The sequence below is a fragment of the Chaetodon auriga genome, chromosome 19 (genome assembly GCF_051107435.1).
Source record: "Chaetodon auriga isolate fChaAug3 chromosome 19, fChaAug3.hap1, whole genome shotgun sequence".
Classification (NCBI taxonomy): Eukaryota; Metazoa; Chordata; class Actinopteri; order Chaetodontiformes; family Chaetodontidae; genus Chaetodon; species Chaetodon auriga.
The window spans coordinates 18,049,449-18,162,627 of record NC_135092.1 but is presented as its reverse complement, the minus strand read 5'-3'; the positions used below and the strand labels follow the sequence as shown (position 1 = coordinate 18,162,627).

General features: G+C 42.6%; 4 protein-coding genes across 6 annotated transcripts; all 4 read left to right on the top strand.

Moving 5' to 3' along the window:
- Nucleotides 1-966: 966 nt before the first annotated feature.
- map1b (microtubule-associated protein 1B) lies at nucleotides 967-19,789 on the top strand. Its single transcript, XM_076757418.1, has 7 exons — nucleotides 967-1,403; nucleotides 3,409-3,510; nucleotides 10,219-10,301; nucleotides 11,176-11,316; nucleotides 11,490-16,695; nucleotides 16,802-17,040; nucleotides 17,367-19,789. The coding sequence occupies exons 1-7, from the start codon at nucleotides 1,220-1,222 to the stop codon at nucleotides 17,520-17,522; spliced, it is 6,111 nt and encodes a 2,036-aa protein (XP_076613533.1). The 5' UTR covers nucleotides 967-1,219; the 3' UTR covers nucleotides 17,523-19,789.
- A 2,994-nt stretch (nucleotides 19,790-22,783) lies between these two features.
- On the top strand, nucleotides 22,784-26,205 carry ptcd2 (pentatricopeptide repeat domain 2). Its single transcript, XM_076758248.1, is given in 10 exon segments — nucleotides 22,784-22,913; nucleotides 23,359-23,451; nucleotides 23,545-23,674; nucleotides 23,921-24,038; nucleotides 24,148-24,226; nucleotides 24,303-24,394; nucleotides 24,506-24,619; nucleotides 24,721-24,795; nucleotides 24,877-24,990; nucleotides 25,194-26,205. Coding segments are annotated over 10 exon segments (1,161 nt in total). The 3' UTR covers nucleotides 25,410-26,205.
- Nucleotides 26,206-26,469: 264 nt separating this feature from the next.
- cacfd1 (calcium channel flower domain containing 1) lies at nucleotides 26,470-33,397 on the top strand. 2 transcript variants are annotated; one of them, XM_076758434.1, is made up of 5 exons: nucleotides 26,470-27,100; nucleotides 29,098-29,170; nucleotides 29,943-30,068; nucleotides 30,309-30,416; nucleotides 30,882-33,397. In XM_076758434.1, exons 1-5 carry the CDS (start codon nucleotides 26,992-26,994, stop codon nucleotides 30,970-30,972), a joined length of 507 nt encoding a protein of 168 aa, XP_076614549.1. In that variant the 5' UTR covers nucleotides 26,470-26,991; the 3' UTR covers nucleotides 30,973-33,397. The 2 variants fall into 2 exon arrangements, with proteins under 2 accessions (XP_076614549.1, XP_076614550.1); XM_076758435.1 differs by having other exon boundaries at nucleotides 26,472-27,100; nucleotides 30,617-33,397.
- A 6,730-nt stretch (nucleotides 33,398-40,127) lies between these two features.
- LOC143337734 (carboxyl-terminal PDZ ligand of neuronal nitric oxide synthase protein) lies at nucleotides 40,128-88,115 on the top strand. Of its 2 annotated transcripts, none has more exons than XM_076757502.1 (11): nucleotides 40,128-40,692; nucleotides 42,383-42,454; nucleotides 63,927-64,019; nucleotides 64,167-64,225; nucleotides 65,623-65,731; nucleotides 67,328-67,469; nucleotides 69,027-69,199; nucleotides 72,939-73,100; nucleotides 73,698-73,902; nucleotides 75,637-75,961; nucleotides 85,702-88,115. In XM_076757502.1, the coding sequence occupies exons 1-11, from the start codon at nucleotides 40,588-40,590 to the stop codon at nucleotides 86,264-86,266; spliced, it is 2,010 nt and encodes a 669-aa protein (XP_076613617.1). In that variant the 5' UTR covers nucleotides 40,128-40,587; the 3' UTR covers nucleotides 86,267-88,115. The 2 variants fall into 2 exon arrangements, with proteins under 2 accessions (XP_076613617.1, XP_076613618.1); XM_076757503.1 differs by lacking the exon at nucleotides 85,702-88,115 and adding an exon at nucleotides 82,389-82,557 and having other exon boundaries at nucleotides 40,463-40,692.
- Nucleotides 88,116-113,179: the final 25,064 nt, after the last annotated feature.

Below are 113,179 nucleotides of genomic sequence, written 5' to 3'. Positions count from 1 at the left end.
GAAACATTATTTTATTTTACTTTATTTTAAGCAATTACTACAACCTTTTTAGAAATTACTTATCTTAATTATACAGTTGTACTGCACTGTGTTCAAAACTCTGACATTAAAGTGGAGTAATAAAGAGCACAGTTTTGCCCAGAATTCGACTAAATCTCTTATTTATGAACCTTTGAGCGAAATTTATTCAGAAAGCAAAACAATCATCACACCAGAGCTCTCAGTTACAAAGGCAGATAAGAGAATGGGTACTCAAGCAAATTAGTACTGCACTGCAATGGAGTTAGGGGAATTGTAAGAGACAATTCATCATTAGAAATGATGCTTGAGCCCACATTTCTCATAATGCAACTCAATAACATCTTTCATTAGACTGTCCCTGATTCAAAAATGCATGTGTGTCAAACTCCAAATCTGGCCTTTGCAACAGTTTGGTACTCCTCATGATGTTTACAGAGAGTCCCTTTAACAATTCACTTCAAAGCGCTTTACTCAGAAGATAGCATCAATCAGAGATGGGGAGTCAACATCAACAGTTTTTGCATGGAAAATCGGTGTTTGAAGTCATTTCTCAGTACTTTCTCAGTACAACCCTTCTGCTCCTCTTGAAGCCTCACAGCTTTTTGTTTCTTTGAGAGAAAGAAGAGAAGGTATCAGCATGATCATCAATGAAGCCTCTCCTGAGCAGATTAAATAAAGCTTTATTTAAAGGCCCATGAATACCTCTTAAAACCAGAAAATAAAGCTTTTGAATCATCATCTTTTCTTTTTTTTTTCCTTTTTTTTTTCTTTTTTTTTGCAGGGCTTGAGACGGTTTTTATTGTATTCAGAACTGCCAGTGGGTAAAAATACTCAAGGCCAACTTGTAGCTGTCTAATGAAGTATTTGTAATGAGTAACAAGTAATAATGAGCCCTGCACTGATGAGTATGTGCAATACAAAGCATCAAATCTGAGTGACTTCCGGAGGCGTTTGATTCGTTGCGGATGACATCAGCTGTGGAGTGAGTGTGCGAAAAAAAAAAAACGGCGCCCTCTTCTCTCCCCGGTTACCGAATATGACACAATGTCTGCTGGTATAAAAAGCTAGGGCCACTCCTATCAAGGCTCCACTTGTATGTCTGGAGACCACTCCGGTGCTCTGCAGCGAATAAAGGGAGGAGGCTGCTGTCGGGATCCTGCGCGCCTGTACGGGAAATACGAGCGAGACAGAGGAGAGGATGGCCACCCTGGTAGAATCTGCAGATATGGAGACTTTAGGCGGCCAAAGTAACACCGGGGCATCTCCGACATCCTCCAGCCCCTCGCAGCACTTCAACGACAGCAAATTTTACCTGCTGGTGGTTATCGGGGAGATCACATCGGAGGACCTCCTGAAGTGTGCCATTGCGGACATAGAGAAAGGTAAGATGGAGCTGCGTGAGGTGGGTGTAGGCCACCAACAGCTGAACTTAGCACCTTCAGAACAACTTGAAGACAGATGTTTCGCTTACGAGTTCGCCTTTTATCCGTAGAAATCATGCATGGTGTCGATGCACCTGTTTGTGAGGCCGGATTTTACGCACGATACATTACGCCAGAGCGAATTACGCATATTAATGGGCCATTAACAGTATCTGAACCTAATTTATTGGGCAACTAATGGAACTAGAAGTGTTGTTGCTCATGGTATTGAACAGCCCCTCCCTGTCACCATAACATATCGCCACATCTCCAAAACCACATCTTTTAACGCACAGGTACGTTCCCCGCCACCCACCCACTGTTTTGTTCAGTATGATTGTTTTTTTGTTTTTTTTTCCTCTCTGTCATGTTAATGTCAGCAGGCCCGGTTGTTGTCATTCACACACGTGGGCCAATTCCTCTAATGAAGCTGACAGCAATGATTCAGCGTTAAATCTGGACTATGCGTCAATAATGCAACACATCGCAGTTCCTCTGGCTCCGGTGCAGCTGCGCGTTTCTGGCGCGGCACCTTGCCAGGCTTTATTCAGGTGCGTCAGGCTTTTGTTTTAGCAGGGTCCCACGCATCAGTTTACATTCAGGAAGAGACAGCAGCTTTCTCTCCGTGTGCGCTGCTGCGGGAGAACGCGACGCCGACAAAGCTGAATAAATAGGCTTTGTGTTTTGAGACTGGAATGGACGGAATGGTAATACATTAATTCCCCATTCATCCTGTGGGAACATCTCTCCATCCTCAGCATCATCCCGCATCCAGCTCTCGCATCCCTCACCGGCTGGTGGGCGTGGCTCGGTCCGCACTGCGGTCCCTACGGAAAGCCACAAGGAACGCTTTTCAAAAGTGAGCAGGGCGTTTTAGAAATGCTACAGCTGCTGTGGTGGCCTGCCTGCCTGGCCCGATGTATGTTTGTGTGTGAGAGAGAGAGAGAGAGGAGAGGGAAGAGGAGAAATGGCGCAGTTCCTGTGTGGGTGTAAAATCGAGTGAGTTTTTTTAAATACAGGAAAGCTTCTCAAGGGGAAATGATGACTTTTATATTTTTCCCAGACTTTGCTACAAATCGAAAAACAAGCACAAAAGTGATTAAACGCTTTGTAGAGGAAACAATCCAATCACAGATCACATTATGTTGGCCTTCTGTCAGATCTTGAGACCGAAACTTCACTCTTGACCTTGGAAAAACCAAAACACAAGGACCTTTAGTAGCTGCTGTGGAGCTTTTGGTTGTACCACACAGTCTTCCTCATCAGATGGAGTTTGCTACAGCTTTTGTGAATTTTTCTGAGCACGTAAATGGCTCTTTATGCTTTGTTTATTCTTCTATTCTAATCTGTTTACATGCACAATAACATTATTCCTGTATCTTATTGATTCGTCAAAGAAAAACTGCATTTCATCACCGTTGCTCACGTCAATCGATTAACGGTCTCTTGTTATTGCCACACCCTCTGCTTTTAGTTTAGTCAACAAATAACACAGTTGGTGAAATAAACTTCTGACCACCTTTTGTGAGTAGTTTTCCATAGAGAAAAGATGACATCTCTATTTATTTTTAAAGTCCTTCTGTCTCTATTCCCAGTTCATGTCATCACCGAAGTTCATGGAGGCTTTCAATAGGCCTTAACTCTGCATGATTAGGAGAGGATGATACCACCGTGACTCAGCGGAGTGGAGTGCATCTGGCCCATTGCACAACAGAAACAGGGCTATAGATATTTCCTATTATAGATTTCTTTTCTCATGCCAGTAACACGTCTATACATGTTCACCCTAAGATTTTCCAATGAACTGTAGGCAAATAGATGTGTGTGTGTGTGCGTGAGGGTGAGACTTTTGCACATTTGTTAGGCCTGTTGCCAAGTTCTCTGTGTAATGTCTGCTCATCTGTGTCTTCCCTTCTTCTCGCTCTTCTTTGTTTCCTCGTTGATTTTTCTTGTGTTTATCTTGCAGGGATCCGCTCATGGGACACCAACCTCATTGACTGCAACCTGGACCAGGAGCTGAAGCTGTTCGTCTCCAGACACTCGGCTCGTTTCTCTGCAGATGTCAGAGGTAAACTGGAAATAAAAGGCATTTTCACTGCTGATTTCGCACCAGCTGCAAGATGTTAGCAGGTCATTTGCTCAAGTGATACTACAACAAGGTAAAAAGAGAGAAATATTAAAAGAAAAGGGACTCACCATGCAGAATATGTGACACAGTGTCTACTGTGGGATTTGAACACATGAGCAGCATTTTTGTTGTGGCTGGTCGAGGTAACCCTTTGTTAAGTGATGGATAGTTTAATGTGCAAAAACCTCAAAACTTATAAAGACTTTTATACCTAGAACTGATTCCTAAAAACCTTATTTTGCACCACAGTCTGAATATTTCAACCTGCTTTCAATTTAAATGTTTAAAAAATGTCGCGGAAACAAGATTAAACACATCAGGTCTGAAAAATTTGATATAAGAAAATGTTGAAAATAGTTGAAATGTTCCTACGTGAAGTAAATGAAACTTAAATTCCAGATTAACATGACTCGAGTCTTTTTTCACTTCGTACATTGTATCTTATTTTAAAAGCTGCATTTGTTTTGTGAGACAAAAACCTTAAAGAGTTGCTTTATAGGTGTGCTTACTTTTTGGGTATCTTTTTCTGAGCATTTAAAGGGCTTTTCTTTGTTCTTTTATTTTCTCATATTTTGTGAGCACCATTTTTTGTTGTAATAGAATGGAAATATTCAAGTAAAGTACAATTACTCCCAAATCTGACTCAAGTACTGCACCTTTCAGTCACGTATGCTGTCACACAGCAGTCAGCTATAACTTCCATGCAGTACTCGGAGCAGAGGGGTTTTATTACCTATCCCTGGATACGCCCTCGCAGCATTTTCTTGCTTGGCACTTTCATGGCTGTATCAGTTGCAAGGTGAAGGAGAGGCTCCATAAAGATGGAGCAGGTCCAGGGTGGAGGACATGTGGTCTGTCAGTGGGCAGTATGGCCTTGACGGGCAGCAGCAGTTAAAGCCTCTGCTTGGCTCGGCTCCATATTGGATGTGACCAGCAGGGCTTCATATTTCACAATAGATTGATCCAGCCGGCAAATACTGCTGCAGACTGAATTTATTTAAACATTCCTGTATCAGATCTCTTAAAAGGCTTACAGAGGTGAAATACAGTCAGCTGAAACATGGTGATTTATCTATGATGGCATTCAAAGAGACTCCAAATCCCCACTCCCTTTCATCCCACCTTGTTTTTACCATTTTCCATCCTCCATTCTTCTCTCCTTCTTCCTCCATGTGTGCTGTTGCCTTGCAACGCAGTACTAGATGCACAGTTGATTTGGGAGTAATTAGCAGCGTCGAATCCCCAGTGGCAAGTGTCTGTCCATGAAAATAAAGCAAGGAGGGGAACAGAGAGGACTCAGGGAACAGAGGGGGTGAGGGGAAGCGAGAGGGGATGAGAGAAAAGCAAACAAGAGAGCAAGAGGAAAACAGGGAGGAAAGAATAAGGTGAAGATGGATGCGAGTGGTAAAAAAGCTGCGACACAGAGATGGAAATGCGGTTCTGATCAGTGAATTAATGAAGCCGAGACTTTGAGAGTTAATCCTGCATAAGCAGTAAAACTGTAGTAATATTGCTCTCTTATATTCTCTGCCTCAGGCTTTTCGCCAAGTCTTTCTCTCAAGGGGAGGATTTTCATTCTCTTTTGAACTTTCAATGCATGAACTGATTTGTGAAGGGCTAGAAAACTACAGTATCTCGCTTGACTTTAACAGGGCTTTTATGTTTATTAGTGACAGTTCCCCTGCATAAAGTCTGGATTTTTGTCTTTCATAGAAGGGTACTTTCAATCTAAGTCACCCTTTTATCACGGTGAGAAAAACAATATACACCGCTTCAAAGCAATAGTTTGACGTTTTGGGAAATACGCTTATTCGCTTTCTCCTTCGGGAGTTAGATAAGAAGCACAATATACCACTCTCATATTCACTAAATATGAAAATACACAGCCAGGAGATGGTTAGCTTAGCTTAGCTTATCTTAGCATAAAGGCTGGAAACAGGCTCTGTCCAAAGGCATCTTGAAAGCTCTTTAAATTTACACGTTCTATCTAGTTTGTTTAATCTGTACAAAAATAAAGACACAAAAACAAAATGTGTAAAAATAGTATGTTGTGTTTTCAGAATAAGTTGTATTCCTCAGTATTTCTTGACCAGGAGCAATAAATTCCTAGTCTTGTCCAAGATTTCAGGAAGTTAGTGCTCATAGTTGTAGGCAGATTTTTGTCAGCCAGGCTAGCTCTTTCTCCATATTTTCAGTCTTTATGCTAAGCTAAGATAGCCATCTGCAGACTGTAGCCTTAAACTTAGTGGAAAGATATAAGAGTATGGTATCAATCTACTCATCTAACTCTGACCAAGAAAGTGTTTTTTCCAAAATGTTGAGCTATTTTCTAGCTAGGTAATTTTATACAATGTTGTGTTCCATACGTGTGAATTTGCAAAAAATAACAAAGCTGAGCTGCTGACTGCATGTAAGATATAATTTCAGCATTCTAGAAAAATCTATAAAATCTTTACAGGAGTGTTCTATGTTTACCTTTAGCTTGAAGTGCTCTCATCAGATAGAGCTCAGTGCTCACAGGAAAACACAAACCAGCAGGTGGTGTCAGGCAGAGGCGGACAAATACAATTATCTGTCTGCTTGATGGATCGCATGCCATCCATCACGCCATGTTAGTGCACAGGAAGGCGAACAGCGAGGAGGAGAAGGAAGGAAAAAAGGGTCATGACCGGAGACCCCCGGTGTCTCCCTGATGGGTATATGATACTTCTGGTTACATCTACATTTCCCAGCATTCTGCCTTGTCTGCAGACAGAGTTAAAAGGCTGTCACTAAGCCGCAAATCCATTCAGTGATCAATAGTAATAAGAGACTGTGTTGACTTTTACAAATGAATTTGTCCGAGATAAAGATCCTCCTGATATTTTTCACAAAAACGATCCTGCGCTATACAGCTCCTTTAATTTGATTAACATATATATATATTCACATTGAATATATTGCTTTTATTACATCTTTTCAGATTTCATTGCCAATTTTCGATCTCTGGAAGAATTTGGAAAGAAACAGGTGGTGGAAAGACGTAATAACCTATTGTTATTCTCCTGCCAAGTTGTCATTTGTTTTGACACTAATTCCTAAAGACACTGGTTGTAAAGGAGCTTAAAACTGAATGTTGTTTAGAGACAGTCAATCCTTCGACACAGGTGATTGACTGTTCTGTGAGTCAGCCGGCTTACCAGCAGTGGCAGTGTCATTAGCTCCACGCCCAGACATATTACACACACTGGTTCCCTTTTTAATTCAGTTGTGTGGGGACATGGGAGTGAGTGACATTGAAAACTGTGCTCAGGGGGCTCCCATCTTTACAGCTGAAAGTCACCGTGGTCAATTATTCTGTTGCGGTGGAAAAGGAAATGACAGCAGGGAGAAAGGTGCCAACACATGCAGGGCATCCACCTGAAGAGAGAAAATCATAATCCTTTCTTTTATGCAAAAGGAAGGAGGGAGTGAATTCAGTTGTTCCACTGATCTATTTTTGGTGTGGTGCCATCCACATTGATGTTCCCCTGTCTGGTTCAGTCTGTGGCAGACAGGCTATACCAGTCTTGCGCTTTCTATTCAGCCAGGAGGAGAATGCTCAGTGATGCATGTCGCATTACCTCGCCTCCCGCTGAGACAGAGACACACTGGGCATTAAGGATTTTTATATCGATCAAGGTAATTGTCAGGGTTAATCAAGCTCCAGTGCACAGCCTGTCATTTTTTTGACGAGCTGGCGTAGACACATTTGGCAGGATGATGGTGGTGGTGATGGTGGCTGCTTTGTGCTTCACTAGTCCTTCACTAGTTTCTGTTTCATCATGTGAAAGGGCCTGAACAGGGTGTAACCCACAGAGAGACGAACAAAGAAAAGCAGAATGCTTTTTGATTACATTAGCAATTACAGATATGGCTGGTGTACAGTATCATGGACAGGATGAACAATAGACCTCCATGATTGATTGTTCTCTCATTTCACAGACCACTGAAAAGCATTTCCTCAGTCACTTGTTCTTGTGGAGGAGCTCTGGTCATCAGTTTAAGACTGCTGCCTCTTCAGAACAACACTGATGGAAGCTTGTTTCTCCTAAAGGCAACTATGATCACGATGATGACGCAGATCGCTACGTCTACCTAATAAAATGAGCATGCAAAGGGTGTGGGCTTCCACGAGGAGTTATTTTAAAAATGTGTTAGAAAATCAGAACATGACAATTTGGACTTGAGGCTGTTCAGCAGTGCTTAGTGCTAATGCTAGCATGCAGCATGCCCACACTGACAATGCTAACACTCTGATGTTGAGCCATTGTAACGTTCAACATATTCACCATCAGTTTGCTTTGAAAATGAAACGAAACATTTAACTCGAATATATCTGTTTAATCAGAAAACATGTAGACTCAGAGGCTAAATCTGAAAAATAATGACACAAGACCTTAAGATCTTACTCGTCTCTCCCTGACCCAAAAAAGCAGAATAAAATGGTGATTTCTCATTTAAGCATCATGATACTGAGTTTATATGAAAGCTCAAAGTGAATGTCCCTTTAGGAATATTTCTCCCTCCAGACAATGAACTCCACACAAAGGCTGAAATGTCCAAACCAAGAGTCATTATTTCTACCTTCACTGAAATCTCCAGAATATTAGGGCTAATAGCGATGTACCGCACAGGAGCCCCTTCACTATTCAAAGCGGTGAATGAAAGAGTTCTTCCATGTGGAGTGACAGCCCTCTGGGAGGAAGTGGCAGGGTTAATGGCTATGTGCTCCATAATGAGAATCTGCTATATGAAATATGTATGGAGGAATCGGCCCAGCAGCCGGATAGCTGTTGCAGTATCAAGTCTCTGGAGATGAGGCACACTCTGTCTTCAACACTATGCATCTGAATTTAAAGCTTATATCCAAGCAACACCTCTCTGCCCTCTGAACGCAACGGGGAACATGCTCTTATTTGTCTATTCCCAGAATGTTGCTGGCAGCGTTTCCTTCATTTTTACGGGCAGGAATTGATTGATCTAAATTACCAAAATAACAGCAGTCTTTTCTCAGTTGTCTCTTGGGGGAATTCGCTGATTTGTATGTTTAAAAAGAAATTAGATAACAAGGAGGGGAAACAAAGAGAAGGGCTGAGTGAAGCCTGATGTGATGGGATGAATAATAATTCCCTGTCAATGATTCATCACCTGGACCAGAGGATAACCCCCTGATACTCACAGTGGGATCAAACTCATTATCATTATCGATCATCCAACACCTATAAGATGATCGATTCTGATGCTGACACACACTGCTGTTAATTCTCTATATAAAAGCTCTGTTTTAGGACATTATTATTATAATCAATGTCTTGTCTGTATTGTTTGTTGTCTCAAAGTGGGTCAGTCCAACTAACTGACATGATTAGTTGATTAATTAATTAATTGAGTAGTCAGAAAATAAAGTATTGGTTGAGCCAAAACAGGACGTCATCTGTAATTCCAGGAAACCATGATGGATGTTTTTCATTTAGTTATAGTCAATATGGTCATTGTGATTCATCTCAATGCATAAACACTCAAAATGCACGCAACAAAAAATGTGAATCAGGAACTCCAAATCAGTGCTGATGTTGCTCCATATCTGCTGGACGTCTAAATAAGCTACACATTCACCAAATAATTTCTGTAAAGGGATAATATTGTCAGTGTTGTGTTTACAGCTTGTTGCACTGCCCCAAGTGGCCAAAAAATCCATTCTTGCAAGTTTAAATCCTGTTGATGAATTTGTTTAACACAGATTTTCTGTGTTCTTGAATTAATTAGTCATGAATTAATGAATAATGTGTTACTTAAACAATATGATGGTCATCCAGAATGCAGCCACAGAGATAAGCATGATGGCATCTTACAACAAAGGATAATGGAGGAGTCGCTTCGTGCTGAAAGGTTTTCAAGCCGAGGAGTGGGATTCAGGGTATAAGGGGTGTGTTATAGCCTCATCTCTAGAGAATTCATCCATCTTAGAGATGAAGAGCTCTACTCTACAGAGACCGTTAACATTTACACAGCCACATTAGAACTGCCACATTGGCTGCATTTGATGAATTAGTTGATAAATTTGCTGAGCCCTGCCCCATATCACAACCAGAGGAGCTGAGACTCATTAGGACTTTGTAATCAGTGTTTTAGCTCATTATAATGCAAACAAGCACAAATAATGAAGGTGAAAAAGAATGTGAATGCTTCAGTAACTGTGAGCCTATGCTGGTTGAAAGATGAAATGAAACATGATAGTTTCTGATTTCCCCTGTGCTTCTTCTGGTCTGACTTTGTTCCAAATTAAAGTGCAGCAGCAAGACTCAGCGGCAGGTCTTCTGCACAGGGTCTTTCATTTGAATGTACAATGCAGTGCACCACGTTTTTAGAAGGAGGATTTCTATAGTTTATAGAAACTCGGGCTGCAACTAATGATTTTGTGTTGTTGACCATCAATTCATCTGTCAATTATTTTGTCAATTAATAAACTACTACTCAAAACGATTATGAATTATGAAAAAAGGTTTCTGATTCATATGATGTTGATGGACTAATCGATGAATCAACTAATTTTTTAATCTCTAACAGGCACATTTAATGTATTGTTTTTTTTTTAAATTTGCAACTATTTCCTGGTTTGTTTTGCAGGTCAGAGAATTCTTCACCATAAAAGTAACGTCCTGGAGACGGTGGTGCTTATCAACCCTTCAGATGACGCAGTCAGCACTGAGGTAAAATGAGCTCTAACTGCTGTTGATAATCTGTTATACTGTTATAACCTCTGCCTTTTTCTGTATCTTGGTATTTCATCTTCTGATCCACAGTTCCATTAAAATGCACATATACAAAGCAATTACAGCTTGATTATTATTCATCCTTGACTGTCCTTCATGTGTGGCCAGTTATCCACCCTCTTAATTTGAACTGCTGTTTGTTGCTGTTCGTTGGAATAAAAAAATGGGAGCAATTAGGAGCCCGACGGACAAGACTAATGCCTTGTTTACCGCTAGAATAACAAGCAGCCTTTTGCCTTTTGTTATCTCAGTGCAGCTTTTGCTACATTTTGATGGTAAGAAAGACATGGGAGGGCCAGGAGCATAGATGGCAGCAGATTTCCTCATGTGTCACTGCCCCCTTTCACTGTTGCCTCGGCCCCCTAGCCATGTCTGCAGTCAAACTGTGCATTAATAATATCTCAGAGCACAGCAGGATTGACCTGGCCAGCCGCCCGTAACAGCTGATGTTGCTGAAGCAAGAGAAAAAGAACAGCGGAGAGGGGAAGAGGCAAGAGATAGAGAGTTGAAAGGAAACTTGGCAGAGTGGACAGCAAGAGATCAAGTCAGCTAATTAGCTAATGGATTTGAGTGATGTGAAACTGGTGATATTTCAAATGGACTAAATCATTAAGCTGATTGCTGCAGCAGAAAGGCTTTGTATTCCCTGTCTCTGTAGCCAGTCCTATAATTATATAGCATTCTTTAAATAAATCACTTGTTTCTTTTTTCAAGTACCATGCATACATTTCCTTAACTTATTGTCCACTCACTCTTGACCAAAATCAGTGGTACGTTATCACAGAAAATAATGTCATCTCATAATTTCCAGGTTCGTTTGATGATCTCAGACACTGCCAGACACAAGCTTCTGGTTCTCTCAGGGCAATGCTCTGAAAACACAGGGGAACTGATTCTTCAGGCCGGATCTTTCTCTTTCTTCAACTTCATCGACATATTCACTGACGAAGAGGTGAGTCAACATAATGATTCTCCATATGACCATTGGCACTGACATAATACTTTTCCACATGTTCATGCACACAGGTTGTTGCCTTGAAAAAACAAATCAAAAGAAAAACTGTCATTTCATTACACTCTCCAGTGTGTTCAAAATTAAAATCATGTAATTTTTCCCATGCACAGATCGGTGAATTGCTCAGCACCATTCACCCAGCAAACAAAGCCAACCTTACACTCTCCTGCCCTGATCAAGGTGACTGGAAAAACTCAAACTTGGACAAACACAACCTGCAGGACTTCATTAACATGAAATTAAACTCCACTCTCATACTCCCTGAAATGGAAGGCCTCTCAGAGTTCACAGAGTATTTATCCGAATCAGTAGAGATCCCATCTCCTTTTGACATGTTAGAGCCACCAACCTCGGGTGGGTTCCTCAAACTCTCCAAACCGTGCTGTTACATTTTCCCTGCTGGTTGTGGTGACTCTGCTCTCTTTGCTGTCAATGGCTTCAATATGCTTATTAACGGTGGTTCGGACAGGAAGTCATGCTTCTGGAAGCTGGTGAGGCATCTGGACAGGGTGGACTCCATCCTCCTGACCCACATCGGTGATGATAACCTGCCAGGTATCAATAGTATGCTGCAGAGGAAGGTTGCAGAGCTTGAGGAGGAGCAGTCACAGGGTTCAACAGCTAACAGTGACTGGGTGAAGAACATGATTTCTCCTGATATTGGTGTTGTGTTTGTGAATCTTCCTGAAAACCTTGATAACCCTGAACCTAATTACCGAGTGAGGAGGAATGTTGAGGAGGCAGCGTTCACTCAGCAGTTCCTCAGCAAGCTAAATTTGCGGATAGAGCCTTTGCAAAGGCCTGTTGGAAACACCATAGAGCCAATCATACTTTTTCAGAAAATGGGCGTTGGGAAACTTGAGATGTATGTGCTTAATCCATCAAAGAACAGCAAGGAGATGCAACACTTCATGAAGCAGTGGACAGGTAGCGAAAAAGATACCACTTCCATTCTGCTGCCAAATGGAAAAGAATCGGAGTTCCCTGTCTCTTACTTGACTTCAATCTCTTCTCTCATTGTTTGGCACCCTGCAAATCCCTCAGATAAGGTTGTGCGGGTTCTCTTTCCTGGAAATGCCACCCAGCATCACATCTTTGAAGGTTTAGAAAAACTAAAGCACCTGGACTTCCTGAAGCAGCCAGTTGTCACTCAAAAAGCGATGTCCTCGAGTATGCCGTCAACACCGACTCTAAAGCAAGCTAAGATGAAACACAGAACAGACAGCAAAGAGAGCCTAAAGTCTACCCCAAAGCCATCGCCTATCAGAAGCATCAGAAAAGATTCAAAGGAGGAAGCACCAGAAAAGGCAAAGACAGATGCAGAGTCATCTCATGAAAAAGCACAGAAGGTGGAGAAAAAAGAAAAGGCCCCACTGAAAAAGGAGAAGGCAAAAGCATCTGAGAAAGAATCAAAAGCAAAGGCAGAGCAAACAGCCCAGAAAGAAACTCCAGAGAAAAGGAAGCCTGAAATAAAGCCCAGAACAGAGAAGGAAAAGATTGTTAAAAAGGAGACCAAAGTGTCTGTCGAAAAGAAAAAGGAAGTTAAGAAAGAAGTAGCAAAGAAAGATGATACCCCCAAACAAGATGGTAAAAAGGATGAAAAAGTAAAGAAAGAAGAGGCAAAGAAAAGTATAAAAAAGGATATCAGAAGAGACTCACCAATGAAGGAGAAGAAGGAAGAAAAGAAAGAGCAAAAGAAAGATGTCAAAAAGCTCTCTAAAGACACAAAAAAGACATCCACTGTGGGTGAAGAAAAGAGTCTAACACCAAAACCAAAGCCCCTGAAAAAAGATGCCTCAAAGAAAGACGCAGGAATCCCGTCAAAGACAAAAGAGACAGGAAAGACAAAAGTGTTAAAGAAGGAGGTGAAGGTGGATGGTGGTGAACTAGCAGCTAGTGTAGCTGCTGCTGTAGAAGATCCAGAAGCAGAGAGATCTCTGATGTCCTCACCAGAGGACCTCACTAAAGACTTTGAGGAGCTTAAAGCTGAAGAGTTGATGGAGGATGATGCAACCGTGCAACAAAATAAGGAAGAAGAAGCTGTAATGATCCACCGTGAAGAAATAATACAAACCAAAGAGTCGCCTGAAGCACTAGAGTCTGTTGATGAGGGTATAACCACAACAGAGGCTGAAGGAGACAACGGAGAGACTCCAGATGAACAAGTTCTCAAGGGAAAACTCAATGGCAGTGAGAAGTTTGAAGATGAAGGCACTGTAATGGAGGAAACATCTGAGGGAGGGGATTATGAGGAGAAGGGAGAGATAGAAGAAGTTTATGAACCTCAGAGAGTGGAACCAGATAAAGACAAGCTTACTCCCAGTGAAGAGGAACACCAAGACAGAAATGATGAAGTCAAACCAGGAGATAACGTTGAAGACAATGATGATGTGATGAATAAAAACGTAGAAAGTCAGCAGATAAATGAGAGAGAAACTGAGAAACAGGCTCTGTTTTTATCAGCCTCACCCAAAGTGTCCTCACCTGTATCTCCAGGTGCATCTATTCATGATGAAATGCTTCCGGTTGGCTTTGAGAGCTCGGTAGCCTCGGATGACGAGAACAAAGATGAACCCCCTGAGGATTACACTGTCACCTCAGGCTACACTCAGTCCACCATTGAGATCTCTAGTGTGCCTACTCCTATGGATGAGATGTTGACTCCAAGGGACATTATGAGTGATGAAACCACCAATGATGAGGCTGAATCTCCTCCACAGGATGTTGGCAGGTTTGGGACATCGGCATCTGGAGAGTTGGATAGGAAGAAGCTGTCTCCACTTCAGGACATGTCAGAGTTAGATCACTCTCAGAGTAATGCCACAGAAGGCCACGACTACAACCACTCAGCTTCCACGATATCACCCCCTTCATCATTGGAAGAGGATAAAGTCTCTAAGGAGTTTCCCTCTGCAGTGAAAGCTGAAGGGTTTGCCACAGCTCAAGAGCCATGTGAGAAGTACGAGACAGACTCAGCTAGACTCAGTTCAACTTCCACAACATCGCCTCTTGTACGTTCACCCTCAGTGGACCGCAAGGACAAGTTTGATTCTCCACCCATATTTGCTCCACCTATAGAACTGTCCACTACACTGACAGGGTGTGCCAGAGCAACAGCTGATTCTTCCATCAGCCCAGATGACAAGACATTGGAAGGAGCTAACTCGCCCCAGTCCTCTGGTCACACTCCTTACTACCAGTCACCAGTAGATGAAAAAGCAGGGCTTCTACCACCTGTGTCAGAAGATAATACACAGGGTCCAATAATTGTAGAGGTCACAAGTGATAAAGATGATTCCTCCAACAGAGTTACCCCAGAGCCTCATGAGACAGAACAACAGAGTTCCTCCCCTGTAGAGAAAGTAATGTCCTCTCCAAAAAGCCCACCTCCAACTGAACCTGAGTCCCCAATGAAGGCAGAAAAGTTACCCTTTGACACAGATCATAAGAAAACTGAAGAAAACAGCCATTCAGTCTTGTCTACAGCACCATTGACCAAACATGAATCAGACACTAATCCTTTCACAGCTTTCAAGGAAGAAAGTAAAATGTCCATTTCAGAGGGCACCACATCAGACAAGTCAGGAACCCCTCTTGAGGAAGTGGTAGCAGAAGATACATTTTCACATTTAGCCTCAGCATCCACTGCCTCTCTGGCCACCAGCTCCTTGCCAGAACCCACCACTGACTCTCCTTCCCTTCATGCTGAGGTAGGCTCTCCTCACTCAACAGAAGTGGATGACTCTTTGTCTGTCTCCGTGGTTCAGACCCCAACCACCTTCCATGAGGCGGAGGGATCTCCATCCAAGGAAGATAGCCCGAGGCCCATGTCTATCTCCCCAGACATATCACCAAAGACGAAAAGCAGGACACAGATGCAGGACACAAAATCCCCAGAGCACTCCACCATGTCAATAGAGTTTGGTCAGGAGTCCCCTGACCACTCCTTAGCCCTGGACTTTAGTAAGCAGTCCCCAGAGCACCCATCTGTGGGAAGCAGCTCACGTGCTACGGAGAATGGCCCAACTGAGGTTGACTACAGTCCCTCAAATGGAACGGATGGAAGACCATCCGAAGAGCATAGTTCTACAGTGGAGAAACCTTTCCTTTTTGAAGAGAGCGATTCAGTCCTTGCCACCTCTGCATCCCCATCAGATGGATCTCAATCCACTCCCTCTGTTACAACCCCATGCCAAATGACAGAGATGCCACATGCTGTGGCTGAGCAGACAGACAAGTCCCCAGTCACCCCAAAGGCATCATCTCTCACCCACTCTCCCCACTCCAATGAGCCATCCCCAGTGCTAGGAGATCCCCCGGCTAAAGACAGCGGCAGCCCAATTTCACCATCTGTGGAAAGCATTTCTAATAAATCTGACACACAGCAGAAGTACGACAAGTCACCCTCACCTCCTAAAGCTTCTTCCCCATCATCTTCTTTCACCTTTTCAAAAGAAGAGACCTTCTCCCCGGTAAAAGAGACTAATCCCTTTAAATGTGAAGATTTTACACCTCAGGAAAAATCCCCTGTGAGCCCAAAAGTTCCCATTCCATCATATCTACCTACATCCTCTGATCCGTGTAATTACAGTTCTGCCTGTGGCTCAAGGGACCCAGACACTACTAAGAAGAGCCCCTCTGCTCCATCTAAGACCGATGTTGACCTCTGCCTAGTCACTTCATGTGAGTACCGTCACCCCAAGACAGAACTATCCCCATCTTTCATTAACCCTAACCCTCTAGAATATTTCATCAGTGAGGAGAACGCCTTGAATGAGGAGAAGCCCCTGGCCAAGTCAGGAGGTGGACCTCCACCCCCAGGAGGCAAGCTTTCTGCCAAGCAATGTGAGGAGACCCCACCCACATCCATTAGTGAATCTGCCCCCTCCCAGACAGATTCAGATGTTCCACCAGGGACAGAGGAGTGCCCCTCTATTACAGCAGATGCCAACATTGACTCTGAAGACGACTCTGAGACTCTGCCTACTGACAGAACCCTGACCTACAGGCATGCAGATCCTCCTCCAGTGGCACTCAGGGACTCTGCTCCATCTTCAGGCCACCATGATGTCTGCATGGTGGACCCAGAGGCCCTCAAGGCTGAAGAAAACCTCCACAACGCCAATACAGATGTAGGAGAAAAGCCTAAGAAGAAGAAGCTCCTGAAAAAGTCTTCCTCACCAGCCAGGAAGACTGCTCTATCCAAGGTGAAGGACTCAAAGACTTCCTCTCCAAAGAAGACCATCGGAGAAGGGAAAGATGCCAAAAATGCAACCAATACCTCTGCATCCAGAGGTGTGAAAAGTGCTACATCAGGTAAGTACTATTTAAACTCCCTCATCATTTCTATCACGTTACAACTTAACATACTTTACTCATATTCATTAGAATTCTAAGAGAATGGTACATTTTTCTATTTCAGGTACTGGCAGTGGAAAGGCATCAGGTGGGGCATCTCTGCCCAATTGTCCTCCGATGTACATGGATTTGGTTTACATCCCCAATCACTGCAGTGCCAAGAATGTGGATGCTGAGTTCTTTAAGCGGGTGCGCTCCTTTTACTATGTGGTCAGTGGCAATGATCAGACAGCTCAGGAGCCCAGTCGGGCTGTTCTTGATGCTCTGCTGGAGGGAAAGGCCCAGTGGGACAACAATCTGCAGGTAAGATTCAGTAATTATCATGACAATTCTATGTAATATTGTGATACTCTAAAAGTATAGTTATAGTAAGTAAAGACATGCCATATGTATTTGGCATCTTTGGGCACCATTATTATTTGTATAGTTTACTTTTATTTGACATGAAGACAGTGAGGTTACAATTTGGAGCTTCAATTTGAGACGCTTTCCATGCTTTCATTTCTCTCTTAAAAGCCTTTTCGTGAATACTGAACTCTAAATGGAAACATCAAAAGGGAAGAAGAGACAGAAAGACAAAGATGATTTTTGGTTCTGGGGATGATACTTGATGTTCTCTTTGGCTTCAGGTCACTCTGATTCCGACCCATGACACTGATGTGATGAGGGAGTGGTACCAGGAGACTCATGACAAGCAGCAGGAGCTCAACATCATGGTCCTGGCCAGCAGCAGCACTGTCGTCATGCAGGATGAGTCCTTCCCGGCTTGTAAGATTGAAATGTAGGCCTGTTCAGCAAGAACTCGGGAGGCCTAGTGACTGATAATGAGAGTGATCATTATTTAAGGAAGAAAACAATGTGTCATGTAGCATCAAATCTTAGCAGATACTTAAGCACTTATATGCTAAAATAATACTTCTAAACCCTGAAAAAGTAAATGTCCATAAGGAGGACTTACACTAATACAAATTAGCTTTGAGGGGCTCATTGCAATGGGTATGTTTTCTATGTAAATTGATATGTCCTTGACACCCTCAAGGTGATTTTTAGGTACAAAGTGATCGTACTGGAAGGAAATTGGAATCCAAAAAAACACCCAAGCCACTATTGTCCAGTTACAGAAAGTCTACAGATCAAATAATGATGTTGCTGTTGATGTATTGAGTTTCTTCTGCATCCCCAGATCAAAATACATGAGTCCTTTTTAATCAATTTAACTGCTGTCAAGGAACAAAGCTCCCCTGGAATATGATATGTTATTGAATAATGGTTATCAGCACCAAAGGATAAAACAAGACACTTTCTGTTATTGCCTTAGGGAGTCAAATTGAATGTATAAGAACTGGTGCAACTAGCTGAGTATGAAGGTAACTCCACCCACCAGAGGTCTGTGTCAAAGAGGACTTTTAAATGGTTACATAATTGAATGACTGCAAATGTGAATTAACTTGAAACGATACTCAACATTGAATAACATTAATAGAAAGTCTGACTTCATATTCATCACAGGTGAGACAAAGTGCCCCTAACATCGTGAAACTCTTCCTTTTGTTTCGGCTGGGTTTTATTTGATTTAAAATGGATGTTTGGGATATTTTTGGTCTGGTTTATGTTGCTGCTGTTATATGAATATTAATTTATTATGTTAAATTCAACTTATTGTGCTTGATTGTCCAGATAGCCTTTTACATTGTGCAACAGGAAGTTGCCTCCGAATGTTCTCTTTTGCTGTTATTACATCTGTAAAATCATTTCCCACAAACAATGTTAAAGGTTTTTAGAGGATTGTCTTTTATTTCAGATTGTGTGCTTTATTTACAGACTTTAAGTTATTTCAAAAAGAGATATTAGATCTTATTTCTTATACCTGTTTTTTATGTAATCATTGCGCTGTGGGGAAGCTAGGCTTTTCCCATTGTAAAGCTGGTGAGGCAGGATATTTTCATAAACCTTAAAATGTCTTGTTTTTCTAAAGCATTGTACTATAATTATAAATAGCTTTGTGGCCGATGGAGTGGTTGGAAGATGTGCATGAGTTATGATACATTAGGATTCTGTTTTTTTAAAATTGGGATTTTGCTCAGACTTGCATTACAAACAACAGGGCTATATAGGCTAAATAAAGGAGCATTTATGATTTTTGCGAGTTGTACATTACAGGCATTGTACACTACAGTAACTTCAATGACACTGTATCGACGGAAAACTTGATTTTGGGCGCAGAACAGTGTAGATTTTCAGGTTGATGTGAGCATTTTGGGAGGCTGAAAATTTCTTGCGGCACGAGAGTTTCTCCTCTTAAGCCAGGATGAAAAGGAAACGGCTTTAGTAGGGGCGTCGTCTTGAGGGAGGCAGCACACAGAGGCGAGCGTGAGAGACTTATGTGTTTTAGATGAAAGTATGTAAAACAAAAACTAGACACTTTAAACACAAACATGGCACATACCAAACCAACAGTACAGAGGCCACACATCAACATATACAGGCCAGCTTCTGGAGACACATTTAACAAACCACATCACAATGACTACAGGCTTTGGTTCCTTGGGCTTTTCAACGGACTCACCGAACTCACCAGATAATTCTGAATTTACGTCAGGTGTTCATGATATCACTACAGACCAGTTTTCCTGCAGGGGAACCTCAAACCAACACCACAACCAACAACAAACCGACACTCTGAACTGACATTTCTCTTGAACTGACATTTCTCTTTTCTCTGTCTTCTTTCTCTACACTCCCTCTATTTCTCTCTCTTTCTATTTATCTCTGCCTTTTTCTCCTTATCTTTCTCTTGGGAGAACTTTAATAATGTTTGTCTGCAGCTGTGTGCATAAGTCTTGTGATCTTGCATCCTCTCTGCCCTTTTCCCAAACTCATATGTAACCTATAGCAATTAGTTTCAAGTGAAAGTATTCCTTAGTGCTTTCTGATGTATGTGTGCAATACTGTGTATTTCCTCTACCCATATGGTGAATCTGATGTAAGAGGAACCACGACTAAAGAACAAACATTCAAAAGCAACCACAATAAAATCTGTTGTGAAAAATAAGGATTTGTGTTTTTGTCTTTTTAAAATCATATGATGATGCCGAGTAGATCGTTGGCTGTTGGTGTCGTGCACACAGGTGACTGTGACAGTGTGGAAGTCGTTTCATTTAGCCGCCTTGGTGTCCCTGAGAGCCGGACAGGGTAAATTAATGTCTCCTCAGAGTGATAGACATTCATAGTCTCTAGATGGTACATCTTAATGACTTTCCTGATCCTCTGCATTCAGCTCGCTCCACTGGCAGATGAGCATTTTTGGCTTTTAGTGACATGACCGCTTGATTGATTGCCATGAACTTTAGTGCAGACTCATTTCATCCTAGCTGCACACTGTAATTGCAGAACATGTAAACTGGCTACAATAAGCAGTAGCTCGAATCCAGGACCACGCTGTGCTGAGGTATCACTACTGCTTCTAATGCAAGGGAAAAGTAATGAAGAAGTATACCAAATGAATAAAATATATCAGCTTATAACAAATGAACAAATATGAAAAAAATAAGGATGTATAAAACATGAAACATGTCAGAAGAATATGAGGAAAATAACATCAGAAAGCGTATTTAGGTCTTCAAGTATGTGGTGAACTGTATGACCTCTTAGATCAGACGCCTCAGGGACACTGACTGAGAAAGCAGGGATGGAACAGAGCAGAGCAGGATAAGAGGACATGTCTCCACAATTCAACATCCCTTTGCTGTGCAGTGGGGGACCACGACTCCACATGTCTGATGTCTCTCAGCAAGTGAAAGCCAAGCTTGTAAGCCAGTCTTTCAGAGCTATTTCAGCAAATATACTGCACAGCAGTAAGTGGGAAGCTTGTATATGTTCTTCCATATAGTATCACATTATTACACACAAGTTATGCAAATGACAGAGGATCCCTATTATTTATCCAAACCCAATACGAAGCCACGGGCATTTATGGTTTAGTACATCAGTCACTGAACAGGCAAGCATATACGTGTGCGTCATAAGTCTTGCCATAGATGGACGCTAACCTATTTAACTGTCTTTCAAGGACAGTGACTTTAGAGCTGTGGCACACAGTCTGACACAGTAATCAGTACCAGCTGTTTTTTTTCTGTGCCAAAACTGTTTCAGTGGGGACATTTATTAATGATGATGGGACACCCCAGGCACTTTCCAAAACCAAAGGGAAGTGCACACAGGGATAAATCAAAGAAGATGTAAGAGCTACTGTCGGTTGGCAGAACCTGGCTGTTTGGGAAATCAGAGTCTGAGTGCTAAAATAGACCCCTCTACAGCCAGTGCCATATTTCCCTCTTGATTATTGCATTCTTTGAGCAGCTGAACATGAGCTGCCACCACGCCATACCTTTAACCTATAACTATGCATGAGCTACACATTGAAAAAGCCGTTTTTAAATTCATGTAAGCACATGCATATGCCCACACACAGAGCGAGAGAGAAGCCCACAGAGACACACACACCTTGCAGGAAACCATAAATTATCCAAGGCCCTGTGTCTGATTGGCTGAGCAAGCAATCTCAGCTGGATGGGCTGAGATCTTGTTGCCAAGGCAACAGTGGGGAACCTCCCTGTCCCAGCCCTATTTTCTCTGTGCAAGATGGTCTATCTTAGGAGTTAATTTAAGAAGCACCTTAATCAATGCAGTGATCTTCTTTTTTTTTACAGCTTGCATTCAACTCACCTCTCAAAATGATTGCAAGTTTAGCAGTTATGTTTCCACAGAGGTCTACACATCTGACCATTAAATCCTGTATAAAGGAAATTAGATGCTATGACACATGCTTTTGTGTGTGATAAACAGTTAAACAAGACTTAGATTTGACTACTATCAGCATTCTGACATGATAAAAAAAAATATCCAGCATAGTAACAAAGAGTCCTTTGTAGGGAAATAAGTCCTTAGTTATGTAATACTGTTCAGGTCAATGGGTACACTGGCTGGTGGCAGGGTTGGTTCTCATTGAGGCCTCCTATACCAGAGTGGAGGTTTAAATGAAATGATAGGCCTACTTCTCACTCATATTTTACAACATTTGGACCAAAAAACAAACCTTTTGAAAAGCAATTGTGAGCAGGCAATCATTACATCATCCACAGCCTTTTTATATTTTCATTTTAATGTTATACAGGTGTATCTTCTGTTGAGGCAGAAACTGCAGAAATAAAACATTAAAAATGTATAAAATCCAAAAAGAATATAGTAATCTATTTTAAAAAGCAAGAGCAGTAAGGTTTGCAAAGTGACTACTGCCAACTGAAAGAGTCAAAAGCAATGGAAATCTGAGGTGAGCCTGGGAGCTGTGGGACTCTTTCTTAATGAAAACATTTAGAACTCATTTGCATCACTAAACTAATGATACATACTTTAGACAAATTTATGTTAATGATAACCAATACTACTAAAAGGAAAAAGTGCATATATATGCATGAGAGTCTGTGTCCCACACAGTTATTATTATTATTATTATTATTATTATTATTATTATTATTATTATTATACATTATTGAGTTTTAAGCTTCCTGACAGCTATAAACTTATTCCACATGTTTCTGGTGCAGTGCGACAGCACCACCCGCAGGTTTAAAGATGAACACCTTTTTGGTTGCTGTGTTGATCAGTGATAAAATGCTTGTCCCATTTCTGGCGAAGAAAACATGTACAACAAAAATGAAAAGAGCTTCGTCTGACAGAGAAATAAACGACAGTAACTATATTTGCATAGATTTATTTTTATTAATGAAATTAAAAGTTACTGTACTCTTGCGCCGGATAACTGAGCGCCGCCATATTGGGTGATACCATTTGCCACAATGGATGGGACGAACTGCTTCTTGCGTATTACAAAATTGGAATAAAACAACTGCTATGTACAATGTCTGACTCAAATCAAAGTATTGTCGTGTAGCGCTGAATCCAAAAATATGGTTTGCTATTCCAAGCAACAACTGGCGTGTTAAAACTCTATCGCATCTACAATAGCATCCCCTATGTTTTCATCTCCATGGTATAGTCAGTGAGCATGATGGCGCTTGCGAGGATAGGTAAGTGTAGTCGGTCACTGGTACGTGAGTCCTTTAAAGGGGTGTTTTGTGGTCTTCAACAGTCCGGCTGGATTGAAGGCAGTGTTGGAGGTAAGTCGAATAAAACCCGTCAACGTGTGTCCCTGTCTGGCACAGCTGACCGTTAAAACTGGCTGATTTAAAGTCTGAGAAGCTACTTTAGCACCTTGTAAACATCCCACATGGGTACAAAGGTACTGCAGTAACGTTACCTAACTTTTCAATGATTTAACTGTTAGAAATCCGCTGAAAAGTCGGTTTATCTGGCTTTTTACCTGCTCGTTTTATAGTAATTGTATGCTGTCCATTTTCTTCTGACATTTTGAGGCATATGGCAGCCTAAGTATAAGCTAACCAGTTATGCTAAATTATGAAATGAGGGCTTCTCAGTAGAACAAGCTGTTCGAAAAGTTGAGTTGGTTTATTTTTGGTGGTTGCTTCGCCGGTGATCTTTACTGACTTATGCTAACTAATTGCAAGCTAGATATTTGCATCTAAAAAATTGTTTTCTCTGCAGCTAAGAGGCATCTCCTGTCAGAGGATGTCATCAAACTACAGAACTTCCAGCAAAGGAAGCTGGCGGTGGCTCACCTTGTCAGTGGATCCAAAGGTGAAGTAGTTCTTGTCACTGGCTCTGAGCTGCAGTTCTCTATCGTGTGTTGCTATGATGCACAGCAGCTAATGTTTTTACCTTGATTTACAGGAGATTATTTTGAGTCCTTTAATCAGAAGCTGCAAAGGAATGAGCTGATACTGAGAGACGAGCTGAAGCTTCTCCTTCACGTGTGCCAGTCTGCAGATCATATGGTGATAGCCAGAGATGCAATTTATAGGTATAGTAGAGGCTTTATTGGCAAATTTGTAAAGCATAAACACACAAACCCACTTCAGCACCAACATGTTATCCTCTGGACTTTCTTTGTGTTCACAAACATTAGAGAGAAGGAAATGAGATTCTACCTACTTGACAGAGCAAAAGATGACTAAAAACAAAACATGTTTTCAATATGTTTTTGACTATCATCAGGTAACAAGTATCTGAATTAGGTATGAATGTTCCTTTAATTTGCATCCACAAGGTATCACACAGAGAACCGGAACTTTGCACATGGAGAGTTCAAGTTTGGTCCTCTCTTCATGAGACTGTGCTATGAGCTGGGTCAGGAGGAGTTGGCTGCTGCTACACTGACAGATGAGGTAAATCAACCAAAGTAACCAAAACCCAGACTATTGGCAAAGTGCAACTGGAAGGAAAGATAAGACTGGATTGATAGTTCTCACAGTTTCCTCTCACTTGTCTGAACAGAGTATGAGAGGATTTTTCAACGACTCAACATCCTTTAACATCGCCATAGACATGTTATTCACAAAAGGCGCTTATGGAAGTAAGTGACAATTTAACATTTTTTCCCTGAAATTATTATGGCATGTATATAATACTCCAAATGCTGTCTATTTCAGATGCCTTGGAGGTACTAAGAACCATGAAGAACTATGCTGTACCATTCAATAAAGACACATTTACCTTGGCATTTGGCACCTGCTATAAACTGGTAAGATTTAAATTTATTATGTCACAGTTCCCAGAGTCATATTTAAGGGGAGATAATGTTTTAAGGTGTAAAAACCCTTTGCAGTCAGTTAATATTCTTTATGCTCGTTAGAACACCCCAGAGGCCTACAAGATCTGCACTGCTCTGATCGAGGAAGGACAGACCAAAGGGCACTTCATCCCCAGACATGCTTTCTGCTTTGCTATAGCATTAGCACTTCGACAAGTGAGTTATGTCTTCTTCTGTTCCTTTCATTCATGCAGAAAGGTGAGGGAAATGTTAAAATATCATCAGTAATCTGTTTTCCCTTTTATTTTTTTTTCCAGAATGACATTGAAAAGTCACAGTCATTATATTCACAAATCATGAGCACAGACAGCAGATTATGCCAAAATTTGAAGGTAAGTGTGCATCATGTAACTGCAACGACATTATTTCTTGCTGTTGTTGATCAGTGATTGCTATTTTTTTATTGCAATTAGGTGCTAATATTGGCAAAGTCAGGAGCAGTGACAGATGCCATTTCCATCTTGTCTGCGGCCACGTTGTCTAAAAGCCCCTCTTTTGTGAAGAAGCCTGAATTTTCTCAGGAGGTGGTAAGTCAAGCAACAGTGCTTTGATTTTGGGGGAGAGATTTTCATACATTCTATACAGTTTTTCTGTGAACAGAATAATGACAAACCTGATGTAAAAATGAAAAGGTTTGAGGTGTCCTTTCAGGGACTGATCAGAATTATTGCAAGTTGGCACAATCTACGGAGAAAGCGTTAGCTCTGTGGCCTCTTGTTCCCTCTTTCAGGTGGACGTGCTGCGCTTGCAGAGCAAAGGCCAACCGCACATGATGAAAGTGGAACAGATAGTGGCTAAGCTTGAGCAAGCAGATCAGGTGACCAAGCAGACCCTCGATGATATGCTCTGCCACACGCCCACAGGGAAGAGGAAAGCAATAGAGGAGGAGAGGAGGACCAGCAGAAGGACCCTGAAACCACTACATGCCGCTCTGGTGTCAGAGTGAGAGAAGCTGTCTGCGAACCCCTTAACTTCTGATGTGAGGCTGAACGAAGCCAGTCAAAAAAGCACTTACTGTGGCTGGAGTTGACTTTGTCTACCTCTCCTGAAACACAGACACAGTCATCCCTCTGCAGAATGGACGTTTGTCCCTTTTTTGTCATCCCTATGCAAAATTTCATGAAAAAGGTCACAGTTTATGTTTTTATGCCGTAGCCAGGGTCAAAGTTGCTGACAGGATATTACAGTTTTGAATGGAGTAGTTTGGGAAGTGTGTTGTATGCAAAAATGTGAATGAGTGATTAAAGATGAATCAGATATTTAAGAAAGAAAAACAATTATGTTGCTTTTGTAAGGTTTGTTTTGCCATCTTTAAAGGATAGGTTCACAATTAAAAAAAAAAAAAAAAGACTGAAACCAGCTGTAATCATTCATCCTTTTCATGCTGACCATTAAGAGATCCTCTCTTTCAGTGCTTTTAGTGTAAGACACAGGGAACAAAATTCACAGTAGATGTTTTGTGCAAAAGTACATCTCAAAGTTTAACTGAAGCTAATGAGGCTCCAGCAGCCTAAAGAATAAAGCTGTAAATTTCTTTCTAAATTTTAGTAGTTTAGTATCTTTTTCAGACAGAATACTTCGTCTCAGACTAGCTGAAGGCACATATTAGCTTCAGATAAACCTTTCAATACATTTTTGCACTGAATGAGGACTGCGGCATGTGTCTCACGTCACCTTCATTGAAAGTGTTGTGGGAAACCTGCTTCAGTGTGGGCACCTGAGTGTTGTTTTAAGACACACCTAAAAAAAAAAAAAGGGAATCCTTCAAATGGCAGTCCAGATTTCATTTGTTATTCAAAAAAAGGGGGGATCCTCAGCTCATGACGCATTTTGTACTTTCTATGGAAAGTAAAACGTTACAATATAAAACCTGCTGTATGAAACTTCTCATCTGAACACTGTGATTACAATAGTACCAGATATGTGTTAAAATATTAATCATAATGCACACATCGGCTGATCGGAACACCATGTAAACAAACCATGACGTACGTCAAATCTCTCCCACAATGCACCACTGGCATTGGCTGGGTAGGAGTAGCCTGGGAGGAGAACAACGGAGCAGCAACTTAAACCAAAACAAACCGGGTGGTGAATGGTAGCAGACAGTTATGGAACAGTAAAAAGCGACTTCTGGATAGTTGTTGTTTATTCAAAAGCTTTCAAGATAGTTTAGGACGGATGCAGCGGTGATATCCACTCCTAGCGGCGGCTGGTGGCGGTGCGTATTAGCATCAGCTAGCCGGTTAGCTGGTTTAGCCTGACGGGGGGGTGGGGGTGAGCTTTGTGACAAGCTGCTGTTAACACCAGGCAGCTGGCCCCTTCAGACAAAGGAACGAAAACATAAAAAAATACTTAAAAGTTGAGATTGCATCTGGTTTTACTGATAGGAGCCGCTGTGTCGTATGTAGTAAACAAGTTAGCAGTTTGTTGAGACTAGCTAACTTAGCTATTGTTCAGGGGTCTCAGGCTGACATCTGTAAATACTGGCTTTGGGCAGCTTAAGCTAACATCGCTACAAAAACACAATGAGCTCTGAAGACACCGCAGCGCCTACTAAAGCCACCCCGGAGGATGATGGCATGACATGGTGGTACCGATGGCTCTGCAAAATAGCTGGGGTTGTGGGAGGAATATGTAAGTAGTTGTCAAAGTCCATTTCTTGTGTCACTTTATAAATGTATACATGAAAAGCCGACAGAAATCCGAATGCTACAATAACTACACGTATAGTGAACTATTTAGTTTGCCAGTTGACGTTTAAAGTTTGTGCCTTTTTCTGCCACAGACAGGTACATTTATTGCCTTGTCAGCATACTTGCTACTGTTTTTTGTGTGGACTCTTTAGCTCCGCATTATTATGTGGGTGAGAGTTGAGACAGGACAACAAAGACATCAGATTACTATTTGGAAAAAACAGGATTTTGACTGTATATACTTCCAATTGCTGAGCCAGGTCAGACAAAAGCTTTGTCACAGCCCATTGTCCCCTCACTGCAGCAGCCACTGCTGGACACCGCCTGTTTGCATGGCTTGCTCATTTCCTAACAGCGTGTTCTTCTTAAATTAACCATGATATGGACACACATACTCCACAGCAGCTTCATGGTCTCTCCCCTCAGGAGTTCAGTGTTGCACAGAAGTGATTTTTTTTTTTTACTGCTGGAGTTGCAGTTTTGCAGCAGCATTGCAGCCGTCTGTCCCTCTCTCCTTCACAGTGACACCAGAGTCACGGTGCCTGTATCACATTTACCACCTGGGGCACTGCATATTCAATGGGCTCTGTATTATTAAGGAGGCTGGATGGTCTAAAGGAGAAGGATATTCTACATACTGTAGTTCCTCCATTGCTTGTGACACATAGACACTATGCACATTTATCCTCTATTCTTACTCAGAGTTTCAGCCTGAATCTGCTGTACAGTGCTGACAAATATATATCAAATATATGGTCTGTGATAGAGCGTTTGATGGTGTCATCTTGAGCTCTGGGAAACTGTGGTGGTTAAAATGGCCTCATGTTTTACTGACTAAATAATTAAATTGAGAAAATAATTGGCAGATTAATCAATGAGGAAAATAATCATTAGCTGCACCTGTACTCTGTCCTGTTGTGCATTCTGCGTCACTCACACACATGAATAGCATACCTACACACCTACACAGAGTCTTACTAAGTGATCTTGCTGGGCACACCTGTGTTTGACAAGTCAAAATGACTGTTTGTGCAGTGTGTTAGTTGCAGATTATGCATTTGAGAGGGATTATTTTTTCCACCTGAACCATATGTTGTCCGAAGTAATGAATGTGTTTCACACACTCACACATAGACAGGACCAATGATAATTTTAACAGCTGACATGTCCTCAGTTGTGTTTATATGTTTAAAATAAGCCATAAATTCACTACAGCAGATACACCTCACTACACCACTGAACTGAAATCCATGGCTGGTTTACTGCTGCTGTTTTAATTGCTTCAGCTGACACTTGTATGATGTGTGATGTTGCCATATAACACATTATTTGAGAACTCACTAAAGATTCCCATATGTAGAACGCTGACATGGATTTTTCACAGCTTTTTCAAAATGCACCACCATTGAGGTACTAACCAATGAACCTCTGCATGTTAATAAACCTTTAGCTTATCTAATATCGCAGCACATATTCCAAATAATTAATAGTCAGACATTGGACTTTGGGTGAGGGTTGAAGCACAGTCGTATAATGTTGAACATAAAATCACTGCTATGGCAAAAGCTAAAAACAAGTCTCCATTGAAAAACAACAGTCGTGCTATTCTTGAAATTAATTTCTGTCTCTGTTGCCACTTGCACCCACATGGTGTACATGCTCCATATGTTCTGAATTGCTGATTTTCATGTGATTTTTACAGTGTAAAGGCAGTGCTAATCAATCAGCATATATATATATACACACGAAAATTTAGTATGTACTGTAGTTATCATGGCTTTTAGAGTGTATCTTAACAGCCATCATTTTAAGATCTATCCTCCCCTCTGAGATAAAAAATTTGAGATGAAATGCCAGTAGCTAATGTTTTCTGTATAATGGTTTATGTCTTACCTTAACGATGGCCCTTCTGTTTTGTCTTTTGTCCCAATCATGCAGCCTGTGCCATCTCAGGAGTCTGGAACTGTGTCACTGTGAACCCTTTAAACATTGCTGCAGGAGTATGGATGGTGTAAGTCTTTAACAATGTTACACTTACTTTAATGTCACATGCATGAATTACCTCATTCACAGTCCACGAGGCAAGACATTTTCAAATGCTGTTGATACACAGGAGTAAAAACAACAAACATACTAAAAAGCACTTATTTACTGTGCAGATTTACAGTTTGTGTAATATATGTTTCCCATGCATTATGCACTTGTATGACCTGTTTATTTACATTCCTCTGCACCGTATTATGTTCCATCAATAGTGAGCAGCAGTCTCACGTAACCATGTTGCTGCACCTACTGCTCAAATGACGGAGGTGTGCAGAAATTCTTGGCATGAACACGTTGTGGCAAAGACTGCACTGATTGGCTCAGAATCTGAAGACTGAAGTACATGCAGGACTTTCTTTGTCTGATGTGATGGTAAACATTTTAGACTGATATTTAAGAAAATATCACATTTGAAGACATGAACTTCACCTCCAGGAAATTTTGAAAAACTATTAATCAAGAAAAATGTTGGCAGATTAATCGATAATGAAAATAATGATTAGTCGCTACCCAAAGTCCACTAACCAGCTCACTGTAGAAGCTGTCTCACTGTTTCCTTGCCAGTAAACGTGAGCGCTCCAGCCAACGTGCACCTTGAATGAGGGCAATGACAGCAAAACAGCTCTTTTCTCATTCCCTCCAGACTTCCATCATTCGAGCCAGAGCTGTACAGTATTTGAGGTGGAAATGCAGGAGATGATTCACTGCTGTGTTTGTGTCCTCTCTCCTCCTGTCTCAAGGCTGAATGCCTTCGTGCTGTTCCTATGCGAAGTCCCGTTCTGTTGCCAGTTCATAGAGTTTGCTAATGCAGTAGCAGCCCGTGCAGACAAACTCAAGCCTTGGCAGAAAGCCTTCTTCTACTGTGGGTGAGAACAGCTATGCATGGTGCACGGTGTATGTCAGTGGAGACTTTACTTCACTGTATGAAAAATTTAATTTTTGGAATGTGAATTTCTGGTAGTTATTAACATTGCATAAGCTATTGGACGTACTTTTGGGAATGTGGTTCTTTTATCTACAGCAGGTACTTAATATGATTTACTGACCTTTTTCTGTTTGTTTTGTTTTTTCTCTTGTTGGCTGTCCCCTCGATTGCTAATTTTCAGGATGGCTCTGTTTCCCATATTCTTGAGTTTCTCCTTTACGACCTTGTTTGGGAACGCCATCGCCTTTGCTACAGGAGTTCTGTACGGCCTTGCATCTTTAGGCAAAAAGTAAGATGTCTGTTAGTAGCTGCAAACATGTTATGATGTCATATATCGAAGCTGTTATGAAGCATCAGAATTTCATATAATTTGATTTATTATCAGTATCTATTTGAGTCAAAGCTGTACAGTATGGACATTTTGTAATTACTCATGTCTCTCGGTGTCTCACTCGTAAAACCACCCTGCTAAAATGTCGTTTTAAAAAGGCTCTCATATTAAATGCAGCATTCCACATTATAATCACTTAATAAGATTTTGATTTTATGCTTGGAAGTTGTAACAGCCCTAATGAGCCTCTTGATTTATGCAAATTAACTTTTGACAAGGTGAGCCTTGTAATAACCTTGCAATTAACATTGTCGTCCTCCCCCGTCATACCCGCTTCTACTTGGTATCGACCCACCTCTCCCCCATCATAACTTTTTATCACCCTCCCTCTCTCGCATCCTTTCTTCCTGTTCTTCCTCTCAGGGGAGACGCAGTGACTTACGCCAGACTGCAGCATCAGAAACAGGGGGATGAGGAGAGGATGGCGGGAACAACAAACGGCGCCCCGGAGTGAGGAGCCCCTCCTCTCTTCAGTTCTTGCAGATGACTTTTTTTCTCCCTGTCCTTCATCCATCCTACCTCTTCCTCCATGTTCCTTTCCTCTCTTCTGTTTCTGACACTAATAACAGTGATGGCATTGGGTTTATTTATTTAATGAAAGTGCTGCGTTCTTCTTGTCCTCACCTAACTGTATCTAAACAGGCTGACGATGGATTCAGTCCATTATTTGGTACCTGGTGTGTAAATGGGATTTCTCATTGTGACTCCAAACCTTAGATTATAAGCGTTGTTTTATGCTTTTACTTCTTATGGGTTATATTTATTATTTGTTTCCCTTTTGTTGTTTGTTGCCGTTCTAAAAAACATTTTCACAGGAATAATGTGAGGCGCATCTTTGCAGCCCAAAAGCCTTTCAGGAAATCCAAATAGAAATTAATGTGATTGTAAAATGTACATAATTGACTTCAGGTTGTTCAGTGTGACTTTGAGGCTGTGATTCAGAGTTGTCTGGTTTGGAGAGTGCACTGGGTAAACATAAGTCAGATGGGGTCTGTGTGCGTCATCCTGCTTTTGGCAGCACTCCCAAACATTAATATCGGCTCTTCTGCAGCTCTAACCTCACTGTCATCACAAAGTTTTGGGCAGTGGGGTTTATGTGAATGTATGAATGTTTCATGAAAGAGAAAATCTGTCCATTTTTACATTAAAAGTCAAGGCAACAGGGAAACTACTACTAAAAGTTCTCCTTCCATTTATGATTGGGGTTGTACAAAACTTAAAGTCAATACACAATGAATTAGATAACAAATTAAAGTCTGTATTTGTTTGTTTTATTGATCAGTAATTTTAATTATTTTGAAGAGGACTAGACTACCAATTTTGATTTTATTGTGTTTTAAAGAAACTGCCTTTTTTAAACTATTAAGTTCCATCAGATTTGTAAATAACCTCAGTGTTTCCTTAAGTTTTTACCTTTATTAATCTACTTTTGAGCATCTGCATATCTGCATGCTCTTTGTGTTGATAAAAATAGGATTTGTGATGATGATTTTCATAGTAGGTCAGATTTAAAGTACCAGTGTGTACGATTTAGGGGGATCTATTGGCAGTAAATGAAGAGTCACCAGTTGATACCACTAAATCCTACACACTGGTCCTACATGATGAGCGACATTGGATTTATTGAAGTGTGGCAGTTAGACTTCATGACCTTTGATCAACAATCTAGAAATGAGTCGCCAAAACTTTCATAAAGTATTGAGTATCCCAAAAGAAAAGGAGAAAGCACAACTCTGAACTGCAGCCAGCATTTTTAAACATAGATTAGGCGTGATGGACTGTTTTAACATTGGGGAATGTAAACACCCAAAGATGAAGACCTTTATTTTGGTTTCCTACGTTAATATGTTCATTTTTCTGTTGCTTTAAGCTCATATGTGGCATTCCTGCACTAAACTTTTGGTAGCATGGACTCTGGTAAAGAGGGAATTTCTTTAAAAGCTTTCAGTGCATGGGACGGCTTGTTTACGTATGATTCCTCACGATCAAGCAGCCAGTAGCCAAGTTGTGGCTGCAGATTTTGGGGTACATTGTGTAATGTAAAACTGGAATGTCCTTTCAAAAACATGCACCCTTTTTTTTTTTTTTAGAATCTATTACTGGATATCTGCTATATTTATTATGAGTCTTAATTAGAGCACTCCATCAAAAGGCATTAAGGTTTAATGAGGGGAAGTGTCTTGATTCAGGGACTAATTAGTCTGTATCCCACACAATTATCAGAGCCATTGTCACTCATGTGAGGTATGCAGTGGTCAGCAATGTGCGTTTTTTGTTTGTGTTGTTTTGTTGCCTTGCCTCTGGTGTGTCATCAGTCTTAAGGATGCTTTGGGAATAACTGTTTACACGTACCTCTTACAGCTGTTTCTATCGTAAGTCTATCACTGGCTGCTAGGTGACTGAGTGGATTATTCACACATTACCACCAGCTCTCAGGTATGATAGTTTAGGAAAATGCACAACGTACAGATACAAAGTAGTTTATGCATAGATCATAGATATACTGTAACTACCATACAAATAAACATGACCTTGTGAAAGTCATTTGAGCATTTGTGAAACATCTAAAACATGCACAACCAGCTTTCACGAATGATTAAACACCACATAAACACCAGCATTATGCTCCAGTCTTACACTGCACACTCTTACACTATAATTTTAATAAGATGTGAAAACAAAAAACATTAATTTCCTTGTCCACAGCAATCCGTCTTTATTTTATTGCAGTGAATGTATCCAAGACTCCGATGTTTTGTTTGAATTTACATCTGCAGGTGTCGAGGGCAGCGCTGTAAGGGATATGTGTATAATGTGTGTTGTGATGTGAATCCTTATCCTGTTAATAATTAGCGAATTAAACAGACTTGCTACTACTACCATGGTGTTGGTTTCTTATGGTTAGTTGGGCCACCCCTCCCTGACTTTTTTCTCTAGCGCTATGGTGAGGTTAACAGTTTGGGTTAGAGTATAATATACTGTCAGCTATTGGATGGATGGCCACGATATTCAGACGTTCAAGATGCTTACAAGATAAATTCTACCTACTTTGGTGGTCCTCTCACTTTTTAGCTAGTGCCACCATTATTAAGCATTGCAATATCTTTCTGATGGATTGGCTCACAATGGCCTAATTTGGTGATGCCTTGGATTTTGACTTTTCAACTGTCTGATATCAGCATTTTATGTTATGGTCAGAGGTTGTCATTTTTGATTGGTTGTCTAGCTCAAGGGGGTGGGTCGTACTTAATGTGAGCCTCTCAGAGAGGTGGCCAGCATTGCCTGATTGATAATCTGTGTCGGCTTTGTATTAAAAGTTAAAAATGTTTTTGGCTGGATGTGATGATTTGGGTTAGTTTTTATACCATGTGGGTAGTTTTCATCCATGAAATGTTTGGCTGTGTTCCAATAAATGAATCGGCCGCCCCACTCCAATTAGTTTGATTGGGATTGGCGGGGGCCTAATTTCAGTTGGCTAATCTTCACATGTAATGACCGACGGTTGACAACCCTCAAAATTAAATACCAAAGCAGTTTATTATAACTATTTTCACTGAAACTCCGAGCTCAGTGTGCGGCTGTGCAGAGGGCCTAACAACATGGCGACCAGTGTGCGACACAACGCGGACCAAGTGGCGCTATGGAGGCAAGTTAGCGCGAGGCAAGTTCACTGCAGGACAGGTAAGCTAAACTTTTTTGGGGTGGAAACCAATGCACTAAGTTTATGTTGTGGATTATAGCTGGTAGTAGCTGGTAGCTGGTATCGTCAAAACACTTCTAAAAGTATTAAAATATTATTTTACCAGTACTACCTGTGCCACGATAGTTAGCATCGTTACTGTTAGCATGCTAACGTTTGGTTAAATCACGACTGCGCCGGTGAAGTCTGAGAGCTGCTAGCATGGCTGTAGTCCCAGGTCTGTTCAGAAATTAGTATTATTGGCTGTGATGTTTCACGCGATGAATTCTAAATGGATAAAAGAAAGGGTTCAGCCAACCTATATAAGGCCCAGTGTCTGGTATTTATGAAAATGTGGTTAAATAGCCTATGTTTGTTTATTAAAACAAAGGTCCCTATTTTCCCAGTCATGTATGTGTCGACTGTTGGTATAAACTAACATTGCTAGAGATTAATGAAGGCTAACTTCTCAGTTCATATGGCAAACGAATGAAGGATGATGGACTTTTGGGATGCAGTTTGAATGGCAAAAATCCACTCAGCCTGTGTGGAGATATCAATGTATAAATTCAAGAAATGGTCATGCTTGCAAGTTTGAGGGAAAATCAGCAGGCTGTAAGCTGTAGACAGGTGATTTCAACGTATTTACTTACTGAGAACATAAAACCCTTTGAAATGTCTCCTAAATGTGACATATTAAGAGGATATTGCGCTGTGGAATGCAGGACCCTGGGAACATAGCTCCCAAATCAAGTTAAGTTGGGTCAAAAAGATGATTTATGCTAAAAAAAAAAAGCTGTCACACTTTTATCTTCTGAAATACCCTTAGAAAACCTCCAGAATCCACATCATGTCCAGGGGCCAAATCTGGATTGGAGCAAGTGGACACAACGTCCGTACAAGGATAAAACATGGGCCCCTCAGATTGGTGGACCTGACTATAGGTTGGAATTTCCACGGAGTAACAAAAGATAACCATTCCTTAAGTGTCTGATAAAAGGAAATAATGTTTTAGTGACAACAGTAGTATTTGTCAAATAAACCTTTTAAAGGACCAGTGTGTAAGAGTTAGGGGGATCTATTAGCAGAATATAACAGAAATGGAATATAATATTCACAAGCAGTTTTTCATTAGTGTATAATCACCTGAAAAGAAAAATCATGTCTTCATTACCTTAAAATGCTGTTTAGCTCTCTATATGTACACAGGAAGGGGGTCCTCTTTAATGGAGTCCACCATATTGCCCTGCCATGTTTCTACAGTAGCCCAGAACAGACAAACCAAACATTGGCTGTAGAGAGCAGCATTTCTTTTTGTGAGTTTTGTGTCTACCATAGGCTCTTGTACATGTTTGTGAAGGGAGGGGTGAGGTGAGGTGAGGTGAGGTGAGGGATTTTCAGTTTGCTGCAGTCTTCAACCTCACCACTAGATGCCACTAAATCCACTCTGGTCCTTTTTAAAGTGGCAAAATCTAAGATTTCAGCCCTGGTTGATTTGGTGACACCTGTACTTAGTGGTAGTAATAGCAGATATGGATAACTAAAAGATCATCTGGTTCTTTCTTCGTCATTGAATATTCCAGAATCTATAAATAATAGCAGATCCTGTTACTATAACTGGGCGTATTATGTCTCCTGCTTCACTGAAAAGTGCATAATACATAATTCTGCACAACATCCAAGTAACACTAAGCAAGTGGAGTGGACTTTAAGTAATGTGTTTTCCCAGCCAATGCATCCACGATGTGTGCACTCATTTGGTCTTTATCTCGATCTGTTAGTCATCATGTATTGCTTTGAAACGACGCATAGCAAAGTGATGATTGTTATATCTCTTCTACAGCTTATAAATACCACTAATTGGCATTCAATCTAATGTGACCCAGAGTGTTTGTAATTGTGATTAAGATACTTCAGAGGGAGTCCAATTCAATGAGACGCTTTCATTATTTTGTCCTCCCACTGTACATGAAGCCGTGTTTGTGACATGAATGGCACTTGAAGCCAGACAACAAATTCAAATTAAGCATTTAATTAATTTGTATTTTGTTCAGAGGACACAAGTAGTGCTACCATTTTAATCCATTGTAATAGTCTATTTTTTTCAGTGGGTACTTTGGCCTTGCTACTCTTGTTTCGATCAATAAGACTAATCTCAAATCTTTTTTTTTCTAGCACGTTAAACCTAAGGAACGGTGCATTTTATACTGAGACAACAAAAGGAAAGATTTGAAATTAAAGTCATTCCTTTATTGATGACATGCTGAGACAGATACTAATTAAGTATGAGTAATGAGACCTAATGCCTGTGTTTCCTGGTGAGGTTTGTGTACAAGAGTGTGGTACATACAGATAAATATTCACTGTGGTAGATGTATTCTTTAAAATCACTTGTGTACAGAGGATCACCCCCTTATAGACGAAAGCTATGTATGTTACTGAAACCGTACATATTATTTGGACCATAGCAGGAAGCATACAGAAATACCACCTTCTTTAAAGTAAGTGTAACATTTGAGAAGCCTGAGCAGCCTCACAATCTTCTTAAAGGTTTATACTTCTGGGTGTCAAGAATTTTCTTTCATTTTTTTCTTTTATTAATGATCAAAGAACAACATCTGAAAGGGGATTTTAGGCTGTGAGTGCTGAAGAATTTTTCATACCATGTCAGTCTCATCACAGAAATCCAGGTTACCTGAAGCTTGTTATTTTTCATATTTTGTTTTATTTCCTGCATTGCATCGCTTTGTTTTGTGGGGCATTTTTTGGAGTATTTATGTGTAAAGGGAGTTTTTTTTTTTTTTTTAGGTTTTTTTTTTGCAGTTTTCAAACAGATATTACTTCATATTACGCTTTTTGGATATAAAATCTTGAGTAATGTTACAGTATCTACTGTAAACCTGTCTGAATATCATCGCTCACTCAGTCTCAGTTTTATAGATGAAGATTATTCTGTCTCAATGAGCTACTCATTGTGTTCCTTCACACCAGAGTTAACCTGTGTGGGACTGATGGTGTTCTTAAAGATGTCTCCATGTGTTTTCTTGAAATGCTGCTGCTATTCTTTGAGTTTTCTTGATGTTCTCCCTTTACATCTTTTTCAACGTCGACATGTCAACAAATAAACCACAGCCTTTGTGTTATACCCCTCTCACTTGGATTCTTTTACATGTGGATGGCTGAAGTTTGTTTAATTGTGTAGTGGCATTGCGTGCAAGTCACAGTTTGAATACATCACAGCAAGCAGTATTAAATCAACATCTATCTGAGAGACTGACTTCACATATGGATATGATGTTTGATGTCAAACAACCTATTTTAAAGGTTGTTTTTCTGGTTGTGCCTGTTTAATCAAGTTGATGATCCCCACCTCTCACCAACTAATTAAAACTGCATTACATCAGCATAATCCCTCCCTTGTGGTACCTTCTCTCACCTTATCATTTTCCAGTCTTAATATCATGCCCATTTAGTGCAGATTAGTGGGATTTAGTTGTACCTGACTGCCTGTTATTTTCAAGGTCTAGTCCATCTAAGTGCATCTGCTTCTTCTGAACTGTAAAGTTACCAACTGTAGACAAAGCCCTTTCTTTCATATCCATTATTAATCTTAAAACATATCTGGAAAACATGCTCCAAATTGTATTTTAACTTCAGCAACAGGGGGCGCCATTACTTTATTTCAGTAATGCCTTAGTTTTAATTATTTAAGCCAGTATTTAATTAATTATGTAAGACATTACTACTCCTACTGGTACAAAGGGAGGCCACTTTTTTATGGGAATTGAACCTGTGATGCTCCACTTGCAGGCTTATTATTGGCCTGCACATGCACGGCAGGTTTAATGTTAACACCAGCAGCTGCAGTGATATGAGGTGGGAGCTTGATAATGGCTGAGCATCATGAGAATCAACAATCCATCGTTTCCACTTTATGACCAGTAAACAGACATTTATTGTCTCAACAGATATGTCATTTTGTAGTCATTAAGGTGATTTGTCACGGAGGTAATAATGGCTGTTTAGTTGCTGAGTTCTTATCTACTAATAGACTCTTTTGGGCTCCTGTGGGGAAACTCAAAGGATGATGAAAACAGCCAAATGAGGTTTGTGTGATGAATTTTAGCCATTTGATCGGCATCCTGGCTCTGTAATGCAGTTATGAAGAGCAAACTACCACTTGAAAGATTCATTTTATATTGATAAAGCTAGCCAGAGGCTCGTGGCCTACAGTGTAATCGCTGCATGAGGCAATAAGAAAAAAATGTTGCTTGGATCTGAAAATGCAAAATAAGTTGTTTTAATTTAGGGAATGTTACATGACATGAGACAGCAGAGGGAGAGTACTCAGATCATGTACTCTAATAGAAGCAGTAACACCACAGTGTATAAATACTCTATTAGTCTCTAAAGCTTCCCTTAAGTAACATGTATTGACATCAAAATGTAAAAGTGCTTATTATGCAGAATGGCCTTTGTCAGTGTTATATTATGGGATTGTTATTGCTTTAAAATGTAAACAGTGCTGTAAAGTTGCAGTTGGCTGAGGTCGAGTTATTTTTAACTGCTTTGTTTTATTGAATCTGTAATACTGCATCATATCGTATAAAACTGACCATATGCGTAGTAAACAGTGTTTGAAGTATTCAAATCCTTTAGTAAGACCACGCTGAAAATACGCCGTTATAAGTAATATTCCTGTTTTTATCAGAGAAATTAACTTAAGGTCATTCTGCAATAATTCAGCTGCTAAAGTGACATCTGCATTTAGATCTGTGGGACAGACATCAGTAAATAGGGTCATAAATTGTGGATGACAGCGCACATTTCACGGCCGTGATGTTCGTGCATTAGTGTGATATGTAAGGAAAAAGAAGAGCGCCCCTTCCTCAGGTGAATGAGAATGTCACTGCAGGACGTGATCAGACTGTCAGTGGGAACAGTACCTCAGTAATGACACAGAGGGATACTATCGTAGGGTTTAAACCCCACATTACAAAGATGAATGCACAGTCTGAGAGTTCATTGGTGCAAAACCCATCTGCACTGGTCTACAGACCTGGAAAAAGAGATGGTGAGATGAGTCATCCTTCACCATATTCTCGAGAAGTGGCCGAGTGCATGTGTGGCGTACACCAAGAGAGCGGCCCAGGCCCGAATGCTCGACCCCTACTGTGAAGGGATCTGTGGCTCTGTTGTGCTGGGGGGGCTGTTTGCTGGCTTGGTTTGGCAATCAATACAGATTTGTTCTGGATTATCGCCTTTATTCTATAATTTCTATCCTGATGAGAGTGGTCTCTTCCAGGATGCCCCCATCCACAGGGCACGAGGGCTCACTGAAAGGTTTGGTGACTATGAAAAGGACGTGAATCATGCTGCGGCCTTCACGGTCACGTGTTAGACGGCGCTCTCCACCGCCATCATGAAAACCTGAAATGAGGAAATATCTTAAAGAATGGTGTTCCATCCCTCCAGTGGAGTCAGAAAAGAATCAATGCCAAGGTGCACCGAAGCTGCTCTGGTGCCCCAACACCTCACTAAGACACTTTATGTCTGTTTTTCCTTTATTCCCCCTGCTTGTTACTGGACAGGAAAGAAATATCATCCTGAAAAGTACCTAAAGCTGTCAAAAAGTACAATATTTAATAAAAACTTCGTATAGCACTTGTCTCAGCGTGGTTACAAAGTGCTTCATGAAGCACATGATAGTGCAACAAGAAGGACAGGTAACTAAAAATATGGTCAGGTAATTAGGCTTATATTTGTGAAAGAGTCCCTCTTTACTTTGGTGTAGAAATGCTCCCAGGAATCAGCGTCTCCTGAGGGGGGCGGAGGGACGAACTTGTGTGCCGGCTTTCCTCTCGCCCCCGGGTTGCATCATGCTTGGGAACTTCGCTCCAATGAGGGGTTTGCTTTGTGCTTTGTGGAGAGAGAGAGGGAGGGAGGGAGGGAGGCGGGTGCAGCGGTGCCACCAACAGGACGGGATTCAAGAAAAAAAAAAAAAAGCCCACAGCGAGCAACATCACCTGCGGAGAGAAACGCTGCGTCTTACGCTGGATCCCCCCGCGGCTTTGGAGACGCACGTCCCCCCCACGCTGCTGTGTTTCTTTGCGAGAAGCGTTATTATCAGGAAGGACATCCTCCAGTGTCTCTCGGTGTATTGTCACAGGAGAAGGGGGGGCGCCCAAGTCGGTCCCTCTTGAGGACGGGACCCTTTCTGAAGCTGGAAGCAACAACAATGGACTGCGCTTCCACGGGGAAGTCACTCCTGGAGCCGCGCGGTACTCACACACGGGACTGTAGCGTTTCCAAACCCGCCTGCATCTGTTTGTTCAGTTGTTAAACAGTGTTCACCGCGTCGGAGGGGGGGTCGTCGGTTTGGTGGCCGCGATGCCCGCGAGGAACAGGTACAACCTGGTGGACGACGTGGCGGACTCGAGGGTGCCGCTCCATAACGAGGAGGCTTACCAGCATGGGATCAATTTCCAAGCCAAGGTGAAACCAGCACAGAGTTTTCCCGCTTGTTTTGACGCTGTTTGCGCGCACAGTCTGTTGGGAGTTGCGCTGTGATTTGTTTTTGGAGTGGCAGGTGCACTGGATCCCTTCACTGGATCCACCAAGTTTGAACGCATGGCAGCGCGCACAGCGACACACATGTGCTTCAGTGCTGCACCTCCAGAGGCGGATTGTAGTTTATTCACATTGCTTCAACATTTCATTTGCATAGCCTGACCTTACTAAATGGGGGTGATGTCCTTATGTTTGATGCTCAGAAGTGAACTGAGTGTATTCTCAGGTTTTCCCCAAGTCATTGAATTATTAAGCTCTCAGGAAAGCAGCTACACAGTATTCAGTTTTTAACGGCTCTGTTCACACACACACACACACACCAATCTGTGACTTTATCTCGGGTTGTCTGGGCTGATTTGCACGGCGTAGATTAAAGCTCTTAATTCATTTTAGAGGTAGAAGCGGAAACAGAAAGCACAGTGGTAGAAAGGGTTAAAACCCAGGGAGTGTTTCTGGTCCAAAGTTCAATTACAAGGCGCCCTGTATCTTGTCTCATATTAGGTTTGCTTATTAGGCAGCATTCTTATCTCAGTCTTTCTTTCTCAATATGTCTTCATTACACTGAGCGTTATGAATACAACCACACAGAAAATCCAGGACACACATCATTTCTTGCTCACTCACTTAAAACAGCAGAGTAGGAATCTGATGGCAGGTGGGACACTTCCTCCTGTCGCAGCGTGCACATATTAAATCATATGTGATAAGAAAATCCATATCTCAATGAATTATATAAGCCAGATCAATTTAAAAAAATAGATTAGTTTCAGTGTTGCTCATTTTACGCTCGCAGGCCATTTATAGTATTCAAAATAATGCTATCAACAACAGCAACATGGTCCCTGGGGCCTTTAATTACACAGTCACACATTTCAATATGTGCAAGCCACAAAGAGCTTATTAAGAAGGCAAAACCAGTCCTTTCTACAGCTTATTGAACATATTTTGAGCTAAAGGGTGAAGCACAGTTTCCATATTTCAATAAAAAGAATTGGTTTACCAGGTAAAACATTTTTCCTCCAGTGTGACACTTTCAGTCGTTCAGCTGTCTTCCTGTTTTGCTTCCTTTTGTCTGTGTGTACATATTGTAGACAGTTGATAGGAAGTTTGTGGGGAGGTTGTGGGATGCTCCAAAAACACCTGTTTGGATCATTCCACAGGTAAACAGGTTCACTGGTAACAGGTGGTAGTGTCATGATTGGGTATGAAAGGGGCATCCTGGAAAGGCTCAGCCGTTCACAAGCAGGGACGAGCGAGGTTCACCACTTCGTGAACACATGATGTGATAAAAGATGTTACCACATGAGCTCAGGAATGCTTCAGAAAACCATTGTTAGTGGACACAGTTCATTTGCAAATGATTGCATTCTGTTTTTATTTTTATTTTTTTAACTTTTGCACAGTCCCAACTTTATTTAAATCAGGGTTACAGATGACTCGCTTCACCTGCGGAGCCGCTTGAGTTGAATAAGCTGCACAATCAATGGCTGTGATCAGTCACAGCTCAGAGAATTGAATTGATTTAACACGCTGAGTTTGTTACATATGCTTGTGGCAGATTAATTGTGCGTAGAAGACGGTGGATAATATCTCTGACTCTGATTGTTTACTACAGTATGTGGGGAGTCTCGACGTGCCCAGGCCCAACAGCCGGATGGAGATCGTGGCAGCCATGAGGAGAATCAGGGTAAGATGAAGTCATTTACGTCATGTAATCACACACTCCTCACTCTGTCCTGTGCTGATTCTTCCATGATGGAGGACAGAAACGTATCACAGTAATCACACACGCACAATACAGAAGAGTGCGGCTGTCAGATGAAATCTGTATTGAGGATGGAGTGACGCACGCTTTGACTGGACAGCAGAACACGACTTCTGGGAAAGCGATGCAGGGATGCATTTTGAAAGAAAAAGCAATAAGATGGAAGTAGATTGTGCGGCTTTCTTTGCTGAATAGTGGCTACCTTTGAGGGAGTTGAAGGGCACAGTGTGTGCTTGTTATTGCTGTAAAGTCAGACTGAGGCTTATTGTGCTGTGTTGTCCTGGTAGAATTTCACAAATCAACCTTTTTTGTAGCTTAATTTGTTCTCTCTCTCTCACCCTGCACTCGCTCTTTCCTCGTTGTTATTCACACTATCATATCATAGTCAGCCTTGGCGGGTTTTTTTTGTTCCATAAAGCTCTATCAGTGGTGTTACTATGGGGATCATGTAATCATTTTTCCCTCGCATTGTCCCAGTAGGCCAGCATTTTCCTCCAGAAGCTAACATAGAGCTGTATCAGACAGCCGGGGCGGTTCTGTAATTTAAGTGTGACTCACTAGACCAGCTCGGTTCAGACACGACAAGGCTCTTAAGCCTGGCTGAAAGAAATGTGCAGTTCCTTTTTTTTTGAGCTTCTAAAAAGCCATAATGTGCACGTATCCTCTGAAAAATGCAGGAGTTTTGAGGCACAGGGTTCAAACTTTTTTTTTACCATTTTGGGGAATCCGAGACGCTTACCTCGTTTTGGCTCCCGTAGTGTGAAAGAGCGGGTTTGTAGGTGGCTGCTGCGTTGCTTTAAGTGTTTAACTGTGTGTGTATGAAATCAGAGGAACCCCGCTGTTCAGAAGAGATATTTAAGGCAAGCCGAACCCATCTTCAAAAGTAGGTCTATGGAGCCAGACTGTTTATGAGTCTGTATCAGTGTGAGTGGGCTGAGTTTGCAGATAGTGGCTGTTATTTCCTGCGATCCCGAAACTGACAAATCAATAAGGTTGTGAAGTAAACATGATGATCGTGGTGATATGCCGCAGGCTGAGGCAGAGCATTAAACAGCAGGTATAGGCAGGCAGGGAAGATGCTTTTGATTGCTACAAGAAAAAGATTATCTCTGTGGAAAAACAGAAACATAAGTCAAGTCGCATCAAATCAAAGATCTGTGCACTATTTATATGATGTTCCTATTTGAAAATACACAGGGTGCGTCATTAGTGTGTATTTATGTCTGAATGTGTGCTCACATGTGAATGCATACATGATGGGTTTGTGTATCTCTGTACATTGAAGTCTCTTGAGGTCTAAAGAAAGCTTTGAATGAATTATGAATGAATTAATGTATTTAGGTTGTAACTCTCGGGATATCTAAATGGCTAATGAATGAAGCAGTTCACTGTTGTATAGGCTGCTGCTGACAGTGACTAGAGAGATATTACTAAGTATAGACTTATGCTATTATCCTCACTGGTGGATGACTGGTTTTCTCTGTTGTGTCATCTTCGCAGCTGAAGCTTTAAAGCAAGACGACGTAACTTTTACTGAACAGCGACCACTGTGGACGCAAGTCACAATCACAACATTTCCCTGGGTCAGTAGCTCTGAGGAGAAGTCATGAAATGGACTTTAAAGGAACAGTTAAACGTTTTAGGAGATATATTTATATGCATTGAGTTAGGTCTGTTAAATATGCATAACAGCAGCAAAAGTCCTAAAGTCTGTAAGTTGTCTCAGTAATGTCAGTTCGAAAAGATCTGACATTAATCGTTAGCTAACGTCAGCCATCATAAGCTAGCGGTCATACCAGACCAACTGAGGCTGTAGCAGCAAATCTGAGTGTATTCAAGTGGCTGAGGGTGTATTTCACTGCTTATGAGTTCAACTTTTCATATGTTTTTTCTTCTTTCCAAAGTTCCACGTCCTTGTTTTAAAGTTCGTCTTACATAAGGGTTAGCGTACCCGCTGTTTGTGCTGCCTCGGTTTTAAACACATGGGAAAGTAAAGACTGTATTTTTGTGCCAGCCACTTCTTTTTTGGGTGAAGCCTCTCACGCTGTGTGAATGCAAACACATGAGCCTTTTTCAGGGCAGGCGCGTGCATTTAGGGTTGGTTGCCAAGTCACATGTAATTAGCTTTGTGTAGATGAATATTGACTGGCCTCGCTGACTTTCTCCTCATCTCTCCTCACAAAAGCAAAAGGCCTTGTCTTTAATTTAAAAGTGCAACCCTTTAGCTCAGGGACTATGCAGAGACTCCGCAGAGTCGAGTGTGATTAAAGAGAGTGAGGAATGAACTGATGGCACCGGGAGAAAGACTTGAGAGGAAGTCCTGGAAGCGAGAGGGGTTGCATGGTGGCTGGCAGAGCCGTAGTCGTTTCATCTCCCTCGGCTAATCTCTTTAGTCTCAGTCGATGTGAGGAAACAGGAGCAAACATGAGAAGAGAGCGAGCAACACGGCCTGATCATCTCTGAACAAACAGAGATGCTGGCTTGGACACAGCGGAGGAGCTGTGCTAGTTGAGTCCTCAGCCGTTCCTCAAGCACGCACACACCTGCCATTCCCACCGCGAGAAAGTGAAAAGACGCAATTTTGTACCCTGTGGATCTTTTCAGAGTCGCGTTTTGTTAAATCTTCTCCCATTATGGCTGACTGGTCCTACTGTGTTGGTTTATAAGAATTTGTTTCATTCAGTTTGACCAGTGGCATAGAAAACGCCCCGGTGGCGCACAAGTGCATTCACACACACTTGTTTGTATGTATGAATGTGTGTGTGTGTGTGTGTGTGTGTGTGTGTGTGTGTGTGTGTGAGCTCCAGTGCTCCATAATAGATACCCCCCCTGCATTCTAACAACCTCCGCAATTGATTAACGAGGAATGACAAAGGCTGGCGTTGCTGCGTCCCACATGGAGAGATTTGCCGTAGTTGTCCACAGCTCGCTGCCTCAGTAAAGGACGTGTGTATATGCTGGATTTTCCTTGGGAAACAAACAGGAACTATTTACAGGAGGCCACTGTCTCTCTACAAAGGAAACAAGTTAAAGGCTATTCTCTCCTCTGTCATTCCCCTCTCTCACCCCCTCATTTCCAACCCCCCTTCCTCCACTGCTGTTTTCTTTTCATCCCCTCACTCTCCTCCTACCAAAATAGACTGCCTCAATTTAGCCCATCTCTGCCATCTACTCAGTGCTGACAGGAATAGATTTTAGGCTGAGGGCAGGCTATGCATGCTTCCCTTTGAATTTTGATCGGCCCTAATGGGATTTTAAGCCTCCCTCACATGTCCGTCAGGATGCAGCCTCCTTCCTCAGACTGCCGAGGGTCTCGCTGGAAATTACATGGCTCCCGTGTCTGTCTTGAACATGTCATGAGGAGATCTCTGTCTGCAGTGCGAGGAAAAAGCAAACTTTATGTTTTTCTTGTTTTTTTTCGTTTCACCACGGGTCCGTTGAGTCTGTGTCAGTCTTGTGAGAGCATGCCGAGCTGTCATGACTCCGACTGTCAAGAGGGATGTAGTGGGAAAACAGCACTCCAGACCTGTCAGGGAATGCAACAGACATTTTTACACTAACTTAGTTTAACTCTGTGTCCTTATGTGTCTCTGCACTTAAGACTTTAGTCAAACAGTGGACAGAAAACCTGTGGAAGCACCGGCAGTTAAGTGATGGTAAAGAAGTAAAAACTGGCACAGGCACAACATCTTCTAATTGTGGATTTTGTCAACAAGAACCCATGAGATTTTTGCAACTGCCAAATCAGTGTTGCAAAGCCTGTTTGTTATTAACCATCTTGTTTCTCTTCTCTGCGCTCGTGTGACCACCTGTCACTCACTCACACAACACTGTGGCAGCTGTCATCTTGTTTGGCAGCAGCCAAAATGAATAACAGAGAAATATCCGTTTTCACTTCCTCTAGGTATCCCTTTTCTGTTTCTCTCTGTCTTTCACTTCATTCTTTATAGTCAGAGTTTGGCAGCTAGCCATAACAAATGCTCACCCATGCCTGAAGGCTGCAGAAGACACAAACACACACAGATTGGTGATAACATCACATATGACTATGCATGAGTGTGAAATGCACCAATTTCACTCTAAACCTCCAGCAGAACCAAAGTTAGACTGGAACACACGCGGCGATCAAACGACGCGAGCAGGAGGAAAACTGAACGGGAGTCACAACCCGATAAACAATTCCAAATTATCAGCAAATCACATTTTTGCGTAACAGTTACACACACTGCATGTCCCAGAAAACCAGGAGAGAAATGAGAGCACAGCTTAACTCCAGGGGGGTTACAGATCTATAGCAACGTGGGGGCGGTTGGTCGGGTGTTGTCCTGTGTCTCCGCTCACATGTGTCAGTGAGGGACATGCTGTATTAAGGAAGCATGACACATATTGGGGGTCATTGTTGTCACTTTGTATGCATGCTAGCTTAATGGCAGATGTATAAGAGCATAGTAGGTGACCTATATGTGTGCTGGATTAGATGCGATTTCAGCTTTGAATGGGCGCAGTCACCCTTTGTTTATCCAAACCCCTGAAGAGCGGGGGTCCCATTCTTCGTGATTAACAGTCACTTGAATATAAGTCACAATCTGTGGTCAGTGTTTAAAAGTGTACTTCTGCGTGATCTGCTCTGTGAAGGCTTGGTTACATCAGAAGGGGCACAGTGAAATTCACCCGGGCAGCTTCACAGAATATGTGGTTCTTACAGTTTTTCGACTGAAGGTGGGTTTAAGGTGATCAGGATGGAAACTAGGCTATGGTGACTTCTTGTCGGGCTAGTTGATGAACTACTGTAGCTGAACTACCCACAAACAGGCTAATTAGCTGAGAACATGCTATCGCTAGTGAGTCATAAATAGCTCCACAAGCTTCTATTTTCTCTGTTTTGTGATTTTTAGTCCTTCTGGCAAATCTCTGAGCTAACAAGCTTGCTAGCTGCTTGATAACTGACAGTTAGGACAGGTGTCCAGACCCTCCGAGAAACACTTAGATAGGATTTTACCAGCAGACCTTTGAGTTACAAAACATCACCAGAGTGAAATCATTTCCTCTTCATTGTGAGGTAGAAATTTTTACTCACTACTTTTACTGTTTTTTCCTCCTGACATTGGTGTGTGTGTGTGCATGTGTGTGTGGTGGATAATTATGCTGAAGGGACAGCAGGTCTTTGCTCAGATGGATGGACGGACAGGTGGTGAGTGGTCCCTGTTTCCACAAGCAGCATCATGTTGCACGCATACACAAACACACAGGCTTTTATCGTCTGCCCTAAGGCTACGCCGTGTCTTTCGGCACTATAATTAGTCAAGTCTTATATACTCTGATCTGCCCACTCTCACCCAAAACAAGCCCCATCCGAAGGAAAAGCCATTTCTAAAGCCATGAACTCAATCCTGCTGAAGAGCCTAAAGGCACATTTTCCTCATAGATGTTCGCTGCCCGGTGCTCTCTGCAGCTTCAGCACGCAGAGCTGGGGGAGTTGTGTTTTTTTCGGTTTCCTGTGTGTGTTGGATAAATGAATATAGAGTGTATTGTTTGTTTTATTTCCAGACTTGAAAATCATGATGTTATAAAAATAGCATAACGCTGAACCAAAGCAGATTTCTATGACAAACTGATCAGGGTTGGCATTTTCTACAGGTCAGCTGTGTAAAGACAGTGTTCTTTTTATTCTGTTTGTGAGTATTACAATATGTCAGCAAGTCCAAGCTAATAGTTTCATTACAGTGTAAAAGTCCCCTTGGAGCTCAGCCAGAAAGTCATCTGAGCAGCTCTGAGACCTGCTTCCTGCTGTTGTTGCCGCCTGCTGCAAAGCTTTCTGTAGCTAATCTCGAGCACAAACACAACTAAAGTCAACAGACCAGGAACTGGACAGGTGTGGCTCTGCCGTGGGTGTGTGCCTGCACCTGCAACACATTTACATCAATGTGCACAGGAGTTATTGTGTTTGTACAGAAAACTGTATGAGATTTGTACAGGCCAAAAAGTCCTGCGTATGTACAAAGGGTGGACACAATAAAAGGAACATTTTGCAGTATGATGCAGTCCAGAACACTCCACTCCATTTGGTACAGACATTCATATTCCCTGGAGGATGAATCCCACTTACTGTGGTGAACCCCCTCACTTTCCCTGTCGCGCCACCACGAGGCATTCTTGTTTTTGAGTGAAATAGCTTGACAGCTATAGGGCGGATTCCTATGAAATCTGTTATATGCATTCATGTTTCCAAGTGGATAAATGGTAGTAAGTTTGATCATCCTCTGACTTTTCAGATAGCTCCATCAAAATCTCAATTTACTCGACACTTTATGACCAAATACTTGCAAAACACAAACAACAATGTCAGCAAGCTAGCGTGCTAAACATCGCCTAGATTGAATTTTGAGCGTGTTGGCATACAGATGTTAGCTTTGCTCAAAGCACCACTGTTCCTAACTGCTCGCGTTGCTGCAGACTTTTCATCTTTTTATGGTGTAATTTTGCTCTCAGGCATCTTTTGTAGTGGAAGTGGGACTCTGTCATCATGTGCATCCACGCTGCGTGACGTCAGTGCCTGAAATGCTATCACAAGAACTGCAGCTGCTCATGTCTTCTTTTGTGTCTCTGTTTTCCCTCTGCTGGTCACTGTGTCAATATTTGGTCAAAGTAATTATGATATGTGTAAATTCTCAAATTCGGTTGGGTCATCCCGTCTGTCCCAGCAGAACGATCAGATCTGAATTAGATTAGAATTTCAATCGCATGGCTTGCCCCGTCCGTCTTTTGATGAATGGTGCTGTTGAGCCCTCGCTCCCTCTTGCTATTATTCTGCAGATCTGAATTAACCGCAAATGTCAGGCTGCTCCTCAGGTCTCCCTGGCAACCAGCCCCGCCGCCAAAACAGGTCTTTCTCAACTCCCCATCAGGTTTGGGATGGGCTCAAAGTTTGTCCGGATGTAGAAACTAACTCTGTCCGATTTGTCATGAATGTATGTGATGACAGCTGCACAGTAAAAGCACACATATGTAGCCTGTATTGACACAATACTGCAGTATTTTTAAGTATTTTTATTCACACTAGTAAAATCTACATTTTACCAGAAACTCTCTGTGTTATTTAAAATAAACATGTCAGGTTTGCAAGTTGTGCTTCTCTGCCTGGAGGCCTCCTTTCTTAGCATGAGTAGGCAGATAAACTAGGCCTATTGTATCATGGTATCGTTTGTTGGATAATGATTGAGGAAAGCGCTGCAGGCTTTTGAGCTGGCAGATAGGCTGCCCTACTTCTAAATGTTATTTGGAGTCGTGTGTGTGCGCATTCATCTCACTTCTCTCATCTTGTTCCAGCGTGCTACATAGGAAGCCTCAAGGTCTCATTCTCCTGCTCCTATCGCTCAACCTCCTCCATACACTCATTCTCTTCATCTTCCTTTCATCGTAGCTGCGTTTACTCTGCGTTCTCCCGCTCTTGTCTTAAATCAGTGTTGGTTTAAACATGCAGGAAGCAGCTGGGGTTTAAAAGCTTTGAGATCAAGTTGGTGTTTAATCGCTCCTGACGCTCCTTCACGGCGTCAACACCTCTATTAACTGCTTACTTGCATCATATATTTGTAGCTGTAACATCTTCTTACTGACTATTTGAAATGGCTTAATGCTGTTAATGAAGCAATTTCATGTTTGCCACACAGCAAAAGCATGGCAGGAGTGTGGCTGATATTACATTTAGACTGACAGCAAGAGTCAGCCGACCTTCCTCCTGGCCTGGGGTGGATGTGGGTCAACTGTCGCATGAATGGGAATCATAGACGCACGCTGTCATCCAGCAACTTCCTTTCCTTTCTGCAAAATATTTTGTTGTGAAAACAGTATAAAATAACATAATAATGAGCATGTGGATGTATATTTGGGGTTTTTTTTATAATGAAAAGAAAAGTGTTGCACACATGGAATAAAGTAAATAGAAGAAGCCAACATGCACACACCACACCCTGCCTCATAAAGCGTGCACATGAGAATTTAACAGACCAGTTGTGTACATGTGTGTGTGCTCATTCATCTCCCTGCTCTCATCTTGTTCCAGCGTGCCACATAGAAAGCCTCGAGCTCTCATTCTCCTGCTCCTATCGCTCAGCCTCCTCCCTGTTCTCTGATAACAGAGTTTAACAAACCAGCCCTCAGTGCAGCAGGACCCGCAAGTCTGTAAACTATGATAAAGGTTGCAGTTTGTGAAAAAACTTATCAGTATGTCCTCTCATTGTGTATTTAATTTTCTCAAGTTTTAGAAAAAACTATCTTTGAGTCGCTGTGAAACAGAGGGACGGTTAGATTTCCCCTGTAGGAGCAGGTGACATCTGGCTGGCTAAGATGTGAGATGAATCATTTCTTTTTGCACAGAATTTAATCAGCCCGACTCATCCGGGGCCCCAAAGATGCAATTCATCTACTTTCGTTGTAATGCGATGCGCATGTGAAGTACGCATGTGAAATTTAAACATATTGACATTTAAAGGACCTCCAACCGCCACTCAAAAAAGAGACAGACAGAGAAACTCAGCCTCATTTTTAACTTGTGAGTGATCATGAAATGCAGATCTGTGTAATTCTTAGGTTTATTGAAGTATATATAGTAAATATATGGACCCAGTGGTACAATTGGTGCATCTCCACAGTGCCGTCCATACCTCCAACTGACCATTTTGTCTTCCTGTTGTCACTAAAACCTGTATTTATTTCTGTTGAGTTCGATTGATGTGCGGTTCATGGATGCTTGCAGGAATCCAAGACTTGTCAGAGGGATTGTGTGTGTGTGTGTGTGTGTGTGTGTGTGTGTGTGTGTGTGTGTGTGTGTGTGTGTGTGTGTGTGTGTGTGTGTGTGTGTGTTTTCCTTCAGTCCACTGGGGACACAGTGGTTGCTCCCTGTTAGACTCTAATTGGATAAATGTGGGCAAACTGCTGCTGCTCACAAGGACTCTGCCATCCACACAGCCGCTAACCAGACAACATACTCTCTGCTGTCCGAATGACGAGACTAATGTGACACTCAGATTAACAGCATCTCCGTCTCACTGCTGTCCCCGCCTGTCAATCTCTGCCCATTGGTTAATGTCTGTCATTTAGGCAGCATAGGTTTTTAATAGATACAATAAAACCAAAGCTGTGTTCTGAGTTGTTGCTGGAATACAAAAGAGCTGTGCAATTAACTTTAGTGTTGTTTATGTAACTCGCCGCTCTGCAGTGAAAGTTTGACAGACTTTTGCTGCATTCATTGTTATCTCCACTTGCATCAACCCATCAGGGCAGAAAAACTGAATAGATAATGAGGGAGGAGACAACCCATAAGCTGTCTAATCATATGCACTAGAGGCATTAGCATATTTTTGGAACAGAATCTCAATTTCCCAAACTCTCTACTTTTTTTCTTCTGCTTCTTTTGTATAATTTGATCCCAATTGGATTTCAGTGTAATCTTTCGCTAGTCTGCTTTCTCACTTTCTGTGTGTGTTTAGGGGTTAGGATAAAGCCTGCGCTCCTCAGATCTCCTTCTTATCTGTCGTGTCTCCCTGCCACCACCTACTTCAGATATATTAAACTAGTACTGAGTGTGTTGTGACTTCCCAACATTATCCGGCCTGCGTTATCCCAGCTCTAACTGTTACTGGACTGTGACACGCAGGATTCCCAAAAAAGCCTCTAATTCATGGTGCGCAGAGGATGAACCCTCCTGACTTTTCCTGTAGCACCACCATGAGGTTGACATGTTTGGTTTTGGGTAAAATAATCTTGACAATTTACAACGAACCTGCAACACAAATGACATTCCCGTCAGCCTCAGTTCTACGTCGTGTTGCTAATTAGCAATCGTCGCGAGCATCTTGGCGTGCTGACGTTAGCAGCCTCTCAGAGCCGCTTGCATGGCTGTATGTTAATATCACAAAGATAGCACAGTGATCATCTTGGTTATCAGACTGCATACTGAACGCTGCTCATCTCCAGTGTGTCCTTTGATTCTGCACAAAAGGCGTTCAGTGCTTTTGATCCGTTTGATTGCCTCTAATCTGCTGCAGTGCGTTACTCACTGTGAATCACAGAGCCTCAGTGATGGAGGGCCACCAAATGAAAACACTGACTTTGCTGCTTTTTTCCCACATGACTTGTGAATTGTATCATGACTTAAGCACTTCCCTTCGGGGTGAATTCATATTTACCTTGACAAGCTGAGGGAAGCAGTAGGCGAGGGGAAAGAGCAGACAGCAGTAAGTACAGTGGAGGTGACTGTCATCAGTCAGTGCCATGTGCTGGCACACTGTGCTCAGCCTTCTGTTGTCAGACAAGTTGTCGCCGGTGTAGTAGCCTGCATGAGAAGCTGTCTCCGTCCTTTCAGACAAGGATTTAGGCTACTCATGATTGAGCTTTATGAAAGCTGTCATGCACCCTTAAAGCCTCCCTCCAAGAGGCTTTTTGGGACATGTTTGCATGTAAGGCACAGATGGCGCCCCCGATTCACACCCCGCGTTTAACCCCCCAAAACAGGCTTAACATGTGGTTAATCAGGCAGTTGCTCTTTGCCTCAGACCTGACATTGTTTTATTAACTGGTTCATCACCTACTTTCTTGTTTTCTCTGCTTTCCTTTCATCGTGCACCTCTTTCACACCAGCTGAAGGCTCCCCAGTGTCCTGTCCGTTCACATTTGCATTTTCCCTTTGTGATGGCAGACATGTAGAACACAGTGTGGCAACAGATAAAATGCAATGCAAATGCAAATATGTACACACACACACAAGCCACTCGTAACAGATTCTAGGTTGTCATTAATCTCTGTTTCTGCACAGGAAGATTAAATGATTAATCCTCCAATTTTAAGACATTTGAAAAATATAATAATTGCTAGAGTTGTGTACAGCAGCAATGTTTATTTTCTTCATTAACTGATTAATCGCTTAGGCTATGAAATGTCAAAAATTGTTAAAACATGTCCATCATGGCTCCTCACAGTCCAAGGCGACGCCGTCAAATGTCTTTTGTCCGTCCAACAGTTCAAATCCCGAATAAGAGGTCATCATGTTGATTGAATAGTAACACAAACTGTATTTTTTCAGCATATGGATGTAGATCGATGAACTGGGTGCTGGGATTTCTGGGCCTGTGATCTGACATCATTTGTCCCAGTAATCCTATTATTCTGACTGCAGCGTTGCCAGACTGCTGCACTGGACAGAGCTGCACTCAGCATCACTCACTGTATCAACTCTGGTCCTCAGCTTAACCTCACGCTGCAGGATGCTGTGTCGCCCCATTGCCTAATTTTATTTGTTAACCTGCCAGCATGTCTACATTTCGACAAGAGTTTGTTTTCAGTTTTGATTGATTTCTGAAAAAAAATGTACCAAACACACTCACTGAGGCCAAAAAGACTTCTTTATATTATTGGCTGGATGACTTCTGAATGACACCCGGACAGCCTGGCTTGTTGAGCCAGTGAAGCACTTTATAAATGATATGCAGATATTTACAAGCTCTAGAAAGCAGTGGCATTCGTGCACTGCTGCAGACCGAGATTATCCATCACTAGCCTGGTGTCACAGTCTACAAATGTGTAAGTTTACATGACCAACGTAGAGGTTACAGGCAGAAGAAACAAATCATTTATCAGGGAGAGATTATGATGTAACTCATCATAATCTCAGCACGCATGAGATGTTAGAACTATGCTATAATTAAGATTCCAAATTCATTCCACAGGTCTACAAATGCTAATTCAATACTTGCACATTTTTATCTGACTAATTAAACCTGATGTCTGTCATCCCCTCCAGACATGTATAAAGACACAAACACACTCGGCTTTGAATGATAATTTGTGTCTGTTTTTTTTCCCACAAAAGTTAAATTAAGAAGAAAAATTCTTAAAATTACATCTGATCCTTCTCTCACATTGTGAAATCTGAGAAAATGCTAATGTTTTTTTTATAATTTCAAAAGTTTAACTACTGGACACAAGATGTCTCCTGCTTCACTGAAAAGTCTTTTCTTAATGTAAATACACTGAAGGTTTCATCACACTTGATGCACGCTGGACCATGAGTGGCTTCCAAGCTAGATTTGATGTCATAAGATCGTGCTCCAACATGCACGTTAAACTCAGATTTAACACATTTTGAATGGAGCAGGACCTTTGGAACACAGGCCCTCATTAAGGCCCAGGTCTAGATTATTGAACCTGCATGTTCCATCATTATCAGATCTATATGGTCCTTTAAACCAATAAAAGTGTTTCGTGTCTTACTATGAGAAAAGCTAATGCTATCAGTCATTGTGTTATTGTAGATTTAATTCCATCCACAGACACACCAGTGGACAAAGTGGGCTATTCCCACCTAATATGAAACCTAACATTTCTACCACTACCACACCAACAGTGATCTGCTGATTATATTCTGCCTAATTCTCTTTGATTTCAGTGGAGTTAGTTGTGGCTCAGATTTGCATTTCAAGCAAACACTGTCACTGTTTCTTAATGCAGTAACTTGGAAGGGGTTTAAGATGACGTTTTCTGTCAGACCGTCTGGAGACTGCAGGTGTACTTCACCTTCTCCTCCATTTTTCCAGGTATTAGGACGTGTCTGCTTGATTTCCCTTTTTTTTTTTTTTAAACATGTTGATGCCACAGATGAGACGAGTTATGAAATGTAAATGATTACCTTATGACTGTAACACTTTGCACATGTGGAGTTTGTACTTAGTGTGCATCCATGTGCACCCTCCACCTGAATCTCATTGAGAGAGAGTGCTGGACATGGTCAGGTTGTTCCTTTGTATTTCTTCCGTGTCCCATGTGACTAGCCCTGAGTAGCCTCTGTCAGCGCTCTGGGACTGGCCGTCCTTTCACCGTGCCTGTCGGTGAGTCACTCAGGCGTGGGTCCATTCACACTGCAAGGGCGCCTACGCTGAAGGAGTGACTGCCTGAGCACGCGCCGGGGCTTAGCTGTTTCCTCTGACAAGCCCGCTTCAACTGTGGCTGATTCCTCTCCAAAGGAACGGGTTGACTCATCCCGCATTGCATTAGAGTTTTCCTCCACGCCAGCTTTTCTTCCTGACCTTGCTGCTTTGATTTGAGACAGAAGGCTGCAATGATGATCAATAAACTGTACCACATGGTCTGATGTAATGGCTGCCCCGAGTTCATGGGCTTTGATTCCTTCCCTGCGTCTGTTCAGACGTATTAACATGGGCCGGGGTTGATCAATTCTGTCTGTCAGCCACTACAAACACACTTGCAGTGCAAGTAATGAAAGTCATTTATCTATAGAAGTCACAGCTGTAGCTCCCAGATGGAGCTAATGCAGTGTCAGTGCCAGCTGTGGTTGCTTATCGGTCTTCCAGGATTTTATCACTAAAATCAAGAAAAAATATGCTGAAAAAAGAGCCTGAAAAATGCCAACAGAAAATAAGCCCTTCAATCAAAACTCCACCAAACTCTGCTTTAAAAAAAAAAAAAGGCTATTTCACAATAAAAGCCTCAGTTGTTTGCTGTAAGTTCCAGTCTTGCGTGTAACCCTGCTGTCATGCAGAAGCCCCCATTAAGCAGCCCTGTAAACGGGCTGTTTCCTTTAGCACCCTCTCTCCCTGAGGACCTGACTGCTGCTACTCACTGGAGGCTGCCAACAGACTGGAGCCCAGGAGTCCAATCCATAATATCTGCACTCAGGCGGAAACCTCTCACGTGGGCAGAGACAGGCACCAGCAAGCATCTGAATGCACGCAGACTGCTTATCTAGCTCTTGCATCTTCTTCTTTTTCCAAACATACCACTGCCAGCGTGCACAAACACCGACTCCCGTCCGTTTCAGATGTAGGCCAAGGTCGTCGTCCGTGGCAACTGTTGAGGTAATTGCTGCCTTATCACACTCCTGCTGACTAATGATGAGATGTGCCAGTTCACTCTGGAGGTTTGGGAGTGGGAGACATGGGAGTCACGGCGTCCTCCCTGTTTGGCCGCGAGGCTGAGAGGCCTTTCTGAAAACACCGCCCACGGGGTGAGAGGCTAGTTGAGCAGCAGTAATTAAAGCTCTAATTTTTAGTTGATTTAAAGTGACATTGTGAAAAGCTGCTGCCTGATTGCCACAACACGTGTTTCTTTCTTTAAAAAAAAAAAAAGGCACTGCAGTTGGCGTTGAACAGAAAATAAAAGTGCTAATTTTATTTCAGATTGTTTCCTGCTACTTTGATTTCCAAGAAGTCTCCTTTCACGTTAAATGCCAGGCTGCTTGGACAGCTGTTGTGTTTCTCAGCTTAGTTCTGCTCCCAACAGTCATCTCTTTGTGGACTGAACTGGGGGGAAAAAAGCAGTGAAATTCCTTGGAACTCCCCAAATCCTGAGAATTGTAATGAAGAGGTTGCTAGGTTGCGATCTATAGGGCCTATTGTCTACTCCTGTATGGATTCAATGGTACTACAGGGGAGCATCAATGACCCACATTGCACCCCACATTCCACTGCTTTTCAGGATCAACGAAGGGGAGTGGGGGGTTGCCCATAATTTGTTATTCCATGATTTGGTTTGCAAAACCTAAACCCTGCTCATTTAGCCACTCTAAAAATATCCATGAACAAGAGGAGAAAAAAAATGTGTCCGTTTCCTTTAAAATGTACCCAAAGTCAGACTTTCAAGGCTGAGCCAAATAACATTAACTGAAGGACTCGGAGGCCTTTCATTAAGTCTGTTGACAGGTACCTTTTGGAACCAGAAGGTTTATCTACAGTATCTGCAGCATAACTGCCTCCACTGAATGACTGGGAGCTCTGTTCCTGAAACTGCTGTCCCTCTTGGAAAGAAGATGTCAGTGTCATAACAGTAGAGTTCACCAGAGTCCCTCATGTCCTCTGGGTCGTCCTCTACAGTTTGCTCTGAGACTCAGCTTTGATTAGTTGTCCAGCACCCAATCGAGAGATTACCAATAACACTCATAATCATGCCTGTTGAATCCAGCTGGACGTGGATATTGGTGAGTAAAAGTCTCAGCTTAGTCCTGCATAAAGACTGGAAATGGGGGGGGGGCAGCGAGCCTGAGTTTGTGTTAACTTCAGATAATCTTACCTTACCTTAACTAACCGTCTCCTGGCTGTAACTTCATTTTTAATGTGCAGATGTGGAGGCGTCAGTCTTCTCATCTAGAGATGGCACAAAAGCAAAGAGGCATATTACCCAAGTGATGCTCATATTTACACACAGTTGTGTCTGCAGTGGCTAATACATGCTGGTGGAATATATTTGTTTTAAGTTGCTAAACGGAGCTATTAGATTGTCGGTTGTGGAGTAATGAAACATAATGAGAAGCTTCGCTCCAGGACTGCGGTAATGTAATGAGCCAGTGGAGCTTCGTGCAGTGTGTCGACTTGTTTGTATGTTGTCTCTGTTCAAACAAGTATTCAAAATGAGGTGCAGTATCTTTATGTTTTAGTTCAGGCTTCCAGTGTGCTGCAGGTCAATCAACATCCTTAGAGCCATGCGGCTAAAACAGAGCAAAACCTAAAATTAAGCCGTTTTCCAATGTGAGAGCCATCACAATATACCCGCTAATTATATGCTGAGGTGAATACACAAAGAAGAAGCTTAAAGCAACTGATCTGGAAGCTGTCACTTTCAGCTCTTGATGGCTTTCAGATATTAAGTAGTGAATATAGTTGGGATGTGCTCATAGTTGGTTATTCATGCCACAAAAAGAAGAAACTGTCACATCAAATCCTATTGTCCTGGCTTGCTCAGATGTCACTAATAAAAAGTGAATGGCCTCTTGTCTCATCTGGTTTGATCTCGTATCACGTCTGTTTTTAAAGCAGCGAAATTTATTAAGCAGGGTTGGAAAACTTCTGCTGAGAGCCAGCCTTCCCTTCCTTCATTTTGTGCACATAGCAACAGCCATCACCATTCTGTCTGACACTTTCATAATAGATTGCAGAGAGGAACGCCGGCTGAAATTTGTTACGCTGTCTGGCAAGACTGATGAGTCTGACGGCTTAAATGCACACATCCAGACCGGCAGAGATTTGAAATAAACGCTCTCGCTCGGTTTGCGGTAAGCTTCAACATCGCTGTAACACTGCGACACTCATAGTTTTAAGGTGGAAGACAAATCTTTTAAGAGCGCTTCTTACAACACACAGCCCACATCCTTTGCATGCCTGTTCAGTCCACATCTTAGTCACACATTACTTCTTGTGTATTCCTAAATTTCTCAAACATAATTCAGAAACTTCCAGGATCCGTAGCGGCGGCGTGACGTGAACTAAGCTCTTCTCTGGAATGTTCTCATGCCTTCTAACCTGACATGCTGAGGCTTAGGGGAACTTATGTCATGAGCTTTTAATTGTTTTGTTCTGCCGTTGGTAACAGGAAAACCATAACAATGCAAGTGCATTAAAAGCCTGAATATTTCAAAACACTTGGCACTTAAGCAAAGAAAATATAAAAATTTCATACTTGGAATGAAGTTGTAAAATCCCTCTTTACTTCACCAGAATCGTAAACTGTGAATTATAAAAGAGCTGTGGGTGAACGTTTTGACACTGATGTGTTGGGAGAGGTAGGAAGTGGCTGACTTTGCAGGTGTGTTGCAGGTCATCTAGGTATGCAAGGTGTTTGTCTTGTTTTTCATCTTTTCACTCATTCTCATTGGCTTCGCCAGCAAGTTTCTGTCCCTGGATGTCCCGTCTGACTTTAACTGGCTAACTTTATTAGCTTGCCAGCTGAAGTGCCTTCAGTGTGAATTTGATGGCGCTGCAGCAGCATGCAGTGCAGTCTATGGATGATTAACATTACATACACTTCATACTCGTGTAGTTTGTGACAGACGTGCGCAGCCTGAAAAGACTGGTGCTTGTCATGTTCAGTTACAAGTGTTTTCAAGTAAGTTAGCAGCTGCTCCCTGATCATGTATTGATAATGTAAGCCGTGACTGCAACTAACAAGTATTTTCTTTATTTAGCAAGCTGCTCACCATTTCCCTGATAACTCTATGAATTATTTAGCCTAAAAATGTTGGAAAATAGTAAAAAAAAAAAAAACATAATCATATTTTTTTTTTCTTCAAGCAACGGCCCCAAATCCAAACATTCAGCTCACAGTGGTGTAAAACCATCAAATCCTCACAAAGGAAAAGCTGCAACCAGAGAATTTTTAGCCTTTTTTCCAACAAATGAATTAAACAATTGATTGATCAACAAAACAGTTGCAAATTAATTTTCTGTCAGTTAATAGCTGCAGCTCTCGTGTAAGCGTGGGGGAAATGGGAAGTATCTGGTCGGGAAAATATGAAAGAGATGAATCTATTTTCATCTTTTTTTATTGCAGTGCTCAAGATTGCATCCACTCTGCCATCTGAGAATAACAACAACAACAAAGCAGGAAAAAAAATGAAAGAAACAGAAGCAACCTGAGCACCCAAACAATAATCCAATCCACAGAGATACACGTTAGAGTGAGAGGACGAGTCTGACAGATAGCAGGCAGAACCACGTCGTTAACACGCAGCCATGATCCCAGGGAGCGTTTAATCCAGACGTCCAGGTCGATCGTGGATAAACAGCAGGATATGTTCTCTCAATTTCTGATGGATTTTTCTGGTTTTATGTCAAGCTTGGAGCTTTACCTTATATATCATAGTAAGTGGTGGGTGATGACACAGGGATCATTAATCAGACAGTCATTCAGTTCAGACGCTGTGCTGCTGCTCTAATATAGAGTCTTTTCTAAGTATTAATATGTGTTTTTGAGTATGTTTCTTCCACATTAACAGATATTTTTTTTGCTGTAATGAGACAAAAATTAACAACAATCTGTTTGGGATTACAAGATTTTGTGAAGCACTTCAGATAAATTCAAACTAACAGTCTGACAGTCTGATTTCATCAATGTGTGTTAAGTCTCAGATATGCTATCAAATACCTGTTGGCAGGACCTCACCACTCTGGAGCAGAACACATAGCTGTGGGGGAGGAACATAAGTAATTAAACTTGTGCTGAGGCCAAAATAATTGGAAAGTTGGGGCTGGAAAAATAAAGTGACCTTTGGAGAGAAGCATTAATGCATTTATGAACTTATTGGAGATAAAGGAAGGAGCAGTCTGTGCTCTGTATTTACCAGTTTAATTGAGGGTAGAGGAAAAGCTTTACATTTGTTTCCTTCCTCCAAAAGCATTGTTAATTAATGCATTATATTTTCTCTCCTCTGACAACCTTTAACTGCCTTTTTCTCAGTTTCGGGGCTCCGTCTCTGGAAGGTTTATACCCGAAAATCATTATTCTGCTCAGTCACCTTTCTTTGAATTGCCTCATCTCGGTATTTGCCCCAGAGCAGATACTGTACTCTCAGTATCTGTGGCTTTGGCACAGGGTTCATAAGCACACTGCAAAGGAGATAAATGACGCTCATCGCCTGCTTTTTGGTTTCCCACTTTGACACTTTGCTTTCATCTCACCACCACCGTACCACTTCCCTTTGCAGCGCGAGCGTTTCTTCATTCCTCCTCTTTAAACCCTGGCTAGCGCCTCTGTCCCCGTGGTGTGTTTCCTCCTCTCCCTCTCTAAACCTATTCTCCATTTAATCAGCTCTCTCAGGACTCCGCTCTGTATAATTAGAGACTGAAACTTTAATCACCATGGATCCAGGGCAGGGAGAGCAGGGCATTTCAAATAGACACAAGTGGAAAATTGACATGAAAGAAGGTGTGGAAACGTAGAACTGAATGTGACAAAAATGGCTTCATTCAAGTCGTGACATTTGTTTACTGTCAGTCTGTGCACACACTCACAGGCGGTGAGGACACGTCCTACGTCCACACAAGGCAAATAAAAGCCAAACTGTGTTATAATCATGTCTGGTAGGTCTTGACTTGCTCACAATGCTCAGCTAATTGTTCCATGGCAGCATTGTGCAGCCAGATGAAAAGGTCACAGTTTGCAGGAGGTCCTTACACAACGACAGCTGTCTCCTCACCTCCTCTCCTTCTGTCTCCTCCTATCTGCTCACCTCTCCCCTCATCATTTCTCTGTTACCATCTTTGTCGCCTTACCCTTGCCTTGTCTCCATACTGGCATTCATTTGACCCTTTCCTTTTAACGACGTAGTCTCTCCTCTCTTCCCTTTACTGATTCATCTGGCTGGAGACTATTCACTTTGCTATATATTAACATTATGGCACAAAGTGGGAAACAGCAGACTGGATATTTATTGTTTCCTGGGAAACTCTGCCAGCTCCAGTGGGAAGTGCTGCCTACTTTGTCTGCAGCAGCTTTGAAAAATGAAGGAAAATCGTCCAAACTTTGACTTTTTACCTCAATTTGTTAACTAGATCTTGACACTTTAGTGACTATATCGCTTAAATTTGGGAGGAAAATATGGCAAAAGTTAGCCTGGACGTGGCCCGGGAGGTTTCAGTTTATGTACTGTACAATGAAAACAAAAGGCAGTGAAAAAGCTCTAAAAAACGTGCTGCACACTCCAGTCTTGACTTTTGACTGTCACATGATGCAATTCAATGTCTTGCTTTAAGATAATCGAGGAATTGGTCAAACATTTGGTAGATATTCTTATTCACTATGTCACTGAGAGTGAGGGTAGAAGATTGATGCCACTCTCATGTCTGTAAGCTAAATGAAGCTACAGATAGGAGACAGTTAGCTGATCTTAGCTTAGCATAAAGAAGACGTTCCAAACAGGTGTTTTTGGAGCATTCCACATCTTTCCCAGTCTTTTGTTGCTCCTGTCCCAACTTGTTTGAAATGTGTTGCTGCATCAAGTTCAGAATAAGCAGATAATTAAATAAATATATCAAATAGATTGACTTTGTAGTGCTGTCAGTTGAGTATTTGTCAGAAAGGATTAGCAAAATTAGCGCATTCTGTGTTTGGGAGTGTACTTATAACATGCCAAGTTGTGAGCTTTAGAGGTGCTGAGTTTTCTTATTCACCTTGGGACACGGCCGGCAAGCTGCTTCTATTGTTCCACTCCCTTATGCTAAGCTAAGCTAACCACCAGCTGACCCCACATCGCTTCCTCTTTGACCTTGTGTAGGCCACAGAATGAAACCAGCTTCATGCATGGCTCAAAAGTCAAACACCTGCATTTTGTAACATGATGGATGGCTGTGGCCTGGCAGTCCCACTGCAGGCCTTGATAGCTGGTAGCTAACAAGAGCTGAACCCTGCTTCATGTTTTAAAGTGACACTGATTTGAGTCGACAGGCCAGACTCACTAAGTTCCTGAGCAGTGAGCCTGGCCAGCTGACAAGGTGGAAACGTGCTAGTCGCTCAGTGCAGACACAGCTGTTGTGTACCGCTCAGCTAACAGAATGGAGACAAACCTACATGCTCAGCCTTACTTACTTAAGGTTGTTGTTTAATTTAGCCGCCGTGGTTGATGTTTTGTGCCGCTGAGAAGCAGAGACGCGGCTCAGCTGTACATTTATAACGTGATACTTATCAGCCAGGAGGATTAATCAGGTAAATGCTGTAAGCTGTATAAAATCAGTCGCGCTACACTTATTTTGATCTGTGGTGTGCTGGTTTTCATTACAGTCAAGGTGAAGTAGGACAAACTTTGTTGTTCAGCGTCCTTTCTCATTTCTCCGAGAGCTGCAGAGAAGTTGTTTTTTCCGCTGGCTCGGCTACAAATATTCATCAGACTTTATCAGTGCTCCTATTGTGAGCTGCCAAGCTATTAAAGATGCTGATATATTAAAGTGCACTGCAGATCATGTTTTAATGCTGACAGATTGTTCCTACTCATGCCCTTAATTCTGCAAGCATGCCAAATATGCAGGAGGACGTCCGCACATTGCAGAGGGATTCTCCCATTTTACCCTTCTCTCCTGCTGTCCTCACGCTGAAATATTTTCCCATAAATCTCCCGGATTTTTAACCTCTCTAAAAAAAAAAATGTAAAAACAAGGTCGGCTGTAATGTTGACAGGAGGTATAACCACATATTTGATGTGTTTGCAACATTCCCCTCCAGTACAGCAGGTGGCAGCATGTCGAACATTAGCTTTGACATCTAGTGACACTCACTCAAACTGCATCTGTGAAGAAGATGAAGACGAAGGCTAAAAGGTTGCGGCAGTATCTCACCAAATGTGAGGAGGCTTATCTGTAGTTAATGAAGAGCAACGTTGGTCACAGTCTGTTGGTTGAATATGCCACACGAATTTTAAGATATCAATTACGAACTAAATGGTTTCCAAGCTTTTGCGACATTATGACTGATTTATCAGGCGTCTGTGTTCAGTTATGTGTAATCAGATGAAACCAAATTGTCGAAATGTTTAAGAGTTTTTGCTAATTTCATACAGGAAAGAGAGAATGCTGTTGTCATGTAATGCCACTGTTCTGATGCACTGCTTTTTGTCTGCTTTTCCTAGTACGAATTCAAGGCCAAGAACATCAAGAAGAAGAAGGTCAGCATCGTGGTGTCCGTGGACGGGGTCAAGGTGATGCTGAGGAAGAAACAGAAGGTGAGTCTCTCGTGACTGAAACCACCTTCCACTGCATTCAGAAAGCCGGAGTCTGTAACACTGAGCAAACAAAAAGACGTATGGCAGCTTTAAATGAGCTTTCACACTGGCCATTTGCTTAATCACACCCGTCTGTCTGTCACACAGAGGAAAGAATGGACATGGGATGAGAGCAAGATGATGATCATGCAAGATCCCATCTACAGGTTAGTGACACCTCTCAGTCTCTGACACGTTCATATGTTCATACTGCGTGTAAAACAAATTTCAAATCTTGCCATCTTTGCCACTTTTTTCATACACCCAGGGGATTAAACTGTCTGATGTCAATCCGTTCTCTGCACTCAGCATGTTCTTGTTAGCTTTAAGCGAAGTAATTACTGTGAGTATACTGCAGATAGCACGTACCGTATGTCTCTCAGTGGAAATAAGATCCTTCGACTCGGCCTCTGCGGAGGAAGCTGAGACTTGCTTTGTAGGCCATCCCATGTACTTCACCATGCAGGACTAATGTGCTTGAATGTACAGTACTTTAAATGCCAAATGCAGTTAGCCTCATAAGGCAGCATAATGAATTATCTATAGCTTGTGCATGTAGTTGGTAGAGCATATGTTTATCTACTTTAAAGCGTGTAATTTTTCCAGTGGAGGTACTACTTTTAGATTATAGTCACAGTAATCTGGTATTTAAAACCATCTGGACAACAAAGTGTCACTTCCTGAGACAAATATCCCACCAAGACATTCATTCAGGGCCTCGACATCCCGGTGATGGATCCTGTCAGCCAATCATCAACAAGCCTGTGAAGCTGTCAGTCACTGCAAAACAGCTCACGGCAATTAGACTGTAAACTGTTTCGAAACAATACTACCTGTCAGGTGCTGAGAGGAGAAGGGAGATTCAGGCGAGAAAAAAACTGGAGTTAATGAGAGGAGTTTTACTTGTTCTTTTTTTGTCTGCTTAAAATAAGCAATTACAGCTCGGAAGGCAACCTCTTCATGGAAATGGAAATCTCAGAGAAGGGAAGTCGTGGGCGGCTGCTTAAAAATGTCTTAACATTAAACATCTAACCAACTTGTGTGTGTGTGTTTGTAAATTATGCATAAATCTGTGGGAGGATCTCATTTGGCAAAGCCACGCCTCAGCAAGGGGCCATGTGTTAAATATAGTTATCATTACTCGTGTTTGTGTGTGTGTGGGTGTGTTTACGCGGTGGGGATGTATCTATGTGACCTTCCATGGTAGATGGTCGTAATTTGCTTACCTGGTTGCCAGTGGTTTTACAGCAGTGGAGCTACAGATGGAGATGCAGGGGCTGACCCGTTGCTCTGCCGCTTTACTGCAGAGTGTGCTGTTGCAGGGTTGCTGGCAAGGACAGAAGCAGGCGGGACAGTGTACTTGTACAGTATAATACACAGGGAACTTAGAGTAGTGCGGTGCCGTATATGAAGTATTACACTGGAAATATTCTCCTATATCTGCATGAGGTCAGTTGATGGTCCCTGATTCAATATCCGGGTTTAATGTAACTTGTTATTAGGAGGATACTAAGGTGAAGGGTGGGTGATGTAATCAATAAATAAAAAATTCACTGTTTTCCAGGATTTTCTACGTGTCTCATGACTCCCAGGACTTAAAGATCTTCAGCTACATCGCGAGAGATGGTTCCAGTAATTCCTTCAGATGTAATGTCTTCAAGTCAAAGAAGAAGGTACAGCCTGACTGTCGGCATGCGCAGCTGATTTCAGAGCTACGCTGTGAGAGTTAAAGAAACCGTCTGACATTTTGAAAACCACGCTCATTCGCCCTCTTGCCGAGGGTTAGATTAATACCACTCTTATGTCTGTACGCTAAATATGGAGATCAAGTCAGCAGACAGTTAGCTTAGCTTAGCATAAAGACACATTAAAGTAAATGGTGGACATTTTCTAAAATCAGCTTGTTTGCTCTTTTGTCTAGAATTTGATTCGAGGATCAATAACACTGTTACATCTGTTCTATTGCACATAAGATAGCAGGTTATTAGCCTAGCTTAACATAACAACTGGAAACAGGGGCTAACAGCAAGCCTGGCTGTGTCCCAAAGTGAAAAGAAATGACTTACCAGCACCTCTAAAGCAGTCAGTCTTTATGCTAAGATAAGCTAACCGTCCTCTTGCTGTACCTTCACATTTAAGAGCGGTATCAGTCTTCTCACTTTCGGTGAGGAAGTCTATAAGTAATATTTTGCAAAATGTTCCCAAACATGTAACGACAGATAAATATGTGTCCATCATTAAATAACACTGTCCTGCGGAATCGGTTTCATGCACAACTATACCGCTGCTCTTATGTTTCATCACCCAGATAACTGGAATTGAAACCATCAATCAGGAATCACACAGGCAGAACCCCATGAAAGAGGCAGAGGAGATAACAGTTTTACCAGCTGCAGCAGCATCATCTTACTCTAATGCAGCCGTGAGACGTGTTTCTCACGGCTGCATTAGATTACTTCGATTAGATAGCTTTTCCTTAACTGGAAAAAAAAAAACTTTTCCTCTTACCATCCAATTTGCTGCTGTCACTGGTCCTTGATGTAAATCCCCCAGCTGAATACGCCGAGTGCTGAGTACACTGTGGGCCATACCGCAGCAGACTTAAATGTGATCTGCTTCAGCTCTCTGTGCACAGCTAGCCGTGACTGAGGGTTGTTTGTATTCTGTGTTTTTCTATCATTTAAGAATTAATTTCCTGATCATGTCAGCTCAGTGAATCAATTTTGGCTTAAAATTTTTATCTTAAATTCAATTTCCGGTGGCTTAGTTAATATCCGGTGGCTTACCACTGCAGACCTATAGCCTGCAGTGAATACAGAGTAGATGCACTCAAGGACAAGGATTACTGCTGCATATTTCAGGCGAGCGTCTCTTCACCTTTCCTCAGTCTGAGCTCTTTTCATGAGTGCTGCTGCAGTTGTTGTAAGTTACTGCTGTCTTGGCTCAGAGGTCTGTCATTATCAGTCAGCTGTAATGAGAATTGTTCCACAGATGTGATATTATTAGTCTCTGAACCGGGGTTATTCGACTGCATGCGAAGGGTGGCTGAGAGCGTGCATGTTTTTGAGTCCATCCAAAGACTGCAGCAGGTGATTTCACCGTCTTAAAGCAGACAGGAGGAGCTGATCAGTAATTATTTTCTGCATTGTTCGGTGCAGTGAGGAGCCTCATACGCTCCTCTTATTGTTGGATCCCCTAAACATTGACCTTTCATCTCAAACTCTCCACTCTGTTCTCTCCGTGTGTCTCACTCCATCTCTCCCCGTCAGACGCAGGCCATGCGTATTGTGCGGACAGTAGGTCAGGCCTTTGAAGTGTGCCATAAGCTCAGTCTGCAGCATGCCGAGCAGGATGCAGACGGACAGGCGGACGGGGAGAGTGACAAGTCCACAGAGGAGCCCAGCAATCACGGTGAGGCCTACCTGACAGGGCTTACTCTTATCTGCTAGGCACAGTGTTGCCTTCGCAGAGTCCGTCCAATCGCACAGCCACAGGGTTATTATTCTGCAGCAAAGAAGTGTCTAGAATAAAGTAAAATGTTAACGCTTATTTCATATATTAAAGTAAGATAGTTAAAGTTAGCGATAAAATCCTGAAGTGAACCAATTGTTTGGCTTTGTTTGCAGCTAACTTCGTGTGCCAGGGTCTGTTTGTGCAATTCAGTGTCTGTTTAGCAGTGTGCAAAACACCTGCTGCCTGTCTGAGCCTTCCAACTGTTTGGGAGCCAGCAACTCTTTCTGGGCCAAACAGAAGAAACTGCACAAAATTGAACTACTTTGCTAACTTTTCATTGCTGGACTGTCTTTTTTTTAGTGTAATTATTTATTGCATATACCCAGTTATGTCATTAAACGTTGAAGCATTTTAGTTTTTTAATGTTGAAACTGGTCTGCAGCCATGCTAGCAGCTCTGCAAGGCTTTGTTTGGGCACAGCGATGCTTTGAGCAACGTGTCGATGTTTCCAAAGTACAGCTCATGCTGATGGGAATGTCTGCTGGTGGCGTTATGAGAAAAGCCGAGGATCACCAAAGTCATTAGGATTAATCCTCTGGGCACCATGAACGTCTGGCAATCCATCCAATGGTTGTTGAGATATTTCAATCTGCAACAAAATACCGGCACGTATTATTTAACACAGTCAGTAGTTTATAATTTGGACAGTTTGTAGGAAGTTTTCCACATTTGAAATGAGAGATAAAGCAATTACAATATGACAATGTTAGCATCATTATTGCCTCATCATTCTTTGCATGTAATGTTTATTGTTTATTTTATATTTTTGCACTACTTGTTCAATCTTTTGGAGTTTTTTTGTCTTTTTAGTCCACGCAGTGTTTCACCTCTTCACTTTCTAGATGTTTGGTGGCATTCTGGTTTCTTCACAGAGAAGCATGCAGGTGTATTAAAACACATTTACCTTCAACACCTGGTCTGAACAGTGTTTTCGTGGAAAAACGTGGTGTTTATGAGCCAGTACTTGTCACTTAGGTCACATGAGGACCACCTTCTGAGGCCTCATGTTGCATTTACTTCATGTGGGATGAAAGGCAACAATGGGACAGATCCCAGTAATTACAACCTTCACATCATGGAACAACACAAAAGGTTGATTGCCAGTGTTCGCAGTAATTAGTGTAATCTGCACAGTGAATGAACGGTTTTCTGCAACTGAGCTCCAGTTGTTTGACAGTCAGAGGGGGGAGAATATTGTATATCTGCTTAAAATAGCTCTAATTTAGGGTTTAGTTATTGCAGTGAAGACGATCATGTTTGTATGCTTTTTATAGCATTTTAATGGTGTTGTATTGGTGTTTTGAATAACACTGAAGTGCCCATGAGAGTACCAGCATATTCTGAACAGGACGAGACGTCGCACAGCGCTTCCAAAGATAATCCAAAAGGGAACAAATGTAAACCCCAGAGGCGATGCCAGTGTTTTGCTTATGTTCTCTGTGTGTTCCTGCACAGGTCGGAAACTGACAGGGGCAGAGCAAGGGGAGGAAGAGGAGAACAGCAAGCATGGAGGAAGGCGAGGAGGAGACGATCCTTCGGCTGGCGCTTCGCTGTGTGAAAAGGCGGTCAGTGAAATCCTGCAGAGTCTGGCTGAACTGAACGTGGTCAAACCTGGACAGACCATCATAGTAAGATACTGCAGGACACACACACTGAATTGCTGAGAGCAAGCAGATTGGTCTGGAGGTCTAGTTAGTTAGTTAGAGTTAGTTATTAACCATTAAGATTAAATCCATCTGTCACTTCACAACATTAAAAATTCGGGAGGAACCATCATGCTGCTAAGCTTGTATTCCACTCGAAGTGTAAAAGCTAACAAGCTAGGCTAACTAGGTTCCATTCGGACAGTGGGAGCTAGTTGGCCTAGCCTGCTAGCATTAGCACTGATTCCCACTGGACGTATTATTTCCACACCTGCTGAGTCATCTGCAGCTTTACACACACACACACACACACACACACACACACACACACACACACACACACACACACTGCTGTGTTCATCCTGCATGATAGAGAGGAGGGCGTCTGGCTAATGTTAGCTGTCTCTCCTTCATGGCAGCTGCGGTGACAGCAAATAACCAGAGTGTTATTACTCACAGTAAAGAATAGTTGTGTAACCACACACAACCCGGGACAGGACACCGGACTAAACAACCGCTAACAATGTTAGTGCCTCAACTGTTTGACTGCCTGTGTGGCTGTTGGCTGTCTTGCCAACAGTTTTCAACAGAAAATGGCTGAAGTCAAGTCAAATCTGCCTGTAATTTCAGAAAAACACAGACAGTAAACTCACTCATTAAACTGTGTCTTCAGTGACGAAATGAAACCATGTTAAACAGTCAAATTAAATCATTCACAGCGAACACAAACAAGTTCCCCAGACAAACTCTGGGGGTCAGTGATTGGTCGTTAGCAGCACACATCCTCAGATCATCCACGTTTCTGCGAGGCTGATGATTGGCTGACTAACATACTGCTGCACACAGAAAACAGTGAAACCAGCAGGTCGCAGCGACTGTGAGCAAGCATGAGTGCACATTTACTGAGAAATATTAGGGCTGTCTTTGAGAGCAGGTAAGGTCTGCCAAAAACCTGCTGGATTTGTTGCTGGGGATGTGTCTGAAAAAATTCGCTAAGCCGGTCGGAAAAGTTGCTAAATGTAGAGGCGAGGTTGCCAAGCTGGAAACGCTAAACGTAGAGATTGATGTGTACAAACTGTTTGGCAGTCATTACATTATTTTTGCTTATTACATACATAATAAGCACACACCGAGGCCGCACTTCACCTTGAAGAGTTCCTCAGTCTGCTCGGTACTCAAGCGTTCCTTGTAGTGCCTTTATCTCATCACTGAACAGCTGAACTTTACAACAGCGAGATTTAAAGGCTCCACATTCACAAACTCCCATCATCAACGGCACATTTTCATGACAGGTCGTTTCCATCACACCTGTAGTGATTGTTCCGCTTTATGACTGACACCGGCGGCGGGGCTGAGGTAGAAGCCGCATCCATATTTTAATGATTACAGCTTCAGTGCTCCAGACTGCTTCTGGCTTTGTAGCTACAGGACTTTGCCTCTGCTTTGATTCATCGCTTTGGCTTTAGTGATGTTTTGATGCTATTATCTAGGCGGAGCGCTGCCAAATGGCTCATTGAACTGAGGAAGTGCAGTACAGTGCTTTGTCATCTACTGCAGTACCTGACCAGATCATTGATCTGCAGCTCTCCGGGTTGGCAGCTGATGCTGTAGTTGTGAAACGACCCGGTCACTCTTGCATGAGGGAAAAAGACCACATTTTTGTTTCTCTGTGCGTGAGACTCGGCAGACTTTAAGTCCTTATGAAGTTAGGAACTGCTGATTATCTTTAATATTTTGTGACGGGGGGAATAGAAGCAAACACGCAGGCTCTGGTGTGTCATGATGTGTTGCTTTGGATTTGTCAGCGCAGTGAGTGCGGTAGATCCAGCTGCTATCACGCTGCTAAAGGAGAGAGAGAGAGCGAGAGAGTGGGGAACCTGAATATTCCTGCTGGCTGTAAAAGGGGGGACACCTAATCCCAAAAACCCAGTCTGTTCCCTTTGATTTCTGGGAAACGCCACCATAATCCCGTTGAAGGGTTCGCGAACATCTGCTCCATGGAGATAAGAAAGGAGCAAAGGAAGGAAAGAGAGCACAGAAAGAGATGGAGGGAATAACGAGAGACCAGGATAACAGGAAAAAAAGACTGAAAGAGAGATACAGACTTTAACAAGGTGCTGGTTGTATTGATGAACCACTCAAGGGTGGACAAAATAACAGCAACACCATCTGAGGGGTTGAATTGGCTTGTTTTTCAATTAAGGCCAAATTTTTAGCCAAAGTTTTGGTTATTTCACATTTCTGCGTTGGGTTTTTGTCTTTGCTCTGCCCACTGGTGGGCCTCAGTTTGAAAAGGATGATGTCATATAACTGTACACCAATCACAGTTGAGCAACAGATGAGTCAAGGTCTGGTGACTTTTGGTGGACTTGGTTTGTTTGTCTGAGTTTTAGAGAGGTAAAAAATGAATGGATAACCAAGAATGCTTGTTTTTCCAAACTTCAGCTTTGATTGTTGTTTATTTAGTCACAAATATTGAATACTTAAGAGATAAATACCTGTTTCATCTAGTGAAAAATATGGAAATCGCAGGTTCCCAGATCTCTCGGTGATGTCCTCAGATGGCTTGTTATGTCCAACCAACAGTACAAAAAAAAAAAAAGATATCTGACTGATTAACTGACTCATCAGTTTATCACTTAACGCCCCTGAAAACTTAGTTTTTATTTTATTTTTTAATTTTAAGTTCTTCTCTAACATTAAATATTCAAGACTAAATAAGCAACAAGTGTGGAAGAAAACATTTTTAGTTACGATTCAGTGAGAGTACACAGACCCTGATGATCTGCTTCATCATGACTTTGAGGGTCTGCTCAGACAAACAAGCCACCAGCTGTCATCATCATCACCGTAATTAAGATGTTGATACATCCTGATTGGGGCTGGTTGTTTTTACTTGTATATAAATGTCCTTACTTGCTTTGAGAAGCTGACATACTGAAGTGGAGCACCTCCATACTTTACAGTGTGCTGCTTCGCCCTCTAGTGGTGTGATGGAGGAGTTACAGTATCCTTGTGCTGTGCTGTATGCTGTACCGTCGTTTTGCGTGACAGCAGAAGCAGTTTGTGCAATTATACAGATGTGACTTTTATGTGCTTATGCATGACTTGAACGTCTTGTCTCACTGAAGTCATCCACTCACACATAAACTCCGCCTCCTTCACGAGTCCCTGCTATGGGAGAAGTTAAAAGCTGCTCAGGGACTTCCTGTTTCTCTAGGAAACATTTGGTGCTACCAGGGATCATCTGAAAAATCATCTAAAAATCCAGTATGGGAGACTGAGAGAAGAAAGAGAAACCGAGGAAGAGAGTGCACGCTATGATAATGAGCTTAGAGATTATTTCAGCTGTGGTGAGGAGCTGCAGCAGGGGCTCAGGGGGGCTCCAGATCAGTGGGTCGCAGTTCTGGTCTCTGGGACTCGAAGGACTGGATGATTTCTATCCTACTGCTTCATTAATTGCATTCATCTGGTCTAAAAATAGCTTCTGGTGTGTAGTAAGGATGAAAAACTGGCAGCACGATGGGTCTTGAGGACCAACGTTGAAGTAAAGAAACCAGAAAATATCCACATTCAAGAGGCTACAATCACAGAATTTTGACTTTTTTCCTTTTTAAAAAAATGCTCAAACCGCTTAATCAATCATCCAAATAGTTAATGATTCATTTAATAGGTGACAGCTAATCGATTAATTGTTGTCTCTCTGTGTTTTGTCTGCGGTCAGGACTTGGATCGAAGGTCTCTCTTCACTGTGACGTCCCAAGGCGTTACTCCCAGCAGCCCTTGCTCTCAATCTCTCACTCCGCTGGCGTCGCAGCACTACCTGCAGCTTCTTCAGCAGCAGCTGCAGCAGCAGCAGCAGCACACACAGGTGGCCGTCGCACAGGTAGGAAACAGACTATTTGAACAGTGTGCTGTGTTCCACAAGCTCAGATTTAGGGCTGCAACTAACGATTCTTTTCTATAATAATTTTAGATTGATTGTTTAGTCTAAGAAATGTCAAAAAGTTGTGGAAAGAATGACCTGGTCATGTTTAGTCTGCTGTTCACAGTAAATAGTTGGCACCAACATATTGTGTTTTTTACTGATGTTCTCCACTAGAGGGCAGCACCAACACAGTAATGGGGGGACAGTCGGTGCAGCATGATGGAACACAAGCAACACTAAAATGAAAATGCATTTGCAACAAAGCACCTCAAGAGCTTTCTGTTTATAGAGTCATCTGAGGAACTGCAGCACAGATGCATATTTACTTTAGTGTTTCATGTCTGATCCGCTCGATTGCACCGCGATAGCCAAATCGACCTGCAAGTTAATGATCTACCAAAATAGCCATCCCATCGTTACTTTGACGCACGAGACAGAAAAAATGACAATTCAAACAAACATTTTAATGGGCGGTGCATTTAGGTTTTGCACATAAATCAAATCTGAGATGTTCGCACACAAACAAACACACCTCGCCCTTTGTTTCCACTCCAGGTGCAGCTGTTGAAGGATCAGATGGCAGCAGAGACTGCTGCTCGTATGGAGGCTCAGGCCCGTGTCCACCAGCTGCTGCTGCAGAACAGGGACTTGCTGCAGCACCTGGCGCTGCTGGTGCAGCAGCTGAAAGAGCTGGAGGCCCGCTCCCCAAAAACAACACAGCCGGGGCAGCTACAACAGGAGCCTCAAGCTAATGGGCACAGTAAGTGAGTGGAGAGGTGCCGGCTGGGGATGGTGTAATCCCTCTGATGAACTCATGTCAGGTCAGGTTCCCCATGTGCTGCAGTCCCTGTCACTGCTCACTCCCCTGCTGGCAAGAGGATGGTGTAGCCATTCATGACTCAAACCATGATCCCTCACTGGCTTCCTGCCTGGAAACATTGTCAGGTGTGTTTGATGGGGCAGAAGCACAGCTGCCAGTGATTGAACCCCATCTGCAGGTGAACATGAGTGTTTTTCTCTTTGCACCACCTGGATGTCCTTTAATTGGGCATTTCACTTTTATCTGTACTGAGGAGAGAAGAGGTGGTCCTCGAGGTGAGAGCAAAACCAGTTAAAAGTATTCTTGTGGATGATAGTGAAGGTTTTTTAATGTTTAAGATGTCTTGATCACAGCACCAAAGGAGGCACTTAAGTCGCGGATAATGAGGACTAATGCAAAACCCCAGTCAGTTTTAATAATGAGGAGAGAGGAGGAGAGGAACAGAGAGTGACTTCTCTTTTTATCTTAATTTTATAAAAGCTTTTATGAATTTTGCATAATCAAATACTGTTTTCTGGTTTCCTGCAGCTATTTTCAGATCTGACTCTCTAAAGCAGGGTTTTTCCCACCAAGAGTCATTTCAGTTTTAATAGTACAAACGGTGTCAGTCAGAACTGTTCATTATTGTCTTTGTAAAGGCAGAATTCATGGCTGAGCTGTTGCTTTGGCTTACATTAGATTTTACAGGTGTGCCTAATAAAGTGGCCACTGAGCGTACAGAGGAAATGCATTTGCAACTGCAGTTGTATCGATAACAAAATAATTCAGAACGGGATCATTGGCGTCACTTTGAAATGAATGTTGAGATTTGACATGAGCCGGGGGACCGTTCAGCAACCCCCCCCACACCCACACCCACCCACCCCCCCACCTCCCCCCACGCTCACTCTGCACAACACTGGATGTAAACTACATCTCTATATACAATAGCATCTCTGGACCGAACTAATAGCAGATTATATATTCACAGTGGATTTAAAAACATTCTGTCAGCATTATCTCGTACTCACAGGCCCACTGAGAGGTTGGAATTTATTTTGGTACACACACACACACACACACACACACACATTTTGTCCCAAAGGAGGGTTTTTGGTGTAGGGTGTTTTGTATTTACAGCGGCTAAAAGAACGGTCAGTCTTGCCAAAATAATAATGAATAGCCACACACATACACACACACACACACACACACACACACACACACACACACTGGACGCTGTGTGTGAGTTGATTTTTTTTTAGTTTATACGCATTCAGAAATGATACATGATGTTTTGTGCTCGGATTAATCATGTTCGTCCCCCTGATAGAAAATGCTAATCTGGCTGATCACAGACATGGCTGACCTGAGTGCTGCCGCTGGCTCAGTGCCAGCTCCTCCTTTCTGTAATGAGAGTCAGCACTTCTTTAGGAAAGCAGGAGAAAGCCAGTGAGGAGGCTGTGTTTCGCCTCCATGTGCTCCTCTGGAGAAACTGTCTCTGTGAAGACAGCATGTTTCTCACTGGAAGCTTTTCACTGGAATCAAACATGCCGATACAGTGATAACTTCCATTTCACCGAAACATACACTTCACAACTTGACTGTTTTGTGGAGGCGTAGAACCCTGAGACCGTATTTCTAGGTAGTGTTGCATTTTGTTGATTTGCTTCCTGTCTTCTTCGTCTCTTCCAGATGGTCCACAGTCATCATGCAGCGCAGTCTCTACATCAGCAAAGACTCTGTCTCTGAATCTGAAGAATGACTACAGCCAGACCCTGAACCAGCTCATCACCTCCACACCTGCATGGCCACTCCAAACCTCACCCCTGTCCCCCACCCAGGTGGACTGCGCCGAGTCCTACCTGAACCTGCTCAACCTGGAGAACAGCACCAAACCAGATGCAGCAGTCAACGGAGACCTGGACCCCTTCATCAGGCCCAGTGGGACAGCGGACAGCAAGGAGAGCAATGAGATCGTCCCGGTCAGGTTGAGGAACTCTGCCAACGTGGATGAAAAGTAAGACGATTGATAGTCCTGTAACAACACATTAATAAGAGAAGTACTCTTATTCGCCTTCTGGCTCAGAGTTACCCGTCTCATGTCTCAGTGTTTGGCCTGTATATGGACAGACTTTTATCACAGGTCTACATGTTAATGGATAGAGGTTCTTATATTGCAGTACGCTCTGAGCCGAAATACTGTCAAAAATATTAATAGTGCAACACTTTGTGACCTGTTACTATTCTTCGTCTTACTTCTTTCTGGGGGATAATCATCCTCCATGTTTGGAGCTACAGTTTGAATAATGTTTTGGGTGAAGAAACAGGAAGTTGCCATTGAGTCAGTTCGTTAGCTGTGGGTTACTTGAGCCCTGTATTTTTATCCCGTCTATGTTTACATTTTGACAGGTTGGCACCATTTAAAGTATGCTGAATTAGCTATTAGCAGGTCCTGTTTGCAGTGCACATATGGATGCACAGACAGCTGTCACTGGATTTCTTTGACATGGAAGAAAACATAAAAACGTGTTGATTCTCAGGCAAGTTCTGGAGTTACAAAGTGCATCTGTTTTCTATGATTTCTGAGCAGATTAATGGATGTTTATTTGAGATAATCACATCCTTGGAAAGTGTGAGTCCCACTGAATCTGAGAGCATGTATATGATGTCTGTGTGTTCAGATTTGTAGTTTTGTACAGTTTGTACTTACAGTTTTGGCAGTGAGGAGCAAAGGCTTTTAAAGTATATTAATTGCCTCCGTGAGCTGTGAGCAGCTCTCTGTGATGTGGCTCCAAATGTTCACTGCATTGATTAGCTGAACAAATCAACGGGCCAAATGCAGTAACTTCCTGTTTTTGTATCCCCTTACAACAGTCCTGCACCCTCTTGGGAAGTTTTAGGACGAGTTACTTGCTGGTACTAGCCAAGAAACAGTCCTGCACGTTAACAGCAAACTGTCACTTTTAACTGTTTTTGTACAGACAAAACAATCAAGGCTTATTGTGTGAATTAGTGATCTTTTCATGTGCTGTTGAGCAGATTATTGTTGCCTTTGCAAAGAGCTGTGCTGGCTGTTTCCCCCCGTTTTCAGTCTTTGTGCTAAGCTAAGTGCCTGCTGGCTATAGCTTCATATTTAATGGACATACATGAGAGCGATATTGATCTCCTCATTTAACTCCCTGCCAGAAAGCAAACATTTCCCAAAATGCTGAAGCATTTCTTCAGCGTGCATACATGTTCCTGATGTGGTGGCAGTCAGTGTGTGTTTGAAGTAACCGGGCTGCACAGTGACATACACAGCACGTAGCTTTTAGCGTTAATAGTGGAGAACAGCTCAAGTCAGCAGAAACAGCCTCCAGCTAATGAAAGTGTGACTGTAATCAGGGGATTACAGAACTCAGGGAGAAAAGGGTTCGGGTTAGACAAACAAAGGGGGGATCAGGTTCGAGGTTGAAAGAGGGAATCAGAGACGCTGGTGAGGGAGACAGAGATTTAAGAGAGACGCGGAAACTCAATCAGCTTTGACTCCGTGTTTCTATTTCATCAAATAACTTGTTTTGGGAAGCCATTAAAAGCAGCGTCCAGACACTAAATCGAATCATTTTCTTTGGAATAATTCATGATGGATGCGTTTTGCTTTTCAGGGATGTTTGAGGCTCCATTCCTCGTCGTCTCGCGCAGTTTATCTTGTGAAGTGCTTTCCCGACTCTACCTTTGACTCAATGCCTGTACATGCAGCTATGTTACACACAAACAGCCCTTACCTTGAAAGCATATATGGAGCCACGGCATGTAATTACTTTTTAATGAGCTTTTTAATGAGCTTTTAATCTCCTTAAAGCCATCACAAAGACCAGCTATAGTCAAAATATAAAGCATTTACTACATGAGATCAAGCAGAGCTCTCAAGCAGGACAAAGTCTTGAGTCCTCCTCCTTCATCCCCCTCCTTCGCTTTCTCATCCTCTCACTTAATTTGTCTCCCCTCTCGCCGTTTTCTCCCTCCATCTCTCTCTGAAAGCGATCCACGGCGAAATCCCCAGAGGAGAGTCTTAAAGCTGATTTCACATCAGACAAGGAGAAAAATAAGGAGGTGGAACTGACTCGGCGGTGGAGTGTGTGTTTGGCGTGCTGGTGGATGTCGGAGTTTTGTGTGTCTGCATTGTTTCGTGTGTTTGTCTGAAGCTGCAGCTCAGCTCCCTGCAGACAGACTCACATCCTGTGGTTTCCTGCAGCACAGACTCTCAGCCAATCCCAGCTGCCATCCCTTCACAACCTGAAACTCAACCCACTACATGTGTCATGTCTTTTTTTTTTTCTTTTCTTCTGCATGGGCAGTGTGGGGGGAAAAAAATAAGAGGGAAGACAAAAGGGGAACTTCAGATCTCTTCCAAAGAGAGGCATCTTGTTTCTGTACGTTTCCATCTGAACATTAGTTTCATCTGGAAGCGCGTCGTGTGCCAGAGCGAAAATCCTCCTTTTCCCTTCATTTGTAATTATGCAACAACCAGCATCTCTTCTCTCTCTCCTCCTGAGCGTCTCTGCCACACCACACTCTCTCTTTCTGTCTCGAAGGCGGGAGATGCAGCGCTGCAGCTTTGAAGCGTACCACCAGGACATTTTAGGCTGGTTTTCTTGAAAGTGACTCTCCCCTCTCTGCTATCCTCCCCCTCTTTTACTGCCATTGGTTCGCCTCCTCTCCTGAGTGACATCATCTTTCTGTAAATAGTAATCATAAAATTTTATGCTGGGTTTATACACAAATGGCAAATAAAAATAATGAAAAGTCAGGTTATTACTACACAGAAAAAAACAGTAATAACTGTTTTCCTGCTGGACAGAAAAAAAGGCAGCAGCTTGGCAAAGAAACTTAGTTTATGTGATGAAAACAGCTGTGACCCTCCAGTCAGCTTGTGACGCAACTATATCTTTTAATCTCACCAAAGCCGAGGATAATAAGGAAAAATGGGATTCAGAGAAATGGAAACTTCAGCTCCGTTGTGTCCCCCTCCTTTGCATTACCTTTGGCGCAGTCGGACTCTCGTACCCGCCCTCCCCCACCCCACAGCAAATTTTATTGCTTCCATTTGCTTTTGTTTTCTGGATTTCCCCAGAGGATCAATGTTTACAGCCTGAGTGGCCTTATTTTATGTTCTGCGAACTAGCAGACAGATATTCCTCTCTCACCGTCTCTCCTCCTCTTCCTCGTCCTGCCTAAGCTGACCTCCCTCCCCCAGGGTCCAGTGCTGGTCATGCAGAGCGATGGAATCCGTTCAGTTCATGTTATTACTGCAATTAAGCTTTAAATCACAGGCATTATCTCCCAACGTGGACCGGATCTATGTGTGCTCTCCAGTTAGCCCACTGACTCTGGACCTATATGATCACTGCGTGTGGTATGTTGGCACACCATAAAAACATTATATCTAACCATATAGTGAGTCAAACTTTACTCAACAAAGAGAGGGATCGGAGTAGGATCAAAACAGGATGTGATAGTATTCTTAAAATACACATTGTGGGCAAAAGAGTGAACTGTGTTATTCACAACGTTTTGAGTCATCAACCTCTTTTTCTGATAAACATGGAAACAGGAGTCAACAGCCTTGCTAGCAGCCCTGTGAGGCTCTGCTTTAGTGCACTTTACAGTGCTTTTAGCTAAATGCTAACATGTTCACATTGTTTTATCATGCTGATGTTAAGTAGATATGTTTATTATGTGAGCCATGTTGCTTTTAACACCAGCATGCTACCGCCATTACAGTGGTTATGCTAACATGCTGATGTTTAGCAAGTATGTCTAACGTGATCAAAGTCAGAGTTTTCGGACCCTTTAAACGGAGAGCTCGTCAAGTACTTCCTCTACAGGGGTGACTCGGGATCTTAACAAAGTGAACATGTTGGCCTGCAGGTGGCGCTAGAGGAGAAGCCAGAGGATCACCAAACTCAGTAGGAACCATTGTCTGGGAAACATCCGCACAAACTTTCATAACAATCTATCCAGTAGCTGTTCAGATATTTCAGTCCAGACCAGCAGACCGATATCGCCGTCCCTCGAGCCACGCTGCTAAAAACAGTAGCAAGCCCACACAGAGTGAATGGAGACATATGGCGACCAGCTTATATGAGCACCCAACTATATATTATTCACAAGTGAGTCATGTTTTCTTCTGCCATCGTTCATTCTGCTCTCTCACACACGCTTTCCCTCTGACAGCTCTGTGTGTTGTATAATCACTTTGTCGGACCTGTTCTGGTGATCGTCCCTCCACCTCCATCCTTTTTCTCTCCTCATTAAACGCCATCGTGTCGCGATGTGACCGGAGTGTAAAGGACGATGTTTCCGGGTGTTTGGGTGAAGCCGGTTCTGTCGGCTGGATTTACACACCGCTGCTAGCTTTGTGACAAGATCCACGTTCTCTGGCTCACGTGGGGCCGAATGTGATGTCAGGAGGGCAGGAGAGCCGGTCTGTCCCTCTGTCACTGTGAATAATGGTTTACAGGGACTCCGTCAGGCAGAATGTACTCGAATCTTCGAGTTTAGCAGTCACTTTGCGGTCCCCGTCGCACTCTTGCAGACTCTCATGTTCATCCGCCCACATGCTTAAGCACCCACGCACACATCCCACACGCTCTCCATGGGTGTCGTGTGTTCATTTCTTTGCAAAAGCAAGAGGCTTTCACAAAGGCCCAGTGTCCCTTCTCTGAGTTTAAACCTCCTGCTTGTTCGACCACTCGCTTCCTCTGTGTCTGTCTCGAGGGCTGGACTTTAAACGATTATCTGGTAACCTTTCTCTTCACAGACGTGTCTGCAGCGGAAGGCTGAGATGTTTTGCTTTTATTTGTCCCCACCTGTTGCTCTGCGGAGCTCCTGCTGGGTGTTTTTCAAATGAGAAAGTGTTGATAATTTTTCAGGCTTTTCTCCTGATTGTCCACTCCGGTCCTGTTTATTGAATGGTGAAGTGAAAGCGCTTGCTGTGCGTATGAGTCATCTGTATTGCCGACACTGGCGGTTGGGGGGGGGGGGGGGTTTGATTTAACTTCTAAAATACATTTGCTGCTTTGGGCTCTATATTGATTTTCATGATGTGACCTTTAATTATGAACAAAAAAAGTGATCCTTTAGCGCCATCCCAGTGATAGTTTCGCTCTAACTCCATCTACCCATCGATTTGAGTTCATTTTAGTGTAAAAGTACAATAACTTGCAAAGCTTCATATCCCATCACATTGTTGCCGCGAGTTTTTATGGTGCTAATGCAGTGGAGAATAGAGCCTACCCGGGGTGGATCGGTGAGAGGAGCTATTTTGTGCACCTCTGGGTCCAGATGTAAAAGCCCCATTAATGCTCTCAGTCGCAGTGAGTCACAGTTGGAGCGCTCCCCTTGCCACCACGGCCATGAAACTCTTCCAGCTGAATCATCAGGACAAAAGATTGACAGTTTCACAAGAATCTTAAATCTTATTCTCAAAGTACAAGTCTGAACACAACAATGTAAGATGAGACGTTAACTACGACTCCCGTGGTGTCATGTAAAACATCCACAGAACAGTTATTAGCCAGCAGCAGCTAAAGATTTTGTTGTTGGGATAACGTTTAATTTGAGTCTTAAATCAAGTCATTTTCAGATTCTCCTTCAATTTTGGATGCTTTTTTTTGTAATTATAGTAGCAGAGGCTTTCAGAGCCTTCCACCATGCTAAACTGCTGAAAACCAACCGTGTGGCCATAACATAGAAGTGCAGGATTATTATTCTGCAGGACTCTTGTAACATCGAGGACATCGTTAAAAGAATGGAAACGTTGGAAATATTCAAATCCTACTCACAAGCTGCGTTTCCACCAAGCAGTCCGGTTCAGTTCATTACACATTAGAAGGGTTATTGTCACGTTTTTTTCTGTTTACCCCTCTGTTGAGGTACCTGGTACACTGATCCCGTACCTAAAGGTGTAGCAAACACTGCAGTCTGTTGATTGGTTGGAGAGGAGCAGTCATCATCTGCACTCTGATGTAGGATTTCCCAGCCCTCTTTTGTCTTGCCGCCTGCAGTCTTTACTCAAACAAAGCTTGTCTTCTTGTTGTCATAAACACTGTCCTCTGTTGTGTTCCTGTTGCTGAAGCATCGCTGAAACTGTAGTGTGTGCATAGCGAGTGTGGGCTTGCGTGAGAGAGAAGGAGGCAGCAGCAAAGCAGCGACGGTGAATGTGAGCAGAGGAAAACGTTGTCATTGTTGTGCTTCAGATAATACATGCTGAAGCTTCTCAAGGCCAGGAAAGGTGGAGAGGCTTTGCCCTAAAGTAACAGCAGATCTGGGGTTTAGGCTCATGTAGCTGTGGTTTAGCTTTTGTTACTTAAGTGTTCGGTGGAAGCGCGGCAGTCGTGGCTTTAATGGGCTAAAACATGCAAAATCCTCTGTAGTCTAACTGTTGCCTCTCTTTGGTACAGGTGCGAGGACCCTCTCCTGCTCTTCCTCTTCCTCATCTAACCATCCCTCATTTCCCCGCTCACACAAACAAACACACAAACAAACAAACTCAACCCCAGAATAACAAAACGAGCTCATGCTTTCCATCGTCCCGTCCTCATCCCCGTCCCTCTCTCATCGTTCGCTGCACCAGCCCGCCTCCCCCTCGGAGCCTGGGGAGCTCTCTGCCACTGCCTGAGCCCCCTTCCTCTCCTCTTCCTCATCCTTCTCCTCCTCCTCTTCTCCTCTCTGCCCCTTCTCCTCCCTCTATGTGAGTATTACTCATGACTACCAGCATGTGGAACCTGTGTCTGTGGCACAAGCATGGGACTGGGCATGTGGTGGGTGAACAGTGTGGGTGTTCGCTGGCTCGTGTGTCGGTCTCACCAGTGATTTCTCTGCTAATGGCGGCATAATAGCCTGCATTAACATGCGGATGTGGTTCTGCACATTCATAATCACATTAGCATTGAGGCAATCAGTGAGTCACACGTGTCTTATGCATGGTAGCACGGTCTGTGTTTTGTTTTTCACACTTTGCTGGACTGTGAGCGCTTGTTTTGTCTTACTTTGAAGACAAAAATAGACAAAATGTTCTTGTCAAGATTGGGTATTATATTGTCAGCGGAGGTTCCACCTGAGCGGTAAAGCTGTCAGAGGAGAGGCAGAAGAGATGTTGATGCACCTGCCTCTCTGTATACTCACCACGCCATTTATGTGTGTGTGAGAGAGTGTGTGTTTGTCATGTGCATGCTACCACCGTCTTCCAGGTGGAGAATGTAATAAGCCCAGCCTCACGCCAGCTCTCACATGCTGTGCTGTTGCATGTTGTAGCAGCAGCCAATAGAAGAGCGTTCATTTGATTTTGTGGCCTGAACAACTGGCAAAAATAACCTTTAAACAAATAGAAAGTTATTGAAATCCTACCTCTGATCAGAGCAGAACTGCATTCAGTAAACCTGGAAAACAAACAGAGAGCAAATAAGGATCATGTAAAAAGGATAATGTGAGTAACTTCCAGAGACGAGTAAACCTGAGCCAGCAGCTGCCTGAATGCAGCAGAAGGAAGCATTCAGATATTCTTCTTCCAGGAATACACGTGAGCTGAGGTAAATGGGCTGACTTGGACAAAGATTTGAGTACAGTGATCCTAAGCTTGTCTTTCAGTCTTTGCTCAAACGCCTCCAGTGAAAGAGGAGTATTTGTTGATAAGTTTAGTGTGGAATAAATCTTCTAAACGACAGATTTGATCATTTCTGTGGTTTGTAGGCAACGTAAAATCACCCTTTTCTCATCACAGTGAATAGAAGAAAAAGATAACAGCCGCTGAGATGCATGCCGGGCAGGCTGAATGAGACTAGAGTGAGATGAACGGCGAGACAAAGGTGGAGCAATAAGAGGGCAGAGGGAGACGGGGCAGCGAGGTGGAGAGGAGTGTCAGTGTGACAGAAAAGAGGAGTGCTGAGTCAAAGTTATGATAATGAGAGCAGGGAGGCGGAGAGGCAGCCTGCTCCTTCACCCAGCCGCTGCTTCATCGCCACAACTTGGCAGCACAAACAATCCCAATCAGAAAAAAACAGCACAACAGAGCACATCTGAATAAAAGTGATCGATCGATCAATAATGTCACTTCCTCAAAGTACTCATGTAATTTCTCAAAACCTTCTTGGAGAATTTGTTGTCCACTGGACCAAAAGTCCTCCTGTCCACATGTCATATTAGGACAAATAATAAATCCCAAAACACTTGATTGTCATTTGTTTTCTACTCATCATTTATTGATTCCAAAGAATGACATTTGCAAGTGCTTTGAGGTAAACGCTAATATTAGCATGCTAACATGCTCACAATGACAGTACCGACATGCTAATGCTAATCAGGTATCATCTTCATCATCTTCATCATCACCATCTTAGTTTAGCATGTTAGCATGTTTGCTGGTTAGCATAAACCCGTTAGCTCTGCAGGTATTTTTTCTTCGAAGAAATTACTGGACAAGATTTAAATATCCCAACTTTTGCTGCAATTTTACCAGTAATTGTTGAGACATTTCACTCGAAGCCACAAATGGTGGCACAGGAGGAAAAATCGAGAAAAAGAAATCACAGAAGGGAAAACTGACCTGCTGTTAGCACTAGACTAAAAGTGAGGGGGATCATCAAAGTGATCAGGATTCATCCTCTGGCCACCATTGATACATGAACCAGATTTCATGTCAATCCATCCAAGCATTTTCGAAATATTTCACTAAAAATCATATCCGCATGGTGATCACCAAAGGCTTCATCCAGTGGGAAACATGATCGTCTGTACAGAAATTCATTCACTAGCTGTTTAAATATTTCAGTGTGGACCAAAGTCGTGGACCGACTGACCGGCCACATCGCCACCCCCAGAGCCATGCCACTAATAAAAACTGATGATACCACTTGTGACACTGGAGTCAGTGGAGTTCAGCTTGACTTTTACCCCTCAGTTCCCATGTGTGCCTCTCCGTTTGTTAGGAGGGGAAACGGTGGATAATTATCTCTGGAGTTGGTTTCCCTGCATCATTACCACAAGTCTCTCGTTACCGTAGCCGTCAACAGCAACCTCGCACAGAAGAGGAGACAGAAAACGCATCAGCCGGTCACCTAAGTTCATTACTGAGACCAGGATCCAACCACAGACCGGATTTCACAGGGGAACAAAGTTAGCAGCCACCAGTGTAATGCAGAAGGGGCGAGTCAGGGAGGAAGCCAGGCTTGTTAGCGGGTGTGTGTCAGGACTCATTTTCCAACAGAATGACTGTGATTGTGTGTGGTTGTGCGCTCTGCTGCTTGTCAAGACATTTCTGTGGTACAATCACAGACACTGCAGTGTAGCTATTTCTGGTGTGTATGAGGCGGGGGGGGGGGGGGGGCTGCAGCTCTTTCCTCGCTCCTTTACTCCCCATTCTTTCTTCTTTGGCTCCCTTTCTTCCCCTGTTCCTCTGTTTTCTCAGCAGGGGAGCTGTGGGATGTAGATAAGTCCCCAGACAGCCGAAACAATGGGGAGCCGGAGGGAAAGCGAGTTACTGTCTAGTCTAGTAACGGCGTACGTCACGGTACGCTCAGGTTAATGGGGTATAAAATGAGTGATGGGGAGGAAAACTGGCTTGAGGCTTATTCTCATACACCTGCTTGGTAGAGAGAAATGATGGTGCTGAATCTGAATTAGCAAACTGAGGACAACAACAGCGTCTTCATGGATCTGCAGCTCATCTCTTCACCAGTCAGACCTCACTAACCACAGCCTCTGTTCTCTCCCCGGCAGGTGTAAACAGATGATCCCCAAACTTGACCCCCCTCCACCCTCCCTGAACCGCAAGCGGGCCAGCAGGACCCTGTCTCCGGGGTCAGACGTCCCAGCTGCGTCCACGCCGGGAGAGGTGACCGCTAACGACGCGGCCCCCAGCCGCAGCAGCAGCCTCTCGTTCCCAGACATCACCCCCAGCTCCTTGTCGTCCGCTGATTTCCACTCACTCAGCAACGGCGAGAGCAGCTCCTGCTCTGCCAGCGAGGACTCGGGCGTCCGCTCCGAGACCAAGTCCCTGCTGTCGCCGCTGCGCGATGACGACGACCTGTTCGGGGACCGCGGGACCTTTCTGACGGCCTCCAGCGGCTGCGACAGCCCCCTGGAGGACAGATGCGAAGCGGTTCTCTCTCCCTCCGAGTCGTATCCGGCTGAGCCCCCCACCCTCGTCTCACACTCGGACACCTTTGAGCACCCGCTGCCCTTCTCCTCTCCCATGAATGATACCTGCCTTCACATCAGTTTCTCTGAGGATGAGCTGCTGGAGAGCAACCAGGAAGACCCTAATGTCCCACAGCGGAGTTAGGAGGATGAGCAGAAGGGCCCCTGGACACCTTCCACCATGTCCTTCAATCAGCTTTTAATGCAATACTTCCTGTCAGACCCTCCCCATGTTTGCACTGGGCTCCATTTCAGGACCTTTAATTATTCCGTCCACTTGTGACACAGTACAGACATAGCATATAGCCGTTACTGAAAAATAATCTATCATATAAATTATTAGCCAATAGACAGATTTAGTATTTTTGTAATGAAATTAATGATCTACTTTACTTTGTAGTGACTAGAATGTTAAGCAGAATACATGTAGCAGCTCTTGCACTGTTGAGGTCACACGTAGAAGTCAAAGCCAATGACGGAGCACATTTTATTTTTGCTAGTAGTCGACATTCAAACGTTGTTTTGTATGATGTTTTGCGGTGGTGCAGCCTGCTGTGGGATTTTCTGTAGATTTGATACGCGATGATCATGTGATGTTGGGAAGAGCCTCGCCGTCTGGCGAGCACCTGATTGGATGATGGGTGGAAAGAAAGGAGCAAGAAAGTTGGATTCAGGGATAAAGGGTGGATAGACGTAAGCAGATGTAGCTGTTTTTTTGGGGTTGCACACATCCATTCGTGGCTGTGTTGTATGTTTTTGTTATTATCAGGCTTGAGCAGGTTTTAGAATGTTTTTCTTCTTCTTGTGTTTGGGGCCAGAAAAATAAGTGCAGTAGCCGAATGGATTGTGCTATGTGTGGCATTGATTCTGTTGATAGCAAAGTGGTAATCCTTCAAAACAAATGGATTTCCACATTGAATTAAACCTGTTTTGGCTTTGAGAAAGAAGGCAAATCCTCGAAAAGGTGACACATTGTGGTAACGGCCATGAAAGCTTTGGATTGCACCTGTCTGAGCAGGGAGTCTGTTATAATGGGAGGATGATTGGGGAATCACAGAGGACCTTGGAGAAAGACATGTTGGTAGATGATTTTTCTGTTCTGTCTCTCTCTTTGTGAAATCCTGAAGAACCAGCAAATCTGTCTCATTTAGAGCTCTCAGGATAAATTGCTCTGGCATTGTATATATTGTCTTTTGTGTGTGGAGCTAAATCTAAGCATTGGGGACGTTGTTTTAGCTTCAGTAATATCAATACGGAGATACAACAATCAACAGAAAATGGGTCCATTGTGGAGGATTTAGGAGGATCTGTTGGCAGAAGTGGAGTCAAATATTCATAATTATCTTTTGTATAATGGCCTGAAAAGTAAGAATTGTGTTTTTGTTAGCGTAGAATGAGTTCTTTATGTCTGCAGAGGGAGCGGGTCCATCATGTTGCCCTGCTATGTTTCTACAGTAGCCCAGAACAGACAAACCAAACACTGGCTCTAAAGATCCGTAACAAAGGATGAGGCGAGCCGTATTCATTTGGTTGCAATCTGCAACTTCACCACTAGATGCCACTAAATCGTTCACACTGGTCCTTTAAGTCTTTTAAAATTTACTGTTGTAGCTTCTCAAATGTGAATTTTTGATTTTTTTTTTTTTTTTGGACTAACATTTTAAAGATTTAGTGGAGAAAATGATCAACAGAATAATTGACAGTGAAAATCATCTGTCGTTGCCTTAGAGCTGAACATACAGCTATATACAGCTATTCAGTTAAGTGCACTGGTGTAGCCTTTGGCAGGTAGAAGTGACCATAAATAAATGTGAGAGGAGCAGCGGCTGAGTTGCGAGGAGAGGGCGGTGTGCTGGTGCAGGTGTAAGATGCCCGCAGGCAAAGCTTTTAACACCCAGGAACGAGGCTCTTTTCAACATCACATGTGGCAGGAAGCTGTAACAGCAATAACACGTGGAAGGAATAAAAATAATAAAGAGGAGTAGTTGACGAACTTCAGCACTTACCTGTGTGTTTTTTTCCCCAAAATTTTTTGTCTGGTTTGCTTGTTTCAATGCAGAAAACCACACGATCAGACTCGTATTTAGGTGATCTTGCAAATGGGATAATAATAGAAATTATATCCAGGAGCCTCGGCTCACTTTCCAGCGTAATTACCTGTCACTGCATGCTTCTTTCTTGGTTCATGTCTTCTATGTAATTTCCCATAACTGCAGCACTGTAAATATCATTTTATCCACTGACTGATGTAAATGCGCTGTGACAAGATCAGGCTTCAAACCATAAAGCCGTATTCAAGTAGGTGAAGCTGTGGAAATCATTACAAGCAGCTCACAGCTGGATTCACACCGTTGAGTAACAAAGCAACCATTACTAAAAGAAACGCCGTTCACTTCATCTCTCGCTTTGAATGGGAACAAGCAGCCAGCCTGCTCTCATCCACTGCCCCTTTAATCTGCATTAATTATGTCTCCTTATGTTCACATTTGGCATTAAAAATTCTTGCTTCTCAAACTCTTTCCACATGCGTAACATTTTCAAGGCTGGTCGACTTTGTCACTTTCTCCCAGTTGTTCTGCCCCCGAGGTGCCTTTTCCAAGGCGAGCTGTTTCTTCTTCTGCTTCACCAAAGCTCGACTGACAGGTTTAATATGTTCAGGGCGTCCGTGGGATGCAGCAACGAGAATGGAGGCAAATAGGAAATCCTTCAGCTCTCAGGTGTTTGAGCTGTTATTTCCCCTGAACCTCTCTGATCTCAGGAGTACAAACACACCTCCGGTACAGGCCAAACAAGAGAACTGATGAAGCGTGCCGTGTGCTCTATTTGTGGCACAGGATTTCTTCCTGTGTGCCTTCACGCCCTCTTTCAACTTGGAATTCCCCAACTGGCCGATCAATAATTCAGGATGTCGGCGCGGCTCAGGATAGCAGCGGCAGCGACTCCCTCTTCTCTGGTTCCTTCTCTCCAGAGAGGTGGCCTCCATCTGAGCCTGTTCAATACCAGACTGCACTGATCTGCGATCAATCCGACGCAACTGAAAAGAGGCAGATCGCAGCATGATGCCGACTGTTAACCTTGGCTCTGTGGCCTCGCATAGGTACTTAAAGACGATGGCCAGTTAATGATTTAACATTTTCTATGTGCCTGTCAGCGCTGCTGAGAAGTCATTAGTCTTTGTATAGACAGGAGCAGCGATCAAAGCTTTGTGTTTGAGGCTGGTGATCACAGACGTGGGGATGTACTCACATCATATGTCTGTCTGTTTCAACAGCTGCCAGTGGAAATGAAGACGAGATGCAGATTAGGCTTTCGTGTTGTTTTAATAACTTTAAGAGCTTTTCTTAATCATTCAAAAAGGCCTCAACACGACGGTGTGACTCAGATGTAACATCAGTGCAGACATGAAATGGAAAATAACAGAAAAAGCAACATTTCCTGGAAAGTCCTCAGAAAATTGACTCACCTTGAATTGTACATTTAGTATGCATGGCTCAGTCTAGTGTTTGTGTTATTGGTGTTCAGACAGCAATGGTTCATTTAATTCATAAGAAAACAGAGAGATACGGTTAATGGTAAATTTCATTTACATAGCACAAAGGGCTCTCCAAATTAAATACAATGCGGATCATCATGATCATCATTGAAAAGAGTGGGATCTCTGATTAAGCAAAAACGGTGGATGGGGAGAAACCAGCAGCAGCACATAATTAAAGCGAATGTTTGGATGATTATCGGTGTATTAAAGGGGAACCTTTCAGATACTGACTCACAGGAAGTCAAAAGAAGAGGAGATACCGCGGCGGCCGAGGGCGTCACCTTTGTCATTTTTCATTTAAATGCAAATTTGTAATATCAGAAGGCAATTCCTCATTTGATCCCAAATCGTTGCTGGGCCATAATTAATATCCCTTAAAACGCTGTGCTGTATCTGCTGCTCTCTCATACAAAGGCAGAGAGCAGCACCGAGGTTTGTAGCTTAATGCTTTTATTTTCTACATTTTTAATGTGATTATTTTACTCCAGAGACAAAAATGAGCATTAACATTCAGAAGAAAGTAATCTACAACGTGCAGTAATACATTTAAATACCTGATTTCTAAGAACGCTTCACCCAGTAATTTGAATTCCAGCTGAAATAGCAGCTACTCTGCTAAGCTAAGCTAGTTACCTTTTAGCATAGCTAGTTTAGCTGTTTAGCTGGTTTGTTTTTTCTTATCCATTACAATTTGATTTATCTGTCTCATTTAATCGTGTAGAATAACAAACTGAATTACTGAATGTATCAACAAAACGTTATATTTTTTAATTACAACATTTAGCTTTAGCTGTCGCCACCTTGTCAGCTAGCTTACCCGAGACATAGATACACACGTTAGCTACGTTAGCTGCAGTTCATAGTTACTGCAGAAAAGCTATACATTTCTATGACATAATATTTTTTTAAATATTAAAGAAGGCGGTAAAGAAACAAATCTTCCAATTCAACAAAATAATTCTTTCACCAAAAAGCAGACACCTGAAATATGTCTTTTCTTGTTTATACCCATCTACGTAAGCCAAGACCCCAGCAAGCAAACTACAGGATGTAGGAAGCGAGCACTGAATTAATCGCTTCTTTTCAGAAGGAATTCTGCAACGGAAACCAACAACCAAACCAGCAGAGGTTCTTCGCTCCTGCCCAACTAGAGTCTTGTCTCACTATGTCATGGCTCTATTAGGAAGACAGTCATCCCAGATATGTAAACACTGGTGTCAGGCAGACAGATGGAGCTGGGAATGGGAGGAAACAGTGGTGGGACTGTGGAGACACGCGGCAGCCAGCAAGAACCTGATGGAGCTGCTACGCCTTTTAAAAGCCTGATTGTCAATTTAAGTCTTCAGTGGAACATTTAGCGAACGTTCATCCTGTTTCCTTTTATGACAGGACTGTACACTTGGAGTGGGTGCATCCTCCTCTTCTTACATGTTATATTGTCACACACAAACACAGTTTATCTCCTCTCTGTGCGCCATTGCTTTTTATCACCCTGTAGCAAACTCAATAGCAGGACGGACGGGCATAAAGGGTTACTTTGAGGCACTGTGTTGCTTGAAGAGCTTGTCAGGTATGTCTTAGTGATGCCTTTAGGTGAGGGGTGTCTGGAGCTGAGCCCCGGAGGAGGCACAATAACCCCTGGGTTCAAATCATTTCCTTTCCACAGAAATGTTTTCCTTTGCGGTCAAGTGGAGGAGAAGTAATACTCCGAGTACCGCCCAGTACTTTTACAAGCTGCCTGAAAAGGTCAGCCCCAGTCTGAAAGCTAAGAAGCTCTCGTATGCACTAATACAAGCTGCTCTTTTTTGAAAAGCTAAATATAGTTTGTGATGACAAGACTGGAAAGTGATGTTTTCTTTTCTTTTCAGCTTGAAACACGAGCTCGATGTGTTCAGCTGGTTGACGAGAGCTCCGCAGGCTTCAGAGCTGCTGCTCGGCCAGATCACCGCTGGGCTTTAGAGGGACTGAAGCCAAGAGAAAACTGAAGTGTGTGATGTTCCTCCTGGCTCTCACAAAGTCCAGCTACGGCATGTTGATGTAAATTACACCTGTAACATAGCAGCAGTCTGCTCAACAAATCCATAAGAAATAGTTGAACATGTTGGGATGTATTCTCTTGCTTGCTGAGTTAGATGAGAAGATCGATCCAACTCTCATGTTTGTCAGCTAAATAAAGCTGCAGGCAGCAGGAGTTTGACTGCAAACAGGAGAAAAGCCCACCAGCACCTCTAAAACTCACTAATGAAACGACGATTTCACAGCCGTTATGTGCCAACGTGTGCAGATAACCAGTATTAATATTTTACCACCCACTGTTCCCCAGAGGATGCAGGCACTGTGTAGAACTTCCACACACTGCTAGTACATATGAACTCATTAATCAGACTCTTTTTGCTTCAAGCTGGACTTTTACATATAAATGAATGTCTGCCAGGTAAATCTCTGTATTTAAATCTTGTATCTGTGGCTCACATTGTACGTCAGCCTGCAAGGCTTTGTTTGCCAGAGTAGAGGAGCTAGGAGCGTGGCGGAGCCTGCAGCGTCATGAGCACGTCAACAGTGGCCGTGTTTCCTCAAGCAAATTTTAGGCAAAATTTTGAAATGTCGCAAAATAAAGTGGGCTATACAATGCGCTGTTTCGTCAGAAGGTGGCGGTATAAGCTACGTTGTGCATGGCTGTAATAAACACAGTAGAAGAAGAAGAATGCCGCAGAAGTCTGCAGGATTTTGTTTCATTTGAGTTCTAATTGTTCTTTCATGTCGGGTAGTATCAGCCACGTTTCATGATGTTTGGAGACAAAGATTAAGAAGACGAAGGGCGTTATGGGGATATGGGAAGACAACGACAGCAGAAAGAACTACTTTTTTGGGTTTTGTAGCTGATCAGTCATGTGAGTTATGTTCGCTACGTCAAAACTTATTTGGCAAAGTGTTTCCATCCCCCATTTAGCGCATTACACTTCCTCAAGCTAGCGTAAAAAAAACTGCTAAACTGAAGAAGTTTTTCCAAATTTTGCCGTTTCCATTAAGCTTCTTGAATGCGATATTTCAAAATGTGCATAAAAACACCTTGATGGATACACAGCTAGTGTTTGTGTAATTCCTCTCACCGCCAGAAGGAGGAGACAAAAGTTCCACACTGCAGGTTTAGGTCTGACATCCTGAAAAATAGACTCATCCACTTTCCTGCTTTTTAGATAAGACTGAAACCACCCTCACGTCTGTCTGTTGAACATGAGGCTACAGCCAGAAGACGGTTCGCTTCGTTGAGCACAAAGACTACAGGAAGTTACGGCACCCAGCCAACAAACAACCCCCCTGTTAAACCACGCCGTGCCATTTTTATGCTTTGTTTTTTGCACAGATTAAACAAACAAAATATAATAAAGATTTAATATCTTCAGCAGCAGTAGCAGCGAACACCCACACAGAGACTATACAGCAACATATTGCAAGAAAGAGTAATAAACTGTAGTAATTCAGAGGAGGGTGAAGCCTTGATGGTATATGAGGACAAATAAAATGAGTGGATGAAAACTGCAGAGAATTATTGGACTTATATTGTGTGAATAACAATGTAAACATCATTTTGGTGAAAGCAAAATATCCAGAGGGAGTCTCAGGGATATGATAATTGATGGTTGTGCGCAGAAAGTAAGGAATATGCAATTACAGCATAATATTATCTCTGGCTCTGACTGAAGAGCGCCGTGGGTTTCTTCCAGCGGCTGTAGGCGATGGGCAGCAGCCTCCTCCTCCTCCTCCTCGCAGGAGATCAGAGGATGGAGGGAGGAGCAGGGAAGATTGCCGCATGTTATGGGGGAGTTAACAGGGGGTCGGAGGTTTGGCAGCCCTTTGGTCTTTGTGAACATGCATGTGGTGTGGTGCAGAATAGTAATGCAGCGTTAGCCTGGAGCTGCCTGGGGAGCTTTAACGTCACCACGCTGCGAGTCCAGTAGAGTTTGTTCAGCTCTGATTATTTTTCTTCTGTGCTTTCACAACCTTTTAACCTTCACCAAGATGATTAGAAGAGATGGAAACTTCAGGACTTCAATTAATCATCTCACTTCAAAAGATGAGAGGAATAAAAGTAAGTCAGTAAGTCGCTCCCATCCGATGATTTAAAAAAAAAAAAAAAAGGGCGATAAATGACCAAACATTCAGAATTCTCATTATACAGTCGTCATGTGATAACTCCAGCAGCGCACAGAGTTTATCGCTTTCTGTAATGTCACATGACCTCGGCTGTATCCTTGACTTTGTCCCTTGATAAATATTATGTTTGGCATGCCAGGTAAATATCCCTCCCTGCCTGTTACATTCACTAAAGACACACAGGCTTAAAGAAGGCCAATGCTAAGAACCAGTTCTCACATTTCCTGTGTTTGGGAAATTGTACTTTTGGAAATATAAAGATATAGAAATAAAAATGGATGTAGAGGGATGAATTTGTGATGACTTTATATTTAATAATTGAAATCATTTGAATAAAAGTGTTTAGCAACTCATTAGTGAACAAAATGTCTCCAATATTTAGAACATTAATTCACCAACAAGAGAAAGAGTCGACACTCATGCTAATGGCTCTGTGGGGCTGCGTAGGTTGTTTGCACATGACATCTCTCTTATGATAACACAATCAAAACATCTATGTTTTGTTACAACAACCTATATAGGCACACAATGCTTTCAGCTATAATGCTAACATCAGCATGCTAGCATGCTCAAAGTGACAATGAGAAGATTCTATTATTTAGTACATGTAATGTTTGTTCATGGATGCTGTCCATCTTTGCTTAGCGTGTTAGCATGTCAACATGCTAATCAGCACTAAGCATGAAGTACAGTCATAATCACTAAACCAGCAACACATGTAGACGTCCATGTACATCTCTCTTGTTAGCTTGTTAGCGACCTGTGCTGTATAGCCCTTACAGATCTTTAGGCCTCACTCAGCCCTGTGCACGTCGGCTACAGCTAACATTCCTGTTCTGCTCTTATTACCCACAGTCCTTGTTATCATGCAGCTCCATGCAAGTGTTCAAATCATTACAGAAGCCAAAGAGGACGACTATCCAGACCATCTCTGAAGTCTTTATGCCCCAAGGCCAATTAGGGGAAGCTGGTCATCTCATCATCTCTCCCTCAGCATTGTCCTCTGAGTGTGGGGGAAGGCAGAGGAATTTTACCTCTTTCCTTTGAATCCTCTGCTTTCTCTGCTGTGTGCTACATGTTGAAGTGCTGTAGTCAGACCGTCCAAGCATAGCAAAGCCTTTATTAGAAAATTCTCTCAATTATTTTTTAAACCTCTGACAGCCTCTCACAGGCTGTCTTCTGTCTTATTTTATTTATAACTTTGACTTATTTAACTTGGAACGATTTGAAAGCAGCAGCGCATGCTTAACAGCACACAGTAGACCTGTGTTCATCATTGGCTTTCCCTGAGTTTTGATAGAAGAGATATCCTTGTGTCGAATCACAAATGAGTTTTATTCAATAATGTTTTTGCACCTGATCGACTCCCATCACATCGACATCTCTGCAGCTAGACTTTCAGTACAGCTTCCACCATCCGTGGAATTAAATCCTCAATGAAGAAATACAAGACCCATTTATATATTTCATTTTCCTCAGTAATGGAGAGTGCAATATTAACGGCAATCCGTGATGAAATGACTCACCACACGCTGTAAGAGGCGACGGGTTGGAAAGCAGACTGCTGTTTTTACAGCTTGTTAACTCAAATATTATTCCAGTGTTCAGATAAAGAGATAAATACTTTAACATCATTGGTCACAACTCTAGCCTTGAGATTCAACCACTATCATCAAAATCTTTTATGAAACACATGTTTCTGCAGCATGTGTTGGTCCATCTATAGCATATCTCTACAGTCTTTGTTGGGTTAATTAACTGTGGCGTCCCCCTGGGCTCAGTGTTGGGTCCTTTGCTGTTCTCTATATTATTACACAAGGACATGTATTAGCAAGGACAAAATCAGTTTCCAAATCGGGTATTTTCTTTTGTTTTCGTAAGGACCTCAACATGGTCGGGTTTCTCTGCGTCAGTTCATTTATTTCACTTTGTTTTTTCAGTTGATTTGTCAGTCAGATTATACAAATGACAGTTTAATGTCCATGTGCGCAGGTATTTTTTAAAACAAATTGAAATGCTAACAGGCAGTTTTAGTCAGCACTGAACAACAGTTGTTAGCTGGTGAACATTTTACAACCCCAATCCCACAAAAGAGGTGTTTTTGGAGCATCCCACAACTTTCCCAGTTTTAGTAGCTCCTGTCCCAACTTGTTTGAAACGTGTTGCTGCATCAAATTCAGAATAAGCAGATATTTACAAAAATCAATGAAGCTGATGAGGTCAAATTTACTTACAAACTTACATTGGTTGGGCGGCAAAAGACAAAATGACTGCAAATGAATGATAATGTTGCTCCATATCTGAGGGAAGTGGCCACAAAATCAGCTACATTAGAAATTTAAGGTGCACTAACCACTATCAGGCATGACTGATGTGTATTGTCCATTCAGTTTACACTAAATACCTAAAATGACATTATGAACTCACAAATCAGACTGTGTAAAACCATAAATGGTGGTTAACATTTCCTCACCCAAGTCCATTTTTCATACCTCACCTAAAAGCCCAGAGGAGCCAGAAGTACGATTTCAGCTTACTTTGCTCCGTTTCCATCAGCTCCCCTTTCGTTGCCCTCTCTCTAGCCTTCCTGCCTCAGCACAACTGTAAGCACCATTACTCTTTTTTCAGTATTTGCCATGGTGTTTTTAATGTGCCTCAAGGAATTCAGACTTCTTCTCAAGGCTACCAACACAGTATTACATAAGTAAATACCAGAGGAGCATCCCCTCATTGATTTTCCAGCAGTGAACAATAATGTCATTAAGAACCTCTGTGTTTATCTGTGTGTGTGACCTTGCTTGTAATCTGCCATCTGGACAAAATGCAGAGCCCAGCCGTCATACAAATGGACTGTGGGAGAGTTACTCACTGTGTGTTCTATTAAAAAATAATCATTTTTAGAAAATGCTTCACTTGAACTCAGCGGCTTCTCCAACTTTTAACAGCTGAGCTACATTTCTACACCACGCTTTCCCTCAAAAATAGCACTTATGTTGTATGGCTGTCATTTGTCCAGGAGTTTCATGGATAGCACAATTAGGCTGCTCAGGCACCTCAGAGAGGTCTTAAGGAAACATAACTGTTGACCCAGATCAGGAGACATGGTTGCTGGTGTGCTTTTACGCTTTAAAAGAGTGTTCATGCAGTCACAAAGCTCACCCAAGAGTGCTACATTTACAAGACCCCCACGAGCTTCCACTAATGCATTTGCTCGTCCTCCTGGAGTCCAGAAATACACACAAATAGCTTAAAAAGACAGTGGCAAGTAAGTCAAAACAACTTTGAAGGAATGAAAAGCATTCTGAATATGAATTTGAGTGACTGATTGTGGTGCAAAGGAGTTAAAAGATCCAGATCTTCATGTGAACACAAAGATTTGAGAAATGTTCAAAGAGTAAATACAAATTTGTTCAGCAGAACTTTCTCATTAGTCATCTCCAGACCACTTAGTGACCCTTTGGAGGGGGCAAGCCAGAGTTTATCAACCACTTGACTCAACCAGCTACAACAGCAAAATCCTGCACAATACAATAGTGTCATATATGCTTACGTATCAGTCACAGGTGCCGTTTTTCTGCAGAATACTTTCCATAGTTTAAGTATAGCTTGTAAAGCTGAACAGATCATAGTCAATTTTTAGATAGTTTCACTGGTGCTTTTACTTAATTAAAGGATCTGACAGCTTCCTCCATCTTTATAAAGCTTTAATCTGCAGTTACAGATTGTCTCTAGACGAGTCCGTGCTCGTCAAAATCAATTATCGTCCTTCCAGACAGACACCAACCCAGCACCACCGCACGACTAGGCTGTAAATGCTGAACGAGGCCTGCGAGTTTATGCCATCTTCATTACACTAAAGCATGAGTCAGCGTTTTGCGGCCTTTCCGCTGCCCCTCTGCCTCCCTGTTCATTAAATGAGATACCTGTCACCTCTGATCGCAGCCCATGTGCCTGCTTTTTATTTATTTGTGTGTGTGACAGTAATAAAATCAGTGACACAGAGCGGTGAGTCAGTCGGTATAAGCTCACTCAGCTGTGCTGCTTCAGCTCTCTCCAAATCTGATGCCTTTTCACACTCAATTTATTTCATCACATCCGGAGGACAGATCGAGTTTGACTACAGCACGAGTGGCACCTTTGGATGAGAATTACAACGAGCAGACAAAAATACAAGCGGAGCTCCTGCGTTCACTGATATTTACTCCAACTTAAAGGTTTCGACCTTCACTCCTCCACGTCGTCTGATTGTGCTTCTCTTACTCAGCGGCAAATACTGTGGAGGTGTATTAATGAATATAACGAGCAATTCATTATTGATGACTAGTCACTCTACATTTTGAATGTCATAGGCTCGTCATTGTGTCCAACTAATGATGATTTATGACTGTTCAATGATGAAACTTGAGCTTTAACGGGAGGTGAGTGAATTGGTACTGATGAAGTTAGCCAGCAGTGTGTCAGTAACCAAACTTGATCAGTTTTATGTGGATTTTAATGTGTTAATTATATTCTTTATCATTATCATTACTCATTATCATCCACACCTTCATTTCCCATCATTTTAAATGACAGCTACTCGCTCATCTAATTTACTTTTTGGATATATTACTCAGCAGCCCCACCAAAAAACTTCCCTTTCTGAGACTTTTGGAGAATCTATAATGCGTTTTGAAGCTGCACGGCTCCCTCCGGTCACACTTCATCTCCTTATGGGATCAGATGATTCAGGATAAGGTGATAAATTGATTGGCCTGATGCTGAAGCAGCATGTGCACCACCCTCTGGAGGGAGAACATCGTGTCTGATTTGCAGCTCTCAATCTCGTCCTTGTCACAAACATGCACACATATCATGTCATAAACACACACCCAAGGAGCATTGATTTATCTGTTTCTGTAAGATTGATTTACGTCTTTTAATTTGTCCTCTTTTTTCATATAGGAGGGGGTGAGTGTATTATTGAAGCAGCTCTGTCATGTTGCCAGCCAGCAGCCACATGAAGCCACATTCATCCACCATCACTGCTTCAAAGTCCAGAGCAGCAGATAAAGCTCTCGTGTTGTCTTTAAGTGTCGATGAGCCTCGAAGCTGTTAGTGCAGCTGTGTTTTTCTGGCCCTGCAGTATCATCAGCCCATCAGGCTCATACAAACAGATGACTGTGGACCGGCCATGACCTTGGAGAGTCATTTGACCGGTCTACCCTCTCATTGATAAAATGTCTCTGTCAGTTTATGCCGTTGCTCTCATTACTGTCTGTCCTGTCTCCTTCCTCCTACATCTTCAAATTTCTCTACACTCTAAGACTCCCCCCTTTACCACCATCTCCTCCATTTCAGTCAGTTTTTTCTCCATAATCAACTCCTTTCTCTCTCTCTCTCTGTGGGCCTTGAATGCATCTCAAACACACCTGTTTGCATGGCCTCACCTGGCACTTCTTCCACAGACTACTCACTAATTGATGTACGCTGACGTAGTCAGAAAGGCAGCACATGAGGGCTTAAGTTGTTTACTTTAATCAACTCATAGAGCCATTTCACTCCATGGTGCAGCTGCCAGGCGTGCACACATTCACAAATGCACGTCATCATCTTATCATGTCAAATCAGGAATGTTCGACGTGGATTTAGATATTATACTCGCATTAACATTAACCAAACATGGGAACAAATAGTATCTTGTGTGCACACAATTGCACACTGCCTTTCCTTTATTTGCCAGCAGTGCAGGAAAAATAAACTTTTTATTTCCACATTAACACACTTCGAAGACTTTATCTGCACATGGTAAGGTCTGAGAGTCATGTTTAAGTTCCGTATGACCTTGTATGTTGGACCAAGTCACAGTTTCGTTTCTTTTTTGACTGCTTTGCCTTTGTTGAAACAGGCTCCTGCTCAAAGTGAACGGCACCCAGGGGAAATATTACCCAAATTACTGTCTGAGCCCGGTGATCTCCTCCGGGTGCAGTTCATATTTTTTGTGGTAATGCTTCGATTCTGAAAAAACATACAGAAAAGTTCTGCACGGCTGACATTTTCAACTTTTCACTTTATGTCCATCAGGTGCACTCTTGGCTCCTCCATCCATTTAGTGTTGTACAACTGTGTTTGCCATTATGACAAGCTGTCAACCTTCAAACAACATTTCTCCAGACTCTCAGGTAATTTGTCTGCAGACTCACTGCAGGTCTACTGTAGCGAGAATTATTCAAGTTCCTACTGCTTTACACCCATTTTACTAGGAAGATAGTGGATAGTAGCCATAATATGCTTATAATACAAATTTTAGTATACAAGAGATTGTGTGCTGCAACTCCTATAGTCTTAAGAAGTCCAAGACTAAGAATCCATGCTAACAGCTCAGTGAGGCTGTACTGAGGCACAGTGGCTCCCTGGGCTAAATGCTAATGTCAACATACTAACCTGCTGATATTAAGATGGTGGGAATGCCATTAGTTTTGCAAGCATTTAATCTCAATGGATTACATTAAATCAATGATGCAATGATGACACTGGGTGAAAAGTCAAGGGATTACCAAAGTCATGACGGTTCATCCTGTCGGGAGAATGAAACCAAATTTCATGGCAGCTTATTCAATAATTGTTGAAACATTTCACTCAAAGACACATGTGAAGCTCATGCAAGAGGGAAAGTCAAGGGGTCACCAAAGTCTTAAGGATTAATCCTCTGGGGAACATGAATGTTGGTAGAAATCTACATGTCAACCCATCTAATATTAGCTGGGACATTTCAATCTGAACCAAACTGATGGCCTGCGAGACCAACGTTGGCAGCCGAAGAGCCATAACAAAGATCTCACACAAAGATTAGGCTTTTTGAAAATACTGCATGGTGCACTCCTGTTGGACGTAGTTGCAGGCAGTTCGAGAAAGTACTGGTTTAATTTAATCATTTAATTGCTGACAGACTGATGCACTTTATATCATTGAAGTGCACCACCCAAATATCGGTCATTGTGTGAATAACAGATGCTGAACACCTCCGCATCACATGTTTCCAGGCACGTTTCTAAAACAGAACACTGACATTTCTGGAATACAAAATAAAAAGACAATGTTATCATGAAAGATATGTGTTAATAAATAAAAAAAGAAGATGAAGCGATGACAGTGGACCCTCGTACTCTGCACAGGCACACAGAGGGAGAGACACGAGACTGCAATTTATTTGACAGCAGGAGGAGCAGCCTGCGATGAAAGGATATGTGATGCAAAGCCGGTTGTTGGTCTCTCTACATCTCTCTGGATACCTCCACAAAAATGTGCCATGAGAGACTGTTCTCTAGTCCTCCTCCTCATCTCCTATTATCTGAACTCAGAAAGGAAGGGACAGCTGTGTGTGTGTGTGTGTGTGTGTGTGTGTGTGTGTGTGTGTGTGTGTGTGTGTGTGTGTGTGTGTTTGATGTGGTCTGTGTGAGAGACAAAGCAAGTATGGGAATGATGAATGAGTAACCAGAGAAAAGTATGTGATGAACAAAACACTGTGTCTCCCTTTACTTCCATTGAAACAAGCGTCAAACCCTGATCAGTGTTTTAACCCTCTGTGAGAGATTATTCTTATTATTCTGCTCTTCAGAGACTACATAATGGAAAAAAGAGAGACTGTGGTTTCGTGGTGTGTCATGAATGAGTGTGGGCATTTCGGTTAGTGGCTGTTCTTTTTGTATCTGTGTGCCCACCCCTGTGCTCAAGGCCAAAGCCTTCAGTTATGGTAATAAACAGCAGAATAATAAAGAGCAGCCATCACACGGGGACGTCAGCGTGGAGGACGCCTTTGATTGTTGCATGAGAGGACGAGCCCACAGCCTTGACTGGCGCAGCGTGAGTGACAGCTTCCACCCGTGTCTCTTCCTGTGTGAAGAGACACACTCAGATGTCCGCAGCCTCGTCTTAATCCTGCATCAACACTTCCAGACACCCAGAACTCAAGACATGCTATTTTTAGATTCATAAAGGTACAAAATCTCATGTTAGCGCGCAACAACACCATGCTGAAACAACTGACGCAGGGGAAGTTAGGGAATATGAATGCTAATTAATGCTAACTAATGCTAACAAGGTAGCAGCCCATTGATGAGGCTCTTGGCTGTCCACGGACGGTAGCTGCGACGGGATCAGCATTTCTGATCAGCACATTAACGATGGTGATGGACAACCCTTATGTCTCTCTTTGCACTACTGTTTGAATGATCAATAAAATATTACGTGATAAATGACTCATTAAGGCAACAGGAGGAGAACTTCAGTCTATTCCACATTTAAAGTAGAATAAATTGAGTTTAAGTGTCCCCGTTGAGACACCAAATGTCCTCATTAACATACATTTTTTCCATTTATGAAGTGCAGCCTCTTTAAAATCTGAGACACTGGATGCAAAACAGGCGGGCGAGTGGGAGGGAGAAGAGGCTGAGGATAGAGGTAACAAGGGACGGAGAACTTTGAGAACAATCAGTATCTTCCTTTGTAGAAGAGAAGAGACAGGAGAATTATACATCTATGAAGTTCTTAAGTCCCTCTGCTTCTTAATATTGCATCTGTACACTCGCTGGAGACGGGGGAAGCCCTCCAGCTACAGCCTCACTCAGGTGATTGACAGCTGTGGCGATTGGGTATCCCTGCCTGAAGCGACTGCACCTGCTCACCTCACGTTCCAAGAAAAACAGCCCTGCTGTAGTTCCTCTGGTGCATATGCATGTGTGCATGTAAAGGCACACGGCGCATGAACAAATAGACGTGTGTGCATGTGCGAAGTGTTCTCATTTGCTAAATCTGATACGCCTAAATGCCGAAAAATAGATGTTTTTCATTTCAGAACATCCAAATGGTCCGAGTGACATTTAGGAGGAAGGATGGGGCTATTACATGGCTGCATCAGACAATCTTAATCCCATCTCTGAGAGCCACTGTGACACAGAGACCTCATGAATAACTGACATCTGTTCCTCTGAATCCTCCCACAGCCACAGGAAGCCATCAACAGCCAGAAGAAACTGACTTGTAGAGTTGCTGCTTATACGATTTGTTCTACAGATGAGAGTAATTATATTGAATCATCCCATATAACTGTGCATTGTGTGCAGGGGGTCATGAGCTTATGTAGGAAATCACCGGAGAGACAGATCGTGAGCCCAGAAGATATTGACCAGTTAATGTAAGTAAAGGGAAAGCTGGAAGACACATGATACCTGGGAGCATTTATTCACTCAGTTAGTCATCCATCTGAGGGGTTTCCTGTGCAGGAACACGGCACCTCATTTAACGTGTGTGTACATTAAAGTACAAGAAGATGACTCTATCCCTGCATTTCAGTTTCACTATTCATGTGCTGGTGAGGCCTTTTCACATCACGTTGTTTCACTTAAGTCTGGTGATTTTCTTTATTTTTCTTATTCATAATAAACACCATGAAAATATAAAAACCAACAATGAATTCACTCTACTCATGTATTACATACAATGAAGCTCCACTGTTGTCCGAAAACTCTGAAAACACACTAGCGGCACTAGTGGATATACTGAAGACAACTTTAAGCAAAATGCTAACATCAGCAGCTAACACTCACAATGACAATGCTATCATGCTGATGTTTAGCAGCTATAATGTTCACCATGTTCAAACTCATAGTTTAGCATGTTAGCGTGCTAACATTTGCAAATAGCACAAGACACAAAGTGCAGCTGAGTTATTATAAATTCATCTTCTGAGGACCATGACTGCCTGTGAAACATATCTTGGTAATCTTTCAAGTAGCTTTTGAGATATTTCAGTCTGAACCAAAGCGATGGACTGTGCTCTCATGGCTAAATCCAAAACATATATATTGATGACCCATTTTTGAAGACGTCTTACATAACACAGCATTGGTTTTTGGTCTTTTCATGGGATTTGTTTATTTAAAGAAAAACACAGAATTTCACCAGCCTGCCTTTCTGTCTCTGCCTCCATGTAAAATTTCCAGTCTGCGTATTTTTACTTTCACCTCGCCTCATCCTACAGCAATACTGGTGTTTTAGACGCGGCTGCTGGGAGTTGGCAGGCACAAAACCAAGCGATCGTCTCGATCTCGGCTCTCTCCTGTCAAAGCTCCTGGAGGGGAAGCGATTGAGTGGCACCATCTGCCCGTTCAACACTGCCACTCTTGGTGACCCCGACTCTGATGAGCTAAGAGTGGGAACGAGTGTTACTGGCATCCTGACGAGGCCTGGGTGACTGTGTGCGAGCGTGTGCATCTCAGCGTGTCTACTTTACAGGCTTCATAGAGTAGAGATAAGCTATGAGTCACTCTGGAATAGGCAGAGGGAGCCAAGCCACATAGAGACCTGCAGACAGAGTTTACTCAAGATCTGCAGGGAGTCAGCAGAGCTCCTCGTTTTTGAAGGAGAAACTCCAACATAGTTACAAAGACGTCTGTTTCTTCTTCATTCCACAAATGCAAACTTGCACAGTTCTGCCAAACCTCACTGCTTTCCTTTTATTGCACATGAACCCTGATAACCAGAGCACACGTCATCCCTTAAACCACAAAAGCCACCAGCGTGTATGCTCTCTTGAGACTTAATGCTTTGCTTTCTCAGTTCAGCAAATCTAAATGGACAAACCTACACAGATGCAAAGTAGATCCACGGTAGTGTCACACGCACGGTCATTAAGCCGACATCTGTGATCACAGCCCACCAGACCTTAATTGCCGTGTCCCTCTCTCCATCCTGCTGCTGATGAGGGTTCGGGCTTTAACCGGCACTCAAATAGACTCAAGGGGTGGACCGAATGTCATGAACACCTGCACAGCCCAGTCCAGGACAATAGTCTTAAGGCTGTGAAGCTTTGGTGTCTTTTGTTGAGACTGCTGTGTCAGGGAGTTGTTGATTTAAGCTTATTTCTATTTAGATCAGCAATTCATCACATGGATATCAGCTCAGACAGTGGATAGAAACAGTCTTAGCATCTGAATCATTTTGTACTTTACTGGTTTGCCACAGCGGTGGACCTCTATGAACTTTTGTGCAGACATTCATGGTCTCCAGAAGACAAATCCTACTAAATTTGGTGAGCCTCTGACTTTTCCTCGAGTGCCACCATGAGGTTGGTATTTGTGGTTCAGAGTGAAATATCTACACAACTATTACATGGACTGCCATTCAATGTGCAACATATTCAAGGTCCCAAGAGGCTGCGTTCTTACGACCCACCATCAGGTAAAAGGTTTCACATTCATGTACAGACATTCACGGTCTCCAGAGGTTGAAATGTAATAACCATGATCAAGCGCCATCATCTGGCCAAAGTCTTAGTTATTTCAATACTTTGGTTTATGACCAAATAGCTGCCAAACTACTGACATTCCCATCTGTTTCAGCTTGACTTCAAGTTTATTTCTAATTAGCAGAGACCATTGTGGTGAACACGGTTAGTATTCATAGACTGGCTGTGGACTCTTAGTCTTCTTAATGATATACAGATAAAAATATGATGCTGCAGCAGATCCAGCAGAGAAGCTTCAACTGGCAACTACAAAGCTCTATTCTGCAAAACATCTTTGGCTCCGAGAGGCTTTTTCATACCTGCTGACACTCCTGTTTTTCCAAGGTTTCTATCTATCCATCTATTGCTATCTCATATTCTATTTCAAAGCCGTCTCCCAGCACTCTCCCATTTTACTGTTTCTCGTGGGAAACCCCCATAATTTGCATGAATCATCGTCATACACAGATCCATAAGTTTTGCCAGATAAGTTCCCAGATCCTGTATGAAACACAATCGGCAGCTATCTTTTCCTGTGAAAGGAGCAAAGTTCTGGAATTTTCCACCTAATCATTTAAATAAACAGATCAGTCAGATCAATCACATGATCTTCCACTATATGTAAGAGGTAGACAGCAGTGATAACAGGCCGCAAAACTACAACCAAAGACACACGGGAGCAGCGAAGAGCTTAGTGTCAGAACACAGCAGGACAAGATGGCTAGCTCCAATCAGGCTGGCGCAGGTGCAAGAGAAGCAGAATAAAGACGTTGAGGAGTTGATTGGCAACTGGTGATTCCTCATAATTCCATTTCTGAATGGGCACAGAGGCGGTCATGTGCTCCCGAGGGACAGCTGAGATTAAACAGATGGACAAGGGCATTACGATTCACGGGCTGACACTGCCCTTAGACTTGTCCACACAATATGAAGTAATCCATAAACATGACAGGATTATTTTAAAGGCCATTTTGGGGTGTCTAATCACCATTTTCTTCCATCGGATGCTGTTCTGTAATTGTTTTTGTGTTACAGCTGCTAAACACACCCTAGAGACAGCTGGGGAATCAATTGAGACTAAACATCTAGACGGTGTTTTGTACATGTCACAAGAGGAATATTTTCTCCCCTCAGTAGATGGTTTAAATGGCATTTTGACATGTTGATTTGTAGACTTTGCCCACACAGGCCTGTCAGCGGCTCCACGGAGGTACGGCGTGATTGTTTTCAGCCGCAATTTGACGGCAAATCACTGCAGGGCATCAGTATTCAGATGTTTTATCGTGCCTGCCGGAATGATTGCTCTGATTTTGCATCTATATTGCGTTCTTATTGCTGCAATCACTTGTTGCCAATAAAGCAAAAATGCATTGGAGGTTTTTGTGGGCAAATTTATTCGACTTCATGTAGCCGATGCTCATTACACGAGGACAGAGAGGATTTCTCTGAACAAAAGCATGTGGATGGATAACTCCAGCACTCAATGGCCCTTCCTCTGCAGATTTCCTCCTGATCCCGATTTCAGTCCGTGAAGTGACTTCTCTGATTGTCTGTGTGATCTTTTAATTAGGCCGGCGAAGTGTGTGATCTGTAACTGTAAGATTGTGTAGGCGTGTGTGTTTGTGTGCATATTTAAGCAGCAGGGTGAAAAGGGAGTAAACAAAAGGTTGCCCTTCACTGCCCTTGAAGTCTTTTTCCGCAGTCTGAATGAACGCCGTCAACCCCAATGAAACCCCTGCACCTGTTCATACACAGCTACATACAGAGCGGGACACACATACACACACACACTTGATCTTTAGCTGAGAGCCTCCTGTGAATGGATCTGAATAAAGATTAGGCCCAGAAGTGAAAAATTATCATACTGTAAGATACGGCAGCGTGTCAGTTCTTTTAATTTTTAACAGTTTTAGCTGGAATCATTCCAGACATCCATCATATTTGAACTAAGCGCTGCAATTATTAACATTATCTGACACATTTAACATCAGCGTGGTTCTGGTGTCTGTCAGGATGCAGAGTAAAGTGAAGGCAGGACAGGCACATCATTCAGTCACTAACGTCAACGGTCTATTTCTCAAAATGGACATGTTGATGGTACTGATATAGACATGATTGTTTTCCTCGTATGGTAAAATGCACCTGTTTGTGTCCTCTTTGATTGGTTTAAAATGTAAATATTCCTCCTGTTTTGTATTGCAATACAGTGGCATTTGTGGGATACGGTGCTTCGTATCTCCTTCGACCCCGTACCTCCAACATCTTTGAGACAGATAAGACAAAAAGCAGGTAAGACTGATTAGCACAAAGGCTGGAAACAGTCTTGATGCTAACTCTGTTAGCTGGCTGTAGATACTGTACAGACATGATTTTGTCAATAGGAAACAACAGGAAAGAAAGCAGATAAGCAGCGTATGTCCTGTCCTAAAATCAGTAAAACAGACTAAATATAAATGTAATGAAAAGCTGCAATTAAACGACTTCCTACCTGAGAGATAAATCTGAAGGGATAAAAAGAGGAAAAACACATTTCTGTTGCACCAAATCATGTTCATCTTTTCTGTCCCTTCAAATGAATCAATCTGTAAAATGAAAAATCACGCTCTGGTTGAACTGCTCATTAAAAAAACTGTCTGTCCACACAAAGGCTAGAATCTGTAATGAGGTGTCACAAGCACTTCATTGCTTCCATTTAAGGAGTCACAAGTCAGAACAGTTGTGACGCGGTGCTTTAATTCACAATCACGTCCTTCGCTTCAGGGTCCAGAAAGCATTTAAGTATGACTCAGCTAAATACAAGCTTTTATCTGTGTATTACTATTGAAAACATGGTTTCTGCAGTGGCATTTGGCACTTGCTTCTCATCTCTGTACACTGCTGCCCACTGAGCCTCCTCAGGGGATGACAGGCTGCTGACACTTTGCACATTGCCAGCCACCAACAACCCCTGAGAAACCCCACGACCCGGAGAAAATGCCAGTGTTGGCATCGTTTCGCTTAATGTCACCAAGCTGCATTTGAGATCTGGGCTGCTGTGGTCTGCTGGCGTCGGACCCAGTGTCATTGATAGACTCACCTCGGCTGTGGTTTGGCAACTTCTCGTGGCCCCTCTCTCCCCCTTGCTCTTTCTTTATTGCTCAGGTCAGCAAGACACCGATGAATCAGTCTATTTACAGGCAACTGAGGCAGGAGGTGAAGAGATACGGAGGAGGCTCCGTATTCATGTTGCCAGGTTGTACTTTTCCTATCGCGAGCACTATCTCCATCAGGTTAGAGGGGATTGGGTATATGCAGTAACTTCTTTTGACTTCACAAACTCACTTCATGGTGTGCTGACAGTGCAATAGAGGCCCCTTTGTTCAGCCAAATTGCTCAGACAAGAAGAGATGTACAATCATTCGGCACTGCAAAGCATCCTGCGGATTCCTCCAGAGCAGGCTGGGGTGTGTTAAGAACTGTTATTAAATCAGAGCTTCATAATTTTTTCTCTTTTTGCTTTATGGTGTCTGCCCTCTGAGTAAGTATCTCCTATCCACAGCTCTTAAAAGGAATAGCTTGGAGACTTTGTTTATTTGCTTTCTAGCTGTGAGTTAGATGTGAAGACTGATGCTAAATATGTGGCTACAGCCAGGAGACGGTTAGCTTAGCTTAACATAAAGGCTGGAAACAGGGAGAAACAGGTAGCCTGAGTATATCTGAAGGCAAAAGATCCACCTGCAAGCAGCAGCACACAGAAAGAACACAAAAAAACTATGCACAGAGCGAGTTGCTTCCACATTTCTAGTCTTTATGTTAAGCTAAGCTAACGGTAGCCTGACCCCTGCATCATATTGAGTAGACAGACATCATGGTGGTATCAATTTTCTCATTTAAGTCTTGGCAAGAAGACAAATAAGCGTCTTTACCAAGAATATTTGAAATACTGAGGTAGTAAAAACAAATCAGGAGTCAGCTAAAGAGAGCACGTCCACACACAGCTCCCAGTGTTACAGTTGGAGGATCCCACCAAGAAGCCCTTCACCCACCACCTCATCCCAGATTTTATCGACCTCGCCTTTCTACTCCTCTCTATCCATCACTCAATTCTCCATCTCTCAGATCACGGTTTCATCGTTCTTAAGTGTGCGTTGCCTCTCGTCCGCTCTTCTCCAACACTGCCTCAAACTGCCACTTCCTGACTAATGGAGGCTGCACACAGAATTACACTCTGCCTCTGTCTGGATGAAATGACCTTAAAACGCACATCTAGAGGTCACTGGACAGTCTGGCTCTAGAAGTGGAGCCATAATCAGAGCAGGAAGCTGGCAACAGCTCATACACGACACTCCCCATGACACACGCGTGTCGAGAATGGCAGCTGGTCATTACGGCGTTGATCAAGCTGATGAAGACTTCGCATACTATTCCTGTGCAAGCAGAGAACCAGACTGCTGTGCTGTCAAAGACCATTAGCTGAAGTTTCATTCATAATGCATTCAGTACACTGAACGTCAAACCAAGGACGTGGAGCCCATGACAGCATGATTATTTACACATAAACTGTCCTATTTCATTAAGTTTCCTCTCAACAATCATAAAAATCTGTTGAACTTTCCCAATACTCACTTATGCTGCGTTTACTGATAACGTAAAACTCACATGAACAACACAAGGTGATGCTGCTGAAGCTTCAGTACTATCATTCTCAATGCTAAATAAAATACTTAAAGCGGCTGTAATCAATATTTTTATTGTTAACTATGGGTCTAATAACACTGACTGACTCCAAGTCAATGTTGCTGGATGTGTAAATCATCTAAGTTTTGTTAGCAAGTTTTTCCTATCAACTTTATAATATCATAATAAGTCAATGTTGTTTTTGCAGCTTGTTTCTGCTGCCCCCAAGTGGCCAAAAAAAGGTTTCCGTCTTCAACTGTTTTTTAGATATGAAAGCAGAAAACGTCCATGCTTGCTATGAGCTTTTTTAAATGTCATTATCTCGAGATCACAAGTTAATTATTTCATTATCTTGAGAAAACGATGATGTGATAATCAACCTGTTATCACAAGAAAAGTTATTTCCTCTTATTACTCATAATGTTTATCAGAGATCAGGACCGCCGTGCCAGCATGCATGGAAAACATCTTCGTAGCATCTGATTTAATGTGAGATTAAACGGCGACGCTGTGGTCACTATGTGCAGTGGAACAGGCTTACAAGAGTCACAGCAACCCGGATGGCCTTGATAATGTCTTTACCTCTGCCGTTACAACAGGCTTTATTTGAGCAGCTGCCGGCTGAGGCGGAGAAATTAACCCTTTATTGCGAGAAAACAAGCTTTTTTCATTCCCGCTCACCACGGTCCACAGCGACACAGGATCTTCAAAAGGTCAGAATATGAATACTCATTTTGGTTAATTCCTGCTGGAGGTCACAGGCTTTCAGTGTCCTCCAGTCTTGTTCAGTCAGAACAGGAAAGAGCTGCACACACGTTGCATAACCTCACTGCCTCACTCGCCACACAGGGGGATCTGACACATATGGTACTGTTTTGGAAAACATGTCATTTTTCATGTGATAAACCAAATAATTGTATTTGTTAATGGCAGGCAGGTTGCCTCTGAATGTCTCAATCACATCACACTGTCAAAGTCTCTCTACAATCATAACCCCGCGAGTAAAACCTCAAGAGTCTTATGTCACTTAACTCTGACGCTAACATACCTGGTGAGATTGATTGGTAGCGTTAGCGAGAGGGCAGCTATTTCAAGGCGTTTCTAACCATAGGGGATGTGGTAAGAGGCAGTACTGTTGAGTCGCAGTGAGTCAGAAGGTTTGAGCAACAAAACTGAAGTCTTTCCAATTACACAAACATGGCCGGCTCAGTCTTTGAATGCAGCTGTGAGTCATGTTGAGAGAATTCTTCATCTAAACAGTGGGCTGACATACTAGACAGAGTGAGTGAGTGAGTGTGTGTGTGTGTGTGTGTGTGTGTGTGTGTGTGTGTGTGTGTGTTTGTACATACAGTACGTGGGAGCCATCAGCTTACTTTTCCTTCTATTGGACTGAAAAGGTGAAACACGCAACCAACAGCCTACAGACAACAACCACATGAGTATTTACTGATCAAAGCAGGCGCTTCAGAGATGCTATGTATTTCCTGTCTTCATGGGTTATTACTGAATCCAAGTGCAGCTCTCGATATTCTTTGTGTCAAGAGTCCATGAGTGATGATTTAAACCCAGGTGTTATTTCAGGAGCTGTGCACTGAGGCTGAAAGTGGGAGACTGCACCAATTCTAACCTCTTATATCTTATTTCTAATTTAATGTGACGTCATTTTTGAAATACGGAACACAATTTTCCTCTCACTGAAGAAAAGTTTAAGATGTTTTAGATGAACAACCTCTTGGGGGCAGCAGAAACAAGCTGTGAACACAACATTCACATATCATCACCTTTTAAGTTGATAATGGCGAACTTGCTAGCAAGCAGTCAGCAGGTATGGAGCAACGTTAGCATTCATTTGGTATTGTTTTTGTGGCCACATGGTGAATGTAACTCCAATATTCAGACTGTTTTAGCTCTGTTTTTAGTCTCTACCGACTCCCAAGGGAACTATCTAGCAATCTTCAGCTGCTAAATGCTCCTATGTTCACCAGCTAGCTGCTAACAGCAGGGAATGTTCTGCGTGCATTAGCAGCAACTTAATATCAAAAATGGGGTTTGATTTCAGGTATAGCTTAAGGATTGCAGCTGTACAGCTACTGACTTCAGTCTTGGAGAATGAAAGGAAATTCAGCGTGCCATTGCTGCCATGTGCAGCCACAATGGTCGCCGTTCAGCTTAAGAAAAGCAAGACTACAGAGCTTTTGCCGTCAGACAACATAATGTTTGCTGAACGGCAACCAATGAGGCCACAAGTGACAGATATCAGACAGCAAAATTGAAAACATCCAAACAGAGATGTCATCAAACTGACTCTGTTTTAGAGCAATATCTATAGAGTTAGCAACATTAGCCAACATAAGCTAGTGGTCATGGCAGAGCAAAGTTGTGGCAGCATGTGCTGAATTGATCACCACCTTTCATTTGCAAGAGGAAGATTGTATAGGAATATGTCCTTTGTTAGTAATGATGATGACTGTTTCACTTTCTCTCAAAGTGATTCATATCATCACTATTGTGTCCAGGAGGACGCTCGTTTTTACATCAGTCGCCTTCTCTGCAGGGACACAGACAAGTAGACCCACACTATGTGCAAACTGTTGTGCTATATGAGACAACCTGAGTGCGGTGTGTCTGTGCAGACTGATCAGACCTCATGTGAACTGGCCCAGACTTCCCAGTTTCTCTCTGCCCTATGAATCACCCCTCGACGTCCCACCCTAATGAAGCAGAGGATGTGAAACTAGCCCACACAGTCATATTTTTGGAGCTAATCAACTAATCCATGGCACCCACAGCAGGGTGCACTTGCCACTGAGTGTTGTTTTAGCAGAGTAAACACTGCTTTGGTGGAGCGCACTTTGAGTTGTAATATCTTGTTGAAATGATGATTGTACTTCACCTGATTGAGCTGTCTGGAGCACCCTGTGTCGATCTGTCAGAGCACACTCACTGTGTCTCCATCCACATGTTTTTAAGGTAGCTGCTGTAAAAACATGATGCCCAGGGAGAGTTAGAAACCATATGAGCTCCTTTCTTATAATATCAAAATTTCAACATTTTTCAGTTTAACATTGTAGCACAGGACTCTCTAAATGTGGTGTTTTTCTCTCCTCTCTCAGATCAGACCACAAATGAGCAGATCTACAAAGATCACACTGCATATTAAATGACTTACAATGAGCGTTTTATGACATAATTTCCTAAAAATTGCTCGTTCTACTATAAAACGTAGAATTTCTCGGGTTTTTCATGATGCTCTCATCCAATAATTAAATATTAAGTAAAACATGCATCTAATTTTACTTTACTTCCAAAGCTGCTGGGACTGTTTCTGTTCTTGGTGCCCACAGAAACTAAGAGGTTCAAAGAAAAATTATTTTTTTCTGGATGGGCCATTAAGAGGTTAAAGGTCAAGTTCACCCTAAGCCTCCATATTAAAGCACAGCTGATGTATTCTC

Bases quoted from the DNA above. Each gene is read 5' to 3' on its own strand.
- cacfd1 (XM_076758434.1), top strand. From the start codon at position 26,992: ATGAGCTCTGAAGACACCGCAGCGCCTACTAAAGCCACCCCGGAGGAT. The intron at 29,171-29,942 runs GTAAGTCTTTAA...TCCTGTCTCAAG, and splicing joins GCTGCAGGAGTATGGATGGT to GCTGAATGCCTTCGTGCTGT. The intron at 30,069-30,308 runs GTGAGAACAGCT...GCTAATTTTCAG, and splicing joins AAAGCCTTCTTCTACTGTGG to GATGGCTCTGTTTCCCATAT.
- map1b (XM_076757418.1), top strand. From the start codon at position 1,220: ATGGCCACCCTGGTAGAATCTGCAGATATGGAGACTTTAGGCGGCCAA. The intron at 1,404-3,408 runs GTAAGATGGAGC...TTTATCTTGCAG, and splicing joins CATTGCGGACATAGAGAAAG to GGATCCGCTCATGGGACACC. The intron at 3,511-10,218 runs GTAAACTGGAAA...TTTGTTTTGCAG, and splicing joins TTTCTCTGCAGATGTCAGAG to GTCAGAGAATTCTTCACCAT.
- LOC143337734 (XM_076757502.1), top strand. From the start codon at position 40,588: ATGCCCGCGAGGAACAGGTACAACCTGGTGGACGACGTGGCGGACTCG. The intron at 69,200-72,938 runs GTAAGATACTGC...GTCTGCGGTCAG, and splicing joins AACCTGGACAGACCATCATA to GACTTGGATCGAAGGTCTCT. The intron at 73,903-75,636 runs GTAAGTGAGTGG...CGTCTCTTCCAG, and splicing joins GCCTCAAGCTAATGGGCACA to ATGGTCCACAGTCATCATGC.